At 51.6% G+C, this 139159-nt stretch overlaps 5 protein-coding genes and 1 pseudogene across 9 annotated transcripts in view; 1 reads left to right on the top strand and 5 right to left on the bottom strand.

Moving 5' to 3' along the window:
* Nucleotides 1–4226: 4226 nt before the first annotated feature.
* On the bottom strand, nt 4227–6272 carry MYOG (myogenin; the record flags this gene model as incomplete). Its single annotated transcript, XM_082702593.1, has 3 exons — nt 5787–6272; nt 4950–5031; nt 4227–4348 (listed from the first exon to the last, which is right to left on the bottom strand). The coding sequence occupies exons 1-3, from the start codon at nt 6255–6257 to the stop codon at nt 4227–4229; spliced, it is 675 nt and encodes a 224-aa protein (XP_082558719.1). The 5' UTR covers nt 6258–6272.
* A 24482-nt stretch (nt 6273–30754) lies between these two features.
* LOC309849545 (large ribosomal subunit protein uL6 pseudogene) lies at nt 30755–31309 on the bottom strand (annotated as a pseudogene). The gene has a single exon. The product of its transcript is annotated as a large ribosomal subunit protein uL6 pseudogene (transcript).
* A 16485-nt stretch (nt 31310–47794) lies between these two features.
* On the top strand, nt 47795–78933 carry ADORA1 (adenosine A1 receptor). Of its 2 annotated transcripts, none has more exons than XM_082702070.1 (3): nt 47795–47852; nt 48722–49119; nt 77023–78933. In XM_082702070.1, the coding sequence occupies exons 2-3, from the start codon at nt 48779–48781 to the stop codon at nt 77660–77662; spliced, it is 981 nt and encodes a 326-aa protein (XP_082558196.1). In that variant the 5' UTR covers nt 47795–47852; nt 48722–48778; the 3' UTR covers nt 77663–78933. The 2 variants fall into 2 exon arrangements, with proteins under 2 accessions (XP_082558196.1, XP_082558195.1); XM_082702069.1 differs by lacking the exon at nt 47795–47852 and adding an exon at nt 48066–48372.
* Nucleotides 78776–88545, bottom strand: MYBPH (myosin binding protein H). Of its 3 annotated transcripts, XM_082702048.1 has the most exons (11): nt 87462–88545; nt 87219–87353; nt 86297–86464; nt 83775–83863; nt 83231–83426; nt 82909–83048; nt 82176–82335; nt 80758–80894; nt 80434–80626; nt 80068–80114; nt 78776–79631 (listed from the first exon to the last, which is right to left on the bottom strand). In XM_082702048.1, exons 1-10 carry the CDS (start codon nt 87700–87702, stop codon nt 80098–80100), a joined length of 1476 nt encoding a protein of 491 aa, XP_082558174.1. In that variant the 5' UTR covers nt 87703–88545; the 3' UTR covers nt 78776–79631; nt 80068–80097. The 3 variants fall into 3 exon arrangements, with proteins under 3 accessions (XP_082558174.1, XP_082558173.1, XP_082558172.1); XM_082702047.1 differs by having other exon boundaries at nt 78776–80626; nt 87462–88538; XM_082702046.1 differs by having other exon boundaries at nt 78776–80626; nt 87219–88540.
* Nucleotides 88546–91101: 2556 nt separating this feature from the next.
* Nucleotides 91102–98336, bottom strand: CHI3L1 (chitinase 3 like 1). The gene is made up of 10 exons (XM_082702061.1): nt 98119–98336; nt 97910–97939; nt 96805–97006; nt 96230–96286; nt 95328–95478; nt 94375–94499; nt 93329–93452; nt 92696–92878; nt 91983–92099; nt 91102–91744 (listed from the first exon to the last, which is right to left on the bottom strand). The coding sequence occupies exons 1-10, from the start codon at nt 98288–98290 to the stop codon at nt 91604–91606; spliced, it is 1302 nt and encodes a 433-aa protein (XP_082558187.1). The 5' UTR covers nt 98291–98336; the 3' UTR covers nt 91102–91603.
* A 28135-nt stretch (nt 98337–126471) lies between these two features.
* CHIT1 (chitinase 1) overlaps nt 126472–139159 on the bottom strand; it is a 12863-nt gene continuing 175 nt past the window's right edge. Inside the window, exons 2-11 of the mRNA XM_082702056.1 lie at nt 138127–138156; nt 135390–135591; nt 134760–134816; nt 132986–133151; nt 132629–132753; nt 131802–131925; nt 129417–129602; nt 128994–129107; nt 127429–127555; nt 126472–126904 (exon numbers count right to left, since the gene is read on the bottom strand). Of these exons, the coding sequence (XP_082558182.1) occupies nt 126660–126904; nt 127429–127555; nt 128994–129107; nt 129417–129602; nt 131802–131925; nt 132629–132753; nt 132986–133151; nt 134760–134816; nt 135390–135591; nt 138127–138156 (1376 nt within the window). The 3' untranslated portion in view covers nt 126472–126659. The remainder of the gene's footprint in view (nt 126905–127428; nt 127556–128993; nt 129108–129416; nt 129603–131801; nt 131926–132628; nt 132754–132985; nt 133152–134759; nt 134817–135389; nt 135592–138126; nt 138157–139159) is intronic.

The raw sequence follows: 139159 nt of genomic DNA on the forward strand, positions 1-139159 counted from the left end.
ACAGGAAATTGTAAGGCTGAGACCACACAGCTGGTCAGAGACAGATGTAGGTTCCAGAACTAGGCTTTCTGACTGCAGTGCCTTGTCCTCACTACAATATATATGTTAAAACTTCTGACTTAAAGCCAGGACTGCCTACCAAGTGTTATTTGCTTCTCTCTCTCTCTTTTCTTTGCTTCTGTTTTAAGTGAGCTCAAGCCTCTGTCCCTTGGCTCAGCCTCCTCCAGCTCCCTTTCCCAAACCCACACTCATGTGTCACTTGGCTTCTATGGTCTTCTTTGGACTGTGTTTCTTCTGCTCACCTAAATTACACTTCAGAGCAGTGTAAAACACCGTATCCTTCCCAAGGCTATCACTATTCCAGACACCGATGGCACAGGGTGGCAGAGTCCGTAGGCACAGGGGACAGGATGGGAGCCAGACAAGGCAACCTGTGACCCAGGGAGGGCACCCAGAGGAGGGAATATGCTGGCCTAGTGCCTGCAAGCCTCTGGGGGTTCCCTTCCCAACCACTCCATGACCAAAGGTAGAACTGACCAGCCTTGGTGACCAGCTGGCTGCAGGATAAGATCCGAAAGAATCGGAACAACTTTTTTTGGACTGAAAACTATTTCCCAGTGTTGGATCCACTGGGATGGGGAAGGTAGAAGGAGCAAGCATGTGGGGAAATGTAGGTTTAGTTGTAGACACGCTGAACTTTCTGTCAATATTTGTAGAAAAGAAAGAAGATTCTAGGTTTCCATCTTAGAACACTTTCCTTTGCCTTCCTTAGGAATGCTCCAAGCAGAGCGAGAGGCCAAGAGCCTGGGTCTAGTGGTTGCCTGTGGCTGGGGGGTGAGGCACAGCCACTGTTGTCGTGGGGTGGAGATTGGGGGTTCCCACCCACGCCTGGGCTGTGGGTCCTTAGCCAAGACTCCAGCTGAACCTGGAAGCTTCAGTCCTTCTTCAGCTCTGGTGTACCACCAGGCATCCCAGCTCCAGCCTGGAGTCCAGAAGCCAGGAAGTCAGACAAGTCCAAGGGATAGGACATGTTGGTGATAGGGGGATGGGGCATGTTGGTGATACGGTTTATTCATGAAAGAGACACCTGATTTGAGAGGGCTCCTCTCTTGCCCTCCATTGTCCCCCTCCACCTCCCTCTCCAGCTGGTCCAACCAGCTACTACACCGGCAGCACTGAAAAGGTTTTCCAGTTTGCCAGATAGATGACTGAGAAGTTGGAAACCTAAGCCACCCATAGTATTGGAAACAACAGCTAGTCCTGGAAGCATTCTGCAGTTCATGCTAATTAGCTAAACACTCTGAGAAGTCCCTGTTTACACACAGACAACCAGTACGCCAATTCTTGAGTAATTCTTATCTTTACGTTCTAGAGGATTCCCTGAAGTCCATTATTAGGTAACATTTGATTAACCGGGTTTGATTCATTGCAGGTACTTCCACTGGAGACTGGATTTAAGCTAATTTCCCTAAAGAACTACCACTCATTATTCATTAATTGGAGTCTTATCTGTAATTTAATTGGGAAGGCTAAGCATCTAGCCCGGGAAAGGCTCAGCGCGTTGATGACAGTTGTGTATTCTGTGCAAATAATGGCTGAGGTTGAGCTTCTGTTTGCAAAGTTTGCTGTTCACACCTGTGAGATCCCAGCACCTTGTTGCTCTGGTGGGAGGCTTAAGGACTTAAAGACCAAAGAAGAAATAGGTAGACCATGGCCACCGCTAACAGTGGTCGGGAATGTTGACCCTGATGGCCATTGCTGAGGACTCTTCATTTTTATCAGGCTAGGGATAAGAGCCTCAGTTTCCAATTGATGTGATAAGTGAAGAAGAATAAGCTTAAAAAAATATATCCAGCCACTCCAGAGCCTGTCAGCTGTGTAGCAGAGACGAGTACGCTTGTCCTTGGCTGCTCCTAGGCCCCCAGTGAGAAGCAGGGTGACTGGTGGGATTGTATCCACCTGGGAGCTTGGGAGGCAGAAGGGACAGAGGAAATGAACTTGAGGGAGACCCCCCCGCCCCCCCCCACCCCCACCGCCTTGAATGTGGAGTTCAGCGTTTTCAGTGGGTAGTGAGGGATTGAGTGTAGATTCGAGAGCCAAGGTGCTGCACCCAGGCCTGTGGCTTTCCTTGTCTCCAAGGGCAGTGAGTCAGGGGATGCTGAGGGTCCTGCACATGTTGTAGGTATTCCTCTTCAGCCCTTCCAGAGAAGGTAAGATTATAAACACAGGGACACAAACGCAAGAAGATCCCACAGATGGGGCAATGAAGCCAGTCTGTGACTCCCAGCAGGCCCAGCTTTGACTGGTTGGAAACAAATGGGCCCCGGGGCTCCCTTCTGCACCCTCACCTTGGTCTGTGAGCCTGCTCTGCCCTTCTCTTCCTTAGGCAGAGCTTCTGGGAGCAGGGGGTTGACATCCCTTTTCAGGAGCAAGGTGAGAGGGCAGATGTGGGGGAGATGGCCCTGCTGAGCCCAGAGCAAGTGCAGAATGGGTCCCAGAGCCTGGGGGGTCAAACTGGGCAAAGCCCATTGTCAGGGACCCCGAAGAATTGAGTGGGGACTAGAATATATCACGCTCCAAATCCCCAGACTTCTGTAATGATTCCGAAACTTGTAATTTGCAGTAAATCAGACAAATTTAGCCTAAAGCAGTTGGAGTTAATAAAATTTTTAGTAGATGCTCATGGTCCATTCAAATTCTAGCTTCTGCTCTCTCCCCAGCTAGTCGTTATGTAATTTCTGTCCAGAATCTCAATTCTCCACCCACCTTCTCCCTTCAGCCTGTAGTTGGAAGATAACATCCCACAAAGAGAACCCCAGCTTCTCTTCCGCTGATTGTTCCTTGTGAGCACCTCCCCGCCCTGTCCCCCACAGAACCACCTTCATCCTCTGAGCTGTGGGCAGGGGCCAGGATCCTCTTCAGCTTGGAGGGATGGAAGGGTGTGGCGAGGGGACATGCTGGTTGGCCTGCAGGGAAGTGGCAGTGTCTGACCTCCCTCAGGCTGATTTATTCACCTTCCACTTTCTGGGAGGGCTCATGGTAATGTCACACCAGAGAGGAGGCAGGGATTAGGGAGGGGAAACCCACAAATTCCCTCTCCACAACTCTGCCTGCTGGCTGTGGGATGAGCGCTGGGCATAGAGCATGGTCATTAGTTGGAAGGGACGGGACCCTCTGGGCTTGAAAGCGGAGCACGTAGATTGTTGCCGTGTCCGTGAATAAGGAAGCCGCCACAGAACACAGGCCAGGCTTTCCTCCAGGCCTTGAGTGGTTTGTGGATCTGGTCTTTGCCCAGCTAGTGCACCACACCCAGCTTCCTTCATAGGGGTAACAGGAGCAGGGCTCCCAGGACTTGGTGACCACAGCAAGACAGTTGCCTCAGCTGCTTTTGAAGCCCCACTAAATCCAGTCCTTAGGAGGCACCTAAGAGGGGCAGGGGCAGGAGGGGCGGGCACGCCCCCATCATTACAGACGCTCTTCTAGCACCCAGTCTTTATTCATTTTTTAAAAAAGAAATCCAAATAAGTTAGCAAAAAAAAAAGTTACAAAACAAGGTCAAAACCACACGATGCTTAGTTAAGAAATCACCCCAAGAGCCCCTGCCCCCCTCCCTGCCTGTCCCTGGCAGCTCGTGCACAGGAGACCTTGGTCAGATGGCAGCTTTACAAACAACACAAAACATAAAACCACTGGAAGGTTCCCAGTATTCACTGCAAAAGCTTGGCCCCCCAGGGACTTGGGAACAGAGGGTTGTTCCTCTCCCTTTCTTCTCTCTCGATTCAGGGCAGGCCCAGCCCAACCACTGGCATTGGGAAGAGACAAGAACAGGAGATGCACACAGCTCGTGCTGGCCAGGACACTGTCTCCGGCTCTCAAACCTCTTCTCTCAAGGGGGTGGAATTGGCGGCATTATGAACAAAGGGAATCTCCTGAGTTTGCCCCCTGAGATGGGGCACACACGAGGGGCACTCTGGTCCCCTGCTTCATCTCCCCGGAAACAGGATGCTCCTTGCTGTAGGGGGTCAGCTACAGGAGAGTAGTCGTTCCCTCTCTGGGTGGTGAGTTAACCTTATATGGATGAGGAAGGGGACATTCTGGCATTCGGCAGCCCCGGGACTGGCTTTCTGGCATCAGGACAGCCTGGCTTAGGAAGCCCGTGCTGCGGGAGCGGTGGCATCTGTGGCCAGCGTGGGGGCTCCCACGGACACCCGGCCTGGCAGACGGTCTCAGTTAGGCATGGTTTCATCCGGGAAGGCCACAGAGACGTCTTCCACTGTGATGCTGTCCACAATGGAGGTGAGCGAGTGCAGGTTGTGGGCGTCGGCAGGATCTGCTGTGAGCAGGTGATCTGTACGGAGAAGCAGGGAGGATGTTACCTGGGTGATGAAGGGGGTGTCGAGATCCAGGACAGGGACTGAGCTCTTTGGGGGTGGCGCAGGTTTTCCCGGACAGATGGGTGAGCAAAACTCAAGAATCCTACTCCCCAGCCCATGCCTTTCCCAGCGCTCCGCGCCCGCTTGTGTGTATCTGTGTGTGTGTGTACACTGAACACATATGCCTCCTCTCTGAACTCCCCTAGTTGGGTTAGAATTTGAAAGCAGCTACTCTATGGTGGGGCCAGGACGGCGTCTCCTGGGAGACTGGAACTGCCTTGTGCTGGCCCCGTTGTGCAGGACTGACTCAGCGATTCCCAGGGACCCCTGAGGCAGGGACATTCTCCTCTCCATGGAGCAGGTCAGGCCCCAGGCATGGGCTGGGGAGCTGCAGGAGGCCTAGACCAGTCCTTAGCTGGTCAAGATCTCAAGGAGACATAGGGCCTTCCGGCCCACCGTTTGGGACCCTGGGTTCAGCCGTTCCCTGGAGACACCAAGGGAAGAGGACTGGAGCAGACAACTGGGCCTAGAGACAGGCTGATGGGGTTGAGCCAAGGTTTGGAGGGTCTCACTTACCTGCTGTGTTGGGGCCAAACTCCAAGGTGCTGCCCCACTCTGGACTGCAGGAGGCGCTGTGGGAGCTGCATTCGCTGGGCACCTGCAAGACAGGGCGAAGGCCCAAGGTCAGAGCATGGGCCATTTTTGGTGATGTCTTTCTGTCCAGTTCCACGGGGTGAAAGCTCCCATTGTGGGGCTGGACAGTGGGCCACAGGCTGGAGCGCTCCAGCCCAGGGCAGCCCCCAGCCTCAGGATTTTCATAGGCAGCAACTTTCATGCTCCTGCCTGACCACAGAGCCCCTGCTTCCAGGCCTTTCCTGGCCTCCATCCAGGGTGGTGAGTCCATCCTCACAGGACACCCAGCCTAAAGGGGTCCCAGGTTTTCCTGACCCTAGGATAAGGATGGAGGAAGCAGGTGCGGGTAGGCTGGGGCTCTGGGAAAGCCACTGGGTAGGTGTTCTCTCCACTCAGCCACATACCCAGGATGGCGTGGGGTGGGGGTACAAAGGGGTCCTTAGCTGTGCCTTTCAGACCCCAACCCCAGGCACCGTGATGAACCCTTGCTCCCACCCAGGCTGACTCTGGACTTGCTTTTGGATCCCCTTCTTCAGTCCTCTGCCACCCCCTTCCACATCTGCTTCTACCCACTGCCTTTAGCCTGGCCGGAAAGGACAAAGGGACACCAGAGGTCAGTTGGACAGCCCCGTTCTGACGAAGGAACCGGCCCATAAGATCCCACCTGTCACCTGCTCCCACCCTCCGACTGAGCACCCCCCCCCCAAGGGTCATGATGCTGTCCAGGGTCTCCTGTGCCCCCTGCCCCGCCGGGGCAGCCGGGGTGGGACAGCCACTTACCCCTGGCTGGGGCCCGCCGCCAGCCCGGTAGCGGAGGTCCCGCTCTTCCTGGTGGAGGGAGCTGAGCAGGGCCTGCAGGCGCTCGATGTACTGGATGGCACTGCGCAGGATCTCCACCTTGGGCAGCCGCTGGCTGGGGTTGGGCAAGGTGCTCCTTTTCAGAGCCTCGAACGCCTCGTTCACCTTCTTGAGCCTGCGCTTCTCCCTCAGCGTGGCCGCGCGCCGCCGGTCCACCGACACCGACTTCCTCTTACACACCTTGCACGCCCACGGCAGGCACTGGCCCAGGCAGTGCTCGGGGGTCCCCAGGCCCTTGTCCTCGAGGGGCCCTCGCGCTTCGGGGCTCAGGCTGAGCTCGGCCCGCTCGTAGCCCGGCGGCTCGAAGGCCTGGAGGTGGACAGGCAGGTAGTTCTCCCCGTCATAGAAGTGGGGCTCCTGGTAGAAGTAGGGGGAGGTCTCATACAGCTCCATGGGGTCGGAAAAGACTCGTTCCCCAAGCTCCTGCAGCCCCTCACGCCAACTGCTGGGTGCCATTTAAACCCTCCCCGCTGGCATGGAACCAGAGATAAATATAGCCAACGCCGCAGAAACCTGAGCCCCCCCTAAGCTGTTGCTGCACATCAAGACGTTTACAGTGGATTAGATGCGACTCCCCTTCCCTCTCCCCGCAGCCCCACCCCACCCAGCCTCCTGCCCCAGCCTGGGCCGGCTCCTGTGCACGGGGAGGGAGGCCGTCGGTGTAATTTGATTAGTTTTCATTTCTCAGCAGCCCCTGTGGGGCAGGGGAGGTGGGGGAGGACACACATTCTCTCATCTGCTCCTTTCAATTACTCCTAGCTGGGCGGCCTGCCTGGTTTCTCCTTGGAGAAGTGCGATGGGGGTGGGGGAGAGCCGGCGGGGGGGGGGGGGGAAGGGAACAAGGAAGGGCAGGGTTCAGGCTGGAAAGGGCCTGAAGAAGTCAAGGTGTCCGTCCCCCTGCTTCCTGACAGCACCTCAGCCAGCCCCCGTCCGACGGAAGCATGAGACTGCTTTGAATTCAGGGTGTGTATGGGGGCTCCACGTCCAGGGGTAAGAAGGTACCTGGAGAGGAAAATGACTTCAGCTCCTGGCTTTCTAAAGCAGCCTGGACGTCTTGTATCTCATAGGTCTCCAGTAACAGGGAAGTGGAGGCAAGGAGAATTTTTTGATCTTTTTGGCAGGAGTCAGTAGAAGTCTTCCCTTTAACACAGCTGGTCAGGGGCAGAGCAAGAATGAGGACTTACAGGCTTACCCCATGCCACCTTTCCCAAAGGAGCAAGGTCAAGATCTAGGAAACCCTCTGTCTCCTCCTTCTCTCCCTCCCGATCATCTCTCTGCCCTTCTGTGTTGCCTCTTCAACTCTGTTTCCTGCCCCATGGCCAGCCTTTCCTGACTGCTTGGTATGGGTGGGTGGGAGGGGGAGAAAGCAGAGCCCGCCGGACTCACTTTGAATCTCGCCTCTCCTTGACCACCTGGCGTGGTTCTGCATCTTCTCATCTAAGCCATTAGTTTTACACGTAACGTGTAGGTCTCAAATGTCAGGGGGAAGAGGGACTACTCCATCTTTAGGCTTCTCAGTCCGTGGTTACCTCTCAGCAGAGGGTTTGGGGTCTGAGAGGACCAATCCTCCCAAGACTGTGGGCTCGCCTGAGAGACCAGTGGACAAGTACAATCTTAGGGCTGAAGAATTACAGGGATGCTCCAGGCAGGGTCTCTGACCTCTAGGACCTTAGCATTAGTAGACCCTGATGGTTAACTAGTTCTCGCCATCCTGTGATGTCTGAATCCCCCTCACAGGTGGCCATTGTCCAGCTGTGGCTCACGAGGCAGCCTGTTCCACTGATGTGCAGCTCTGGCCATGGGGAGGCCTTCTGGATTTTGGATTGTGCTGTGATGTGCTCCCTTTTTTATCCTTTGGTCCTGTTTTCTTCTCTGGGAACCAGTGGACTAAGTCTGGTCCCTCCTCCACTTGATATTTGAGATTGATGTTATAAGTTCCAAACGGTGACAAGGATGATAAGAGGTGGAATAATGGTGCTGGGGACTCAGAGAGGACTTCTTAAAGATTTTAATTTTATTTATTTGACAGACAGAGATCACAAGTAGGCAGAGAGGCAGGCAGAGAGAGAGGGGGATGCAGGCTCCCCGCTGAGCAGAGAGCCCGATGCGGGGCTCCATCCCAGGATGCTGGGATCACGACCTGAGCCGAAGGCAGAGGCTTTAACCCACTGAGCCACCCAGGTGCCCCTCAGAGAGGACTTCTTAGGGGAGGTGAGCCCCTGCATGGAGCTTGAAGGAGCTGGCTTTCCGGCTGGTGTCTGTTTGGGGTAGGGAACAGAAATGAGGAGGTGGGGCAATAAAAAAAAAAAAACCCTAAGCATGTTGAGGGAAGCAGTGAGGTCTTCACTGGGTTCTGGGTCTTTCCAATGTGACAGAAGTCGGAGCTGGGGGTGCTTTGGGTTCTAAACCCTGCTTTGACTCTGCTTTGACCAGCTGGGCTGAAGAAGAAGTGCTATTTCTAAAACACATCCCGCCAAGCAAAGAAAAAAGAAAAACCTTGCCTCAGTTTACACCCCAGTCCTATGAGCCCTGAGGAAAGAAGTGATGTGGAAGTTACTATGGAAACCAAAAAATTGCATCCTTTGGTCCTTTTGGGATGCAGTCTGCCTTGCCCCTAAACAGTGTGTTCACATCCTCTAAAAATGGAAGCAGGAAAGCTGGGCTTGTTCTGATTTCCAGGATCTTACTATCTATTTGGCGAGCACGGACACTCAAGTGTGAATGTTAGATTGTAATGTAAGAGCGCTATTTTAATGCAGCAGGAAACATGGGGGCCGTGATCGATCGCAAAGGAGTGGGCTCACCAACTAGCGTTTCAGGAGTTTATGGAAAGTCAAAATCACCAAAGTCTGCTCTCTGTGGAAGGCTTGAGGAGGAGGAGAGTGTTGGGCTGGCTCTTGGAGAACAGGTGGGATTTAGAAGAGAAGAGAGGAGGGGAAGGGAGCTCTGGGTGGAGGGTTTGCGTGGCTCTCGGGGTTCCGGTAAGTAGGCGATCCAACGAGTCTGTATAGATGGGAGGGGGCCCAACTGGACATGGGCAGATTCGAAAGCTGAGACAAAGAGACCCCATAGAAAACCGTAGCAGAGATCCAGGAGTGAGGTGCTGAAGGTCGGAGCAACCCACTAAGTTGAGGGGAGATAGCTTCCACCAGGAGAGGGTGTGGGGATCAGCTGGCAGAGGGGTGTTGTGCGTGTGCAGGCATATGTGTGAGAGGGGAATGGTCATCGTAGCAATGAACATGGAACATGGAAACACCCAATAAGTATCAGACCCTTTCCTTGCTTTGTCCTCTCCATTCCTGACCTCTCTCCCAGGCTATTACCCTGGCTGTCACCGCCTCCAGGGGACCAGAAGAGCAGGAGTCAGGGAGGGAAAACCGGGCTCCATCCCAGGTGTGTATTTATTTACTCACTCACTCTTTCAATCAAGAAATATGTATCGCACACCTTGTGCTGCGTGTTGGGGTCACTGATGTGAATAAGATGTGGTCTTTGTGCCTGCAGCCTAGTCACAGTGGAGTAAGGGACATGGGTACACGAAGTTCTCTAACCAGAGTGGGCCATGTTTGCTGGCGGAAGAGTAGTTTGGAAAAGTGCTATGCTATAATCCAGAGAAAGAGTTTATGAACTACCCCCCTTTCTCAGCTGAACCCGGTTTCCTAGGAGCCCACTCTGCGTCATTCCCTGGGGCTGGGGCTGCACCTGGGTGGGAGCGGGAAACAGGCTCAGTGGCCACTCCTAGGTTCAGGTGTGAGTTTGGTCTTGTGTGTGTAATGTTTGTCTCTAACCAAAGGTGAGGGCAGGGCTGGAAGGTTAGGGTGGTCTTCTGTGCCTGGGTTTCAGTGAATCCCTGTCTGTAGATGTGTTTGTGTCTGTCTGCCCCGTGTAAGTGGCCCAAGGACCATGTCAGGGCCCAGCTGGGGGGCACAGACCCTCCTAGGACTGAGAAGCTAGGGTGGCCCAGGCATCTCTGACCTCAAAACCCTGGTGGGGGTTCCCACCTTGTTCCTCTTTCATAGCTGAGCTGTGGAGCAGCCGCATCTCGGGGCTCGGCCTTCCTCCCCTGCACACTCACCCACCCCATGCAGGCTGCCCTCTGATGGATGGGAACACATTGGTGCCAAGCACAGAACAGCCTTTGTGCTCCGCCACCAGCGGTGATCCATCACTCTAACCTGACAGCAGGGCGTCAGGCCCTAATCCCCACCCCTGCTGGCTTGGGCACACAGGGCCCCCTGCCCCGACCGTAGCCTCCTCCATCCAACCCGCTCCCTCCAGAAGAAGCCCTTATCCCTGGCTGGGGCTCCAGGGCTAAGCTGTTTGTGCCCCCACACTGTCTGTCTCAACTCAATTCTGTCTGTTTGCATGCTGGACTGATCTCATCTGCATGGGAGTGGTTGGGTTTCCAAATGCCCAGAAATCCCCTTCCCCTGCCTGGCGGATCCTTCCTTCCCCCTCTGCTACACTCCTAGTTCTACTCTCTGATTCCTAGCCCCTTCCAGTCCCTGCCGACCTCACAGGTGGGCTGACCTGGGCTTCCATGTTGCTTGGCCAACATCAAAGCAAGTTTTCCATTCTGGAGTCTCAAGTGCCTGGCAATAGAGAAGCAAAAAGAAGAGTCTGGAAAGGGTGGGGGCTTCAGGCTTCTCCAAACAGACCTCATTTTTTGTTTTCTTCGCCTGGGTCTCTGGATGTTATGGATGAGAACTGGGTGGGGGTTGGGTGGCAGGAATGTATGTACATTTCAAGGACCTAGATGCATGAATGTGGCATACAAATCAGCTTGATTATTTGGGGAGCAGTAGCCTCATGGCAGGGTGAGAACCCATCACAGAATCATAGAATGTCAGAGCTGGGAGGTAGCTGAAGGATTAGCTGGTTCACCTTCTTCCTTCTACAAGCTGGAAACTGAGGCCCAGAGGTTGGATCAGACTTGTCCAAGGGTGCACAGAGCACCAGTATCAGAAGTCTGAAGGGTGTCGGCTCTTGGACGGCCCGATTTTAGGCCTTGGGGCTGAATCCAGGTGTTTCCTCTCCCTCCCTGAGGCTGACAGGTAAGGAACATACTTCATGTGAGTACATGATTTCCAGGTGGCAGTCAGAGAGGGGACTGGAGTGGCCCCAGGCTTGGAATGGAGAGTCAGGGAGACGTGGAGAGATGAAGACAGGTGAAGGGAGTGAAAGGCACTAGGCTGGGGAGCCCAAAGGAAGGCTGGGGGCTTGAGACAGGAGGAGAGGTCTAGAGGCAGATGGGCGCCCCAGCTGAGAGGTGAGGAGCAGGGGGGGGCCCTAGGCCTCCGGAGGCCGCACATTGTTTCCATTGAGGACTGAGCATCAGATAACCACTGGGAAATCCGTCCCTGCCTGGAATCTGGAGCTCAGGGCCAGGCTCATTTATCAAGAATCTCTGGCCTTGGGGTGGGGGGAGGTGTGGGCCTGGAGGCGGAAGGGAATGGGTCCCCAGGGACGGGGTGGGGGGGGGGGGCTGGGGGTGGTGATTGGTGGACACAAAGCACAGAGCTAGGTTTAAAAATAACCACACCGGGTTTCAGCACAGTGTGTCGCTGGGTGAACCTGGGGGCCTTTGACAATGGGGGTGAGGATTTCTTATGAGTATTCCTTGTTCCTGTGTGAGGTGGGCCTTCAGCTCCGGATGGAGACAAATACTGTGGGGAAGTTGAGGGCAAGTGGAAGGAGGAACCGTGGATAAGGAGGCAGGGCACGTTGCTGCCAGTTCTCCTCTCGGGTTCTCAGTTTCCCTGTTTGTAAATCAAGATGCTGATCTGAATGGTTCAAATGGCCCCTTCAGAGGTAACATTCTTTTTCTGACTCAGCCTGTGGGTCTGGAGGAAGTACTCATAGGGTCAGCGTGGGACTGTTTGGATAGTGGTTTGAACCGAGCCTGGCCCAGGAGAATGGACTTGTAGGGTGAGAGAGGACAGGTTTCCTTGGATTTTTTTGTCCTTTTCCCATCTCCACTTCTACTCCCAAACTCAGTTTCCCTGAAAGGCAACCAGAGGGTTCTCGGGACTCATTTCAGTCTCCCTCGAACTGGCTGGCATGTATCTGTCATACTTGCCCCCAGACTGAGCCCCCCCCCCCACCTAGCCCCCTTCCCTTCTAATGCCCTAATACTCCCCCACATTCTGCCCTCCCTGTGGGTTCAGAGCTGCCCCACCCCCTTCCACTCCATGGACAGCTTCTATTTCTGCCTCTTTGACAAGTTGTGACATATTTGGGAGCAGCTGCTGCCTGGGTGGAGATGCCTTTGCTTTTCTCCTGGCTCTGTCTTCTCCTCCCCAATACCTCTCCCAACAGCCACCCCTTTCCAGAATGTGCTGGAAGACCCTCCCTGCATTCCCCTCTGTGGAACTCAGACCTCCAGCTTTTCCTCGGTTTCTGCAGGCGTGGCCCAGCCTCTAGACTGAGACAAAGGGAGCCTTCTGGGATAGAAAGTCAGGTGGCCGGCTGTGGGGGATAGGATCTCTTCTGCCAAGTCCCAAGCTGTGTGGTTTGAGGCAAGTCCCTTTCTTGCCCTGGGCTTTCTTTTTCTATCTTTAAGATGGAAGTGATGACTTTTGTTTTCCCTGCCAACAGCAAATAGTTTTGCCACCTGTTAACTGCAGAAGCTTGGGAACTCTCCCTGTGCCCTCGATCCTATCAGCCCTTATCTTCTCTAAAGGTTTTGTTTCACTGTGACCTGCAGAGAAAAACGAGTCAATTGAAATGGATTAAGAAATGATAGGGAAGGGGTGCCTGGGTGGCTCAGCGGGTTAAAGCCTCTGCCTTTGGCTTGGGTCATGGTCTCAGGATCTTGGGATAGAGTCCCGCATATGGCTCTCTGCTCATCAGGGAGCCTGTTTCCCCCTCTCTCTGTCTCTGCCTGCCTCTCTGCCTACTTGTGATCTCTGTCTGTCACATAAATAAATAAAATCTTTAAAAAAATGATAGGGAAGATAGGGGGGCACAGGGGTGGCTCAGTCAGTGGAGTGTCTGACTCCTGATTTTGGCTCAGGTCATGATCAGGGTCGTGGGATGGAGCCCCAGGTTGGGCTCCTCACTCAGCACGGAGTCTGCTTGAAGATTCCCTCCCTTTGCCTCTCATAAGCACGGTGTGTGTGCTTAGGTGCTCTCTCTCTCAAATAAGTAAATAAATCTTCTTCTTCTTCTTTTTTTTTTTTTTAAAGAAATACTAAGGAGGATAGAATTAGCAGGCAGGGCCATTAAAAGAGCTATTATAAATATGCTCAGTATGTTTAAGGATTTAAAGAGAAACATGAACATAAGAGAGAATTAGAAGATACAAAAAGGAATTACAATTTCACAGGATAAGATTATATATTAGTCTACTTTCGTTGCCATACTAAAATACCATAGACAGGATGGCTTAAACAGCAGAAATTTATTTTCTCACAGTTCTAGAGGCAGAAAGTCTGAGGTCAGGGTGCCAGCATGGTTGGGTTCTGGTGAGAGCTCTCTTCCAGTTTGCAAATGGCTGCCTTCTTGCTGTGTGCTCACATGGTCTTTCTTCAGGGCATGTGTGTACATACAGAGAGATATCAAGCCTCCTGGTGTTTCTTCTTATAAGGGTTACTAATCCCATCAGATAATGCACTCACCTTCATGACCTAATTACCTCTCCAAAGCCCCATCTCCAAATACATCACACAAAGGGCTTTGACATTTGAATATTGGGGAGAACACAAACCTTCAATAAATTCCATATTAATAGCAAATTAGATGTTGCAGAAAAAAGTTCACTGAATCTGAATACAAAGCAATAGAAATATCCAAAATGAAACACAGAGAAAAATAATATATAAAAAAAAGTTGCACTGATCCATGGGACAATATCAAGGAGACTAACATACAGGTAATTAAAGTCCCAGAAAGGGGCAGAAAAATGTTGAAAGAAATAATGGCTGTAAATTTTCCAAATTGGATGAAGACTATAAACTCATAAATCAAAATCATTTATCCCCCAAAATCATAAACACAAAGAAATCTACACCAAGACACATCATAATCAAATTTCCAAAAACCAGTGGTAAAGAGAAAATTTTAAAAGCAATCAGAGAAAAAGAGGCACACTATAAGAGAATCAAGTTTTTAAAAAGTATTGACTTATCATCAGATACTATAAAGGCCAGAAGACAACAGAACAACATCTTTAAAGTGCTAAGGAAAGAAAAAACTATAAACCAAGTCTTCTATGCCCAATAAAAATATCTCTCAAGAATGAAAGTGAAGTAAAGACTTTTTCAGACAGAGACTAGCTGGCAGAATTTATCACTAGGAGATAGTCACTCTAATAAGGGTTAAAGGGAGCTCTTTAGGCAGAAGGAAGATGATACAAGATGGAAACTTGAATCTTCAGAAAGGAATGAAGAGAATCAGAAGTGCTAAGCATGTGAGTAATATGAAAAGGATGACACTCCACCCCCAAGAAATTTAAAAATTTCTTTAAAAGATAGTTGTCTATTTAAGACAGAAATAGTAACCATGTGCTATAGGATATGTAATGTAAGAATAGAATTATGAGAACAGTAGCACAGAGAATGGGAGGTGGGAAATAGAATTATACTGTTTTAAGGTTTCTAAATTATACGTGAAGTAGTATAGTATTATTCGAGGCTAGACTGTGAGAAGTTAAAGATGCATATTGTTAATACTTGAGGAGCTTCTAAAAAATAAATTGTAGACCTATAGCTAATAAACCAATAATAGAGATACATGGGAATATTAAAAAAATATTCAGTTAATCTAGAAGAAGACAGGAAAAGAGATGAACTGGAATAGAGAGCAGATGGGACAAATTGAAAACAATTTGCAAGATGGTAGATTTACCCCCAACTTTATCTCTAACTGTATTAAATGTAATTAGTAGGACTGGATAAAAAGCAATATCCAGCTATAGGCTGTCTATATGAAATTAACTTAACATGTAAAGACAGATAAATTGAGAGTAAAATGATGGAAAAATATATACCATGGGAACACTGATCAAGAAATGTTGGGATGCTTGTCTGGCTCAGTCAGTGGAGCGTGTGACCCTTGATTTTGGGGTTGTGAATTGGAGCCCCATGTTGGGTGTAGAGACTACTTAAAGTAAAAAATCTCAAAAAATTGAAAAAGAAATATGGAGTGCCTGTATTAGTATCAGGAAAATCAGATTTCTGACAAGCAACATTGCTAGGGATAATGAGAAACATTACATGATGAAGGGGTCAATAATGCATCAATAAGACATATTAATTTTTGAATGTCTATGTACCTAATAATAGACCTTCAAAATAGACAAAGCAAAAAATGACAAAACTGAAAGAAATACTAGATAAACCCCAAATTTCAGTTAGAAATTTCATTTTTAAAAACATTTTATTTTTAAAGTAGGCTCCATGTCCATCATGGAGCCCAGCTTGTGGCCCAAACTTACAACTCTGAGATCAAGACCTGAGCTCAAATCAAGCATTGGGTAGTTAACCCATGAGCCACCCAGGTGCCCTCATTAGAGATATCAAAAATCCTTTCTCAGTAATTCACAGAACAAGTAGGTAAAATTAATATGGAGATAGAAGTCTTCATTCATTCCATTGATTTGCCAACTGACGTTTGTAACAGTACGTGGCATACGGAACACTGACCAGGGTAGGTCATATGCTGGGCCACTGAAAGTCTCAATAGATTTAAAAATACCACAATAAATAGCATATGCTCTGACTGCAGTGGCTAAATTGGAAACCAATTACAGAAGTTTCTCGAAAATCCCCCAATATTTGGAAATTAAACTTTTAGAGAACCCTTGAGTCATTACTTATTGAGCCCTTTCTGCCAAGTCCTGTGCTGCTAGATAAATTGTGTCTTACTTAATCCTCACAATAATCCCCATGAGATCATTACTCTTGTCACCATTTTGCCAATGAGGATCCAGAGCCCAGAGAGGGTAGGCAGCTGGTAAATGGTAAAGCCAGGGCCAGAAACTGAGATCGTCTCATGCCAAAGCCCAGCTTGCACTCAGTTATGTTGTTCAACAGTCAACTAGTTAGAGACGGGCATCCATTTGAAATGGATGCCCCAGAGACCTCTGTGCTGGGAGAGCCCTGTTCGGCCTGGGATGGAGGAGTGTGTGGCTGAGCTGTTGATAGGATGCTTGCCTCCTCTTCAGCTGTCCATCCCCAGAGTCACCTCCAGGCTCAGTGCTCAAGAACATTCCCTATGGAAAGTTTCACAATGGAGGTTTCTTCGTGCTCTTCCCCACCCAAAAATTCCTCTCAGCTCTGGGGCTCCCGTCCCCAGCCAGCTCTCTCCATGGCAGGCTCACTGGCCTTGTGCAGATGCTCCATCCAATCTCTTTCCAAGTGCTCTTGATCTTTCTCCTCCAGGGATCCTACTTCTACTGCCCCCATCTTGGCTCCCCCAGCCTGGTTCCCCCATCCTGATCTCAGTGAGCCTGCTCTCTGCTTCAGACCTTTCTGGAACCTTATCCCCAGGTCTTCCGTTCCAAGCAAGCTCTCAGACACTGCTCCTCAGATAGCTTTCTCAGACCAGACCCACTGTGTCTAGTCGCCTGGAATCCACGGTAATCAAAGTATCCTTAGACTGTCCAGCACTGCTCAGTGGCTTATTTTTTCTTGGTTTTTTACTTGAGAGACCCTTGAGCCAGACTGCCTGGCTTATAGTCCTGGCATTGTCACTTTTGAGCTTTGTGACCTTATATAAATGACTTGACCTCTCTGTGCCTCTACTTTTTAATTCTTTTAATAAGGATAAAAATAGGACCTTTTCATGGAATTTTTGTATAGATTAAATGGGTTCATATTCATAAAGCACTTGGCACTTAGTGTCTACTCAATTAACTTAGCTTCATTATTTTTATTGAACCTGCCTTCTGTCCTTGTCTCCTCCATCGGACTGGGAGCTACCTGAGAGCAGCTGTAGTGTTTTTTTCTATCACTCTATCATCTTGGGAGCCCTCTGGGGAGAGGGGCTCCATCTTCTCTAACGAGCAGAGGACTCCCCAAGGACACAACATGTGTCTCTACCATTAAATAGGAACTGTGTCTGTGTCCACAGACCCTTCTTTGCCTGCCCCTCTGTTCTCAGGACAGGGACGTGAATGTGGCAGGCCTAGGGGAGCTCCCAGGAGGTAAGGATGGTGCATGAAGGGGTCCTGTTGAGGGAACCATGTAGACAGATTCCTACCCAGGGCAGGGTGGCCCCCAGAGAGAGTAGGGCAGCTCTTGGAATGATGTCACAAGATAGCTCCCAAGGGCTACCTCTGTCCTCAGGAAGGGGCCAACTAGGAGTTGTCCCAAGACCTTCTGTCCACGTTCACCACTGAAGTCATCAACCCTCGGCACAACCTTATTCCTCTCTCTCCATCAGAAGACGGGAGGTGTGGATGGCATGTGGTAAAGAACGGCCTGAGATGACACTGAATCCGGCTTTGCTGCTTGCTAGTTGTGCGACCTTTTATTCATTTAATATCTTGGAAACTGTTTTAATCACAGACGAAATGCTCTTTAGAAAACCTGTTTCTTCCGGCCCATCATATACTCAATAAATGTTTTTTGAATGAATGAATATTTGTTCCTTTCTTTGGGGGCAAGGCTCGGGGAGTGGTGTAACCAGCTATGCTTCTGGTAAGCTGAATTCTAACATCTGTGGGCTGAACAGGTCATTGAGATGACATTTAGCTCACTCCCAGCCTTTAATCCATGCAAGGCACACACTTAAATGAGCTCCCAAAATGGAACCCTTGGTAATGCATTCCCATGCTTCGGCCATGAGAAAATCCCTTCTAACATCACTTCACCCTCCCCCCTTCAGGGCACATCGTAAGCATGTCTTGTCTTTGACTCTTTTCTGTAGCTGAGATAGGAATATGGTGTTTCACTGGGTTGAGAGTCAGGACATCCATATTTGATTCCTAGCTCTGTGGCTAACTCCTCCATGGCCTAGAGAAATGGAAGCTGATATTTGCTGCGTCTCTACCTTGTTCTGGCCACAGTGCTAACTGGTCCTAGTACATTACCTCACTCATTCCTCACAAGTATGTGGAGTGAAGACAGAGTCCCCGTTTTACAAGGGGAAACCTGAGACTCAGAGAAATTAAGGAAGCTGAATCAAATCACGCAGCTTATAAATGATGAGTTCCCATCTCTGACTCCAGAGTTTCTTTCCACTGTCCTATGCTGACTTCTCTAGCGACCTCAGTTTCCTGATCTTTCAAACAAGGGGATTGGATTCAGTGTTCTGGAAGGTTCCTTCCAGCTTTGGCATTTTTGTCACCCCCTGCTCGAGCCCTCTAGAAGGATCTCAAGAAATCGGTGCTTGGCTTCCTGGCTGGGCTGCCCTGCTCTTCTCTGACCTTCTCTTCTGTTTGTCTATCCCCAGGCCCGTCCTCACAATCCTCTTCAGTGAGTTGGTGTGAGACAAGAAACCAAATGTTTCCCTGGAGTTGGGGCAGATACATCTGCTGCGTTCCCCGAATAGCGGGCTGTGGGAACACTGCGTTCTGCCCTCCGGCCCTGGAGTGTTCTTCCTGAGCCATACTGCCTGTCTGCATTCCCCTCTCTGTGGGGGCTTGGGCCAGCCCAAGGCAGGACCCATTTGCTTTTCTGCGTCTGAAAGCAGATGGCCTCCTGGTGGTAGGGGTGGGGTTGGGTGGGCTTGCTTCCCAGGCCCAGGGACTTCTCCTCTGTAGGCTGTTTTCATTCCTAAAGTGCCAAGCCTTGCACCCTCAGACCACTGATGGAGTTCACTAACTCACACGTGCCATGCCCTTCTTGGCTCCCCCACAGTGGTCACGGAGCCCTGACTTCAGGTCTCTAGCCATGGCTCCCCTCAGCCTATGCCTTGCTTTTCTGCATTTATAGCTGGGGAAGTGGAGGCCCTGGGAAGTGGGTCAGGGGCTCGGACTGGGACAGGAACTCATGCACCTGCCCTCCCCCAACTGCCTGCATTCCCCACCCCTGTCTTTCAATAGGGCTGCTTTCCCAACATTGTGTCTGGCTTTCCAAGTCCCCAGTTGCCTCTTTCTCATCTTTCTTGGCTGTAACCAGATTTTTGAAAGAGACTGTTTCCTTTGTTGGCTAGTGAGCGCTCACACTTCTTGGCCCAGGGGTGAGGAGCAATGTTTTCTTAAATTCCCCAGCTGCCTTCTCCATCTCGTGTCGCCTGGTGGGCATGGGCTGGTCAGGGAAAGTACCCCGGGCCAGAGCAGGACTGACTCAGGGGGACAATGTGACTGTCATTGCTAGGTCATCATCAACAACTACCTCACCATTTAGGACTTTCCTGTTTACCAGGCACGGTGATAAACGCTTTATACACACAAACTATTTGTCCCTACGATAATTCTCTGAAGTAAGTATTATTACCTCAATTTTCAGACCGGGAGTTATGGTTAAGATATTTGTTAACAGTACTGATAGAAGGTGGAGGCAGGATTAGAACCCAGCCTGGCCGACTCCAGATTTGGTGGACGGTCTCCTCCATGAATGTCTACTACCTCAGACTCCAGCCTTCGGTGACCGTGGTGAGCAACTCTCCTTTACAGTGGGTATACAGTAGGCATTCGGCAAGTGCACGTGTAGACGTTCACTACATACTTACTGATTAGCTGAGCTAAACAATGGAGCCCCCGTCATCAAAGCAAGTCCCTTCTTCAGCACAGACTGAGAGTTTGGGCCATTTTTCCTTCTCTGGGCTGACCTGAATGTCAGAGACTTCACGCTCTGTGACCTGGGGTGGGTTCCTGGTTCTTTGGGTGCCGGTGGGAAAAGTGGGAAAAGTGAAGATGTCGTGCAGAGGGGCAGAGAATTGTAAACAGGTTGAGACAGCAGGCCGGGCGCGTTGACCTTCAAAAGGGCTGCTGCAGAAATGGTGAGCTGCTTCGAGCTGCCTGGGGATATGCTTATTCTGAGACAGACAGCCCCGCTCCTAGAGTCATGAATTTAGGAATACGCCATCCACCCATTGGCGGGCACACCTGGCACCAGTGCCTGCAGCCCTGGGAGTGGGTGTTGGCATGATCGGCGATGCTCATGGTGCCTCGTTCCTTGCCACATGGAGCCGATGGAGACAAGCCTCCTGACTTTTCTCCCTTTTGCTTTGCTCTTGCTGGCTGTCCTCGGGCAGGGTTGGTTCTTGGCCATGGAGGTTGGTAGCCAGAAGCTTGACTTCTCACCTCTGACACCCTAACCCTCCCCCTCCCCCACACTTGCTAACTCCAGTGAAACCATAGCTGCATAGATGTTCAGAGCTGGGAAGAATCTCAGACCAACTGTCTCATTTTAAAGAGGAAAAACTGAGAAGTAGAGAGGAGGAAGTGACTTGCCTAAGGGGACAGATGGCAGGGTGGGGTAAGCCATATTGGACTTCAGCAGCCTGCCTGCCTTGTCTTCCAGAGCCAGGAAACTTTCACTTAGTATACATGTAAAGTCTTCTATGTCTAATCACGTTGCCTCCAGTTGAGTGATCACCTGAGTGTACCTACACACCACGCACGCATGCGTGTACACACACGTGTACACACACATCGTTCAGAGCCCCCCGTCGGTACCTCCCCCGGCTCTGGCAGCTCACTGTCCCCTTCCACCCTCACCAAAGCTCCTGGTCCAGATTTTGATCCCTTGTGGTCTTGCCTTTTCAGGTGGCTAAGGGCTGATGTGACTGTGGAAGGTATCCAGACCCTTGACCTTTCTTCCCTCCTGCACAAGCCGGGATGCCAGACAGAGAGCTTCATCGCTTAGAGCTGCGAAGCCTTAGGTTTGTCACTTACCGTCACCGAGCCTCAGCTTTCTCATTTGGAAAATGGGCATAATAACACACTTAGCTTGGTGCCTGGCACCCAGTCGGCTGATAATGCGTTAGTTACCGTTGATTATTGTTAGTGGGACCGTCATTATTCTGTGCTTTTCTGGGGGGATTTTCCACCTAGCTGGGAGAAGGGGCTGGGGTTCCATAAACTTCTTGATGGTACCCCTTTCTCCCCGTCACACACACACACACACACACACACACACACACACACACACACAGACGACTAGCATTCTAGGAGTCCTTGGGGAGGTTTCAGTCCCTACCCTGGCCCCAACCATTGTCAAACAAGCCGGTGGCATTTCACGGATCTCAGCTCTGCCTGTTGCGAGTTATAAATAACCCCCAGCCATCTGTTCTCTGAAACCCCAATACTGAGCCCAAAAGCAGAAGCTTCCTAGATCCCTGTCTCCATCCTTACCCATCTTCTTCTGTTTCTGGCAGGATTTTTATTTTTTCTGCTTTAGAATTTGAAACTCTTCCCAAGCCTGCGTGTGGACTCTCCATCATTGCAGATGTCGAGGAACTCTCTGGGGAATGGTTCTTTTGGAAGGAAATGCCCATTTAAAGAAATTGCACAGAAGCACTGTGCTCCCTCTCTTAACCCACGGCCCGGCAGGGTCAGCAGCTACACGGCAGATGGAATGTGCACAGAAAACCTGCCAGCCTGTGGGGTACGTGCCCCCACCACCCCACAGCAGAGGGGCTCGGGAGCACTAGCTCTCAGAGTCCTCAGAGCTAAGCAAACCCTTAACCTTGTTGGGGTGATAAGGTGAGAGTCCCCGGGCCCTTTCTTTGTTCTCTTTCCTGCTCCTAAAACACATAGGAGTCCTGTGTGCCTTGGCCCCTCTCAGCCTGCAATGATTAGGTATCATATATATGACCCAAATAGAACAACTGGCTGATCTGGGTGGCTATATGTTATGGACCGAATGTTCGTATGTCCCCCCAAATTCAGAGGTTGAAGCCCTCACACCCAGTGCAATGGTATTTGGAGATGGAGTCTTTGGGAAATAATTAGGGTTGGATGAGGTCATGAGGGTGGAGACCTCATAATGGGATTAGTGCCCTTTTAAGAAGCCACAGCAGAGAGCTGACAGCAGAGAGCTTGCCCTCTCTCCGTTTGTACCCACTAAGGAAAGGCCGTGGGAGCAGAGCGCGAAGGCGGCTGTCTGCCAGCCAGGAAGGAAGCCCACACCAGACCCTGATCATGGCGGCACTCTGACCTTGGATTCCCAGCCTCCACAACAGTGAGACAATAAATTTCTCTTGCGTAAGCCCTCCTGTCTGTGGTATTTTATTATGGGAGCCCGAGCTGACTGAGGTACTCCATAAACACTCCCTCTTCTCAGGAAGAGCATTTCAGCAGGCCTTCCTGTTTGGGAGATGACGTCAGCGACTATGGTCTGCTTCTTAGCTGAACCCTGGGTTGGGGGCAGTCATGTTTCTCCCACCATAAGCCAGTTGCTCAGAAATCCATAAGGATGTGAGATATGTAAAGTGTTAAATGTATCAAATTTTACCAAATAGAAAGTAATATTTATAAGTTATGATGTATAACAATAAAAACTCAACAAACACTCACAGTCCTGCAGTCTATTTGAAGGAACAGGATGTGACAGCATTGCCTCTGAATGGCTCCCTCAACTTATCCGTCCCCTTCCCGCGGAGCTGAAGGAACCCTCATCATTAATTCTGTGCTTATGATTTCCTTGCTTTTCCTCACCGTTTTATCACATTTCTACCCCCAAATGAGATATGACTTGATTTCATACGTTTGTGAATACTTTATCACAGGAATCAAAGGACACATCTTCTCTGGAGACCGGCTTCTTTCATCTGTGGCGCGTTGCATGGCCCTTCACTTTTCCTTTCATTATAGTGCAGGATTCCATTGCGTGAATATACCACAACTTCTCAATTCTATGGCTGATGGAAAGGGATCCCCCCTCCCAGTTTGGGAGTACTGGATAGTATACTGCCACAGGTGTTCTGCATGGAAGGGCAGCTCTAGGGTACACACAGAGCAGTGACATTATTGCCTCACAGAGTAAAGACATCCTAACTCCGTTAGCTATGTAAAATCTGTTTCCTAAGGTGACTGCATCCATTTACACTTCCACTAACAGTGATACTGTCAAACTTAAAATTTGTTTATTGGGAGGGATTAAAATGGTATCTCTTGGGGCGTCTGGGTGGCTCAGTCAGTTCAGTGTCTGCCTTGGGCTCAGGTCATGATCGTAGAGTCCCGGGATTGGCTCCGCTCAGTGGGCAGTCTGCTTACCCCTTCTCCCGCTGCCCTTCCACTCACCCCCCACCCCGTTTGTACTGTCTCTCTCTCTCTCTCAAATAAATAAATAAAATCTTTTAAAAAAATAAAATGGCATCTCTTGTGGTTAACATTTGCATATCCCTGATGACGAATAAGGTTGAATATTTTTTCAGATATTTACTGGTCATTTATATTTCTTCATTTGTGAAATTCCTGTTCAAGTATTTGCCCATTTTTCTATGAGATTGTTTATCATTTTCTTATTGATTGTAGGAGTTCCTCATATTCTTTTTTTTTTTTTTTTTAGGCAAGCTCCATGCCCATCACAGAGCCCAACGTGGGGCTTGAATTCACAATCCCCAAGATTGAGACCTGAGTGGAGTTCAAGAGTCAGACACTGAACCAAAGGAACCACCTAGGTATCCCTCATATTCTTGATGGTAGTCATTTGTCAGAGAGAAGTATGACAGATAACGTCCCCCACTCCGGTTTCCTTTTCAGTCTTAAGATGTCCTTCTGCTTCTTTTCCTTTAAAGTTAAGCATTTTTGTTCCTGCCTAGGAAATCTGTGCCTAGGAGAAGGTCAAGAAGATACCTTTTTCTGTTTTCTTCCAGAAGTGTTTTGTTTTTTTTTTTTTTTTACCTTTCACATCTGGGTCTCTATGTCTGAACTGAGTTTTGTATACAGTGTGAGGCTGTTGGTGTCCCCAGTGACAAAAGCTGCTGGTGTCCTCACAGAGCAGGCCACCGGGGACCTTGATGGCACTACCATGTGACTGATACAGATAGTCCCTATGCTGCTTCTTTATTCCTGGCCATCTTCAGACATTCAGGTAAGGCAGTGTCCCTAGCAGTCTTTCTTTGTGGGTATTTTCTGTTTTTGCTCTGTGGTATTGCTGCAGGTTCTTAAATGGACGACTGAGCCCTCCGGGGATCATTTTTGTTAGTGGGTAACTAACTGTCTGTTGTTTTTTGTGGGGGAACAAAGCCTGATGTCCCCTACTCTGCCATCTTGCTGATGTCACTCCAAAGTTGTGTTTGCAGTTGATAAATTCTAAATCTGCAATTATTTCTTTTTAGCACTTTAAAGGTTTACTCCATTGTCTCCTGGCTGTCATTGTTTCTGTTGAGGAGTTTGCTAACTGTGTATGAGGTCTTTTGCAACAATGTGTCTTTATTTTGCCTATTTTTAAGACTTTCTCTTTGTTTTTGTTTCCTCCAATTTTACTATGATGTATTTTTTTTTCTTTTTCTTCAGGGGAGGGGTATGGATATTCTTAGTCTATGGATCTATTGTTGTTGTTGTTGTTTTCTTCATTTCTCTTTCTCCCCTCTGTGTGTGTGTGTGTGCGTGTGTGTGTGTGTGTGTTTTATTCAAGTATAGTTAACGTACAGTGTTATATTAGTTTCAGGTGGACAATATAATGATTCGACAATTCTATACATTACACTGTTCTCCTCACGGCAAGTGTGCTCTTAATCCCCTTCACCTATTTCACTCATCCCCCCACCCACTTCCTCTACCATTTTGGAATGTTCTAGGATTTGACGTACTTTTATTTATTTATTTATTTTTAAGATGTTAAAAAATTTATTTGGCTGGGAGAGGGGAGAGAGACAGAGAGAAAGAGCATAAGCTTGGGGGAGGAGCAGAGGGAGAGGGACAAGCAGACTGCTGAGCAGGGAGCCTGATTCGGGGCTCCATCTCAAGACCTCAAGATTATGACCTGAGCCGAAGGCAGATGCTTAATTGATTGAGCCACCCAGGCACCCCAGATTGCTTATATTTAAAGTATCTCTTCAAATACTGCATCTATCCTATCTTTCTTTTCTTCTGGCGCACCAATTACACATATGTCAGGATTTTAACTATATACTATATGTCTTACACATTTTTCTGCCTTTTTGGGAGAGTGATTTTAATTTTCATCTGATTTTTTTCCCATTGATTCATCTTCCAGTTTACCAATCCTTTCTTTTGCTTTGTTTAATTTGCTATTAGACCCTTCAAATGAATTATTTGTTGTTCATTATGTTATTCTATTTTTCAGTCCTAGGATCTCTTCAAGAGAAGAGAATCATTCAAGATTCTATTCCTCTGTTGAAATATACTATCCTTTAATGTATTTCCTTGAATACATTAATCATAGTTATTTTAAAGCCTGTAGCTGATAAATAACAAATCTGAATCGCCTATGGGTCTGGGTTTTCTTCTTGGGGATAAGGGTCTTTTTTTTTTCCCTCTTGGCTTTCAATTTCTTGTGTTGCCAATTTTTGATTGATTGCTAGATATTGGTTTTGATAAACTGTACAAGATCTAGATGATGCTAACTTCCTCCAGATAAGGATTTAATTTTCTTCTGGCAGGCATATAGATGATGATCAAATTAACTTGATTCAATTGAGACTTGTCTGTTTCCATGTTACCCTTACTTCGAGGATCTAGTTCTTCCAGTGGCTAAATTGAAAGCCTGGGGCCCTGAACTCTAATTTGTCTCTCCTGAACCATAGCATTGCCGACATTTCTACTTGGTTTCTTGAAGCATTGCCTTACATATGCACAATTTAGGCAAATTATTTGATGGAAAATTGTCTTTAGAATGTTGTGATCAGTTGAGTACATTACCCTTTTCTTTGGATCTTGGCCCTTCATCCAAGATGGCTGCCATGGCTTCATGCCTTTAAGCGTTTTTATCTAGCTTTTAAAGTTCTCAGTGTGAGGGACAATCTGATGCCCGTTACGTTTTTATTTTTTTTAATTTTTATTATTTTTTAAAAAGATTTTATTTATTTGACAGAGATCACAAGTAGGCAGAAAGGCAGGCAGAGGGGCGGGGTGGGGCGGGGAGCAGGTTCCCTGGTGAGCAGAGAGCCTGATGCAGGGCTCTGATCCCAGCACCCTGGGATCATGACCTGAGCTGAAGGCAGAGGTTTTAACCCACTGAGCCCCCCAGGTGCCCCAGTTATGTTTTTATAAATAAAAGCAAAATTCTTCCCCCACCCAGACTAAAAACTCAATGAGAGCAGGGACCATGTCTCTATTTAATTTACTAAGAAAGAAAACATAATAGATTAAGAGCATGGATTCTATGGCTAAACTGCCTGGGTTCAAATCCCAGCTCTGTTTATCATTCAATAGATTTCTTGTGATAGTTTTTAGTTTCCTTATCTGTAAATGCAATGATTATAATAGTAATGTCTTTCTCATAGGGATGGTTATGAGGAATTAGTAGTTAATAATTGTAAAGCATTAGAAGTGCTTGATATGGGTTTTGTGCAACTGTTGTATGAAATAATAATTCCTCTTTTATGTTTTCCAATGAAGTTTTAAATATTTCTTTATAGAAAACTTGCAAATCTTCTGTTAGATATATTCCCAGTTACTTTATATTCTGATGTTATTTTGAATGACCATAGTTATAAAATTTGTATTCTCTATCCATTTTTGCTGGGTCATGGAAATAAAATTAAGTGAAATTGATTTTTGTATATTGATATTTTTGGTCAGTAATCTTGCAAAATCCTTCAATTTGTTCTAATTACTTATCTGTGCATTCTTTAGGATTTGTCATACAGATAATCTTAATCATCTGTGGAAAACAACAATTGATTATCCCTTATCAATTCTTATAGCTTTCCCCCTCCCTTCCTTTTCTCCTTTCCCACCTTCTGTGTCTTGCTTAGAACTTACAGATCAATGGGTTGATAATGTATATTCTCTTCTTGTTCCTGATATTGTAGGAAATAGTTCCAGGATTTACCATCATGTATAGTGTTCACTGTGTTTTTCAAGGCTATTTTTATCAATTTCCTTCTGTTTCTAGTGTGTTAAGAGTTTTCATCATAAACTCTTAAATCAAATATTTTTTCAAGTAGCAAGTGAGATGATTTATCTTCTTTAATATGTTAATGTGGTGAATTACATTAATTGGTTTATTTTGAAGAAACTGATAGAACAACTTTTATTCCTAGAATAAAACGTTGGTCAAGATGTAGTATATTTATATATGTTGCTGTATGTGGCTTGCTAATATTTTGTTTAGATTTTGCATGCATATTCATGAGAAAAATGGCTTATAAAATTTTGTTTTCAGGGGCACCTGGATGGCTCAGTGGGTTAAGCCTCTGCCTTCGACTCAGGTCATGATCTCAGGGTCTTGGGATCAAGCCCCGCATTGGGCTCTCTGCTCAGCGGGGAGCCTGCTTCTCCCTCTCTCTCTGCCTGACTCTCTGCCTATTTGTGATCTCTCTCTGTCAAATAAATAAATAAATAAAATCTTTAAAAAAAAAAAAGAAAGAAAATTTTGTTTTCATACTTTTTTAAATCTGGATTTGGTATCAAGGTTATGCTAAGTTTATAAAATAAGTTGGGAATTTTTCCTTTTTTTGTATTTCTAGAAAAGTTTTTTTTTGAAATAGGAATTATTTATTTCTTGAATTTTGGAGAAAACTACTGACTCAATTTCCTTATTGATAAGACTATTCAGATTTTTTCCCTTGGGTTAGTTTTGGTAAGTTATATTTTCCTAGAAATTTTTCCATTTTGCCTCAAGTTCCAAAATTTTGCACATAAAATTTATCTTAATATCATCTATCTTTTAAAAATCCCTGTAGGTTATGTAATTTTGTCCTCCTTTTTATTCTTCATTTTTTTCTGTCTTCTCTTTTTCACATGATCATTTTTGCCAGAATTTTATCAATTTTATTAGGCTTTTGAAAAGCTCACTTTTGGCATTATTGACTCTCTCTATTTTCTATTTCATTAGTCCTGGTTCTTATTTTTAATTGTTTTCTTCCTTCTACTTTCTTTGAGTTTAATCTGTTGTCCTTTATTAAATTTCTGAAGTTGAATGGTTAACATGTTAATTTTTAATCTTTTTCTTTAAAGGTTTATTTATTTATTTTAGAGAGAGAGAATGAGAGAACGGGGGAGAGGCAGATGGGGAGAGAAACTTAAGCAGAGTCTGCACTGAGCATGGAACCTAATGCAGGGCTCCATCTCATGAAGCCGAGATCACCACCTGAGCTGAAACCGAGCTGGATGCTTTAACTGACTGAGCCACCCTGGTGCCCCCAATTTTTAATCTTTTTATTTTCGAATATAAGCATTTGAGATTATGGTTTACTTCTAAAGTACCAGTTTAATTGCATTTAACAAATTTGACATGTAGTGTTTTTGTTTTTAAGCTTTTGTAAATATTTTAATGCCCATTATAATTTACTCTTTAACCTATGAATTATTACATGTTTTTATAGCTCTTTCATGGATGATATTTTCACTAAGAATAATAATTCTAGGATGAGAGGTTTTTTTTAGTATATTAATGATAGAACTCTACTGTCTTCTGGCTTTCACTATAGATGAAAAAAGCAGTCAGTATAATTATCCTTTACTTGAAGGTTATATATCTTTTCTCTCCAACTGCTTTTACTATCTTTTCATTCTTTTGAATTAAAAAAATTGAGGCATTCTGAAAATTTCACTGTGATGTGGTCTAGATGTGGATTACTTTTTATTTATACTGCTTGTGACTAGCTAGGCTTCCCAATTTAGTGGACGGTTATCAGTTATCTATTCTTCAGTCCTAAGAAAATGTCAGCTATTTAATTTCAAATACTAAGTCACTCCTTCTTTATCTCATGTCTTCCAGGATTCCAACTTAATTTTTCTGTCGAACTTTCCATCTCTTGTGAATTTGACCTGCATTCTGGATAATTTCTTCAGATCTGTCTTACAGTACAATAATTCTCACTTCAGCTTTGTCTAATTTGCTGTTAAACCTGCCACTTCATTTTTAAAACTTTTTTTTTTTAATTGGGAAAATGCAACACAATTCAGAAAAGTGTGAAAAATATAAACACACATCTTAGCCATTAATTCTGATATAAATTCCAAGTAATTGCCCTAGAAATAGAACATGACCAAGAGTCCAGAAGCCCCTTGTGTGTCCTTTTATGATTTCTAACTCCTACCTCCACAAGAGGTAACCACCACTCTGACTTCAATGTAATTAATGTCTGTGCTTCTCTTTATAGTTTTAGCAGCTCTGTCCATTTTTGTCTGTTCTCTTTAATAATTTGTATATATTTGGAGTCTTGCTTCTTTAATTCAACATGCTCTTTGAAAGTTAATCCATGTTTGTACCAATGGTTCATTTACTTTCACTGCTGTGAGGTAGTCTATTATATGACTATATTATGCATTTTCATTCTATTTTGTTGAGTTAGTTCTTCCCCCTTGTTGAGGAGGAACCCCTTTCAACAATGCTGCTATGAACATTGGTATATGTATTTGTATATATGTACACCACTGTATATGTATGTTGGAGTGCATGTGCAGTTTCCCTAGGCTATATACTAGGAATGAACTTGTTGGGTCACAGATTACGTCTATCTTCAATTTTGCTAGATAATTCAAACCTGGTTGTGCCACTAATTTTTAAATTTCAGTTTCATTCATTTTGAGATTTTTTTTTTTTTTTGGTTCTTCTCCAAATCTGCTTGACAATATACTCCCTTGCTTTTTAATCATATGTTAAATGTCTTCGAGTCTGCATCTTTACTTATTGAATGTACTATTTTTTTTTTAAGATTTTATTCGTTCATTTGACAGAGAGAGACCACAAGTAGGCAGAGAGGCAGGTAGAGAGAGAGAGAGAGAGAGAGGGAAGCAGGCTCCCTGTTGAGCAGAGAGCCTGATGCGGGGCTCGATCCCAGGATCCTGGGATCATGACGTGAGCCAAAGGCAGAGACTTTAACCCACTGAGCCACTCAGGCGCCCCTGAATGTACTATTTTTGATCATTCCAAAATAAAAATTTTGCAGGTTTGAGTCTGCTGTCTCAGGGCATCTTGACCTTGTATTATGAGCTAGGCAAGTCTTTATTGTGGGAAGCTGTCCTGGGCATTGCAGGATGTTTAACAGCATCCCTGGTCTCTACATGCTAGATCATGTAACTCACATTTCTTTCTTTCCAGTTGTGACAACCAAAAATACCCCCGGCAGGGCAAAATTACCCAGGACTGTGAACCACTATGCTTTCTAATTTTTTTTTTCTTCTGGGACCTCACTCATGGGGTCTTGTTTCCTTGTGTTTTATGATTTGTTTTTTTACCATAAGCTCATGTTGTTTAGGACTATGGCTGTGGAAATTCTCTAATGCCTGGGTTGAAAGTGTTTTCCTCCCAGACTGTTTCTCATTTCTAACTGCCAAGCACCTGAGGGCACTGGCAGCTCAGGATCCCCCCCCCAAATAAATTCTTAACTGTGATTACTTGGGCTACCTAGATAGTGTGAATTTGGGCAGCAACTCTGCTCAATGGCTAGCTGGTAGTTGTTAATTCTCACGAGAGATGTTTTTTTGCCTTCTATTCAGTGCAAGTAGGTAGAGCATGGCTTAATTTTTAATTTGCCCTTATAATAAGCTGTGCTTTGGGCTCTAGGTTTATAGGTTTATGCTGGGAGTGCAGCCCCCTCATTAGACTCCTCACCTTGGACAAGCCCTCCAGCGCGCTGTGAGTTTGTGAAAGTTGAAGCTCATTGTAAATGCTGACATCAGTGTGAGATTCTCGCTGGCTTCTGCTTTCATGGCTTGAGGCTTCCAAATTCATCTTTCATTCTCTTCCAGTCAATTCATGCATTTTAAAAAGTGGTGTTTTTATTTGTTGGTTTGGTTTGTTTTGCTTTAAGAAAAAGCCCCAAGTCAATACGGCTTTCAACCCATCTTTAAAATACCACAAATAAGTTTGAAAAGTTGTCTGGCATTTTGCTGTTTCTGTAGCTGGACGACCTGGATCTCATTCATGAGCCTGCTCAGAAATATAGATACCATCCCGAAACCTTCTGATATCCTTGTTTTTAACTGTTGTAGCTTGCTGAACCAAAATAGCTGAGTTTGACACAAGTTCAATGTCATTTCCTTCAAGAATTAACTCAGATTTCTGGGCTTGAGATACTGAACAAGCAACACCTGGCCTCATCCAAACCCTGTGGATCTATTTGTCACCCAAGAAATTTCAGATTTTAACCAGGGAACCATTCTCCCGAGTAACGACGTTGATGGGGAAGTGAGCATACCCAGACCTCAGCTTGTAATGGAAGCCCAGTGTAACGCCCTTGATCGTGTTCCGTACATGACTACAGAGAGTGTGGATGGTAGCCAGTTCTTTTCTAGGTCCCACCATTTGGAGGACGAAGCCTCTTCTTTTCTTTCCAGGGAGACTGCGTTCTACAGTGATGTGATTGAAGACTCTTTGCAGGGCTCCTCTGGGGCCCATCAGAGTAACAGCACATCAGAGTGATGTCAACATGTTCTGGAACGTTGGCAGTCTAGGGCTGAGAAAGGTCTTCATTCTCGCAGTCGATGAGGCAGAGTCAAAAGAGGTTTTCAGTGGTTTTATCTGGTATTTTTAGTTGCCTTTAGTGAGACGATCAATCAGTAAACTCCTCTGCTATATTTGGGCTCCTCTGAAGCCCACCACTTTTAAAAAATTAATACCAATAGTGAAGACTGCTGAACAAATGTATGGATTTTTAACAGCCACACAAAAGCAGTACAAAACCGAGTTAACATAGTTGATACCTGAGTACACTCCTGTGCACCTGTCCTAGATGTGGGTCAGCTTGGAGAATATCAGTGAAGTCCATGCGGACAGGTGTTTAATAAAGGGAGCTGTGGAATGTCCTTCGGTCAGGTATGTGTCAGCATAGACCGTGGGTATACATCGCTAGTGACTGTTCTCAGTGTTAGTCTCAGTTGTTTTATGGAAAGAAGGAAATGGACCCAAACATCACCTAGAGTTAGACCACACAACAGATGCATTATTCAGTGCATTCTTAAATTCTAGGAAGAGTAAGTCCTCTTGATGGGCATAGTTGACTTTCAGCGTAGAAGTTCCCTGGAGATGAAGCCCCATTGGTAGGGCTGACGCTCCATGGTTTGGATCCATCCTCAGGTTTATGAAAAGTGGCCAAGAGCACTTAGGGCAGATTGCCAGGGTCAGAGTCCAGGCACCCCCACTTAAAAGGTTTTGCTTCTCAACTTCTCTGGGTCTCTGTTTTACTACCGGGAAATGAGACTAATACTAGAAACTACCCCACAGATTTGTTGTACAATGTGTATGAATAAGTGCACATAAGACACCAAGAATAGTGCTGGGAATATATAAACACTCAGTAGATGTTAACTTTAAAAATCTAAAACAAACAAAACAAAACAAAACAAAAAAAACCCAAAACCAGAAACTTGGAGCAAAACTCATACTTAGCAAAATCCAAGAATTTCTCCTAAAAGGTGATGTCACAACCATCAGAGAGCATTGCATTTCTTTTTTTTTTTTTTTTTTAATTTTATTTATTTATTTGAAAGACGGAGATCACAAGTAGGCAGAGAGGCAGGCAGAGAGAGAGAGAGAGGGAAGCAGGCTTCCTGCGGAGCAGGGAGCCCGATGCGGGGCTCGATCCCAGGACCCTGAGATCATGACCCGAGCCAAAGGCAGCAGCCCAAACCACTGAGCCACCCAGGCGCCCCGAGCGTTGCATTTCTTTACCATTGGTGGTTTCACTGCACTCAGAGTAGTCAAGCAATAAGAAAGGAAAACAGATGCCAGTGGTCAGTCACTTAGTCTGTGGGTCCAGCTGAAGTTCCGCGCGAGCATCTCCTCCATCTAATGCATCAGCAGTGTTTTACTTTCAAGATGGGAGTGTTTATAAGTCTTGTCACATCAGTGAGACGTGAGCCGCCTGACGTCTGATGAGTCAGTTGGGTCCTTCAAAGCCTTTTAATTCTCTGTGGCGGGAAAGCAGTTCAATAAATCATTCCGACAACTTTCCATGATGTCATCACTCAATAGCATCAACATAAACGATGTTTCCATACTCCGCTTTATCTTCTTCCAAATTTCCAATGAACCAGCAAAAGCCCACAAAGAAAGAAAATTCAGTTTTGGTGACTTGCTCTGTGGAGTCATGTAATGAATGTGATGTTTGCCAAGTGCACGGTCCATACTCAAAAAAAAAAATGATGTCATGCCAACTCCTGCCAATGGGACTAAACTGCTGAGACCCTTCTGCCGCCATCTTTGCTTTTGTCTGTGGGAGCCCTGTCCATCTGCAGTGAGCTCTGTTGCATGCTTATAGCCACACTCTTTTTAACAACCTCTTCTTGGGAGGTTGAGGTCTGGTTTCGTCAGAAGTCTCTGGTGGACTGCCTTTTGGGACCAGGGGGCCAAAGTGTTTCCCTGGTCTCATGGAGAGAGCCGGGCCTGATAAGTGTGGGTCTTGCTTTGAGTTTCTGCACTTTTTGCTTGTTTTCTTTTTTTTTTTTAAGTTAGCATTTGTTGGGCACTTACTCTGTGCCAGGAGCTATTCTAGGTGCTTTCCATTGGATTCATTCAACTGGGAAGGCAATAGAAAGCCTAAGCCACATTTGGTTCTTCTCAGTAGGGTAGGGGCAAAGCAGGAGAGGTCCCAGTCACAACCATCATCTTCCTGCAGACACACCTTTTCCTGGCACTTCCTGAAGGCCCCACTGTCCACCCAGCATCCGAGGCGGGGATCTAGAAGGACCTCCTTTCCTTCCCACATCCCATATGCTCTTGGCCCCTCATGGTCTCTCCCTCACTGGCTTACCTCTATTACAGCACTGTTCACATTGATCTGGAACCATCTATCTCCCTGTCCATCTTCCCGTCTGAGGACAGAGATTGTCTTCCATCTCTGAATGCTTGATGCCATAGCAGACCCTCAAAATATGTTCACTGCATAAACAAATAATACTCTATCATTTCTACATAAGAATTTCTCAGGTTAACCAATCTGTCCCCATCCCATTAACCATCCCAGTTGAGGGTCCTGCTCTTTCCCATCAGAACTCTTCAAGTAACCTCCCAACTGATGGTCCTTCTCTCCACATTGGCTTACCACCCACTTTCCTCATCCTCTCAAGAGGCATTAAACACTGCAGTGCTTCTCTTTGCCCTTGAATAATTCAAGGTCTCATCACGTGTCTCTGTTTCTCCTGAGTTATGTTTGGCCATGCCAAATGGGAGTGTGTGTGTGCTCTGTGTGTGTGTAGGTTTCAGTGCCTTTGCTCATATGCCTTCTACCTAGGATGCTAGCCCCTTTTCTTTGCCTGCTAATCTCCTGCCCATCCTTTGAGACCCAGTTTGTGAGGGCTTCTTGGACTCTAGAGCTTCCAGCTTCACAAGATTAGATCTCTGGTTGAGCATTTGTTGATTGTCACTGCTTATAGATCAATGTCCCCCTTCCTACCTACTAGACTCTGAGCCCCTAAAGATCCTGAGCTTGGGGGGGGGTACCTGGGTGGCTCAGATGGTTAAATGCCTGCTTGTGGCTTAGGCCATGATCTTCAGGTCCTGGGATTGAGCCCCATGTCAGGCTCCCAGCTCAGCGATGAGTTTGCTTCTCCCTCTCCCTCTGGTGCTCCCCCTGCTTGTGCACACTCTCTCTCTTTCTCTGTCTCTGTATCTCTCTCTAGTGAATAAATAAAATCTTACAAAAGAAAAAAAAAGAGAGCGAGAGATCCTGAGCTTGGTATCCCTATCTCCTTGGTAAGCTTTAAAAAGATAATGGAGGGGGGCTCCTGGGTGGCTCAGTGGGTTAAAGCCTCTCCTTAGGCTCAGGTCACGATCCCAAGGTCCTGAAATCGAGCCCCGCATCGGGCTCTCTGCTCTGCGGGGAGCCTGCTTCCTCCTCTCTCTCTCTGACTGCCTCTCTGCCTACTTGTGATCTCTGTCTGTCAAATAAATTAAAAAAAAAGGGGGGGGCGCCTGGGTGGCTCAGTGGGTAAAAGCCTCTGCCTTCAGCTCAGGTCATGATCCCAGGGTCCTGGGATCGAGCCCTGCATCGGGCTCTCTGCTCAGCGGGGAGCCTGCTTCCTCCTCTCTCTCTCTCTCTGCCTGCTTCTCTGCCTACTTGTGATCTCTGTCTGTCAAATAAATAAATAAATAAAATCTTAAAAAAAAAAAAAGATAATGGAGGAGGAGCAGGAGGGAGGTGTACATCTGTGTACGGTGAAAACTGCTTTCAGCCCAAAGACCCTGGAGGAAGAGCCCGAGTGGACACCGTGGCTGACATGGCTGTGAAGATGGTCCAACTCCCAGAACATGGACTTTGACTCCAGCTTCCCTGCCTCATCTCTCCGTCTATGCCCTCCTCCCTCCCTCTCTCCTTCTCTTTTATTCATTTTCCTGCCCTTCCTTCTTCCTGTTGCTATTTAGCATTAATCCTATATTGCACAAAACAATATTATGGCAATGGTAATGGGAATAAGTGATAATAATAGCGTACCCACAATTCTGCTACCGAAACAAATCTGATTGTTTTCATTTGTCTAGATTCCTTTCCCATCTTTGTATGCCCACATCATTTTCAGAGTTGTAATCATAATGCAGTTTTAATTTTGTAGTCTACTTTTTAACTTAATATCAGAAGCATTTTCCATGCTCCTACATAGTCTTCATAATTATCATTTTAATGGCTGCATAATATTCCGTAGAATAGATATGCCAAGTTTTACTTAACTATTTCCTTTCTGCTGGACAGCTCCAGTTTTTCCCTGTGGCAGAGTGCTGTCATAGCCAGGATCTTTTACTTCTCTTTCTTGTTCCTCCCTGTTCACTCTTCTTCACTTTCTCTCTCTCCATTCTATCTTGTGTCTCCTTCTATCTCCTTGACCATAGCTGTTTTCTAGAACACTAATTTGTCCCCAAGTTGATATGGAGGTCATCTTAGAGGGACCCAGGATTTTGGAAAAAAAAAATAAATAAAAAAAATAAAGACTACGAATTGGTATTAATGCTCCTAAGGTTACTTTTGCTATTTTTGTACCCTTAAAACAGTGTAAATGGTTAACCTTCTTGCCCCCAAGGGGTAGGAACACAGGATGGGCAGGACTATAAGAGAAGGCTCAAGCCTATGACAGGGACTCAGTGTTTGTAAGGGAAGGAAAAGAGAGACGACCTGAATGTCTATTGATAGGGAAATAGCTAAGGAAATCATGATGTGTCTATGCTCAGAATATTATGTATCATTTAAAGGGATTAATAGGGGCACCTGGATAGTTCAGTCAGTTAAGTGTTTGCCTTTGGCTCAGGTCATGATCCCAGGGCCCTGGGATTGAGCTCCACATACCCCACCCTTGCTCAGCTGCTTCTCCCTCTGCCTGCCACTCCCCCTGCTTGTGCTGTCATGTGAGTTCTTTTTCTCTCAATAAATAAATAAAATCTTAAAAAATAAGGATATTGTTGTAGATATGTAGGTACCAGCTTAGGTAGATAAGACTTTTTTTTTTTTTTTTAAGTGAATTTAGTTGCAGAATATTTGTAGTTACAACTTACATTAAAAAAAAAAACCAGCAAAACCCAAACCCACATGATAGTACCTTGTATTTTCTATGGCTACATACAGCTAGGCTGTTATCAGTCTAGCTGGTACCAGTGATCACCTCTCTGTTTAGGAGAAAAAGTGTGAATTTGGGGTGACCAATGGAAGGGAATCGGAGCCTGAACTACAGTGGTTTCATTTTTGTTTTAATCAAGGAAACTGCATTCACGTGTTGCTTGTGTAACAAAACATTAATTAAATGAATTAAATGTTGCCCCTGTTGTATCTTTCTGCTTGCATTGTACACTGACCAGCCCAGATTCAGGCGCTGTCTGTGAAGAAACGAAACGTTCATAAGAGAATGCTGCTAAATATACAAATGTTCTTTTGGGAAGAGGGGGCTTGTTGCTTCTCCCCCCACACCCCGCCCCTGCTGGTATGTAGGCTGTTTCAGACGGTACTGGGGGAGCCCGGTGGGGAAGCTCTTCCATCCAGGAGATGACGATGCCACTGATTCAGTCCCTGCCTCTCAGCCAGTGCTCCCCACCCCCATCCCGGCAGGTGGAAGCTGAGGGTTTTGAAGTGTAGTCTCCTGTGCTGAATCCTGGATGGAGGACAACAGATGGGGCCACACAGCCTTGCTGCTCAGACCGAGGGGAACAGGTGGAGGCTCTGCTGGCGATTCATGAGTGGTGCAGGCAGGCGGAGTGCCCAGCTCAAGGCCGGTGACAGCTGGGCAGCACGTGGGCTGGAGAGGGAGCTGGGGCCAGGGGGTGCGCTGGGGTGGGTGGGTTCAGCCATGGAGAGGAGGCACGAGAGGGCAGAGGGTAAGGGAGGGAAAGAGGGAGAGTTCCTCTTGCCGCCGCCCCCCCCCCCCCCCGCCCACCAGGGAGATTGGGGCAGGATGGAGGTCAGAGGCCCCAGGCTGACCTGAAGGGCTTCGGGAGCAGCAGGATAAGTGGACATGGTGAGGGAGTCGAGGGTTCCTTTTCTGCCTCTTTGCCTTCCTCCCCCATCCCCAGCTGTCTGCTACCTAGCCCTAAACCCGAGGCATGTGGGCCATTCCAGCAGCTGTGCCAGGCCTTTGGCTGGGTCAGGGCCCAGGCAGGGGAGGGAAGCAGCTGCCACCCCTCCCCTTGCAACCAGGGAGAGGAGCGCAATGAGGTGACCAGGTTGGGAAGTCCTGAACACATGAGAGGACAGTCCATGCTTTTACGCCCAAAACTCCCACCTGCCTACTGCACCCGTCACCCCATCTCTCTTTAGTTAAGTGAAGATTAGGAAAGGGAAGGGAAGGGAACTATGAATATCGTGATAATTATCAGTAACATTTACAGAACACTTACTGTATGCACAGGGCTATTGATTTCATAATTTCTCCCTGTATCCTTCCAACAGCCCACTATGAAAGTATAGTAACTTCCATTTTACAGGTGAGAAAACTGAGGCTTCTTGGCTAAGTAACATTCTCGAAGTCAGACACTAAGAAGGGACAGAAGATTTGATGTCATATTTGTTTGGCACAAGAGACCAAACCCATAACCTTTGAGGAGAACTGATTGAGCAAAACGCTCACGGAGAGCCAGCACTCCTCCCATTTCCAGAAACAGCAAGAACTGGGATGGGCCTAAATTAGCCTTTTTCATTGTCAGAACGAAGAGCAGTTAGATGAGATAGGGTGGAAGGTAAAGGAAGCTAGAAAATCCTTTTCTCGGGGGTTTTTCTGCAATAGGACAATCTCATCCCTTTGGGCTGGTTTAGGACACCTGGCCTGGAAAAAAGGGAACCAAGCACTTTGGGCGGGGCATCATGAGACAGGCGTCTCCCCATTCCCTCTGCGTGGGCAGAATTGCTGGCTTGCCTAGACCCCAGGCCTCTTGGTCTTATTTTAGAGCTTTCTGTCTGAGCAAGACAGAGCCATGGAGCCGGGGGTGGGGGTGGGGGTCGAGTTTTTGGGGTGGGGCTCGGACTGTGTCTCCCTCTGGCCTGGTGCGTTCTGCCCGTGGGACATCCCACCTGACGTGACGCCTGGCGCAGCGCACCTGCGAGTTGCCCTAGCCTGAGCCCAGGTACGGCTTCTTGTCCCAGCCTCAGGAATCCCGCTCAGAGCCGGGAGAGCGAGAGGAGCGGGAGCGGGTGCAGCCCAGGGCAGCTCCTCGCTGCACGCCCAGACTACCGTCCGGCCAGCAGGGGGAGCCCGAGGCCCAGGCAACAGCCCCGAGCGGGGCGGTTTCTTTTGGTCTCGTTACTATGGGTCAACGGATCCACCCACCACGCTGAGCCTTAGTTTCCGGGTCTGAGAAATGGGAAATACTTCATCAGCAAAGCTGTGGGAGTTAAATGAGTTTTAGACAATAAAGTGTTGCTAGACTCTCTTCCTATTCTCTTGTACTTTATTATTCTGGACATTCAGCATTCAGTAAAAGTTTCTTGAGCTCCGCTAGGCGCTAGAAACCCATTTTCAGTCCTGGATGAAGCCTGTCTTAAATTGCGGGTCGCAGACAGAGGTTACAATGGAAAATCTTGGCAACGGGAGGGCTCCTCTGTGCCTCCCCTGCCCCTGACCAGATAGAGTGGATGGCTCCCATAGAGTGGAGGGCATTCCAGCAAGCTCCTGTTTATTCCTCTGGCCTGGAATTTGGGGCTTTGGGGTGGGCCCTAGAAGATGCACGGAGCCCAGGCCACAGCCCACCCCTCTGCCCTGACTTTAGGAAAATGCACTTACTGCAAGGAGCTTTTCCACACGACCCAGGGCTCTCTGGTGACAGAGCCTTGGGCTCGGGGCAGAACGGCAAGGCAGACGTGAATGGAATAATCCCTGAGCAGCATTCAGAGATCTGCTTAAAATCAGGGTGAGATGAGCTGAGAGAATGGGCTGAAGCCAGGATCTGTGGCCAAGCCTGAGATTTTTCAAAGGTCTCTTGTCTGTTCTTTTCCCAAGAATGTGGCCCCATTTGGATGCTGCTGTGCGACCACGGAGTCAGTGCCTAGTGGTTGGACTCCTGGCTCCCATCCCTGCTGGGCGGGGCTTCCGTCAGCCGATGGATCTCTGTGGAAGCCTGTGTGCGGGCGGGCTTTCCAGCTCTTTCCTTCTCAGCTTCTTCTGCCCTGCCCTCCCCCACCCCCAGGACACGGTCCCCAAAGCACCTGATGAAGAATTCAGCGTGACAAGGTGACTGTTCACACTGGTTATGCTGCTTTTCAAATTCCAGATATTTTGTTCCCTTGGGGGATGTTTTGCAAAGAACCATGGACCTGAATGGGAGACCTGTTTCAATATCAGCCTTTGGTGGTCTCAGGCCTCCCTTTGAGCCTCTGTGTTTTAACCTGTGAAGGGGGATCATGAGAGCTTCTGCAGCAGGCAGCAGGACGATGCCTTGGATAGATGGGACAAAGGTCCAGGCACGTGGTCTGGCCCCTCTTTCTGTCTGTATCTCCCCAAAACAAGTGAAAACACATGTTCACACAGAAACTCATATAGGAATTTCATAGTGGCATTGTTTATAATAACCTCAACGTGGACACCACCCAGATGTCCACCCACTCATCGGTCAACACAGTGTGGTACAGACATGGGCTGGAATATTCCTCAGTCCTCAAAAAGAATGCAGTACTGACACATGTACTACACAGGTGAATGCTGAAGACCTTAGGCCAACTGAAAGGAGCCAGCCACAGAGGACTGCATGTATGGTTCCATTCATATGAAGGCTCCAGAAGAGGAAAACCCACAGAGACTGTGAGCAGATTAGTAACTGCCTGGATCTGTGTAGGAGAGGATAGGGGTTGGGCAACGAATGCTAATGAGTGCAAGGGTTTTTTTTTTTTTGAGGGTGACGAAAGTGTTCTCAAACGATGGTGATGGCTGCACAATTCTGTAATTATGCTGAAACATCATTGAGTTGTACACTTTAAATGGGGGAAATTTATGATAGGTAAGTTAGGGATTAATAAAACTGCTTTAAAAAATGCAACTGGGTGTCCTAAATTTAATCTAGAAACTCTTCTTCTGCCCCCCCTTCTCTCTTTTCTCCAATCTTCCTGGCCCTCTTCTCGTTCTCAGAACATACAGAAGGTTAACAGGTATACTTCTCTTTCTTGAGGGGCAGGGGAACAGTTGGATGTGCAGGAAGGACTAGGCAAGCATCAGGGAATCTGGAATCTACCCTGCCTGACCTACAACAGAAGCCACAGGAGCACCCCTGCCTCGATTTCCCCTTCTGCTCAGTGTGAGGACAGGAAGCTGGGGATCCGTGCCCTTGTATCCCAGAGATGGTGCCTGCGGAATCCCGGAAGGTGGGGAACATGGTAGGATGGGGTGGGCTGTGCGGGCAGCTCTAATGAGTCTGGTACATGGTAGAGCCGACTCGGGGTCTTCCCGGCAGTGGCAGGGTGTAGGGGGATGGCACAGAGGTACATCTTTGGCTGCAGTCCTGGCCACAGAAACCAAAAAATCCATGGCTGGCGCCCTGTGGGCTGGGGTCAGGTGTGGATCCAGGCCATGGGCTGCCCTGTGAGGAGTTGCTGGTGAATGGAGAAGGCTGAGTCTTTAATTGGTGCACAGCCTGACTAGGCAAACCGCTGGCTGCGGTCTTGTGTGGGGGTGGGGGTGGGGTGGGGAGTGGGGGAGAGATAGGCTGGGGCAGAAGGCCCAGGGGCCTGCCCTCAACACTCAGTGTGGCGGGGAGGGAGGGGCTTGGAGATGGTGGAGGTGTACCTCCAGGTGTGTGAGCATCCAGAGCTCCGTGCCCAGCCCGTTGTCACCAACCACTTCGGAGACTTGACAAGTGGGGTCTGTTCTGGGTTCCTCTTCGCTCTGATTCATTTCTTCCTTACCCCTGCTTCGCTCCCTCAGGCTGTGCGCATGCTCAGATCTCCCGCCTAAAACCAACCTCTTTGTGACCCCACTCTCCTGCAGCTAACAGTCCATCTTTTATTCTCCTCCCTGCCACTCTCTTTCAAAGCCTTGTCTGCACCCGCGCCCCCGCCCCCTTTCCTACCTGCTCCAGCGCTAACTCTGGAGATAGTGCTTCTCCCCCCGCTCCTCCCCCCTCTTGTCACCAAATCCTATCACTTCCCCCTCAGATCCTTCACGGCTGCTCTCCAGGCCCGAACCACTCAGCACCCTTCCTCCCGAAACACCTGCTACCCTGCTCCTCCCTCTGGCTGTTCTTCCCCGTGCGGTGCCGTGGGCACAGCCAGCTTCTTTCCAATTTTTCTTCCACAGGCTCCCCCTGAGCGGTCTCCTCTCTCCCAGAGCTCTGACCTCCATCTTGATGGAGACAACCCAGCTGGAGCTCTGACCGTCTCCTGGGTCATGTCCCCAAGCCTGCACGCCCTTGCGCCTGGATGTCCCCTTAAGCACATCCCACGCAACCTGTCCTCCCGCGCCCGCCCCTGAAAGCTGCTTCTCCTGCTTCCTGTCCATCTCGAAGTCTCCAGCACTCCCCAGGAGCCCCAGCTAGAAATCCAAGTCATCGCTCTCCCCGGCTGCTCTTTGTCACTGGCCAAGGAGCCTGGGAGTCCCATGTGACATCTCTCTTGTCCATTTTCTCTGCTCCCACAGCTTCCTCTTAGGTCTGGCTTTTAATCTTTGGCCAAGACAGGTCCTCCTGTTGTACCTCTCCCTCCTGCAATCCACTTGGCTCTGGTCCACCGAACAGTCTTTCCAAAGCATCTTTCAGATCCTTCTGCCTCCTGCTCAAAAATGCCTGGAGGCTTCCCATCACTAATAGCGCAGGTCCTGATATCTGTCTAGTGATTTACACCCTGAAAAGCACTTTTGAACAAATAAAACAGGTAATGTAATTATTCCTCTTTTTTTTTTTTAAGATTTTATTTATTTTTTTGACAGGCAGAGGACACAAGTAGGTGGAGAGGAAGGCAGAGAGAGAGAGAGGAGGAAGCAGGCTCCCTGCTGAGCAGAGAGCCCAATGCCAGGCTCAATCCCAGGACCCTGGGATCATGACCTGAGCAGAAGGCAGAGGGTCCAACCCACTGAGCCACCCAGGCGCCCCAGTAATTATTCCACTTTTATGGAAAGAAGGACCAAGCCTTAGAAGGACTCGGTGAGTGGTTGGGGTTCACCTAGTGCTCTGGGGGAGGGGGTGTTTGTGACTGAGGCTGAGGCCTTCTGGATTCAACTGGGTGCATGGCCCATGCAAGTCTTCTCAGCCTCCCCCAGGGGGCCACCAGCAGCATGGCCCTCCGCTATCACCCTGCTGCCCAGCCTGAGGTCAGCACCCTAGCCACAGCCCTGGTCTTGCTCAGAAACACCGCCCCCATGCCAAGCACTTCTCCCCAAACTCAGAGCATCCGGCTCCTCCTCCAAGGCCCCCAGGCCGGGCTGGCCCAGTGAGCTCTCTTCCTTCTCTGTGGCATCTGGAACATACCCCCTGGAGCTCTAGCTAATTCTGAGTAGGTTTGACTCTAGTCCTGTCCTCTGGGTGCCACACTTTGAGCTCTTGGACAGCACCTTGGAACAGTGCCATCTTCATCGTAGGTCCCTAATAAATACTAGTTGTGCAAGCCGATGAATGGACGAGGCGGCTGGAGAGTCTCTTCTCCAGGAGCTCCTTCCAGACCAATGGGTTCAGTGATTCCAATCACCCCCCGACCCTCACTCATCCTTCCAGGAGTAAAACACAGCACATCTGGGTCAGTCCCAGCTCTGCCAGGCTTCAGTTGACAATGGCTTTGCTACCTGCCATTAAATGGGATGCTCTATATGGGACGTAATGCACGTCTTTATAAACAGTTGCTGTGTACCCGGCGCACCTTTATTCTCATGGAAGTATGTACCCATTCGATGTTGGTTTTGCCGAGTGTGCTAGCAGTACCTCCCCCCCCCCCCCCCGGGTGAGCGGGGGAGGCTGTGAACACCAACCGGAGTTTGAAGAGCTGGTGCTCAAGGGGTTCCCTGAGTGATCCATGGGGCCGGGGGCCGGGGGCTGGGGCAGGGCTCATTTCTGGATGTCTCCCCCTGGCACCAGGCTCTGTCCCATCTCATGGGTGGGTTTGACCAAGTTTATTGCCCCTCTGGGTCTCGGTTTCCTTATTTATACCATGAATCTGTTGGGTTGAACTTCAGATTTTCAAGTTTTTTAAAGCCCCACAGCCCATTAAATCTTATATTCAAATAAAATCTCACACCAGGAAGCCACCTGTAAGATTAGTCGGAGCACAGATCCTCTAGCTGAAGTATGGGTGGCTTTGCGAGCCTCCAAGACCTGACCCTCCTTCCCAGCCTTGGGGGGAGGGGCTCTGCCAAGCCCTGAAGGGTCCTCAGCTCCTAGTGCTACTCGCCCACCCCACGCCGCCGGTGAGAGGGCTGCCAGTCACTCTTCTGGGCCTGGCATTTTGAGCTCTTTTTCATCCCTGCTGAAATTCAACAAGACGGGGGCAGAAGGAAGGGGGAGGGCATGGGGAGGAAAGAGCCAGGTTGGTAAGACATCCTGATCCTCGCAGGAGGCATGGATATTGCTCAAACCGGTGTTCCCCACCTGATTGGAGCTTTCTGGAAATCATGGGGGAGACTTCAGTTTTCTTATCTCTCTATCCCCAGGGCTCAGCTCACTTTCTGATACAAAAGAGGGGTGCAATAAATGTTTGTTGAATAGGGTAAAAGAATGAATGAATGAACAAAGGAACAATCAGGCTGACAAAGACATGAAAGTGACATCCTCCTTCAGGAACAGCTCTGCGCTGTCTGGAGAACTTGGACTAACTAGCCCCGACCCAATCCATGCATCCCTTGCCCTCAGGAGCACACGGGATACTCAGGCCGCACTGAAGCTCCTTCCCCAGCATCTCCCCAACAGGAGCCTCTGACCTGGGAGAGGGGGGAAGAGATGAGGAGGCAGAGAGACCGACATTCCATATCTGAAGAGGGAGGGAACTTGGGGGAAGTCACCACAGGGCCTTGGAAGTGGGCTCCCCAGGGGAAAGGCCAGGGGCTTCCCAGCCATCCAGAAATCCTCCCCCTCCAACCTGCCCGCCCTGGTGCCGCCCTCCTCCCCCTTCTCCTTGTGCACATACCGCCGGGAACAATGTTGAGAAACACCAGAGGGACCAAAATAACCTCCTGCCTGCTGGAAAGGGAAAGCGACACATCTTAAAACCTCATCCAGTCCCCCAGGCTTCTCTGGAGGCCTTGCTACCCCATCCTTGCTACCCTGCCCCCTCCCTGGGAATGGCTTCCCTCCTTGGATAGGCCCTCCCCTGTCTAGTTTGGAGAATTCTAGGAAGGGGGGCATGGATGTTTGCCCCTCAGGAGTGCTACACTTCAGCCCTCTGTCTTCTCTCTACACCCCTGCGTCAGCACAGAGACTGCACGGGGGAGGGGCCTGGAGAAGCCCAGGATAGGGTGGAAGGAAAGAAGAGGATCAAGAGGTAAAGGGGAGAGGGGAGGAATGTAGGCCCTGGGAGCATTTAGACTCATTGTGATATTATCTTACTCTCAGAGCCGCATGCTAGATAGAAGCTTTTCATTGGATCCCTTTAGGGGCCCCCAAATCGGGTCCCTGTGGGATTTAGCACAACTAGCCACACCGAGCAATTTCTAGAATTCTGCACTCCCCTACTCCTTCCACTGCCGACACCACCGCCTGGTGCTGCCTACTTGCCTTGTGGAGAAAATTTCTGTGCTAGCCACTCTCCATAAGTCAGCTCACAAAGCCCTCGCAATTGCGGTGAGGTGGTATTTATATGCCCATTTTATGGATGAGAAAACCAAGACTCAGCTGTTCAAGTCGGGGGAAAGCATGGAGGGTCATGCATGAGTAGACCCCATAGGGAGGGTCGTCCCGTCTGATGGTCCTGGACATACTTCGAAAGCCAGAAGAGTTTTTGGCTCAATGTAAATTCTGGATATCTTGTTCGACGTGTTGCGCCTACACTTTCCGACACGGTCGTTTTCCCATTGTAGACCTCCAACGACCCCCTTCCCCTGCCACAAAACTCTCTTCCTCTTAGTCCTGGAATCTGCTCCAGATGGAGTAGCAAGGACTCACAGTGTTTCTAGGTGGAAAGCCACAGCACCCATGGTCTCCACCTTGGCTACGTTTCCCACCTTGGAATGAACTAACCAGCTTTTGGAGCTGGAGAGGATGAAAGATGTCAGTTGTCTAAGCTGGCCAATGGCTAAACGGAAGCCAAGGGAGAAACATGATTTGCCTGGACCGCGCATCCAGGGAGTGGCCGAGTAAGGCCTAGAAGTCAGCTTTCAGCTCTTCTGACTCTTAATTAAGTGCTCTTTTCACGTCACCAAATGGCTTTGATGTCCAGGAGTGCTGTGTTTGCCATAGACACTCCCACACTCCCTCCTGCCCAGACCCCATAGGGGTCTGAGGAGATGGTGTGTTTTTTCCCAGAACAACTCTCTGGGCCATCGCTGACTGGGCCAGCTCAGTTCTCAAACAGGCCAGTCTAATCCCCCAGGAGGCCTGGCCCCGGAACAGGCAGAGGTTGAGGGAGGAAGGGAGGGAGGGAGAAGAAAGAGGAAAGAAGGGAAGAGGGTTTGGGTTCATTTTACCTAGAACTGAAGAAAAACAAACGATCTACAGGTATTACACAAATATAGCCACTACATATCAACCGCCCACAGTAAGAAGAATAGGGGGTGGGCTCAGGTGCCCTCCAGAGCAGAAGATGCTAGAAGGTTGGATAGGGTGATTCAATCCCCTCCCCGCTCCCCCGTTCCCCCTGCCCCCCAGGCTGGACCTGCCTGGGTCTTGGGGGGGGGCAGAGGTTTTCTATCAGCTACATGAGTGAAAATCAGGGGGCTGAGTGAAAATCAAAAGACAGCCTTGATCCCAAAAGAACTTGGGCCAAGACAAGGGTTCAAGGCAGGGGGACAGACACACAGGTTGGCATGTTCACGTGGCATGGGGAGTAAGCAGAATGTCGGGATGTCATTGGGAGTGTTGAGGAAGTCTGCAGAGGAATCGGAGGGAAAGGAAGGGAAAAGAAAGTGGGTACTACCCCCTTTCTCCAGCTGGGCTCTGGGTAAGACTGCAATTTGACTGCCCAAGGCACAGATTCCTTGCTCTCCCTGAAGGCAGAAATGGAAGTGATCTTTCCCCAAGCTCAGTTTCTTCCACCTCCCCCAGGAAGACTCAACCTGCCCTTACCTCCTTGAGGCTGCTCAGCTTCCAGCCCCAGCCCATCCCCACTGTGCTTCAGCCAGACCACTCCCCCCTCCACAGAAGCCTTATGCTCACCCTCCTCTGGGCAGAACATTTTTCTGGAGATCCGGAGACCCAACAAGGGGGTGGTGCCCATAGGGGCCGGGGTGTTGGCCGGATGGCACTGATTCTCTTTGCCTGACAGCCCGACTCTCTTTGCCCTCCCAAGCCCTTTTCCAATGTCCACGAACAAGGATTTCTTAGGTCAGAGTCTCGGCAAGACACAGTGTTCTGGGGTGAGGGTCTGCCCCCAGGTGGCCCTCGGTGGGTCCCAGTAGGCCTCCTAAACTGTAACTGCACCAGGAGGCAGCCAAGGGAGGGATCAGGATGGGGCACAGTGTGGAGAGCACTGTGACAGGAGTCAGGAGTCGCAAGCCTGGTTTCTGACTCTCACCCCCTTGGGATTTTGCTGTGCGATCTGGCAGAAGTCCCCTCCTTCCCCGAGTCTGCTTCTTTATCTATAACATGAAGGGATTGGACTGGATACCTTTTGGCTTAGGTATTGTGTCACAAAGAGGGAGGAGGAGGAGGAAAAACAAGGGGCACAAGAGGGAGTGACAGTGGCAGAGATCATCTTAGGAAGAGAGGTCACTCCTCTCAGTCCCAGTGCCCTCATTTGTAATAGGTGAACAAGCAGTTCTAAAAGATAGAGGAGAAAGGAATATAATGACTCAGGACAGAGCCTACAAAGTAATGTGCTGTGGAAGGACGTTAGTTTCTGAGAATAGGCAGGGGCTGGCTTCATGGGAGAGCAGGGTTTCAGCAGTGAGGGGTAGGAGCCTGCGTGTGGGGGGGTGGAGGGTAGGGGCTGCTTCTAGCTGACAGCTGGGAGGAGGTCCTGGTGGGGTGGGGGGAGCCCTGCAGGTGAGAGGCCAGGCCGCTGCCAGGTGCAGGGGTCCCCTGAGGCCAGACCGGGGCTCCGGGCATCTCGCATTGAGAAGCGAGCCAGTGAATACACGGAGGCTTCCCGTCTGTCCACTCCTGAGTCTGGATTCACACACCAGACCCTGCGAAAAGCTCACATTTTCCCAGCTTTTCTCACCCAGAATCACTTCCTTTGTTTAGAGGAGGGGGTGGGGGAGGAGACGGAGGGCGAGGAGGGAGGGGCCCGCGGGTGCTGCCGCCGCCCCCGCCCCCTCCCGGTGTGCAGAGCCGGGTTGTCACTCAGCTCCCGAGCCGGGGGCGACGGAGGCGCCGGCGCCCGAGTGGAGTCCCAGCCAGCGACCATCCCCCTGGACCTGACAGGCTGGCCCTGGATGGTGCAGGCATCCCCGGAGCGGGCGGCTGCCGAAGGCGTCGAGCGGGGAGGGCGCTCGGACACAGCCCTTCAGGTGGCTAGGAGCTCTGCCAGCCCTGGTGACCTTGGGTAAGTCTGTGCCTCGCCTCCGTGGCTCCGCAATGAGGATGCAGGAGAGGGCCGAGAGGGGCGACCAGAACGCCCTTTGGGGCAGGAGCGGGGGAGAGTCGCTGGCCTGGGAGGGTCCCTGGAGCGGGACCAGATGCTGCTGAGAGGTGGGAGCCAGCCGCGGCTGGGGTGGGTGGCGCCAGGCACGTGTGCGCACCGGCGGGCAAAGGGGCGTCTGCGCCGCGATCTGCGGCTGGGCTCGGTCGGTTCTCCAGCCCCGCGCCTGCCAGCCCCGTCCCAGGTGCGACATAGGGGTGCTACCTCTTTAAAAGCGCCCGGGGCTGAGCCTCCGCCACACCATGTGATTGCTTGAAAGGCCGGGCTGGGAGAGCTGCGGCGGGAGCCCGAGGACGATGAGCCGCCGTTCGCGGTGCCTGGAGCCCAGCCCTGCCCGGCGCGGCCCCGCAGCACTGCGCGCCGCCAGGTGCCCAGAACTTTGGGCACTGCCTCCGGGACCCCCTGGTGGCCAGCGGGCGGGATGGTGAGCTCCTTGCGGCCTCTTCTGCGGGCTGGGTGGGCAGAGCCAGGCACAGGGACCCCCGTGGGGGGTGTGTGCCAGCGGGGAGCTGCCTCACACCTGATAAAAAAGCTAATGGAGGAGTGAGCACTGCTATTTTAAGTTTTTGAATGGAACCTCTGGGGATGATAAAGAGAGGGGACAAAGATTAGGCAGAAAAAGGGCCAGGGAGGGTTCCCTCCAGCCTGGGCAGGCACTCTATGTATATGCCACTTGGGGTAACACTCCAGAGGACAGCGGAGTTTCTTAGCTGGTGGGGCTCCCCCTGCAGCTCCCAGGCAGGCCTCCCCACCCCAGGCTTCTGTGACCACAGGTGCCTGCCTCCTGACCTTTGGTGCCCGGCTGCTGATGTGCCTGGCCTGCGCCTGCCATGCCGCCCTCCATCTCGGCCTTCCAGGCCGCCTACATTGGCATCGAGGTGCTCATCGCCCTGGTCTCTGTGCCCGGGAACGTGCTGGTGATCTGGGCAGTGAAGGTGAACCAGGCTCTGCGGGATGCCACCTTCTGCTTCATCGTCTCGCTGGCGGTGGCTGATGTGGCCGTGGGCGCTCTGGTCATTCCACTCGCCATCCTCATCAACATTGGGCCACGGACCTACTTCCACACCTGCCTCATGGTCGCCTGCCCTGTCCTCATCCTCACCCAGAGCTCCATCCTGGCCCTGTTGGCAATCGCCGTGGACCGCTACCTCCGGGTCAAGATCCCCCTCCGGTGAGTCCAGAGCCGCTGAAGGGACCCGTGGTGCCCCACCCTGCGCCCCAGGCTGGGTGGCTTGAGAGAGGATAAAAGGTAGAGCAGAAGACCCCATGGAAGCCAGAGAGTCCCTGGGCCATTGTGCCCCAGCCCTCACTCTGCCTTCTTATCCCCTCTACAGTGCTGAGCCTCAGTGGAAGTGGGGGTGGGGAGGGGGCTGAGTAGTGGGAGGAATTTGAACCTGGGAGTGCCCAGGACCCCAGAGCCGAGGCTGCTGCTGCTTCTCCTGAGCTGCTTCTCCTGTGTGGCCAGGGAAGCCCAGGCTGCCTGTCCAGCCTGGGGTGGGGGATTGGAGGGGGCCACCAAGACAATCACAGTGAGCACTGGGTGGGAATAAACCAAGCTCCCATGTGGGGATGGGGAAGGGTCCAAGCAGATGGCTAGAGTGGGGTGAAGGTGTCAGGATGGTGGCCTCCCAGGGACAAGAGAGCTGCTTCTCCAGCTAGAGACCCCGACAGGCTTCCTGAACACACTCCTTAGCTCTCGTGTTTCTGGCTCTGCGGCAGCCAGCTCCACCCTCCTCGGCTGTCCCGTGGAAGCCTAGCGGTCTGATCACCTCTGACCAACTTCCACTCACGGGATCTCGGTTGCAGGCAGGAGTGGGGGGAGATGCTGGTGCCTGGTCTTGAAGCCCCCATTCTGTGGCTAAGCTCTGTGTGACTTTGCCGGTCACTGCTGAAGAGCTGACGCTGGGTCCAGGCAGTGCCAGGGTGGGTGGCCTGAGAGTGGCGGTCCTCAGGCAGGCGTCCCGTCCACGCTGGGGCCTGCCAGGCCGCAATCTCGTCACCAGGCAGTGCCTGGGCTACCAAGTGCCAGTGAATGCCTGGGCTCACGGCCAGTCTCTTGCCAGCCCCGCTGGGACACTCTCGGGAGGCCCGCTGGTCACCAACAGATTCCCTTTCTACCGGGTCTGGTCTGGTCACCAACAGATTCCCTTTCTACTAGGGAGCTCCGGCCAGCTCTGGCACCTGCCATCCCCAGAGTAGCTTCCATAGCTGGGACACGGGGCTTCTGGCCTCCTTGGCAACTTCCCCGGGCAGGCCTAGGCGCCCACATTTCTCCCGGGTGTGTTACATTTGCGCACGTTTACCTTTTCAAAGCTTTTCTTCGTGCAACATTTTTTCCCCTAGCCTCCTCACGAGCCTCTAAGGGAGGTGGAGTAGGAGCTGGTAAAGGAGAAACTTTGGAAAGACCCAGGGGGTCTCCCGAAGCCGGGTGGGAACACAGCCTAGATTCCACTGCCCACCTTCCTTCCTGACTCTCCCTGGCCCCGCGCCGATATGATACGCCAGTCCCCATGCCCTGTGTACCTCCCTCACAGCCTCCCTGTTCCCAGGGGAGGTGGGTGAAAACTGCTGCTCAGGGGACAGGGGGAGGGAGAGAAGGAGGCCTTGGAGTCGCCCATGGGCGTGGCTGTGGAGGTGCCTTCCTGCTGCCATTCGTCCCAGGCCGGTGGCTGGGCTGTGCAGAGGAAGCCAGTCTCAGCCCATTAGGGCCGCCTGGGCCTCCCAGCCGGGCCATTCTAGCAAAGTGTTGCCACATTAGGAAACTCACTCAGATATGCAGATGTAGGAGGGCTGCTCGAGAAATCCTGTTTGCTGAGCGGGTGCCAAGGTGAACCCAAGGCCTGATCCTGATGTGACAGAGGTCACAAGCCTGCAGAATGTGCCCGACTCGCCCTGTGGGAGTGGGGGTGGGGGTGGCTGAGGCGGCAGGACCGCAGGCTCCGTCTTCCAGGCGGCAGCTGTGGTTGCTCCTTGCTCCAGCCTCCAGGAGCTGGGAGTCTTGGGGAGTTGCCTTTTGAGGGCCAAGGCAGGGGGGTGCCTAGAGACAAAGAATACGGGCCTGGGCTCAAATCCTTGCTGTGAGTTCCTAGCTGTGTGCCCTTGGGGAAGCCACTTTTTCACCTTGTGAAGCTTCAATTTCCTCATCTACAAAAGGGAACATTAGTAAAAGTACCTTCTTCGGGCACCTGGGTGGCACAGTTGGTGAAGCATCTGCCTTCGGCTCAGGTCATGATCAGAGGGTCCTGGGATCGAGCCCCCGCTGTCCTGCTTGTGCTCGCTCATTAGTAAATAAATAAACTCCTTAAAACTATAAAATGATAAACATCATTTAAAAAATAGTAGTACCTTCTTCCTAAAATGATGGGAAGAAGATAATAAACTCCTACATATGAAACACTTAGCATGATATGATGCACTTAGTATTACCTACAAGCCATAAGCGGTATGTTTATGTGTGTAGCTTTATTAACATTATTAACATCTGGCTCAAAGTGGGTGTGAACAAGCCAGCCCGGGCGCCGCACCCCACGCACACTTGCGCACTCCTGCAGCCACGCACATGCCCTCCCGCCAACATGCGCATGTGCGCACACACACACCACGCACACGCACACGCACGCCGCATTTCCAGGGAGGTTTCAAAATACTGCTACGTTATACTTATACATGTCTCTTCCTCCTTGGTGGCTTGCCAGTGTGTTCAAGGCAGTGACCTGAGCAGCCGGTGCATGTTGTCCATTTCTGCAAATTCTCCAGAACGCCTAGCTCAGTGTCTGGCACAAGGCAGACACTCAGTAAATGTCGATTGAGTTGGATGAGTTTTCAGAGCTAACCGGCTTGAGCCTCCATCAGGCCTTCCAGATGTCTGACCTCTAACCTCCTTGCTGGGAACCTCCCCTGCATTCTCCTTCAGGGATCTGACCATAGCTGCCCTGACAGTTCAGGCCGTTCCTTTGGAGCCACGCCCCAGCAGTGCCTGGGAGGTCCTGCTGCTGGACAGGAGTCCCCTCAGGGAGAGAAAGGCAGCTGGGGTCTAGCTCCTAAGGCCAGGATCCTGGAGCCTGGGTTGATGGGCTGGGTCACTCCAGACCATGCCCCATCCCTTCCCTGTCCCCCTACAGGAGAAAGAGGATGAGTTAGAGTCAGCAGTCTGCTGGGCCTGGGAGAATATCTCTCAGCCGAAGGTCCCCCTGCACTGGGCTTGCTGCCCTGATGAGCCAGACGGAGGCAGATGCTGCGGACACTGGGGAGTACTAGTGCCTGAGCGCTGGGGAGGCTTCTGTGGGGTGGCTGGGTGACAGAAGCGAGCCTGGGCCCCTCACCAAGCAAAGTGTGGTTTGGTCAGCCAACCACAAATTTTATTTCATTCCATTTGGCACAATGCCAAGAGAGAAAAAAGCTTCACATCACATAGTATGATCGAGTTACAAAAAAAAAAAAAAGAAAGAAAGAAAGAAAGAAGAGCGAGCTCAAACTGTTGATTCATCAATAACGTGTGGTCATTTTCATGTGTTTTGTATCTTATTTGCATAGCACCTCTGCATGCCTGGTAATCTAAACCCTGTTCCCCCAGAGCTCCTACTTCTAGGGAATCTCCAGTGTTTATCCACCACCCCTCACCCTGAATTTCTTTGGCGGCCCTGTGACTCCAGGGGGCTGGTTATGGGGTGGGGTGCCAACAGGGGGCTCTCCGACCAAAGCCCTGTCTGTGGGAAGGAGCCCTGAGCCAGGGCTGTCTTTGGCCAGAGAGGCTTGGGTGGCGTGAAAGGGTGGTAGGCTTCTGGGAGTCAGAAAACCTTGAGTTTGAGCCTTGCTCTGTTACTACCTAGCTGTGCATCCTTGGCTGAAATATTCAACCTCTCTGAGCCCCACCCTCACCTCATCCGTTAGGTGATGGGACTAGATCTGAGGCCTCTGAGCATCCTTTCAACTCTAACTCTATGGTTCTTCCTTATCGCCACTCGGGCTGGTTTGGTGCTGAGATCATGCAAGGGGTGTGTTGGGTTGTATTTTCTAGTTCCCAGGGGTTCTGAGTCAGGCACAGTGTTACGTGTTTTTGTTTGTTTGTTTGTTTGTTTTTTACATGGTTCATCGTATTTAGTGTTCTGGCCTCTCACTCGCAGACAGCATTGCTATCCCCATTCTGTAGACATTTCTGTAGATACACTGAAGTCTGAGGGCCAGGGGAGTTCAGTGATTTGCCCAAACATCTTGTCAGGAGCAGAGACAGGATTTGAATCTGGGCTTGTCTAACAGACGTCTCTGAGCGGTGAGCCTGCAGGTATCTTGAATCAGACCCACAAAGCTATGGGATTTATGGAGGACTTTCCTCAAGGCTGCCAGTGGGGTGATTTTTCTCCTCTGATCTTTGCCAGTGGACTCTGCACTCGGCTCGGCCGTGCTGGGTGCCTCCCTCTCAGATTTCCTCACCTTCCCTCCAGTAGGCAGTGGAGCCCCAGGCCGGCCTACCTCTGTCCATAGCTGGAGGCCTGCCCAACTGGGCCGCTGACCCCGGAGAGCCCAGCAGAAAGTGCTGGAGGCCAGCATGCTGGGGCAGGGGAGAAATCTGGTAGATTAGGACCCGTTTGCTGTTAGGAATCAAGTCAGCCTTTCCCACAGTGGTGAGCCTGGGTCTTTTTTGATAACCAGAGTGTCTCCTGTGCTAGTACTGCAGGAGTTAGCGCTGCTTGGAAGCAGGGGAATGGCCACGATGCCTTCTAGAGAAGCCTTTGGCCAAGGGTCATGGGGGTGGAATCTTGGAGGCCGTGCCCTGACACTTGATATTTATTTCTCAGCATGAATGGAATCCATGCTCATGGAGAAAATGTTGAGAAATGTAGGGAAGAAGAAAGATGGTAAAGTCACCAGTAATTCTACCACCTACAGATAACTAGTGTTAACATTTTGGTGTTCCAGAAAATCTTTCCACATGTATCTCCATATATATCTGTATCTCTAAATATATATATATAGAGAGAGAGAGAGATAGATAGATAAAAATATAATTTTACATGGTGGAGAGCATGTGTGGCTCTCTATCCCACTTTATTTACTTGCTGTCTTGTATTTCCCTATGTCAATAAGAGCAGTTTTGTAAGAATTTTATGAGGATAAAATATTGTATTGTCCTTTCATTCATCTTGTAGGTTTCAGCTAACACAGTCCCTCCTCCGGGAGGATGTCTCTGCCCCCCTCTCCCCCTGGACCGGGCCAGTCTCCTCTGTTAGGTACTCAGGCTGCCTCTACTTCTCCCCGGTCGCTCATGGTCTAGGTGGTTTTCCCGAGCTTGCTAAACAGCAAGAGGGCCAGGACCCCATCTGTGTGTGTATCCCTTGTGCCTGGCCCAGAGTAGGCATGCCAGACACATGTTTTGAATAAATGAAGTTTATGTTTTATTTATTCATTCTTACATTTTTGGCTGTTTGGATTGTTACTGATTTTGTATTATTGCAATTAACTCTACAAGGGTGCTCACAATTCCCATCATTTGTGCGGTCAGGGCCAAGTCCAGAGCCCTGGGTGTGCATCAGGAATTTTAAATGGGGTTAAATATTTCCCGTCTTTACTCCACCTCTCCCCACTCCTCCGGCCCACCTCCACGGACACTGCGGATCCCCAGAGTGTGTCTGGTACTCCTCTGCCCATTTGCTCTTCCGGGCTAGGCAGGGCAGGACTGGCGAGCCCGGCTGCCTTCTCATTGCCTCGTCTCTATTCCCGGAGGCCTGGACATCCTGTTTCTTTGCCTCTTGGTGAGGAGAGCAGTCCTCTGGGGAGAGGCTCGGAACGTGGCACTTCCTAGTTGGCCCTATTTGGCAGGGTGGGTACAGAGCAGAGAGGAAGGAGGATGGAGACATCCTTGGGCTACATGAATTACCTCTTCAGCCTCAGCCTCCTTGCTCCGGACCAGAGGAGGCTGCCAGCTGCTGTAGAACAAAGAAGGGGCTGGTGGGTCGTGGTGGGATGGGGGAGGAAGAGGAGGCGGTGGGGGAGGGGAGGCCTTGGCACTCAAGTGGCCTTGGAGATACTGGCTTGGGGGTAGGCAGGGAGGTGGAGGCAGCTGGCAAAGGCCTTCTGTGAGCCCAGAGAAGAGGAGAAGAGGCACCTTCTCCTGCATTGCTCCTCACCCTGGGGTTTTACCCCTAGTAGAGGCAGAAGGTCAGAGAGATGGTGACTTCCACAGACCTATTTCATAAACTGACATTGAGCCCCTGCTGTGTCCCAGGCACTTTGCAGGCTTTGCACCTGCAGACACAAAGATGAGCGGGCTGGTCCGGGCTCTGCTCCATCTGGAGGCTCTTAGCCACTGTCGACATTGTGGATTCCTGCAGGGCAAGGTGGCCGAGGACAAACTCCCAACCTGCCTGTGGTGGGACTGGGGGTGTCGGGAGAGACTCCCTTGAGAAGATGCCATCTGAGCAGAACCTACGCTGGGCAGCCATCAGAACATTCACACAGAGGAAATACTTAGAGCAAAGGTCCTAGGGAAGGAATGTACCTGGAGGGTTTGGGGACTGGCAAGGAGGTCTGCGCAGCTGGGGTGGAGTGAGACAGCTGGAGAATGGTCCAAGACGGGACTGGAGAGATAATGATCTCCTGGCTTGGAGGCTGCTGGAAGGACACTGGCTTTTATTCCGAGGGAGATGGGAGCCATTGCAGGGTTTAAAGCAAAGAAGCCACATGATTTGACTTAGGTTTTAAAGGCTTCTTCTACTGCTGTGTTGAGAAGGCACTGTACGGGAAAGCAGGGGTCTCATTACTGCAGTAATGGCTCGAGGGAAGAGGGAAGTGGCCTGAATCAGAATGGCGCCCAGCAGGTGGTGAAAAGTGGTTCATTCTGGCTGTGCATTTTCAAATTTTACTTTTTATTGAGGTAAAATGTTTATATAGTGAAATGCTTAAGTCTTAAGCGTATAGCTTGATACACTCTTGCATGTAGGTGTATCTATGTAGCCAGCACCCCATCAGTATTTGCAACCTTTTCAGCACTCCAGAAGGTTCCCTTGGTTCCCTCCCATATCCTCGGAAAGGTCACCGCTATTCTGACCTTCATTCCCATGGACTCATTTTGCCTGATCTTGAACTTCTACAAAGGGAATCCAGTAGTATGTTCTCATTTGTGTCTGGCTTCTGAAGCTTAAAATTACATCTGAGATTCATCACTGTTATTGAACAAAACAGTAGGGCTTTTTCTGTTGTTTGTTGGATGGCTTGTGGTTTTTCTTTTCATTGCTAGAATTCCATTGTATGAATGTACGATGATTTGTTCACATTCTGGATGTATTTTGAAGAGCCAAGGAATTTGCTTATGGACTAGATGTTTGATGGGGGAGAAAGAAGAGTCAAGCATGACCAGACTTTCAGTCCTAAGTCACTGGCAGGATGACATTATCTGAGGTGGGAAGGGCTGCTGGGCGGTACAGGTTTTGTGAGCAATGGGGTTCAGATTCAGACACATTGAGTTTGGGGTGTCTGTCGAATAGCTCTGGAATGTTGAGCGGGAGGTTGGATGCATGTGCAAGGATGGAGTTCAGATGAGAGATGCAGGCTGGGGATATAAAGGTGAGAACCATTGCAGGTCGATGGTGTATGCGTCTCCAAGGAACCCTGATGAGATCTTCAGAAGCAAAGTACAGATCGGGAAGAAACGAGGCCCGAGCACTGAGAGGCAGACGTAAGAGGAAAACCTAGAGCCCCGAGTGAGTGCTTGGAAAGTATGTCAAGGAGGAGCGAGGAATTGGCTGCTGCGGATGGCTGCCCATGGGTCCAGGGAGATGAGGCCCGAGAATTACCAGTGGATTTGGCAAGAGCAATGTCATGGAGTGGTGGGAGCAGAAAGCCTGGCTCGAGAAGGCTCCAGAGAGAAGAGGAAGGAATGGAAGACAGTTAATGTAGGTTACTCTTTTGAAGAATTTTGTTATGAAGGGAATAAAGAAACAGAGCAGAAGCCACTGGGAGAAGTGGAAACTGGGTACTTTGTTTTGTGCTGTTTTCTAAGATTGGAGGGACGTTAGTACATTTGTGTGTTGATGACTAACCATCCAGTGGAGACCGCAAAACTAACATTGGAGCCAAGGAGAGAATTTTGGGGTTGATGGCTTTGGTTTGGCCGGCAGGGTCGGGACCCACGCAGAGGGGCCGCCTTAGAGAGGCTCGGAGGTCATCTGTCAGGCAGGAAGTCAGTATGTGGGTGCAGATGCCGGGAGGTGAAGCTCTCTTCTGCGTGTTTCAGCTTTCTCCAGGAAGTGGGAAGCAAGGTCGCCGGCTGGGAGGGAGGATGCGGGAGGAGGTGGGAGGAGGCGGGAGGGAGAGTAGCAAGTGTGGAATAATATTCTGGAAGTGGGGGAGGAGGGACGAGACTCGGGAAGTGGACTATAATCGGGGGCGGCATGAAGGGCCCACCTGAAGTTCAAGGTGATGAATCTGAGGGGAGAGTCCAGCGGCATGGCTGTGTGCTTATCACAGCCGTGTTCAGCCGGGCTGACACAGGCTTGGGAGAAGGTGGAGAGTTCATTCCTGCATCGCACAGAAGGGCCAGATTCTGGCCCAGGCATTAGGTGTCTCATCATGGTCATGGTCAAGGAGTGGGCCCCAGTCCCCGGGGCTTAGGAACTGGTGGAGGGAGCGAGCCAGCACACCGATAAGCGATAAGCGAGTGGTGGCTACAATCATAACTTGAGGAGAATTCAAGGAACGTGACCATCATCGTGCTCTTCTCTGTGGCTGACTCTGGTGTCTCCAAACCCTGAGTCAGTGTCCAAGGAAACCCACAGGTGCCTGAGGACTTAGGTAGAGCCGTGTAGGCCCTGTGGTTCATGGTCAAGAGTGTGGATTTTATTCTAAGTGTGCAATGAAGCCACTGAGTGCTTTCAGCAGGGAATGACATAATCTCAATTACATTTTTAAAGGTCACAATTCGTCAACAAAATATTAGCAAATCAAATCCAGTGATAGATAAAAAGGATAATACATCACAACCAAACAGGGTTTATTGCATCCTTGCAAGGGTGGTATAACATTGAAAAAACTCAATCAGTGTATTCAGCACATTAACATGAAAAGGTCACTCTGCCTGCTGTGTGGGGGATGGGTTGGAGGGGGCAAGAGAAGACTGGAAGAGCTCATGGTTATAGGCGGGGTTAGGGGCAGGCAGGGAGCCCAGGAGGCAGTGGAGATGGAAGGAACTGGAAAGAGTTAGGGTGTGGGAGAGTTAGAACCAAATGGTAATGGACAGGGTGTGCAAGCCGGGAGAAGGAGTCAATTGTGGCTGCCACGTTTATGATTGAAGCCATTGGGTAGATGGTGATGCCGATTCTGGAGAGAGGGTGTGGAAGGAAGAAACTGGAAGGAGATTCAGAGCCTAGTAGGGACTCAGGTCCTCCGGTCATCTTCTTCCTGTGCTCGGAGTCCAGGACCTGGGCCCTTTCCCCCCACCCCCAACAGCCTTGAGGAAGGGGCCGCTCAAGTATCCAGCCGGCTTCCTGGGGGGCTCCAGCTGCTGCATCTGCTATCTTCCCACCTTGCTTCTTAGGAGGCTGTTGGCTTTCTTAGGCTGGAATGACCGTAACAAGGACGTGGGGCTTTGGGCTCCCTAAATCTTCCAGAAGGAGACAGCAGAATTGGGGATTCTTCTTTCCTGCCAGGCTCCATTCAGAACGAGATGCAATGGCTTTGGGGATAGCTGAGGCCCCCAAGTCTCTGCCTATCCGTGGTGTCCCTCGGTGGCACTGTCCCCGGACTCTCTGCGTCCCTCCAGAACCTCCTTTCCCACCCGCATTGCTGCAACCCACCCGGCCTGGCACTGTGGATTGTGCTGATCCCCTGTGTGGTGGCCGTCCCTCCTCCACCCTAGAACAGGGTCCCCCTGCAGAGCCACGGTGGAGTGCTGAGCAGTGCAGTTTCCACCAAGGCAGCAGAAGGGACAGTCGGTCAGGAAACAGTGAACCAGTGTCAGCTCTGGCCCCGCCCTGATGGGCAGAGCAGGGGGCACCTGGGCTGCTCAGAGAAGCCCCATCTGTCCTTCCACGAAGAAGCCTTGTGCAGCAGAGACTGCTTTGCGGGGCAGTTGGCACAGTGGGCACAGGCACCCAAGACCAGACCTCACGGCAGGCAGCCTGACCTCAGACGCCACCAGGCTCCAATACTCCCCTCTCTGCGCTGAGGAGGGGCCCAGACTACAGCAAGACAAGAGCTTCTTCTCAGTTCTTTTTTTGCCTGTCCCCACAGAACCAGGAGCTCCGAGGCCCACCCACCCAGCTGGAATGGGAACTCACCAGGCAATGATTCTCTGGCGGGCACAAGAGGGGGTCTGTTTGCAAAAATCTACCCCAGATATCTTAATGATCCCCTTCTCAGGCAGGCGTCTCTCGCCCTGCTTCACGCAGATACATCAGTGGAATGAAGGGTGACAGCAGTGTCCCCAGGCCGATGGTGCTGTCACGGAGGGCTCTGCCACTGTGGAGCGCTTACTTAACCTTTCTGAGCTTCCATTTGCTCTTCTGCCAAAGAGGCTTCTTAATACTTCCTCCCAGTGGTCATCAGGAGGCCTAGAGATGAGCTGGGTTAAGACTGGCGCATAGCAGGCACTCAGGGAGCGGGGGCGTTTCCTATTGTCCCATAATCCTGACTCGATTTCCATCTACAGCTCCGTGTTAGGCGACTGCTGGGGTCCCACCGGGTTCAGGTCCGTGTCAGATGGGTGCCGCTGCCAGTGAGGGCAGGGCGTGGTTCTCTCCTTCGGTCTTGCTCATAGTATCCCAGTACCTAACACATGCACCCCTGCCTCCTGGTAGGCGGCTGAGTCAGTGTCTGTCCCGGGAATGCTCGCTGGCACGGAGGGAGGAGGCCTCTGTGCACCAGATGGAGTGGCCTGCTCGGAAGAAGTCATTCGGATCTTTCATGTTCATCCACAGAGGGCAGAGGCAGGTAGTGGAGCATGAAGTGTTATTTCATGAAAACATTCCCGAGAGATCAGAGGTTTGGGGGGGGGGCGGGGGGCGGAGGGGTGAAAGGTCTCACCCGAGCTTCCCTGGCATGTTGCAGGGAGAATCCTGGTGTCTGGACCCAGCCTGGCTCCCTCTGGTCTCCATGCTTCTGTTTCTATGAGGGAGGGTGTGAGCAGCCTCTCCTGAGCCTTCCTTGTCCTCCCGAGGGGCCTGGCATCCATCCATCAGATGGAGCTGAAGCAAGGGCTCCCCTGGGGGGTGGCGGCTCCGTAACTGCTCTGTGGGGGCGTAGAGCATTCAGAGTGTTTGGGGACTCACAGTGCCCAGCAGACACCACCAAGGGGTAAACACAGCTCCCAACCCCCACATCCTGGGCTCCCAGGGCTGCCTTGATGACAGTGGTCCAGGGGGGCTGGGAAGAGACACAGACACCATTCAGAGCGGCTGTGTCAGGTCCCAGGGGGCCGGGGGGGGGGCGCTTACAGTCTGGGAGGGAGCCAGCCAGGGCTGGGGAGGCTCTTAGCGGGGTGTGTGCGTGCATTCACACGTGCACATCTGGGTGTGTGCTTGTGAGTGAGTGTATGTGTGTGTGTGTGTGTATGTAGAGGGTTACAACTTTTTTTTTTCTTTTTCTTTTTGTAAATAAAAAAATAATATCCTGGAGGGTCTCTCCCCAAACCCCACCCGGCTCTCCCTCTCTGAGGCCCAGACAAGTATCCCAGCACAGCTGGTCTCTTATAGTGTTTGTGGCTCCCCCAAACCCCAGTCCTCATGCCCCACCCCCCACCATGAATCCTCCTTGACCTAAGAACACAGGTTATGGGTTCAAGTCAACAAGTGTTTTCTGACAACACGGATCCCGTCCTCAAGGGCCCAGACCCACAGTCTGCTCAGCTTTTGTGTGGTGAGACATGGTTTACCAGCCGCCACGTAGCAAGAGGCCTGAGCGGCCTGGCCTGCACCCAGGCACGCAAAGCCAAGGTCCCTCCCCCAGCCAGGATGCTCAGACCCATACCGTCTTGTACCTGGGCTCAAAACCCACTTTCCCTGCCTCGAGGCCAGTCACTTCTTACCCTGTGCATCCTCGGAGGGGAGAAGAAGGATAAAGAGGGCTTAACATGTAAGACCACGACTTAAACACACACACACACACACCCCAGAAAGCTATTTTCTTCTCTTCTCTTGTCTACTTCTTCTTTAATGCTCAGCTCAGATGAGACCTCCTCCAGGAAGCCTTCTTTGATCTGCCTTCATGTTCTTACAGTTCCTCAAGGGCTTCAAACACAGCTCTTGTCAAATTGCGTGGAGGTAATCTCCCTCACTTGCCCGTGAGCAGTTTATGTGTGTGTGCGTGCATATGGGTTGGGAGGGGGAGCTAAGCCTATTCCTCCCTGTTTCTGTAATGCCCAGTGTGCTTTCTGCCCATTTTTGATATCCGACGACTGGTGCAGTGAATCAGTAAATGAATGGTAATAGTAGCAAGTGATTCTTGAGCACCTAATATGTGCTAGGCCTTGTGCTAAATGTTTTATATGGACTCCCTTTATTTAGAGTGTGTGAGAGAGGCAGGTGCAGAGGGAGAGGGACTGGGCTCTCTTGTTGAAATCTATGCACAATTTTATGAAGAGGTGCTAAGAGTGTTTGCTGTCAGTAGTAAAGTATAGTCCTAATGTCCGCAGTTTCTGAGAAGCTGAGGTTCAGCAAGGTTGGACAATGTGAGTTCAGGCACATAATGGCTAAGTAGAACCAGAATTGCTGAGTTAACATCCGAATGGATGAGTGAAAAGATCTGTATTTGAGCCCGGACTCCAACATTTATTCTGGGTGATTTGGGGCAAATCACGGCCCTCTTTGGGTCTCAGTTTTCCCATCTATAAAATGGGCCTAATTCCAGTCCCAACTGCAAGGAGTTCTCTGGGAGGCAGTGTTCTTGTTCTTAGAATGGACAGGAGGACGGCTTCACTGTTTGGGGATCCGTTGGTTCTGGGGAGTATGTGGGGGAGGGAGGAGTTGCTGTGACCCTCAGCCCCAGCCCAAGTTTGCTCTCTGGCCTGTAGTTCCAAGTGCTGCCCGAGGGGTGGCCTGGCGGCCTGGCATGGAGGTAGCAGAAGGAGCCGATGTGTTCTGCGGGGCTGCAGGTGCGTGAGGGGAGCAGAGACCCAAGGGCCAGATGGAGCTGCCACGAGGAAGCGGGGAGGGTCAGGAAGTGGGTGCTGCCACACGCCTGGCAGGGGAGCCAAGTTTGCCTTGGGAGCTGATGTTTAAAGAGAAAGCTCTTCCCTCTCGGGTGTCAGGCCGTGCTGTCTACCACCTGTGGAGCTGTCGACAGCTCCCAGCTCCAGCCCGCTCCCCGGGCAGGAGCATGAGGGTGGCAGAATGGAGGCTGCATCCCATCAAGACTCCCTGGGGCCACCGAGGTGGGGAGGTGTGCCTTGAGGTTGGCGGGGAAGGACTTGACAGTGACTTGTGTCTGCAGGCTGGTGCGGGGCTTTCACGCCTCAGTGACGGGGCAGTCCCCCGGGGGGTGGGGGGCTACTGTTCATGCTCCCGGGGGTGGGGGGCGGTTACCTGCACAGGAGAGGGTGTCTGCTCCCGCTGCTGGAATCATGTAGGCAAGGAAGGGCCTTCTCTGCGCCCCACTCTTCCTGTTGGAACGTGGCCCGCGCCAGAGCTCAGTCCACAGGCAAGCCTTGAAGAAAAAAAAATGTTCCAGCAAAACACCTGTGAGGAGAATCCAGGCCAGGGAGCCTTCTCCCAAACCAGAGGAGGCTGGGGGAGACGTGATTTCCCCATCTGGCCAGCACAGAGGGAGTCTGGCAGCTGGGAACCAGGAGGCCAGATCTCGGGGCCTGGTCTGGTACTGGGACAAACAACCTCGCCTCACCCCACGGGACCTGCATCTCCACTGGTAGAGAGCTCACGGGCCCCCTGCTTCCCCACCAGGCTGGCCATACTGGTCTCCCAGTCTGGCCTCTGCTACTTCCGTAATCTGACCTTAGCCAAACTCTGAGCCTCACTCGCTACGAATGAAAATGGAACAGTAACCAGTGCACAAGATTGGCTGTTGTTACACATGAAAAGGGAGATTAAGCCCAGCATCTCCCTGCAGGATCATGGGGCTCCTTCTTCCCTTTCCTGCTGTTTGGTGGGAGGGAGGGAGATGGAGATGGATGGATAATGGTGTGTGTGTGTGGTTGTGTGTGTGTGTGTGTGTGTGTGTTTCTTCGTCCACGGTGTAGTTGGGGTGGGCAGCTGACATTATCTGCCTGTGGGGCTTAAGGGCGTCCTCTGTGTGCATGCTGAGGTCTGGCGTTGGTGAGCTGGGTCTTGGGGAAGTGGCTGGGTGGCAGGGCTGGGAGGTGCCCGAAGCCCTACAGGCAGGTAAGGTTGTGTTCCATCCCGTTCTGGATCCAGAGCCTTGGGCACCTCCCTTCCTGCTCCAGGCTCCTCCTCTGTACTCCGGCTAGATCCTGGAGGGTTCCCTGGAAGGGGTGTTGGGGTGTGGACTACCTCCTCAGTGTCCGGAGCATCACCCAGAACCTTCTTTGGCAGCATATGTAATTTTCTGCAAGGCTGAGATCAGCATCATTTTACACATGAATAAGGTGCTGGGGAGGTAAAGTCACTTGAAAATGGTTGCCCAGCTCATAAATCGCAAAAGCGGATGTCATTGCTGATACCCCACTTGCCACTGCCACTGTCCTCGGGGATTTCCAGACCGGGGACCCTGACCAGCTTTGGGGATTTCCAGACCAGCCCTGACCGTCCTCAGGGGGCTTCGAGGCTGAGATGGGCACAGAACGCAAGGTTCCACAGATGGTGAGAGAAATCAGCACAGGCTGAGCTACGATGGCCGAGGCTTCTAGGGCAGGGACTGCCAGTGGGCACAGGCCTGGCCTGCTGCCTGGTTTCCTCTCGGCGCCGCCTGTTTCCTCGCAAGCCCCCGGGCCTGCATGTGCTCATTTGCGCGGCTGCTTCAATCACAAGGGCAGGGAAGCTAAATCCGGAGGTGTTGCCAGCACCATGGCAGCAGAAACGATCCACGGAGGTGAGAGTGGTGGAGGTGGGCTAGAGAGGCAGCCCGGCGGGCCCTTGGCGGGGCGCAGTGAGGGGCTCAGAAGGACCTTCTCTGCCACCCATAGGTAGAGGGCATCCTATAAAGAGCCCTGGGCCAGAGTCAGAGGAGCCTGGCTTCAGGCTCAGCTCAGACCCCAAGTGGCGTTGGGCACTCACCAAATCTTGCTGGGCCTTAGTTTTCCAATCTGCAAATTGGCAACAATCTGCTCTTTGTTTACCTGGCAAGCTGATATTTGCAACAAGTTGGATCGCTGGCTGGGAAGCACTTTGCAAGCCGTGCTGGGCTGTGTCGTTACCACCTTGCCAAGATGGGGAGCTTCTCTCCCCTCCTTCTCCTCCAGTGCTGGCTCCTGGCCTTTTCTCTCCCTGCACAGTGGCGGTAGCCATCCATTAAGAGAAACAGGTCACCCAAGTGGATTTGCAAGGGACCTGGCAGGGGTCTTGGTTCCTCTTTCCTGTAGGATCCAAGACAATGCCTTTCCTTTCTGTAGCCTCCTGAGTCAGCCTCCTCCCCCAAACAAAGGCGAGGAAGGCTACTTTTGCGCCAGATATTGTGCTGCATGCCCCTGGGTCCTGCCCCTCACGCATATTCTAGTCCGAGGAGCTCAGACAATATGGGACACTAAGGAGTGAGAGATGTTAGTCCCTGTCCTCACCTCCCTCACCGTCCTCTGGAACGTCAATGTGTGAAACACAAAACACCACCTTTGGAGGCAGCCAACCTGACCTTGGGCGATCACTCCGTCTCCGGGGATGACTGAGGGAAAGGAAGGAGAGACCGTGCGCACACCTCGGTGTCAGATGGTGACAAGGGGCACAGTGGGGGCTGGGCTGGAAAGATCTCAGCTCCATTTTACAGATGCGGGAAGGAAATTCTGACCTTGCGCTGCGGGGTGGGCCCATCTGCTAATGCGGCGGGTTTGAACCTGACCGGAGGCCAGACCCTCCACTGCCTGTCAAGTGCCTGCTAGCTCTGTGTTGCCCGGAGCTTCTTGCTCCCTGGCCAACCAGGGTGACTCCATTGGAGACGTGGGGACCAGCGTGGAGGTCCGGGGCGGGAGAGGTGTGGGTGGTCAGGCCTCTGCAAGATTGCAGTGTTGGGGGCCCTGAAGGAGGACCTTCCAGACTGCCCAGATGGTCAGTGTTGGTAGCAGGGAAGCCACTTCAGGGCAGCTCCAGCCCCGCCTCCCTCACCCTCCTGGCTGTGGTGCCAGTCCTGCCTGCTTCTTGGCTGGCTGAATCCCCAAGGCCCATTACCGCCAGCTCTCTGCATTTTCTTTTTCCAGCTCCCAGCACGGCACTTTGAAGTTTTTTTTCGTGAATGGTAGATGGGAAAAAAAAAAAAGGCTTTGATTTAATAAGCTTCCTCCTCCCCCACACGCATCATAATGTGAGATTCCCCCATCCAGGGTCGTGGCAGATGTGAGTGATTTAGAGGGTTTTGCAGAAGTGGGAGGGACTGAAAATGAGTTTATCGATCAGCCCTCAGAGCAGCTGCCTCGCCAGACCCCTGCATGGGGACGCTGCCAACGACTCAGCCTGCTCTGTTCTCCTGGTGCAGTGCAGCCTACAGGGGTGCAGGCCAGCTCCCTGCAGAGCAAGAGAACACGCTGTTCGCCACCTCCGCCCAGGGCTGGCAGTGAGGAGAAGGGCTGGTCTTGTAGCAGGAGGAAGTGTGGTTAGACTCTTGCTAGAACTACCTTATTACATGGCTTAAATGTACCAGGGGTCAGGGATGGAAGAAGGACCTGAGGGTCCTGTAGGTCCTATGGAAGGTGCCCGATCTGTGTGCGCTGGGAGCAAGCTCCTGTACCTGCCTGGAGGGATGGTGTGAAGAGGAGCGGGGAGACTCAGTGGACCTCTGACCCTCCCTCTGACTTTATCTACATTTAAAGTGATAATTGATAGCATCAGATCAGTACCTACCATGCCTGTAACTGTTCTCTATTCATTGGATTTGTTCCTTATTCCTTCCTCCTGCCCTTCTTTTTCTGCCTCCTCTGGTTTTAACTGAGCATCGTATGTGAATCCATTTTCCTTCTGCAATTATTACGGGGCACCTACTGTGTGTCGGGCACTGGGGCCGCTCCTAGGACTACAGCACTGAACCGCACCTGTGTCGTGCTTTCAGGGAACTGGCAGTTTCGTGCATGAGACGAAAGCAAAGAGTTCAATCTGTCGTCCCACGTGGGGAGGAGGAGAGCATCAGCCTCCAGCCGTGACCCAGCAGATCCAACATCCTTCCTCCTGCTACCTGCCATCCTGGGGATGGGAATCTAGGCTCTCCCTTGCAACACACACACACACACACACACACCCCTGCCACTGGGCATCAGGCCCCCACTGCCAATCCCCTGCTCATTTCTGTGGCTGGGGCAGAATAGAGGGGGCAACCAGAGTGGATGCACGGAGGAGGGTGCTCAGGGGAGTGAGGACCAGGGCTGCTGTACGCTGCTGTCTGGAAGGACTGGAGCCTGGGCTGGGCCTGGCCCTGACTTGGTCTTGTAGGGCTGGGCGAATGTGCATGCGTGCCGTGAGACATGAGGCAAACAAAACAGCAGGAGACACCTGGGAGCCACCGCTGGGAAGTGCTGGCTTTCTGACTGCTGTTATTGTTAGTGGGTTTGGGCTCCAAACTCCACTGACCTGGGCGTCGGGGGGAAGAAGGGCCAGGACCTGGGAGAACATGCAACTTCTTCCAGGCCTGAAGAGCTAAGTACCACCTTGGGTTGTGAGGCAGCAGGAGGGACTGAAGTTAGACCCAGGAAGGACTTTCTGACAGATGAGGAGATGCTCTGGAGTGGAGGCCTGATGGTGGGAGTGGACTCTTCGGGAAGATGTCCAAGGTGGAGAATTCCCTCTGTCCTCATATATCCTACCATCTGTCACATCTTTTCTAGAAGAGAGGGTATGATTTTAGGAAGGCCCAAAGGCCTAGGTAACAAACCCAGAGAAAGAACCCATGCCCCCTCTCCCTCCCAGGGGGAGAATCCCTGTCTCCTAGGCCAGGGAAGGTCTGGAAGGGGCACTGCCTGTCCCTCCAGGCTGGGCGCCTGCGCAGAAGGCCTGCCTCCTGGGTCCCAGCTGGGCCACTGCAGTCTGTGTGGGGTCTCCCTGCTGCGGTGTGACATTATGGTCCCTGGCCCACATAGGCTTTCAGGCTGAAGCTAAGTATCCCGTCCTATCTGACAGGCCAGGAGATACTCAGAAGGGAGGAAGGAGAAAGGGCAGGGGCTCCCCCTGAGTCAGCCTGCCCTTGTCTCCAGCCTCACACCGGCCACTGCCTCCAAGAAAGCTTTGCTGGGCTCCGCCAGGGAGCATGCCTTCTCCGGGGCCCTGCGTGGGGTTCAGGGCTGGGCTGAGCGAGCTCCCACACCCCCACCCCAGACAGCTCAGGAACACAGACTCAATCTGGACCAAGGCTGGGTTAGGTGGGAGAGCTGGCTGGAAATTAGAAACTAAAGCCGTGTGACCAGTCCTTCAAAAGGAAACAAGTCACTTTTTTTTTTTTTTCCAATCCGCACCCCTGCAAATTGTTTTGTATCTCTTTCGGAGCTGACTGCATTTTCCAGTGGAATCAGGGATGTCGTCGGGGCGGAGAGCTGATAAGGTTGGGCACCAGTTGCTATTATGTACCCAGGGCCCCGGCAAGCTGGCACACCAGCCCCGTGGTCACAGTGAGCCTGCCAAGCACATCTTCTCTAGCCTTGTGCTGGGGACAGAACTGAGGCTGCAGGGGTGGTGACTCGCTCAAGGCCATGAGCAGTCACCTGGTGGACCTGCAGCGAGAAGTCCGATCTGACTCCCCAGCATGCCTCAGGGAAGGGACTGTCTTCTGGGGACTTGTGGGTGCCTCACAGCCACAGCCCCCGGGGCCCCTCCTCCCCAAACTGGGAAAGGAGTTTGGGCCGCAGGGCTCTCCCCCACCTTTCTGTTCGCGCCAAGCTCAGCTCTCCCTATAGGATGATCATTCCAGAAGAGGGGGGCACGACCAGCAGAGCTTGGGAGACATCTGGTTTAGTCTCACATCATCTTGATGCGGACACGGATGCCCCAAAAGGGAGGAGTCTCCTCCAGACCTGCTCACTCCCAGTGGGGCCTGGACCAGAACTTGGGTCTCCTGACCCACTCCACCCTGGAGGAGGTGCTCCAGGGGGGGAACTCTCCTGTTTTGGGGGGACCTGGTGTTGCTCCCATGCCCGCAGGCACCCCTCAATGGGCAGCAGGGGCCCCTCTGTGCTCGTGGGCCCAGCGAGGTGCTCACATTCCCAGGACCTCCCACACCAGCCCTGCTGATGGGCCGGGGGGACCGGCAGATCCTCGGCCTCCTCTTGGAAGTGACCACTGTCTGCAGAGGCCACAGGGCACTGTGGGAATGACCCAGTCAGCTCCCTCTCCCCAGAAGCAGGCCTTTCTGCCTCACTGGAAAAGGAATTTGGCCCTTTTCCTACCGTGGTCGTCACCGTGAGGCCTCACTGCACCAGCCACTCACAGGTCATTAAACCCGCACACAGACAGGACGGGTTTTTCCGTCCCACCCCCCGGATGAGTCACCCGCGGCAGGTGGGGCCATTGGTCCTTGGTCTCTGCCACCTTGGCCTTACCTGAGAGTTGGAGAAAATCAAGTCTCAGGGCAGGAAATGGCTTGGAGTGCTAAAGTCTGGGCCCGTTTCCTGATCAGGTCAGGCACCCTCATCAAGGACCCCCCGTCACTGGGATGTGCGGCTCCACCTGGCCTTGTCAGAGAGCTGCTTCCCAGTGTGTGGGGGGGGGCGGGGTGGAGGAGGAAGGGACATCCTGATTCACTGGGGACAGTGGAAAGAACTGGGGATGGCAGCAGATGTAGTTGGAAGATGTCGCTCCCCCAAATCTGCAGACCGGCTCCCTACACACCGCCTCCACCCGGGAGCCTCCTTCGGAGCTCTGAGCACATCCAAAGGCCTCCTTGTAAGGATGAAAGAATGAGCCCAGAGAGCAGAGCACCTGTGGGGGAGAGGGGACGGCCATGCTGGGTTCCCTGTGGCCTGTGAGTCTGGGGGTCCCACCGGCAACCTTGGCCTTGTTTCAGCCGCTCTCTGCTCAGACTGGCTGCTCCCTTTGGGCAGGCGCTGTGTCCCCCTGTTGGACAGAACCTTCCTTGAGGGCAGGAGCTCCGTTTCTTCTGCTCACTGCCAGATCCAAGGAAGAGGCTCTCTCTCCCAGCAGGGAGGGGAGGGGGTTGGTCCCAGAATCACATACGTGTCCTCTACGGTCTTCCCACTAGGCTGTGGAGTTCATCTGTCCCCAGCAAGAGACCAGGAGCAATTTCCAAGGCCCACTTACACTAATCACTTAACCAATTTACCCAGGTCTTTCCAGAAGCCCCGAGTGTCTTCTCCTCTCGGCAGACCTTAGGCCGGCCCTGGAGGTGTCAGACTGATTGCCCTCCTGGGGATGGGAGACACTGACAGGGGTAGTAGCCAATGCTGCAGGGTCTGAGGGGGGCAAGACTCCAATAAGCAGGACGATCAGGACCTCCTGCCACCCCCCCAACCTCCCCTTCCGGCCCCTGATCCAGACTCCCCTGGGCAACATTACTAGTAAATCTTTGGCCCCTGGAGTGCGCCCAGCACCGCTGATTGTATCTCGTTTCCTGTTCTCCTTGGGGAGGAAGAATTTCTCTGCAGGAAGTAGTTTAATAGTCTGAAAGCCTTACTTCTCTGGTCTGGAAATCCAGGTTTCCCGTTGCAAGTGGCCCAGATCCTTAATGAAAAGGGAGGCAGGAGGGAGGGGGCCAGAGCTCTGTAGCATTGCTTCTTCTCAGACACGGAGGGCAGAGGGCAAGGGAAGGAGAGACGGAGAATTCAGTTCCTGACCCTCCAAACTGCTGGGGTACAGAAACATGCTCCCTGCATCCGGCTCTCTTCTCCCCACTCCAGCCCTCGGCCTGGGCTCTGGCCACATGCCTGGGGAACAGGGCCAGCGGGGCCTGACGACCCAGCCCTGGCCTCGGCAGTCGACAGGACACTTCGTCACCCGTGTCATCCAACAGAGCCGTGTCTACCCTTTTCCAAACTGACCATGTGGCTCTCTCTCTCTCTCCCTTCTGAGTCCCCGTGGATTTGTTAAGAGTCTGGTCTATTCTCTGCTGTCCCTGGCAGGGAGTCCTTCGTGATGACTACACTTGGCTCTTCCCGCTCTGGCTTCACTCCTGAGCCGCTAGGGTCCAACCTGGAGCTCAGAGGTCCCTAAGGTGTTTACACTGGAGGAATTGGTTATGCGGTTGACGAAGTGTCTCAGAAGCCTGTGGGGATAGTGAGGGAAACCAGGGATTAGCAACAAGGGGAAGTTAGCCCTGGGCTGCAGGACAAAGGGAAGAGCTGGAACCGAGTTGGGCCTGCTGGCTGGGAGGTAAGGCCAGGGAGGAGATGTAACAGCTGCCCGAGGCGCAGAGAGAGGTGGAAATATCCTGGTTTTCTCTCCTCCTTCCATGCTCCAGTGCCTCCTGTGGCCCTGCTGATACAGCAGCTCTGGAGAGGCAGCCTGTGAGGCTCAGCCCGGCTGATCCAGAGCAGGGCAGGGCGAGGAGAGTAGGCCGAGGAGAGCCGGCTTCAGGACCAGTATGCTCCAGCCTTGTTCAAGCAGTGGCAGAGCAGCTGCTCTGAGCACCTTTTTCTGTGTGACTGTTCTCTGTCCACCAGACAGAGTTCTGTAGGGCCTCTCTGTCTTGCCCTTCTCTTTTCTCTGTCAACTGTTTCTTTCTTGCCTAAGTCTCAGGGTCTGCTTATCACCTGATGACATTCAGAGCTTTTCCTGTTCATAGGAGGCTTTTTGTTCATATTCTCAGGGTCAGCCTGAAAGTCGGTCACCAGCGGTGTCCAGGAAAGAGCCCCTCTTTGAGGCTGTGGTCAGGAGAGGCCAGCCCTCCGCACTTAGCCAGGGACTTTGACTGGACGTGATCCTAACTGTGAAAGGGCCCTATGTATGGGGCACAGGAACCTCTGGGGCCTGGGCATGGTCATGGGTCCCATGAGGACTTAGCTTGAGTTGGAGACAAGACTTCTCCGGACCATAGGCTGAAAGACTCCGGGGAAACTGGTTCTGGCCAGGGGCACCTCTGTTGTTCCCACAGTGTGCCGGGCAGTGCTGGGCCTGGGCTGTCATGGGGGTGCTGGCTGGCGCCGGCTCATGCTTCTCATCAGAGGCCCTCGTCAGAGCAGCCTATGTCGCAGGACCTGTGTAGGGCTCCAGTGGTTTCCCAGGTCAACAGTGGGCTCCCCACAGCTCCCAGTGTGGCAGGGAGAGACCCAGGGAACTTTTCTTCTCACCCAGGGCACTGTGATGGCTTCCAGGGTGACAGCTGAGCCTTCCTCCTCTGGCCTTCTCTAACTGAGCTGCGACGCGTTCCTCTTCACTTCTGGTTCCCGAGAGGTGCTCACGGGCTAGGTCCTCAATCAATCGCAAATGATTGAATAAATCATGTTTACTTATCACGGAATTTTATTTCTCATTGAATAGATCTTAAGCGGTTGTGCAAGTGGGTGTAAGGACTCCCCTGCCCCTTGCGACACGTACGTGTTTGTTTTTTCGGCAGAAAGAGAGTTGCACTGTTCTCGGCACTGGGGTTGCAGGGGTGAACCAACAAAATAGAGACCCTGTCCTAAAGGGACCTGGTAGTCTTCTGGAGAGCAACAGATGATCAGTGCAAACCTATATATGGAGAATGAGAGAGAGAGACAGGAAGTGATCAGCTCTCTCAAGACAGTTACACACGGCGAGAGGTACAGAGTGGTGGGGAGGTCTTCGCAGGCCGGTCGGGGAAGCTTCTCTGAGCAGGCGACATCTGAGCTGGGATCTGAATGAGGTGAGAGGAGCAGGAAGGGCGAAGGCCCCCAGGGGGACACAAACGTGGGTCCTGCAGTGTGGTGTGGACCTCGTGGTTGAGGGGGTTGGGGCTCAGACTAAGGGGAGGAGCCCCTTGTGGAGACAGGGGTCCGGGAGACTCAGGAAATGGAATCTCTCTCTACTTGGTGGCCAGGAGCAAAACCTGAGCACCATCTTGATTCCTAACGTCAGCCGGACAGCCAGACTGGGCAGCAGATCCTGTTGGGTCCGTTCCCAAGTGCATCTCAAAGCCGTCCACTGCGCCCCAGCCGCCGTGCCAACTAGAGCGCACCACCTCCTGTCTCGCCTGGATGGCTAAAGTAGCCTACGTGTGATTGGTTGTCTTCTTTCCCGGCTGCAACACGTTCTCCACAGGGCGGTCTGACTCAGCTTTTATAAACAGAAATTGGAGGATATTACCCCATGGCTTGCAGGGGCTTCCCTGCACTTAGAATGTAGCCCTGACCCTTGACTGTGGCCCTCCCCGCCCTAGGTGGCTGTCCCTGACCACAGCTGGGACTGACCCACCCGACCCTTGTCCTCACCGGCCTCCCCAGCAGCTCTCTCCTCCTTGCTGTCCAGCCTCAGCGCCTTCACCTGCTGGATCTTCTGTGTGGAAGGTTCTGACCACCCCCCCCCCCACACCCCACCCCGCCACAATCTTTGCCTGGGTGGTTCTTGGTGATCATTTAGCGATCAGTTCAGCATATCCTGCCCGGAGAGGTCTCTCCGCTGCCCGCTACTCACTCTCGGGGGGCCCTATTGATTTCACTCTCTGAAATGATCCTTTATTTGTGGATACCTCTAGTTCTTGTTCTCCTGCCCCTGGAAAGTTACTTTCATGAGAGCCTGTTCTCTTCAGCATTTTTGAACCCTACCTTTACCACTTGGTACCTGGAACCTAAAGGTGTTCAAGGAATATCCGTTTAATGAGTCAAAGGGAGGTACCGTATTTGCTTCGTTTCCCCAACAATCCCCCCCGCCCCCGCCACTAAACAGGCAGCTCTTCAGCAGAGCAGTCCAGGGTCTGTGAAGAGCTCAGACCTGAGGGAGGAGGGAGGCTTCCAGGCAGGTCTGATGGCATCTTCAGACCTGGTCAGTCCAGGGAGCTCGACCTGGCTTCCCGCTGCTCTGAGGCCACACCCTCCAAACCTCTCCGCCCCATCCCATTGGACTGCCTGAGCCGGGTCCAGCCTGGGCTTTGGACTTGGACAGATCTGAACCTTAGCAATTCTGTCTCTACCTCTTTGTGGCTAAGGGACCTTGGGCAGGTCTCATAATCTGAGTCTCAGTTACTATAATTAGAAAATGAAAATAATAATTATAATAATACCTAACTCACGGGGCTACCTTTACTACCTTTAGTCAGTGCCAGGCCCATGGAAAGTATTAGTAAATATTAGCTCTGGTTAGCATTATTGTTGTCATTATTACTGATCAGTTAGCTGTTATTTTTTCTTTCTGTTTAAAGATTTGTTTATTTGAGAGAGGGAGCAGACACATGAGTGCGGGGGAGGGGGAGAGGGAGAGACAGAATCTCAAGCAGATTCCCTGCTGAGCACAGAGCCTGCCCCGGGTCTCGATCTCACAACCCTGAAATCATGACCTGAGTCAAAACCAAGAGTCAGACACTCAACTGACTGAGCCCCCCAGGCACCCGTTAGCTGTTATTTTTCAAGGCCCTTCCTGCCATGTTAGCCTTCAGAACCTCCCTGTTCTGTGTGGCAGCCCTGCCAGAGAGCAGGGGTGAGGCAAAGCTGTCCCCTCCCCTGCCCTGTTGAGTGTGGGCTTGGTAGGCCCCCACCGTGCCCACCCCTGAACCACACCCAACTCGGGCAGCATCTGTGACGGGAGAAACATCCCCCCTCAGCCGGGCCAGGAACCGCCTTCCACCTCTTTCCTGAAGCTCTCCCTCTCCTGCCCTCCTGCCGTCCAGGTACTCGGTCTGCATGTTATCACCACGTCAGGACCTTGAGGGCAATAAGCTCACGCTCTGGAGTGAGTACTGTCTTGACTTTCAGAAATAACACACGGGGTGGGGGGGCACTTCTCAACCCGAAGGAACGTCTCACCCGTGGTGGGTTCCAAGCACTGTGAGGGAGACACGGGAGACGATGGGGCTGGTTCGGTGAGGAGTGGCCCGCCCTGCTTGCCCGTGGACAAGGCCCCCTGGTGTTTCAGCGTCCCCATTCTGTTGCTTCCCCACCTGTGTCTGCCAGAGACTGCGCCCTCCTGAGGACAGCCATCTCTCTGGCTCGTTCCCAGCACAGTCCTGGGGGTGGTGAGGCCTCAGACCCCAGCTTGGGAGGGAGAGCCCAAGCATTGGAGACGCATTCAACATGCCCCCCCTTCTGCTCCCCCCTCCCCCCCCGCTGGACTTGCAGCCTCTGCTTCTCTTTCCCACATGTGGGGAGAGGTGAGTTTCTCCCTGGCCCTGGGGCGCAGCCCTTCCTGTGAGAGCCTGCCCCACCTCAGCCGAGGTCCTGGGTCCAGTCCTTTCCCACCATGGAGAAAATAGCAAGAAAAACAGATGAGAACTGATACCCTAAGCTGCAGGTCTGCTGGGACCCGGCCCTGGAGGAGCCCCAGGAAAGCTTTAACCTTGGGGCTCTAGGCTGTCAGGAAGGGCGACAGGAAGAGGGCAGTGGGGGCCTCCCCAGTGAGACGCTGCCTCCTCCCTCCCTCGCACCTGGGTCAGTGTCAAGACCACGTCTTCTCTCAGTGGGTCATTGGACGCTCAGATGTGGGTCCTGGGCAGCCTCCCCCCACCCCCAGTCCTCAGGCTGCACGGCAGCACGAGGTCACCTTGTCCATCTCTGGGCACACCCTCTTTGAACAGGGTCTGGATGTTCCCATTTTAAAGCTCTTAGGAAAGGGACATTCCCAATCTGCCAACCATCCCAGATCTAAGTGACGCACGATGAGCCTGGTGCTCGGCAGGAGCTGGTCTTGGAGTCAGGAGACCTGGGTCATTTGGGGCCATTTCCGGGCCTGGGGTTCCTAATCTGTGAGGTGGTAATCCCGTTAGGTGCTGCATCACGGGGTGGTTACGGGGATGACCTGAGGCACGAACATAAAGGGCTTTGTGCACAATAAACGTGATGTAGATCATACACGCGATGGGCCAGGATGGGGGGCAGGGCAGGGGCCTGGCCTCCACCTTCCTCCTGCAGCTGCAGCCTGATTAGCTGCTGAGGCTCACCTGGAGAACCGCCCCCGCCTCCCATGACTGCCGTGGCAGGGTCCCTCAGCCCTCAGCAGACTGATCGCCGCTCCTACAGTCTTGGCCCATAGATTCACCCAGAGCTGCTTTCACTCAAGGATGTGTGGAGGGCACTTTGAGACCATCACTACCGAGCCCTGAGCCAGATATTTGCAGAGCTGTTAGGCCATGTTGGCCGAGCATCTAGAGATGCTGGAGGTTTTCCAAGTGTGAGTGTTACTGGGGGTTTGGAGGGGTAGGGGCTCTGGCACAGGAATATCCGTGGGCTGTTCACAGACTTTGTCGCTTATGTTTTCTCATCTGGTCCTTAGTCTCTGAAGCGGGGTCCGCTGTCTCGTTGGGAGTTGATCGAGTAGATTACAGGTTGATTTCCAGCGTGTACACCAGGCCAGCCTTCCTGCCGGGGATCCGAAAGGCGGGAATGGGATTCCGTTCCAAGATAGCAAGGATTACGTGTAAGAAAACGGAAAGACACACACGCGAACTGGGTGCTTTTTAAGTACCTTGGTGCTTTTGGGGGCACAAGGACCCCATGATCACAAGGCAGAGGAAGGGCCCCAGTGAGGTCTTGGGCTTCTCTAGGTTCCTCCTTTCCCCACTGGAATGATGAGATTGGTAAAGAGGTTCCGTGATCCCTTGTAGTTCTTGCTTCCTTGATGGCGATCTGGTTCCTCCTACCACCCCTGCCAAGGCATGCCCCTCCCCATCCCTGTAAAGCCTTCTGGAGCAGTGGGGGCTTTGGAGGGTGGACAGATGTCCAGGGTGAAAGGGGCCATAACATCATCGCTGTGAGAAAGAAAGCCTCTGATCCTGCAGCCCAGGACAGAAGAGACCAGCGTCGGGGGGGGGGGGGAGGCTTTGCCTTCACCCCCATGGGTCTCAGTAGTGGCTTACAGGCTCAGGGGGCGCTCCCTCCAGGAGCCGCACTGGAAAATAACAACTGGGCAAGCGACCGCGCTGAGCCGACTCCTCGGCACAGAGCCGGGCAGGCCCCATCCCCTGGCATTTGCTCCAGGGCAGCGTCTGGGCAGAAGACCATGCTGGCCGCCGGCTGCACTGGCTTAAAGGGAAGTGCAGAGCTCCCAGGACATTGTGTCGTCCGCCTCTTCACCCAAAATGGGAGTGCAGAGAGGCTGGGATCTGTTCTCCAGGCACAGGGAGCAGTGCCGGCACAGAAGGCACCCGTGTTTCAGGTGCTCTGCTGAGCAAATGGACCTACATGTGCCTGCGTGCGAGTGCCTGGGTGGCCACAAAAGCTCCATGAGCATTAGGTATCTTTCTGAGAATAATTCTCCCATTAGCTTGGGGATGCAGAGCTGGTGCAGCAGCATAAGCCCTCAGGAGATGAGCACTGTGCTGTGATTGGAAAGGGGAAGGGGAGGTAAGCTGGGAAGGGGACACTGGTGGGGCAGGGCCGGAAGGAGGGAGCTGTGGAAGGCTTTTTGGCCTAAGTGAAAGAGGGCTTCACCAATGATCTGGCTGTTTTGGGTCAGCGTGGCTCAGGAAAGTGCTCCTGCCTTCCATGGGGCCTTGGGCAGATCACGTGATACTTTCAACCTCCACTTAGTCATCCGTCAAGGCTTTCCTACCTTGCAAGGACTGTCACGCAGCAAGGATGAGGGGACCAATAGCCACGTGCCAGGCACATGTGACTGAGTTTTACTCTGGTGATCTTATTGATACTTCTGCAGGAGGTCCTTTATTATTTTACGTTATGATTTTTATCTTGATTTTTTTGTTCTTCATGATTTTTACGTGAACCAGGTTTCCCATCTGCTGCAGGCGGGATGGCCAGGGTGTCGCAAGCTCTGGCCCAAATCCTAGATCCTGAAGTCTTGGACCTCTAGCCAAAGACCTGCAGCTCCCCACTCCCTGGGCCCTGGCTGGGAAGGGGCCCTCCTCTCAGAGACCCCTGGGGACTGGCGGAGCCTACGTGGGGGGACTCACACTCTGCCCTCCCCTCCCCCAGGTACAAGACGGTGGTGACTCCCCGGAGGGCGGCGGTGGCCATCGCTGGCTGCTGGATTCTCTCCTTCGTGGTGGGCCTGACGCCCCTGTTCGGTTGGAACAGGCTGGGGGAGGTGCAGCGGGCCTGGGCGGCCAACGGCAGCGAGGGCGAGCCTGTGATCGAGTGCGAGTTCGAGAAGGTCATCAGCATGGAGTACATGGTCTACTTCAACTTCTTTGTCTGGGTGCTGCCCCCGCTGCTGCTCATGGTCCTCATCTACCTGGAGGTCTTCTACCTGATCCGCAAACAGCTCAACAAGAAGGTGTCGGCCTCCTCCGGGGACCCGCAGAAGTACTACGGGAAGGAGCTGAAGATCGCCAAGTCGCTGGCCCTCATCCTCTTCCTCTTCGCCCTCAGCTGGCTGCCTCTGCACATTCTGAACTGCATCACCCTCTTCTGCCCTTCCTGCCGGAAGCCCAGCGTCCTCATCTACATCGCCATCTTCCTCACTCACGGCAACTCAGCCATGAACCCCATCGTCTACGCCTTCCGCATCCAGAAGTTCCGGGTCACCTTCCTTAAGATTTGGAATGACCACTTCCGCTGCCAGCCCTCACCCCCCATTGACGAGGACCCCCCAGAAGAGGGGCCCCACGACTAGACTCCACCTTCTGTTCCCACCTGGCTGCCCACATTGGGGGCATCAGCCCAGTCCCACCTCCCCACTGGTCCCACTCCTGAGCCTTCCTGGCAGGGCTGTGGGGTGTGGGTGCCCTGCAGCTCAGGTCCTGGAGGAGGTTTGGGAGGGCGGTCCGTGGGGAAGGAACCAGGGAACCTGAGGAGAGGAGGAAAGTGGCTTGAGCCTCCCCAGCCATGTGACCATCATGCAGAGAGCCCAGAGCTTTGGGCTGGAACGGACCTGGGGAGCCTGAGGCTGCAAAGGGGCCATGTGGGCTGGGAGGGCAAGCTGGGGTTCCCATGGCAGTTGGGGGAGCCTGCTTGTCTCTGGTGGTAGTGGGGCAACCCTGGGAAGCCTGAGGAAAGGAGAGGATCCCCTCCAAGATGGAGGGAGGGAGAGGAACTGGACATCGTGGTCTTGCCTTCTCTTCTTGCTGTGGGAGAAGTTGGCAGAGCCACTGAGAGGCAGGAATCAAGGAAACTCAGTGTCCGCCTCCCAGGACCCTGAGCTCCTAGCCATGCTGGGTGCCTGGGTGCCTGCTCTCCCTGCCCTGGAGAGCCCAGGTTTATACTTGGGAGAGGCAGAAAGAGCAGGTCCAGAAATCATTCCCAACTTTTGCTTTATTCTCCACTAGCCCTGGGACCCTGAACTGGGGTGGGGCTCCAAGCCCCTTAGAGCTCATGTGGAGTTGAAGTGCAGGCCTCATACAGCCACCAGGTGGCAGCACTGAGCCCTTGCTCGGGCCCCGGACGTCCCAAGAAGGGGCCTGGGCGGTAACTACCTGTCCACTGGGCCCTGATGATGGCCTGGACTCTCTTAAGTGACACCCATCTCTGCTGTTTCTGGGCCAGATGGAGAGGAGAGCCCCAGAAATGACAACACGAAGGAGCATTAAGCCTGCCTGCGGAGGGGGTGGACAAGGGAAAGTGCTGGAGTGACTTGTGCCAGACTGGAACAGGCCAGGGGAGACCACACCGCTGAGGGGGAGGCAGAAAGAGCTTGCTGGCATTTAAATGTCCCCAGCGTCCCTGGCACTGAGCACAGTTTTCAGGGGCTTTGGAGCTCTGTGGCACGGTGTAGGCTTTAGAGCATCTAGGGAAGTGTCCACCCTCGGCCAAGCTGGAGGGCGGGGTTTGTACAGAGGGGAGGGGGCGGGTTCTGCGCGTGATTCCAGGCCCCGCCCGTTCTTGGAGGTGGGATGTTCCCTGGCTCCCAGGGAGGGCCTCCTGACTAATAAAGACTGTGAAACTTGATTGACAGCATGCCCCTGGATACCCACCCCCACCACCATCTGAGGGCAGCAGAAGACCTCAGCGGAGGAGAGCAGTGGTGGCATGCGGGAGAAGCACGGACCAGACCGAAGGGGGGTGGTGCAGGGAGGGGAGATATGGAGGCATTCAGAGCAAAGAAGTTTCTAGAGAAGAGTGTGTCTCTTCCTATAGCTATGCTCTTGGCATAGCAAACCCTGAATGTGAAAGCCAGATGCTAAAAAATCTCTTGTCTGGAAACCTGGAAACCCCACTTACATCCTGAGTCCCCTCCCACTGGCACCTTCCTCCTGGTGTCATTTGTGGACACCTCCTCGTGGTGACGACGTGCTCCACCCCCCTCATTGTGACACAACCCCTCCCCCATCACAACGATGCTCACTGTCAGAGGCCCTGGCACCGGAACACATCACACACTTTTATTTGAACGGTTCTCACCCAGAATGCACCGCTCTGCAGGGGCACTCCAATCTTTGCACCTCCAGGCCCCCTTGTGCCCAGGAAGCCTGGCCTGGGGCCTGCCAGGCCTACTCCTGGCTCCTGGGCTCCAGCCTCTGGGGGAGGGAGACTAGGCAGGTACCAGGGAGCAAAGCCCTCAGCCGTCACCATGGAAACGGGGCTCTGGGGCATTCATGGAGCTTGATTCTGAGTCTTGTGGGCCCGACCCCCTAGGTGTGCAGCACCTGGCAGAGAACACGCTTCATGAGCCCAGGGTTTGACAGAGCTGGGCTCTTCCTGTCCTACTGAAGCAGTGAGATGGGGCAGAGGGACACAGAGGCCCTCTTTCCTTCCCAGACTTCCCGCCCCAAGGGCCCAATGCTCAGCACTTAGCTCTGCCCCTGCAGCTTTGGGATCCTCCCCTACTTGTCTGGAGCCTCAGAACCAACTGGGAGGGAAAGTGGGACACAGGATGTTGCCCCTCTTTGCTGAAAAGGAAACAGGCCCAACGGAATGCCCTGGACTAGAACCCTGTCCTATGTGCACATTGCCAGGGACAGCAGAGTTGTCCGCAGAAGGAACTGCCACCTTCCCCTGTCCCCTCCACCCCCAGCTCTGACTCTGTCCCCTCCACCCCCAGCTCTGACTCTGTCCCCAGAGGCCCCGGGCCCAGCCATTTACCATCCTCCTCGCCCAGCCTCCTGTCGCTCTTCAGTGTGTGGCTGACGCTGGAAAAAATGCCACAGTCAGAGTGGGGGAGGGGCGTACCTGCAGGGGACCCGAGTTGGAGGGAATGGGACGAGAGGAGCTCAAGGCTATACATCTTCACCCCAGGCAGTCGATCAGTTTGGGTGACAGACTCTGCTACCTCCGTTCCCTACATTGGGCCGTCCTCCCACTTGGAAAATCCTTCCACCAGCCGGACCTCTCCATCTTTACTAGCCCTCTGTCTTGCCTTGATTTCCAGCACCCAGCCTCATCTAGCCCAGCAGGGGAAGAAGTGGCCTCTATGAAGGGACGGTCCCTAGGGAAGGACGTTCCCCATACCTTTCCCCTTGACCTCCAGCCGGCAGTCCACAGATGCCTCCCCTAACACGTTGACAGCCTTGCAGGTGTAGACCCCGGAATCAAAGGGGCTGGGCTTCCGGATCTCCAGGGTGCAGACGCCTTGCTCAGAGAGGGCGCGGTATTTGGGGTCACCCTGGATGTTCATCTTGTTTTTCATCCAGATGATCTTGGGCTAGGGGGGCATGGTCAGAGGAGAGCTGAGGAGGTTGTGGGCTGGGATGGGCTTTGAAGTTGCTGCCTGGGAAGATTCCTCATCCCCCCTGCCCCCACCTGCCCAGGACACAGAGGGGCTTCAGCCCTAACCTTGGGTGATGCTCGGACGCTGCAGAAGAGCTGAGTGCTGTAGCCGGGGGTGGAGGTGTGGTCAGCCAGGGGCTGGGTAAATGAGGGGGCTTCGGAGAAGTCTCGCTCCACAAACCCCTTTGGTTTGGCAACAATATCTGGGTTCAGAGGATAAAAGGGGGCAAATTTGAGATTCCAGGATGAAGTCAGTTCTAGAACTGACTTCATCCATTTTCCTAAAATAATCACTGTAGCTTACATTTAGATGTCTTATTTAATCTACATAGCGTCCCTCTGCAAGAGCGAGTTTGTGATTACTACTTGACAGATGGGAAACTAAGGCCCTTCATGGATGAGTGACTTGCCCAATATGACTTTGGCCGTTTGGGGCTTAAAGGGTAGACAATCACGTGATGACCGTGGCTCTTTGGGCAGAGAGCTGGTGGTCTGGAGGACGATCTTCGCATCAGCGAGGTCAGGAGACAAGCCATTTCATTGTTGCTGTGGAATGCGGGAGCTCCACGGCGGGGAAGCTCTCGGGAGGCTCTCGAGAAGCCAGGCGTGGATAGCATGTGGGAATTGAGAGACAGAAGGCCTCAAAGAGGCAGAGGAATGCCGGCACCGTGCCTGGGTGGGTCAGGGAGAAGACAGAGAGGGCAACGGGCAGGAAGACTGGGTAGATGAGATGCTCTTGGCTGAGGCTGAGGACTTGTAACCAAGAGACACACCCTTCATTTCTGTTCGTCTTTGGAGATCTGACTGGTTTTCCTTTTTTAAACAAAAATGTCTTCCTAGCTCTGTGCAGCACAGGCTGGTGTTAAAGATTTGCGTGTGCTTTCCCGAGCCCACACAGACTCCGCGGTGGGGGGAGAGGAGGCCCGGAGATCGCAGGGTGACAGGGAACAAGGGTTTGACATTTCATATTTGACGCAAGCATGTCACAGGGCTGTGTGGACACAGTAAATACCCTTATCTCTCCTGTCCATCTCTGTGGTGTTATATGAGGGTCAGAAGGCTTGTGTTTGAGCCAACTCACCGGACTCTACCTCCCCACGCATCCTGCCCCCCAGAGTAGTTCCCTTGGGACACCATGCGCGAGCCCCTGTGACCCCTGTGATGTCGGCAGCCACCAGCAACTTTGGAATAGACGCGCAGCCTCCCGGGAGACGCGTCTCCTTCCCATGGGTTTGCTCTGATGTGTTTGTTAAAATCAGTCCACCACATCCACTTCTGTACAGTCCCTCGTGGGAACGGGTGAGCATGTGCATTGCTGCAGAGTCAGGACGCAGAGGGCAGAGGACACTCTGGTGAGCCGCACCCGTGAGGAGCCCACCAGGAGGGGTGCTGATGCCCCCGGACAGGCCGAGCCCAGCCAGGGGCAGGCAGAGGGGGTGCGTCAGGCAGGCCTGACTTGGTTTTGGTCCCGGGCCCAGACCCACCTGCCTTCTGGATGTGGGCTAGCTCCTTGGTAGTCGCAGCCGAGGTGCTGAGCCCGCACTGGTTCTCGGAGAAGACCCGAAAGGAGTAGGCGTTTCCCACGATGAGGTCAGAGATGGTGCAGGTGGTCGGGTGGTAGCGCTCCAGCACCGTGAACCATTGCTGCGGGGACCCCAGCCCGGTCATCCTCTCCTCAGACCCCTGCCCTTCCCCTCCCAGCTCGCCCTGCAGCCCCTTCCTCAGAGGGGCTCATTCCATGCCTTATCCCAAGGGAGCTGAGCCATCCAGCTTTGGGAGAAGGGGTCCCTGGAGCACTCAGATGACCTCACTGGGGTCCTTGGAGAGTTCTAGATTCTTACTACTCCAAGTGTGGTCTGAGAACGTGCCAAGTCAGAATCACCTGGGAACTCCTGGGAGGTGCGGGATCTCAGCGCCCGCCCCAGACCTACCAAGTTAATCAGCATTTTAGCAAGATTCCCAGGTGACTCATTGGCACATTACATTTCCAGAAGCGCTGCTCTAGACCTGGAAGGGCCTCCCAGAGCCCCTCTTGCAGTCTTCAGGAGGCAACTGAGGCCCACAGAGGAAAGGGATCTTGCTAAAAAGTCATACGAGGAGTCAGGTTAAAGGTAGTTAGACTAGAACTTGGTCCCTGGACTCTTGGAGGGCTGGGCCTTCCTGGCCACCTTGGCCACTTCCCCCAGTCCCGCCCCACTCTGCTCCAGCAGGCCTCACCCCTGTCTTTTTGTCTGCCTTCTGCACAGTGTAGCCCAGGAGCTCTGTGTTGCCTGTGTCCTGGGGCGGTGTCCACTCAAGGGCAGCGTTGCAGCCCCAGACGTCCAGGAGCCGGATGCTGCTGGGGGGTCCAGGTTTCTCTGCAGGACCAGAGTGCGAAGGCGGGATGAGGGGCAGGTCTGGGCTTGCTGCAAATTCCCCACACCCACGATCTGGTTCCTGTCACGCTCCCGGGCCTGATCCCGTCAGCCACCAGCTCTGGGGTAGGAGGTGGGGTCTCTGGGTCCCGTGCAAGGCAGCCCTGCCTCCCCTGGTCTCATACCAATCACCAGGATATCGATGGCTGCCTTGGCCTCCAGGCCTTCCAGACGCACGGTGAGCTCGTAGCAGCCCGAGTCGGAGCGCTGGGCCGAGCGGATGAAGAGGATGGAGTCCTGGTCCCCGGTGCGCACATTCACCCGCTGGCTGTCCAGGGCGTGGCCATTATGGGTCCAGGAGACCTGAGGCTTGGGACTGCCCTGGGAGGGAGGAGCTCTCAGGTACAGGAGATGCCAGCATCCCCCTGCCCACTCAAGTCCGGGGACCTCCGGAGCTGGCCCCATCAGCTCTTCCCAGGAGACGCAGGTGCTGCTCACAGCCTCCCTCTCCAGGGGTCCAGCCAGCCCTAGGACCACCTACTCCATCCACAGGCTGGAGAATCACAACTGAGTCATGTGTACAATGGAGGGAGGGTGAAGCTCCCCTGGTGGGTCCACGAGGACTGACCCCCATGAGGATCCTGACATTTCCAGCGTCCCTCTGCCGTGCATCAAGTAGGGACCCTGATTTCCATCCAGGCTGTTATCCTGAGCAGGGGCCGCACTTACCTGGAAGGGGATCTGCAGGTTGACTGGCTCTCCCACCTGGCGGATGTAGGTCTGACGAAGGTGGCGGGGGACTCGGATCTTGGGGGCCTCTGCATCAAAGGGAGAGGCCGGGTTTAGGACAACGTGGGGTTGCTGATTGGAGGCTACCATGGAGGGTGTAGGAAGCAAGCGGTGAGGGTTGCTGGCTGGGCAGGGGGGATCCTAGGTGTGTTCTGGGGCTGCCTGCTTGTGGGAAAGGCAAAGCTCACTAGTGGAGATCCCGGGGCCCAAATCCCCCGAGGCCCTTGGGGAGTTGAGAGCGGGGAGCTTCCAGGAGGGCAGGGCCCCCATGGTGTGAACTAGTAAGCATCCCGGGCACTCCCTTGGCGCCCTGAGCCTGCCAAGGCTGGGATTTACTCTGCAGCCCAGGCATTCCTGGGCTCCAGATGGGTCCTGGACGGCTCCTTGGCCCCCCCTAGTGGGGAGCAGGTGCTGCACCTGCCGGCCTGCTTTCTGCGTTTCGTTCTGGGGAAAGGTGGCCATGCCTTCTTCCTCCTAATCCAGCCCCCTCCATTCCACAGCAGCCCAGAACCTCCAGAGAAGCTCCTAGGAGATCCATTTGCCCATTTCTCTGTCAGGGGCCATATGGGAGGATTAGGATCTTTTCCCTTCTTAAATGAGGCTGGAGCCGTTTTACCCCCTTCACCTCTGTCGCCCCTCCCACTACCTTTCAGTCTCGCAGTTGGGAAGTCCTTCCTGAAATCTCACTTCAGTCCCATGCTAGGGCGGGGAGCCACCTTCCTGACTAATCAGATGCAAACACCAAAGCCCCTGGACCTTCCAAGGGAGGCTGCAGCCACCATCGTGCCCCCCGGGGTGGGGACAGGAGCAGGAGCAGCGGGGGGCTGCTCAGTGGCAAACAGGTGGCAGCAGTTGGTCAGTGGCACACAGGCGGGAGGGGAGGAGGCGGTGAGAAGGAACACTGTGTCTCCGAGGATTAGCTGTGCAGGCACTTGGCCCTAGGAGCATAAGGAGTGAAGTGCTCCAGGGGCAGCTGCAGGGGGCCAGGAATGCTTGGCAGCTCCAGGTGGCTAAGAAGGGACAGCTGAGCAGCTGAGGATTCTGGACAAGGTCCCCACCCTGCCCTGCCCGTGAGGAGGGCCTGGCTGGTCCCCGTTTGTTCACAGCCCCCCCCCCCCCGGCCCGCCCTTCTCTCCAGGAAATCCCCTTCTCTCCTGCCAGAGGAATTTTAATGGAGTCGTGGGTGCTGAGTCTGGCTGGCTCCCTCCAGGTTGGGCCTTGGAGTAGAGGGCCCTGACCTCTGTACCCTCTCAGAGTCTGATCTCCTGGCATAGTTCCAGCATCTTCCCGGTCAGGAGGGCTTCCTGGCACCTCCAGGCCAGAGCCCACCTGTCCATACAGTGGCTGCTCGCCCAGACTCAAAGGATGGGAGGGTAACAGAGAAGACTCCCCGATGCTTGGTGACACAGGAATGGTCCTGTGTGGGAGGCAGGTTCTGGAATTGCTGCTAATAGGCTCAATGACCTCAAGGAGTGCTTGGGTCCCTTGGGACCTGCTTGGCTTGGAGGGACAAGCTGTCACAGTCTATGATTCTAATCTCCCTGGCCCCATGCTTCCCACATCTCTTGGGCGCTGAAGTTGAGAAGTATTTCTTTGAATCCCAATGTGACCTCTCCTGTGGCTCTGAAGCCCACTCTTTTTGGAGGCTTTGTCCCAAACTCTGGGGGCCAGAGGGTGTGGGGGAACAAGAAGGAAGGTAGAGAAGGCCTCAGGCCACCTGCTGGCCTGTATCTCTCTTCACCCTGGGCCCTGGGCTGTCCCCAGAGACCTCAGATCAGCCTAAATGACTCACTGCCATTAACAGACTGAAACCCGATCGGCTCCGGGAAGGGAGCAAGGGTAGGCTTGAGGCTAATGCACCCTGCAAATAGAACTCTTAGCAAAGGGACAGCAGCTGGCCTCCAAGGTCCCCGCACACTGTTGCCCTCTGGGGATGGAGACCACTTCGCAGGCCTGCAGGCTCCCGTCTTTCTCCCACCAGAGACGTGGTGGGATAAGAGGCAAGCAAAGACTTCTCTCTACTCCAAAATCTTTGGGAGGATCTGGAACCCAGTCCATAGGACACGAGCAGAAAAGGGGCAAAAGATGAGCTTCCCCGGTCGCTGGAGGGATTCCGATTAGACAGGAGGAAGAACAGAATGGCTCTTAGCATTGGGACGCTGAGGCAGGTGACCTGGGGAGCTTGAACTTTCATTTCTGGGGTTCTGGGAGCCCCTTTCAAAATGTTTGGGGGCTGGGCCGCTCAGGGAAATGGCCTGTTTGGCCTCCAGAGGCTTGCTACTGAGGAACTTGGAACTTTCTTAAGGCAAGATGGGTGATAGCATGTGGCTTGTGCACGTGAGGGTGAGATGGGGGACGATGACTGTCCTGTGTCCTCTGCGCCTTAGCCTCACGTTTCCCTACCTATCACCCAAGGTGCCTGGGAAGGGCTGGGGAGCAGGAGATGAAAGGATGGGCTTTACCGATGAGCTTCTGGATGTGGACAGGCTGTTCTAGCACAGCTGGCGGGCCAGTCCCCGCAGAGCTCACCGCAGCCACACGCAGGAAGAACTTGTCCCCCAGAGCCAGGTTCCGCACGGTCAGCTGGGTCACCATCAGGGGCCGGGCGTTCACGGGCACCCACTCTGAGGCTGGAGAAATGGACAGCAGGCAAGGCCCCGGCTTCATGATCACCGGCATCCGTCTCAGTGGGGCTTTTCTCCTCCCTGGTGATCTGGGGCAGCCGACCTCCCTCCCTGGGCCTTACTTCCCCCTTGCTCTCTTTCCCTGACTTCTTGTCAAACGGTATCAAAGATACCTGGTGTGAGAACCCTGGAACGATGCTCAGAGAAGGTATCGCTAGAGTCTGGAGAGGGTGGGACACATGTGCCAAGTCACACAGTAAGGTAAGAGCAAAGGCGTAAGCCAGGCTGAACTTGGCCACCATGAAGGTGAACAGGACAGGGGCAACAGGAACTGGGCCACTGCCCTGTTTCCCTGTTTCTCTTCCCGGTCTTTTCCTCTTAAGTCTTCCCACTCCCAGCTTCTCTGTTCCCCACTCCCGCTTGCCCCCCAAGCAGGCTCCCCCAGGATTCAGCACCTCTCATTAGGGCAGCACCCCAGCGGCCCCGACCCTTCTCTCCCTGTTACTCATTCAGAGGATCCCTGGAGCTGGGGGATGGGGGTGGGGGTCTCCCAGAGGGGTGTCATTTGGACACCCCCCTGCCTCAGAGATCCATGGGGTGAGCAAGAAGCGGTGGGTGAGCGGGTTGAGGGGACCACTTGCACTTTCTCCTTTGGTATGTCCCCCCAAGACTGGCCCAGCTGCAGGGGCTGGGGCCTGTCTCCACGACACCCACAAGCCCACCTCCCCTGGGGGTACACAGGGCTTAGCCCAGAGCTCACCTCCCTCTCGGCAGAGCTCCAGCACGTAGCCCTGGAGCCCCAGCCTCCCTAGGCTCTCCGGTGGCTCCCAGCTCACGGTCACCGAGCTGTCGCTCACATCCTCCAAGGCGAACAGCAGTGGGGCGCTGGGCACGTCTGAGGGAGAAGTAGGGGGAGATGAGGAGGTCTGTGGTGGGGACCTCTCCCCCGCCGCACTCCCTGCCATGCCTGCTTCCCTCCTCCAACTGGCCCGCCTCTTGTCACCTTCACTTGGAGGTGCGGGTTTAGTGGCTTGGGGGGCCGTGGGGGCCGTGGGGGCCGTGGGGGCTGCAGGCGCTGGGGCCTGAGAAGCCGGCTCCGGTGGCGGCGTGGGAGCCCGTTCTTCCCCGGCAGACTCCAACGCTGCCACTTCTCCAGCGGGCTCTGTGGTGGGCGCCTGGGCCGACTCAGAGGCAGACTCCTCTGGACCACAGTCGGGGGCCTCCGAGGTGGCTTTCTCAGTCATTGCGGGGCTGGCTGGCTGTGGTCAGGCTGGAGTGTGCCGGGGTCAGTGGGAGAGGAGCTGGGCCTCCAGGGTGCCAGGACACCGAGGTCCAGGCTTATATAGCCAGGGCAGCCCCACCCCCAGCCAAAGGATGATTCCCAGCTGTGGGGTCAGGTCAGGCAGGGGGACTGGGGGGCAGGGAGATGCCTCGGCCAGGAATAGCTCTGGGGGAGGAACGCAGGGTCCCTTGAGGAGCGCAGTAGCTCGTCCATCACTCCGACTGGATCTCAGCAGCCAGGGTGTTGGAGCCCGGAGGGAAGGACGGCCCAGATGGGTGAGAAGGGGCATTGCCGAGAGCCGGTGCCAGGGGTTAGGGCAACGGGGACAAGAGCTTCCATCTGGAGAAGGAACCCAGGTCATGCTTCTTGTGTTTGGTCTCTGTGGAGCCTCTTGTCCCCGGGGCTTCTCCGCCTGGGTGCTGGGACCCAGACAGCCTGAAACAGTTTTCCCCGGGGGAGCACTCCCAGCTTTGTTTCTGGGATCCCACACTCCCCTCGGCCTCCCATGCCCTGGACACTCTCCCATGTGCTGTGTGGGGTTGAGGGTTCTAGACCAGGAGGGGATTGCGATATCCAAGGTGGGTTGGAGGAAGATTCTTCCAGCAGTGGGACCCCAGGAAGGGGACCTAAGACCCCTGGTTACTGCTTTGGCTGGAGAGGCTGGAGAGGACCAAGTCTCCCCAGTCCCTGTGACAACCCCCTAGCCCTTGGCAGTGAGATAAAGGCATGAGGCAGAGCTGGAAGGGACCCCAGAGGAAGACAGCACTCTGAAACTTCTAGGCTCTTCGAAGCGGGGGGCGGGGGGTGTACAGGGGGTGTTATGAGGCAAGTACAAGCAAACGTCTACTCATGGATTCATTCACCCAGTAAAACGTTCTGACTGGTAATCATTTAACAAGCCGGAAAATAGCATGTTTCAGGGAGGAGGGGAGGCCATGGGAACCGTCATTGCGGGTGGGAGCAGCAGTCGAACACACCCCTTTGGAGAAAGGGTGATGGGATCTGGTAAAAATGGGAAATGGGCATGTCTGCGACCCAGCAGTGACAGCCCTGCAAAGTGTCACCTGTGCCCAGGAGCCACGCATGCGAATGTGCACAGCCGTGTTATTCGTAATAGCCCAAACCTGGGGAAAGCAGCTGGCCCTCCGCAGCTCCCCGTGACCATGTGCCCACCACCTATAATCCAAACTACAGGACAGGACGAGCCAACTGCAGCCCCAGGCGACCTAACGGATCTAACAGTTTCATGGTGCACAGGAGGAGGAAGGCTCAAGCACCGTGGGACCTGGTCCATCTTAAATTCAAACTCAGGCAACCCCAGGCTTTCTTCTTCCAGGGGTTTCTGTAGGTGGTAAGATGCCGAAGGGAGGCAGGGGAGGTCAGGAGTGGCTGCCTCCAGGCGGAGGACGGGGTGTCTGTGCTGGGGAGGTTTTGGGGGGCACTACTAAGGTTTCACTTCTTTTCCTGGGGTGGGGGTTTACACAGGTTTTCACCAGTTAGTAATTCTTTTTCTTTTCTTTTCTTTCTTTCTTTCTTTCTTTCTTTCTTTCTTTCTTTCTTTCTTTCTTTCTTTCTTTCTTTCTTTTTTAAGATTTTATTTGTTTATTTGACAGAGAGAGATATCACAAGTAGGCAGAGAGGCAGGCAGAGACAGAGGGGGAAGCAGGCTCCCCGCTGAGCAGAGACCCCCCCATGCGGGGCTCGATCCTAGGACCCTGTGATCATGACCTGAGTCAAAGGCAGAGGCTTTAACTTACCGAGCCACCCAGGCACCCCGCACCAGTTAGTAATTCTTTAAATGAAACATATCCATTCTGTGCCCTCTTTAGCATGTATCATACATCTTGGCATTTAAAAGTAAATACACATGTCATTTATTCACGGCCCTTGGCCACACGCAGCCTCTCCCCCTTCCCTAGGGCTGGCCACACAGGAGCGTGGCTGCCTTTCACGGCTGGCTCTCCTCGCTGTGGAGTGGCAGTGGAGGGCCTGGGTCGGGCCCTGCCTGGGTGCCCGTGCCCTCTGCCAGGTGACTCAGTGTCCTGCCAGGCAGGAGGCGGGCCCTGGAGACCCGATCCCCATCCCTGGCCTCTGACTCCGCAGCTATAAGTGAATGTGACTAACTCTGCCGGACCCTGAGTCAGCCCTACAGAGCTTGTCCCAGGCTGGGGGAAGGGCAGCTCTAGGGAGGGGGAGGGGTGTTGGCTGTCCTGGAGGGCTTGTAGCCCCGGGGGTTTTGAAGACCCTGGTGTGGTGGGATGGGCAAAGAGCAGAGATTGGGGAATTCCTGGCCCCACTGGTCCATGATGAAATGCCAGGTACCACCCTGAGTCTCTGGCCAAGTTCTTGCTTTCTTTGCCTTTAGCAAGGCTGTGACCTTGGGATCAGCTGCATCTGTTCAGCTCCAGCTGGTTCAGATTTCAGGGTGGCCAATAGGTACTTCCTTCCCTACCCCTCAAACTAGTGTCACAGACCACTAGGCCAAATCACGGATGGTTGGAACATGAGGGAATCCGCACATAAATTCTCTTTGATTTTGGAGTGTGCCTCTGGACTCTGGACACAATGCATGCCTGGGGCCCTGGGAACTCTCTAGCAACCGGATGAGAGCATCTCTACATCATAAAGGCTGGAAGACCTGTAGGTTTTCTGAGCCCATCCGGTCACATCTGTATTCCTGGCCCTCTTGCCTGCCATCTCATGTCCCCAGGCCGCCTGAGCACAGCAGCCTCGTCCCTGCTTGGGTTAAGGACCGAGTATGTCCCTTGGGAAACAGAGGGTAGAGCGCTAGGACATCTGACTTATTTCAGCCCAGCAATGGAAGGGGCTCCTTCAGGTCATGAATCACCTACCGGTCTCTGGGAGTCTCAGAGGAACCTGGATGGCCATGTCTCAACCCCCCTGCGGAGGCTCTGGGCCTGGGCTGGAGGGAGGGTGCAGGAGAACACTGGGGTCTCCTTCTAGCCCTGAACGGCCAGGGTCGGGGCTCTTTCCCCGGGCCCTAGGTTGGCTCCCTACCCCTCCCAGGAGCTCAGAGGAGATGAAGGGTTGGAATGTGGCTTCCTTCCTCCTACCTGCTGGCCTTCAGGAAATAGAAAAGTTTTCTTTCAATGAGGAACTACGTCAAGAGGTCCGGACTACCGTAATATCTGGAAGGCCATGGTCCATGGCAGATGGATCTGAGGAGGCTGGCCTCTTTGGTGGGACTCTCTGGGGCCCAGCAGAAGCCAGGGTAGCGTCACCTTCTGCACCTTCTACAAGCTCCAAACCCCCAGGCCCGAGAGAAGAATCCAGAAGAGACGAGGGAGGTGAGCCCAGGGGTCCCATGGGGCCACAAAGAGCCGAAGCGAAATCGCCAACATGTGGGGAGCCCTGGGTTCTGGAGCTTTATTGAGCAGCAGCTGCAGAATTAACAAAGGGAAGCGGGAGGGGCCACGGGATCCCGTTGCTGGGTGCAGGTTTCAAGTGGGGCTTTGCAGCGGGTGTAATTAGTGTGGTGGCTGCTTCGTGAGAGATGTTTGGCTGCTCATGCTGGTCAAAGTGCCCTTTGGCAAGGAGGCCTGGGGGTAAGAGAGTCTAAGAAATCTCCTTGTGTGGGGCTGGGGTCATGGAGCATTTTCACAAGTCAGCAGGCATGTGCTGACCCCGTGTCTTACAGTGTGCTGGCCTCCGGGCCTTAGCTGCCCACGGCCCCACCTCTACATGCTGGTCCCCTGGAGCAGAGCTCAGACGGCTCCTCTGTGGCCGTCCGCGTGGGGTCCAAAGGAGGGAGACTGAGGCTCAGTCAGGCACTCTGCAGGGCGGGCTGTGAGGCTCTGGGCCAGCAGGGATGCCCCCTAACCCCACGGTGTGCAAGACAGAGGTTAAGCTGCAATGAGCGCGTCCTTGATGGCGCTGGTGAGAGGGAAACGCACGCCTGTGCTGCAGAAGGCACCCCGGAAATCATCCAAGTCCAGAGCCCACACCATGGCGCCGGCCAGCTGCCTGTTTCTCAGGTACTGCACCTGCAGGGAAGACCCAGAGGGGGCAGAGCTGGCTTCCCGGGGCCAGAGTGTGCATGGGGCGAACGTGCTGCCTGGGCCCCTGCCTACGGGAGGGAATAGCAGGCACCCGAGACCTGAACCCACCCCTCCCCCATGACCCAGCACGGGGTGCCCTCGGGTGCAGGGGACCTGACTCTGGCTGCTTGGAGCAGGCCCTCCCTCTCCCTCTTCATCCTGGGACATGGCCTTGAGAACCTACCTTCTTTTGGACGCTCTCTTTGTCATCGTACCCCACCCACTGGTTGCCCTTGGTGGCATATGGGACCTGCTGGTCAGTGAGTCTGTGGACCGTGGCTTGGTGGAGGAAGTCACAGATCTGAGCAGAGAACAGGGCAGGGTGGCGTGGAGAGCTGGGTGAGATGGTGCAGGTCACCAGGGAGAGGTCGGTCCCCAACCTCTTTCAGCCCCTTGCTTCACACCCCCCCCACCCCGCTCAGGGCATCCCCCCAGTCCCCAGGCCTCAATCCTCAGGCTAATGTATGTAAACCAGATGCAAATGTCCCAGGGTTCTCGGGGTGCCGTAGCCAGAGGACATGAAGGGGACTCTGGTCTGCCTCTGGCATCTTAAACAGGGATGTGGGAAATGAGGGGCTGACACAAGGACTGGCCCGAAGCAAAACACAGCCGCAGAGGCAAGGGTCCAGAAAGAACCTGCCTTGGGCTATTGCTCTTTTCTGGGCTGGCAGGAAAATCTCAGCTAGGGCTGGAGGGGTGTCTGGGAGCTTGGTGGTGCAGAACAGGTGTGCCAGCAAGGAGGCTTAGTAGCAAGAGTCCTGACTTTCCCCCTCCCTCTTCCTCAGGGTGCTAGGTTCCCCAGAACATATGTTTTTATTCCCAAAGAAACAAAAGGAGGTGGGCTGGGTGGCTCCCCCTCAGGGCCTCTGGGTGTGTGGGGCTCTCCCTAGCTCATACCTCATAGTAGGCCAGGGTCCCTTCTTCCTTGGTGAAGAGGCCTGGCAATCCGGGCCCTGAGATTGGGGCCCCCACACCGAAATTGGAGGAGGCCAGGGTGAAGCTCCTTCCAAAGGCTGGGATGCCCATCACCAGCTTGTCCGCTGGGGCCCCCTGACTCAACATGTAGCCCACGGCATAGTCCTGGGAGGGGAGGGGAGAGTTGTCAGCGGGGCTGCGGGTGCAGGGCGGGCAAGACCCGACAGTTCTCACCGCCGCCTGGACAGGTGGAGCTCCAGGGGTGCCTGCCATCTAGGACTCGCTTCCTTCTGGGAGCTGATAATTGCAGTCGAAAATGTATTTTGTAGCTGCATTCTCAAAAAAACGGTCTTAGGTACAGGAAGCAATTATTACTATTGGTAGGTGGTTGGCTTAGGTTACACACCAAGTGCAAGGCTGGTCTAGAGCAGGCTCCTGCCTCTTCCCTTCTGCCGCCATGGAGCACTCACAGATTTTGGGCCTCAGTTTCCTCATCTGCAGAGTGGGCCCCGTAAGCCCTCCTTGAGGGGCAAAGGGTTGATGTGTGAACACTGGCAGGTGGCGGGTCTCTGTGGCCCCCTCCTGGCCAGCCACCCTCTCCTTCCAGACACTCACAGCGTTGTTGAATCTGTCGGAGCTCGCATCCATCTGGCCTCGGAACAGGGGGCTGTGATGACCTGTGGTCTGACGCCAGGCTCCGTGAAAGTCATAGGTCAGGAGGCTGATGAAGTCCAGGTGTCTGGAGAAGAGAGGTCAGAGGGGGAGGCAGGGAATTAGAACGGCTCTTGGCCTCACATCCATCACCCCAGCACGAGGGGAGAAGGGCAGGCAGGCGACCCCGAGGCAGGCCCCGTAGAGCCCTGCGGTCCACTGTCCGGGCTGCCTGGCCTCTTCTGCCGTGCCATGCCCTGCTGGATTTCCTAAAATCTGTGTCTTTGAGTCCACTGAGACATCAGCCCGGTGAGGCTGTGAACTGCTCTTCTCCACATGCGGGAGAGGGCTGGAAGAGGAGGAGCTGTGGACAGGGGAGGGTCGCCTGCATGTGTGAAGGCACCTGGAGGCATCTAGCAATGCAAAGTGTTATTGCTGCTTCGCTGTGTCTCCAGTGACTAGCGCTCTGCGGGGTGGTGGGGTGGGGGTGGTGGGGATGGTGGGGATGGGGGCATGCCTGGAGCCGAGGAAATGCCCCGAGGTGGCTGGCTGCTTTGTGTATCATTTCCACAAATGAATTCATAGAAACTCTCTCAACGCGTTAACACAATATCCCATATGAAAACGGAAGCACGGGGCGCCTGGGTGGCTCAGTGGGCTTCGGCCTTCGGCTTTGGCTCAGGTCACGATCCCAGCGTCCTGGGATGGAGCCCCACATCGGACTCTCTGCTCGGTGGGGAGCCTGTTTCCCTTCTTCTCTCTCTGTCTGCCTCTCTGCCTACTTGTGATCTCTCTCTCTGTCAAATAAATAAAATCTTAAAAAAATAAAAAGAAAGAAAACGGAAGGACAGGGATTATGGTGCCCCATTTGACAAACGGGGAGACTGAGGCAGGGAGTGCAGCAGGGACTTGCTCAAGGCCACACATCCAGTTTTTGGAAGAAAGGGGCTCGAAGCCCAGTCTTGTGACTCCACATGGAGTGCTGGGGCAGGGTGGGGCAGGAGACTCACTGGGATATCTGGGTGATGTCGTAGCCACTGTCGATGGTCACCTTCCCCGCGGACACGGCGGCACTGAGCAGTAGCTGCTGCTTTGTTTCCTCCTGGGCTTCCCTCGCGAACTCAGCCTTCATTTCCTGGTTGGGGGAGAGGCAGGTGAGGGACAGGGGCCCCGGCTACTTGCGAGGGAGCCCTGTGACAGAGGCCGAGGTCTCGGAGCATGTGATTGACCTTCCCTATCTGTGGGAACCCCCACCCTGTCTGGGTTTTAGGGGGAAATGCTAGAGCGGCCAATGGGTGGTCCCACTTTGGCCTCGCCCACCCTTCTCCTAAAAAGCTGTTTGGATCCGTCATGTCCCCACACCCCACGCACATCCATCAGGATTCACTTGCTCCCTGTCCTGGGAGGGACCATGAGGACTGACGGTGGACCTCACTGGCCCACAGATCATCTTGGAAAAGATTTGTTTTTCAGTCTGTGTTTTGTTCATGCCAGTACAGGAGACCACAAAATTCAAGTGGTCTTTAAATTTATATCCAGTTGTTTTTAAAATTAAAATGCTGTTGGTGCTGTGGACAATTCGTTTAGACAGTCCCTCTGCGCCTGTGGTCATAGAGACGCTCAGACTGCCCTCATCCGAGGGGGCCACGTGTCCCCAAGGCTGTGCGTGCTGGTGAGTGACATCTGTTTGGAACCAAACAGTGGGAAATGCTGCTCCCCCATTAGGTGGGCGCTCTGCTGAGTGACCTTCTGCCTCCAAGGACCCCACTGCACCTCCCACCGCAGTCACAAGACAAGCCAGTTTGTCTTTCCCCCGTGGGTCCCCGGACTCTGCAGCCTGGAGGCCTCAGCGTCCCCCCACCTGCCCTCAGGGGACCAGCTGCCCAAGACAGCTCCTGCCCACGCAGCCCCTTGGAGCCAGTCCACCTCGCTCCCACCCCCGCTTTCCCCACACGGCCAGCACCTTGACCAGCCTGGTGAAGGAGCGCTTGTCTCTCCGCCCAGGGTGGAGCCAGGCCAAGTCCAGCCCGTCGAAGCCGTGGGTTCGCAGAAACGGTGGCACCGACTTGATGAAAGTCCTGCGACTCCGGGACTTGGATGCTATTTTGGAAAATCTAGGGCCCGAATCACCCCAGTGGAGTGCTCAGCGTGGACAGGCTGGTGGTCTCGGGCATCTCAAGGGGTTTCTGAGGCCTGTGAAGTGGGGGCCTGAACCCCGAGTTCCAGAAGGGCGTGGCTGGGACAGGACCCACCTCCAGGCATCTCAGCAGAGCTCTGGAGCGGCCAGTCCTGGGTTCCAGGCTCTGTGCTCACGCCCACTAGCCAAGCGGCCTTGGAAGGGTCATAACCCGCATCTCAGTTTCCTTGTCGGTGAAGTGGGGATCATTAGGGTGTCTCACGGTGCTGTGGTGGGGTTCCCCTGTGATCGTGGCTGGATGGGGTGCCTGATGCCCAGTGATCACCCAGTAAGTGGGAGCAAGTAGGGCCATGACTTGCCCCCTTTTTTGGGCCTGCTCCAACCCTACCCACTCCAGGGCACACCCCCAGGTTCTCCACACTCCCCGGTTTTCCATTCCTTCCCTCTCTCTCCTTCAGACCTAAAGGCAGTATCCCCCAGAAGTTCTGTGTTCTCAGGTCTGAGAGGCAGTAAGTGGAGCATCTGTAGTATGTCAGAAGACCCGCCGGCAATGTACTGTGTGCCCCCCTCTCTGGGCTCCAGTTTCTTCGCTGCACATGGGGTGCCCCCTGACAACCATTTGGGCCCCCATGCCGAACCTGTCTGCAGCCCCTGTGGCCCTCTCCAGTGGGTAGGGGAGACCTATGCCTCCTCCCACATTCCATCACCCTCTGGGGATTGGGTCCTACCTTTGAGAACCAAAGTTCCATCCTCCAACGGATAAGAGGGTCTTCAGGTTGGGGTTCCTGTGGGGCACAGGGAGGCAGGAGGGCCAGGTGGAGTGAAGCTGTTGTAACATGGGCTGGCCCCATGGGTGGGAGGCTGTTGCAGGCTTCTAGCATTAGGCCTTTCCAACCCTTGAGATTCAGGGTTGTAGGAGGCATAGACTTTGGTGGGGGGTGCGGGTAACTCTGAGGTGTGCTGCCCGTTTTTATTTCCCCTGAGCGGGGAAGCCAGGAAATGGCAAAATAGGGTCATGAGTATTTTCCAGGTTCCCTCAAGAGGCACCCCCGGGGGGAGAGAGGGCTCCCCTTCCCCAGGGGAGCTCAGCTGGCCTTGCTCTACAGCCTGCCTCTGTCATCACTGGGTATGGCCCAGCACGTGCCCTTGTCACCTGCTCCCCCCAAAGCCCAGGCCCTCCAATTCCCCAGCCAGGGTCCCGGGGACCATCACGCAGCCTCCCAAGCCCAGGCACCCTGCCCCGGGACCAGCCAGCCGGTCTAGCCCTCTCTCCCCCTCCGGTCCTGGCAGCCTGGAGCCCAACCTTAACTTGAGCATGTTCAGCGTGTCATAGAGGGTGACATCATTCCACTCCCAGGTGTCGATCTCGTTGTTGCTTATGTTGGCGAAGCTGTAGATGACGTGGGTGCACAGGAAGGGGTCGATGGCATCTGGGAAGCAGCTCCCCAAACCGTCCCTGTACTGCGACCAGCTGCTGTAGTAGCAGACCAGTTTGTACGCAGAACCTGGAGGAGAAGTCTGGGGTGATGCCTGAGCCAGGACAGAGCTGGGAGCCTCTGGCTGAGCCCCTCACTGAGCCCTGACGGGGTACTGGGGGCCGGATGTGAGCCAAGTTAGCATTCTCAACACAAGGGGCTGTCTCGGTTCCCTCTGCTTCTGATGAAATTAAGGCCTATTCTGAAAATGCTTTGAACGACTAAATGCAGTGGGTAAATATGCCGCAGACTAAGGACAGGGCACCGTGTGTGGTGAGCATGGGGGCTGGTGAATAAAGGGAAAAGGGGACTCGGTGCAAGTAAAGAAGGCTTCCTGGAGGCAGTGGCTTGGCAGGAGAGGAGAGACCCAGCCCCAAACAGCCAGTGTCAGAAGACCCTGGCCATCAGAGTGGAGCCTCGTGGAACCTGCAGGGGTCGTCGATCTGGGAGGCTCTGCTTCTTCTCTGCCTTCCTGCGGGAGTGTCCCTAACTTGTAACCCGCCCGGGGGGCGTGGTCCCCAGTCCCCCTCAGCCTGTCCCCCAAGCTGGGGCATGATCACAGCGGACCAGGAAGTTCTTCCTCTCCTCATTCCAAGTCCGCCTGCTGCAGAGCGAGCCTTTTCCGCCCTCTCAGTTACGGAGGGAGGACAGTGGGCATTGATACCCCCCGCTGCCCCTGGGCCCATCTGCGGTGCCCACCAGGCCACAAGTCCAGGCCTTAAGTGGACCAGAGCCTTGGAATGGTTTTTCTTTCGAAAAATTTCAAAAACACAGGAAAATAGAGGATAGTATCATAATCATCCGTATGCATATGGCCTCGGTTTAACCAATGTTACTATTTCTGAGTCATTTGATGCACAGGAGAAACTGGAAAGTTCTTCCCCCTGCCAGGATCTCCTCCGCATCAACCTCCCCACAAAGAGGGGTACTTACAGCTCTGGAGCAGCACCAGGACCACGAAGCCTGAAGAGAAACCCAGAGTCAGAACCCCCTGCGAGGACCTCCTGCCCTCCCTTCTGCTGCTCCATCCCCCACCCAGGCCATCAAGGGGTTAACAGCCTCTGTGCTGCAGGCCCCCTGGCCTGTTTGGGCCTCTCAGGCTGAAAACCCACAGCCAAGCTGGCCTTGACCGGCCCCCAGACCTGTCTGAGCCGCCCTTAACACCATCCTGGCAGCGGCAGAGCGGGCCCGGGTGTGGTCGGGTCCTGGGGTGCCCAGCTCCTGCGTCCAGCCGCCGAGACAGGGGTCTCTTCCCAAGGCCTCATGCTTCCTTTTTATACCTGTCCCCTTCCACTCCCACGGGCCCCCAGACATCCCATTTACGGGAACTGAGCTGTGTCAAGGAAGGAACTACGGGGCTGGGACGTGGCCGGGGAGGAGGAGCACTGCGGGCCACCCGAAGATTGAGAAACCCTGGAGAGTTTTGAAAACTTGGGGCAGGTCTCTGGGGGGCATCTGCCACCCACGGGGCTGACGATCTGGTGGCTCCTGGGTGAGTGACCCAGCCTCCTTCGCAGCCACCTTCCTCGTTGCCTTCTGCACCTCCCCAACCCCGTCCTCCCCTCACTTTTCTGCCTGCAGTTCCCAGACTTTTCTGGCTGCCTCTCGGCCGGCATCACCAGCCCTCCACGCAGGCCCTTGGCCAGGTGGAAAGCCCGCACAGCTGAGTTCTGTAACCCGTAGCGCCCCAAACAGGCTGTTATTTACTTTCTCCCCAGGCTTGCCACATCCTGCCTGATTCACTCCCCCCTCAGACTTTCTTTCTCCAACCCTGGTTCCCACAGCCTGGTTGCTGTGCTGATAATTTAAGGGAAACCAGGGGAGGAATGGAAAATTAATCCCCCCCCCCACCCCCGGCTGCTCTGAGGCCTGAAGCTGTTTTGCTTCTTTTTTGAAATGGCGGTTCCAGGGAGAGGGAGGTATTCTCCCGCAAGCCTAGGGCTGCTGTGAAGGACCAAGGAGTTAATCCCTGCTGCTCCAGATTTCCCCCAGGAGCAAATAATCCCAGAAGGTTGAGAACCTCTGTAATGTCTGTCTGTGATGCTTCTGACACCCAGACCTCACGATGTCACCGCCCCCCCCCACCCCCAAGTCCTTGAATGACTCCTTATCATTGTCAGGGTAAGAATGGAACTTCTTAAGGAGGCTGTGCAGGCTTTGCCCTTTGTCTGGGGATACTTCCTTTGGCTAAGGATCCAGGACAACTCCATTCTCCTCAGGCTGCAGATTAATGAATAGGCAGTGAGTGAACATTTCCAAACTCCAAGAGCCAGAGTGGGTCAGAGGGTTTCTTCACACAGTTCTTTTATTTGTACCCTAACGTTAGGTAATAATCCGACTCTGGCCACCGCGGTTTCCCAGGCCTCTCTCTGTGAGTGAGGTCTCTCCCCTCCTGCTGCTCCTCTCCCTTCCTCTCTCTGTAAAACTGGAACGACTCCTCTTTACTGGTCGAGGGGTGGAAAAGAAATGCTTTGTCCAGAGTCACTCTCTGCATACCAAAGGGCCACTGCCTCTCCCTTCTGAGGCGTCTGCCTCCTTTTGGACCCTTCAGGGTAGACGATACCAGTCGGCGATAACTTTTCCTCATTCATTGCACGCTGAGAAGGGGACTTCCTCTAATTGTTAAAAGAGGTATTACAAAGTCACATGCAATAAAAATGTGTTCAGGGGCGCCTGGGTGGCTCAGTGGGTTAAGCCTCTCTCTGCCTTCGGCTCAGGTCATGATCTCAGGGTCCTGGGGTCGAGCCCCACATTGGGAATCTCTGCTCAGCAGGGAGCCTGCTTCCCCCTCTCTCTCTGCCTGCCTCTCAGCCTACTTGTGATCTCTCTCTCTCTGTCAAATAAATAAATAAAATCTTTTTAAAAAATGTTTTCATTACGGGGTGAAGTATGAATTCCAATTTTCAATCTTCCTTTGTTAAAAATTATCGGTAAAATAAAAAAAAAGCGGAGGAAACCAACCGCTTTCTTATACGTTCTCATTTATGACCTATCTTCACTTGTTAGCCTCGTCAAAATCAGGGATAAAATTGTTTTTGTCAGAGAGCCCATACTTACGAGCCCATAGGCTCAGACTGGCGCAAGTCTTTTGTCCTGCGTCCCTCTTCAAACCAGTTTATTAATTCCACATGTTCTATAGGAAAGTGGCATTGTCACAAAAAATGGCCAAGATATCCCTGTGCCAGCCTCAGCAGTACTGGCTAAGGGTCCCATGGCTCAGCCTCTCCCAACCTCACCTCATGTCCCCCTCTTTCCTGCACTCGACCCATGCCTGCCTTCTTTTATATCCTTATATATACTCTACCCTTGCCCACCACAGGGCCTTTGCACTTGCCTATCAACAACCGAAGGTCCTGAAGTTTTAAGCTGTTTGCAAACTAATGAGACAGCCAGTTTCCTGGATTCTGGCAGAAGACACAAGAATCCTAGGTCAGAGACAAAAGGACTTATTTGCACAACAAGAAGCATGAATTTCATGTTTGTGCCATTTTCTATGATGAGAAAGCAGCTACTTTGAATTGCAATTTGGACATTTTCTAGTATGATAATGCTGCTCACATTCAGAGTCTGGACATTCAGATAAGGACCCGAGCTCAGATTCCTGCCACAAGTTCCTGCTTTGCTTTTCCTGACATACATTTTAAAAGAACCATTTACAGTTGAGCCCATGAATAGTTAGTGACCTCCACCCCAACCACCTTGTAAGTAATAGGTGCTGGCTCTCTATCTCCTGCCTCCAGAGGACCACCCTTCTTCCTGCTGATGACCATTTATCCTTGTTTCTGGGATTTTTAAGTAAAAAATCTTGTGTCTTGACATTCCTCATATGACGGTATAGAAACCATGCCTCCAGTCAAAATAACCCCAGGGTTTTCACTTTCCCAGAATGGGAGCTCTGATGCTGGAGGTGCCACCGGCCGACCTCCTGGGGATGGTTTGTGCCTCTTTCTTCAGCAGGTCATAATCTGCATTTACTTCATTTAACACACAGCTACGGGCCCCCAACACACTTCCCTTGGCCCCACATTCCAGGGGTGGGCAGGGGTGACGTCGGAGCAGCCCAGGTGGGTGCTGTGTATGCAATGTCTTGCCCCACAGCAGAGGAACTCTTGAGTTTAAGAAACCCAAAGCTTGTACAATGCGCAGCGAGCCTGCCTCTCCTTGGACCTGCAGGGAGATATTATCTTTACTATATTGGACAATGAAGCTGCCTTTTGCTCCTGGGGAAGACACTGTTTCTGTCCTCCAGGGCTGTTTGCTATACAAACGTCCTCAAAAAGGTAGCCCAGAACAAAGACAGCCTGGTCCTCTGCTCCTAGGATGTGCAGAAATGCAAGAGACCCAAGGGCAGTCGTCTCCCAGCTCTGACCTATGGTCATTTCACTCCTATTTATCCTTCAGACTGCAGGCAAGGACTTGGCCAATTCTTTTGAAGTTTATTTTTAAGTTCAAGTATAATTAACATACAGTGTTATATGAATTTCAGACATATATTATATGATTTCACAAATTTATGCATTAGTGCTCATCCCAGTAAGTGTACCCTTAATCACCTTCACCGATTCCACCCATCCCCCTGCCCATCTCTACTCTGGTAACCACCAGTTTGTTCTCTGTATTTAAGAGTCTGTTTTTTTTAATTTGCCCTTTGTTTGTTTGTTTTGTTTCTTAAATTCTACATATTAGTGAAATCATATGGTATTTGTCCTTTGATTTATTTCACTTTACATTATACCTTCTAGATCCATTCACATCATTGCAAATGGTAAGATTTTCTTTTTTATGGCTGAGTAATATTCCATTGCATATATATATATATATATATATATATGTGTGTGTGTGTGTGTGTGTGTGTACACACACACACACACACACACACACATTCAATGGAGAAAAAAATATATATCTCATATCTTCTTTATCCACTCATCTATAGATGGACACTTGGGTTGCTTCCATATCTTAGTTATTGTAAATAATGCTGCAATAAACATAGGGGTACATGTATCTTTTTCAATTAATGGTTTCATTTTCTTTGGGTAAATGCCCAGTAGTAGATTTACTACATCATATAATAATTCTATTTTTAATTTTTTGAGGAACCTCCATTCTGTTTTCCAGAGTGGCTGCATCCGTTTGCATTCCCACCAACAGTGCAAGAGGGGTCCCCTTTCTCCGCATCCTCGCCAACACCTGTTGTTTCTTGTGTTATTGATTTTGGCCATTCTGACAGTTGTGAGGTGATATCTCATGGTGGTTTTGATTTGCATTTCCAGGATGATGAGTGACGATGAACATCTTTTCATGCGTCTGTTGGCCATCTGTATGTTTTCTCTGGAGAAATGTCTATTTATGACTTCTGCCCATGTTTAGTTGGATTACTTGTTTTTTTTTTTTTTTGTGCTGGGTTGTATCAGTTCTTTCTATATTTTGAATATTAACTGGGATTGGGTTAATTTTATTCACTATTGTGTCCATTTTTACTTATTGACACGGAGTAGATGCTTAGTAAAATACTCACTGAATGACTAGATAAATGAATGAATGAATGAGTGATCTCAAGAATGGTCCATATCTCCAAACTCCTCTATTCTGAGTTTGGAACCTGGCATTCATCTCATTCAATAGTTCTTGTCACTCTGAATAAGCCCCCATGTTACCCTGGTCATCCATGTACTCATCCGACCAATGCTTACCGAGCCCTTACCTTGCACTGTAGGGGAGGACAGAGACAGAGAGATGAGTGAGAATAGAGTCAGTCCCCATTCTCTTGAAGCATATGGTCTGTCAGAGAAGATGGACATTAAACAAAGAATCACATAGTAAGTTATTTATTAGAATTGTGAGAAGTTTACCAAGAGGGAGTTGGGAGACTTTGTAAGTGGTGTGGGTCGTCGGGGAAAGCTTCCATGGGAAGCGATGTGTAAACAGAGGTGAGAGAGAAGGGAAGGTTTCTGGTCTGGCTAAAGAGCATGGGAGGCAGAAGAGACAGAAAAAGCCTGGGGTGGGAAGAGGCCGCCATGTTTCAGGAACTGAAAGACCTCAAGAGTGGTTGAGGCGGGGAGGAGAATGAGGGCAGCATGGATGGGGCTGGACCAGGAGCAGGAGTGTGGACAGAACCATGTCTCCCGGGACAAGTTCCTGACCCCCTGGGATGGCCTTTTGGGCATAACTGTTTTGAGGATCCCTTCTTTTCTCATGAGGTGTCAAAGCAAACAGATGCAGTATTAACTTCCCGCAAGATATTTGAAGGGGAAGTCCTCATTTTACAGGCGAGTCTTCTCCTCCAGATGTGGACTTCTGCCAGGCAGGAGTTCAAGTTCATTTCCAAATCCGCAGCTCCGGCTCAATGTTGTCATTGGCTCTTGTCCATGCCATCAACGACTCAGAGACAGAAGCACTCAGTCAGACAAGAGAACAATTACTTGGGAAAAGGGAAAAGGAATCAGACTTTAGGAAGAAAGACTGGATCGTCAAATACAAAACACAAGCGTTTAGAGGGAAAATCGAGACGACCAAGGCTACGATATTCACGGTGGAAACCAGCCGCTTTCTTATACGTTCTCATTTATGACCTATCTTCACTTGTCAGGGATAAAATTGTTTTTGTCAGAAAGCCCATACTTACGACAACCAGTCAAGGCTCATCGTAAGCCCTGAACCAGTCAGGAAACCTGTTGTTTGGGTTTTTATCCTGATGCACTATGTCTGCCCCACCCCTCGCCTCCCCCCAGTCTTGTGCGATGTAAAGTCAGGAATCAGGGTCAGGTTTTGCTTCTACTGGTTTTCTTTCCTCGTGTGCAAGTTCTTGCCATTGAGAAAACTTTAAGATGATTAACACTCTTCCAATTCAACGTCATTAAATTAATATTTTGTTTCAGTTGATGAAAGTTTATTTCCATATGCATATTAAGAGGCATTGATTAATACAAACATATTTTGTTTTTTAAAGATTTTATTTATTTATTTGAGAGAGAGAGAGAGAGCACAAGCAGGGGGAACTGCAGGCAGAGGGAGAGGGAGAAGCAGGCTCCCCGAGAAGCAGGGAGCCCGGCTCTGAGCTCAGTCCCAGGACCCTGGGATAATAACCTGAGCCGAAATCAAGAGCCAGTTGCTCAATTGACTGATCCACTCAGGTGCCCTTTACCATCTTTATTAGCATGATTTTCTCTAAGATTCCCATATTTGTTAATAGTTCTGGCTTGCCAGGAAGTGAAATTTCTCACTTCCAGTAATGCTGGAATTTTTTGTCATAAGGCTTGCTCCTGAGAAGTTTCTTCATCATAGATGTCATTCCCATATGTGAATTTTAGTCTACGTTCTTGAATAATGGGTTCATCCTACCTAATTAAGCGTTATTTTTGGCATAGTCAATATCTAATTATATCCTGGTGAGAAAAAGGACAGATTCTTACTGAACCTATGTAAATGACCTCCATGATTGTAAGTATCAATTCCCTCTAAAGACAGATAAACTATAGCGATTTGGTTATAGTTTCCCCCTCAAACTTATAAAATAGGAAATTTGGTCACAAAAAAGGAAAGGAAATCAGTAAACTCACTTTCCATATTATCTGACATTGGTTTGTAGGTGAGAACAATCAATACACATCATTAATCTGCAGAACTATTTTTCTCATTGTCCTGATGACATGTTGGCTTATAATCTATATTAAGATCTCTCGTGGAATTTTTTTTCTTTTGAAATTTGAAAGTTCAATTGGGATAAAATGACACTGAGGGTGCTTTAATAGGCTGTAAGCATAAAAATAAACACTGGGTTTGAAGATATAAAAGCTTTTTTTTTAAGATTTTATTTATTTATTTGACAGAGAGAGATCACAAGTAGGCAGAGAGGTGGGGGGCAGGGAAGCAGGCTCCCCGCTGAGCAGAGAGCCTGATGTAGGGCTCCATCCCAGAACCCTGAGATCATGACCTGAGCTGAAGGCAGAGACTTAACCCACTGAGCCACCCAGGCACCCAAAGATATAAAAGTTTTAACATGGAAAATATTTTCTTTTTCTCCTTGTATCATTATTTTATTTATCTTTTTAAAAATTTTATCATGTTATGTTAGTCACCATATGGTATATCATTAGTTTTTGATATAGTATTCCATGATACTTGTAAAATATTTCATTAATTTTTTTAGATTGATTACATGTTGAAATGTTAATATTGTAGAAATACTGGGTTAAATAAAATATATTATGACAATATTTTTTTTTATTTTTTCAAATATTTTATTTATCTATTTGATAGAGAGAGACACAGCAAGAGAGGAAACAAGTAGGAGGAGTGGGAGAGGGAGAAGCAGGCTTTGCCCCGAGCAGGGAACCCATTGCGGGGTTTGATTCCAGAACCCCAGGATCATAACCTGAACCGAAGACTGACACTTAACAATGGAGTCACCGAGGCGCCCCTATTATAATATTTTTAAAAAGTGCTTCATTCTAGTTTGTGTAGGTATAATCTGTTGAGGGTAAGAAATTGATGGAACAGAAAGGTTTTTTTTTTTTCTTTATGTCCGTTAGTGTAAATATGAATCATAACAAGATCAGTTCATTTAGTTCTAGGAAGTTGATTTTTATTGTGCTGCTCTTGGGTTAGGCGGTCTTCTTCTACAGAGCTGTATGGTTTTCCACTGTTCCCACATACAACCACTCAGCTCTGCTGTGGAAGCGGGAAAGCAGCCACAGATATCGGTGACACAATGAGTATCACTGTATTCCAGTAAAACTTTATTTACAAAAAGATACAGCTAGTTGCGTTCGTCCGGAGGGCCACAGGTGGCTGACCCATGTTTAAATTTAGACCAAAACCACTCCACAGATTCTGATTTCATCCCTTAATTCAGTCTACCAGGGCCACAGTAGAGAGGGCAGCTTGCACAGGGAAGCTTGTACCCATGGGGGTTTGTCCTGCGGTATCAAAAGTCAACAGTTCAATTCTTTATTGATGCCCTTTTGTAATTTCTTCCAGAGGACTCAATTCCTGCTCTTGAGTTTGTAGCAGGAGCCTTTACTAGATGCACAGAAAAAGGAAATATCATCTGTAATTGTAAGATTAATTAATTAATTATCTATAATAATGAGATGAAATGGTTCTGGCTAATCAGCAAGAACAGAGGAGCTTGGAGTCTTTTATGAAGGGATAATATGCAATCAGTTTGTGAGACTGAGGGCATTAGTGAATCTCAAGGGCCTTTATTGTACGCCATAAAGTAAGAATGTTACCAATTGACAAGAACAATTAAGCGTCAGGACAAAATTTAAAGTAAATGACTGTGTTGACAATTAATGTGTCGGTCACTGTCCATGAACATCGGAATGTTTCTTTTCAAAGTGAAATGTGAGCGTGACTGTTTCCAATAGAATCATTGAAATGTTGAAATCAATCCATTTTACTACTCAACCTTAATAAAGCTGAATGTTTCTTTCTGATCAATAGGAATAAACAAGACGGCTCTGACAACTGTATCAGGCTAATCAGCCCTCTGGAGAATGGCAAATAGAACTTCCTATTTTTCATATCTCCCATTTCATAGAGTGAAACTAAATCCTTGTGTTGACTTTGGCCATCTTTGGTGTAAAAGATGTCTTCACAGTTTCTGCATATGGGGCCTGAATTAGGGCAGGGTCAAATTTGAAAAAGTTGTCTGAGGATACAACACATGAATTTATTTAAGTATTTAATGGCAGAAACCAATCATAAAACAGTACTTTTAAAAAACACACAACAGTAGGTAGTAATAATTTAGGAACATGAACACGTTCAAAAAGAAGGAATTTTTGTTAAAATGTAGAAATATAACAAAAGAACAGAGAATTAACAGAGTATGTTTATAAAAAGGGATTTGCATCGTTTGGGATGGATTACATTGGTATAAAAACAGGCAGCAAATCTCAATTCTACATTTGCTCCTTGCATATATCATTAGTGTAATAATTTACAGTAAAAATATTTAATACTAATGAGTAATGTAATTAACATCAAGCCAACTGATTAAAAAAATTATCATATGATTTCTCCTTTCGAAGTCATTATTAATAGCTATTCTTTTTTTTTTTTTTTTTTAAAGATTTTATTTATTTATTTGACAGAGAGAGATCACAGTAGGCAGAGAGGCAGGCAGAGAGAGAGGAAGGGAAGCAGGCTCCTGCTGAGCAGAGAGCCCGATGCGGGACTCGATCTCAGGACCCTGAGATCATGACCTGAGCCGAAGGCAGCGGCTTAACCCACTGAGCCACCCAGGCGCCCATTAATAGCTATTCTTACACAAGAAAATGAATTTTGCTTCCCCTCAGACCATCTAAGCTGGTGACACAACCTCAAATTTTTCTCTTACTGCCTTCTTTTATGTTTTGGCGCAAGGATGCTTTTAGTTTATGATAAAATTATTCTTTTCTTCCCTCTTGATAAACAAAACATACTCGTTATCTTGCATACACATCTTATTGTAACAGACATTTTTTACCCTTCTTTAAAATATCTATATGTACATTAACATAAACCAAAGGCATTTATTCAAGCTTTGCACCTGTTACTGCAGGCTATGCGATGCTGTATTAAGTAACCACAGGGGTATTTTAAAATTATTTTGTTCAAGTATCCAAAGACTGTTTATTATTAACTCAAATTAATATTAGTTTAAGGTCTTAAAGTTAACTAAGGCTCTGGAAATTATAATTTAACATACTGTGTGTTCCTTTAAAATGATACAAAATTATCTCTTTCTAAAAATGCTACCTTTTATTATTAATGTAGCTGGATTTTTTTATTTTGCAATTTTATAATCTTAAATAAATTAATTGTAGTTTATGTGACCAGAAAAAACAGTAGAAGAAATTTAGGCAATTCAAAATAACTGCACTTTCTACAAGAAAGCAAACCCATGAGTGTACAGGCAAGAATATTGTCTTCACATTGGCTTTACGATGGTGGTAGAATCAGGGAGAAGGCCTAGAGCTGTTTATGAACCAAAATTATTAACTGGTTTAATTTTCCCAAAGAATAACCTTGATTAGAGTATTATACAAATTTTTCTTCTTATACAATTACAGATTAGATTTTAAAACTCTTGGGTTGGTTTTTGTTCTTCTTATTTTTTTTTTTAGATTTTATTTATTTGACAGAAAGAGACACAGCAAGAGAGGGAACACAAGCTGGGGAAGCGGGAGAGGGAGAAGCAACCTCTGCTGAGCAGGGAGCCCAATGCGGGGCTCGATTCCAGTCCCCTGGGATCATGACCTGAGCCGAAGGCAGACACTCAATGACTGAGCCCCAGGTGCCCCTAAACTGTTAGATTGTTTTAACTGTAATACTTTTGCTTATTTTATAACCTAGTAACCAAGGCCATTAATTAAACCCATTAATTAAACCCCGCAAACTGTGGGGGGTTTTCCCCCTTTTCTCCCTACATTAAAGTTTCAGCAAGAAAAAAATTCTCAAAAAGTCAATAGATTTAAAGCATGAAAGTCGAAAAATATTTTAGAAATCTTTGGATTCTTCACAGTTACGTGAGTGGTTGATATGGTAATATTTCTTTCAGAAAAAAAGATGTTTGGCATAGGACCTTACTCCACTAGATTTTAAAAGATTTTATGCCGTAATCTGATTTATTATCTCCTGCCAGAAGTGACTAAGCTATCAACTGGTTCGCTCAGAATTTTTTCATATTTATAAAATAGATAATTTTATCAACTCTTGTACAAGTTGGATGAAGGAAGAGAATCTGAGGTAGAAACAGGCACTACTGGGCGCCCGGGTGGCTCAGTGGGTTAAGCCGCTGCCTTTGGCTCAGGTCATGATCTCAGGGTCCTGGGGTCGAGTCCCGCATCAGTCTCTCTGCTCAGCAGGGAGCCTGCTTCCTCCTCTCTCTCTGCCTGCCTCTCTGCCTACTTGTGATCTCTCTCTGTCAAATAAATAATAAATAAAATCTTAAAAAAAAAAAAAAAGAAACAGGCACCACTCTTATCTTTTAAGAAAGCTGATCAATTAAGTTCTCTCATTAAGCACCATTAGGTCTTTGGGATAGATTCAGTGTTGAAAATTCGAGTAATTTGGGAGTTTCCTTCTGAATTAGTAGACCCCTCTCTCCCTCGTAATACCCAGATTGCTTACAATGATAACAATCTCCTTTTAAGCTTATATATAAATTTCAGAAGAAACACTGATTTTGAAGCATTATTTAGAGAAAGAGAGCTCTTTTGTTTCCTTTCATCTCAGGTATAGGATTTTCACCTTTGTCACTATCCCCAGCTCCTGGAACCGTAATGAGTACACTGCACAAGCCACAACTCTGGGATGAGGAAAAGCTTCTGAGCTTAGAGTGAACAGAATGTCCACTGGCACCAAGACAAAACACGTGAACACAGAGAATTCGATCAATAGTTCAAGGAACACACACAGAAACCCTTTTCAACCCTGTATTCTCAAATGCCAGAAAATAGCAGAATCCTCAAATCACATCCCCCGCCTTCCCACACCAAAAAAAGGTTCCCTGGGGGAATCCAATTCCAGAGATCCCAGCTGCTGCCCTGGGACAGACATCACCCGGTGTTGGAGCCACGTTCCACTCCCACCGTCACCTGTGTGAGCACAACTGGTCGTGCTCCTTCGGAACCAGAAATTAACTTGGCCGAGAATCAGATTGGGCTCCATCACTTCACAGAAGACTCCCCGAGGAGCCAGGAGAGGGTGAGCTGAGTTCTCCAGGGCTCCAGGTCTGGACAAGGTGCACGTGACCTTGACACCTGTAGTGCGACCTCTAGGAATAGCTGCCAAAGCAGGACAGAGACGAATGTTTTTAGAAAAGGGAAGAAAACGGTCTCTTGTGGAAAGTATGAGCGAGTCGGTCTTCCGACCCAACTGACCAAATATAAAGGACAAGTATTTAAAGGGAAATGTGAAAAATGACCAAGATTACCATGTTTAAACATTCCATTCGTGGTGGAAAAGAGCAGCTTTCTCACATGACCATCATATTCATAACAGACCCTCGGATTCAGCACAGCCAAACTTAGGGATCAAACATTGTTTTTGTTAGGAGTCCACATTTCTGGGACGTGTTCAAGGCTTGTCATTTGGGGGAACCAGAGCCAGTGAGGTCAGCCCTGTTGGTTTATTTTTTTCCCCCTCTTTTTCCTGACTGTGGTCTATGAAGTGCCCAGGCATATTGGGAGCAGGACACAGGGGCCACCTGGATGGCTCTGTCCATGGAGCATATGACTCTTGGTCTTGGAGTTGTGAGTTCAAGCCCCACGTTGGGTGTAGAGATGACTCAAAAAAATAAAATATTGGGGCACCTGGGTGGCTCAGTGGGTTAAGCCACTGCCTTCGGCTCAGTCATGATCTCAGGGTCCTGGGATCGAGCCCCGCATCGGGCTCTCTGCTCGGCAGGGAGCCTGCTTCCCTTCCTCTCTCTCTGCCTGCCTCTCTGCCTACTTGTGATCTCTCTCTGTCAAATAAATAAATAAAATCTTAAAAAAAAAATAAAATAAAATCTTAAAAAAAAAAACCCCACAAACAAAGAAGAAACTGGGTACAGGTTCACCTCTTGCTCTTGCAATGCTCAGACATACTTGGTGAATTAATGAAAGTTGACAGTTACTTATAGAATTATGAAAATGGGCCTCTCTAGGGAAACCACATGAAGATCACGGACAAGTCAAAGTTCAGGTCCCTGAGCAGACGTGTCATCGGTTTCTCAGTAAGCAGACAGGACAGGAAGTGACCCAGGCACCATTGTTGCCTGGTTGGGTGGGATGGCCGTGGCCGGGGCGGGCACCTCCCTAGGGGAACCAGAGCCCCTCCATGGTAGTCACTAGGCAGAGAAAGCTGGGTGAGGAAGCACTCAAAAACTTGGGACCAGGAATTGTCACTCACCTGAGGACCCCTACATCAGTGACCTGCGTGTTGATTTCCTATAGGACCCCTGCCCTGTAGAGGTCCTAGAGGGATGACCATTCTACCTCCTCCAGGCAGTTCCCCGCAGACGGTCTTGCCTGGCTCGCTCCCTCTCTCACCTCCACGGACCCCTCAGATCAGTGAGCTCTCCCTCCCCAACCCTCTGCTGTGAACTCCCCACTTCAGTCTTTCTCCTTCTGCTTCCAGACTCACCTCCTCCTGGAACCGTCCCCTGTTTCACCAAGCTCACCTCTAACGGCTCTTTCCTCTGCCTCCGGCTCTACCACCATGGAGTCGTGGGGATTTGGGAACTCCTGTGTGGTGGTGTGTTTGGCTCCCGTGTGTTCTCTCTTTCTAAACCGGGAGCTCTCTTTTCCATCTGCCACACGGGGATCTCCCCGAAGCCAGGGACTCTTTCTCCCCTTTTCTTCTCAGATCTGGTATCTCCTCGGGGAAGGGGTTGTGTCTCCCGCTGAATTTCTCCACCGCCATATTGGTGCAGGAATCTGACTCTCAACGGATCTCTTCAGTGCCAGGACCGCGGTCTCCAGGAAATGTCTTTGGATAATGATGATGGTGATTTCAAGCCACCGTTCTGAAGGATGTCTTGAATACAGATGGTGTTTTTAGTATTCCCTCATTGGGTTTCCCTTCCTGTCCAGGCGATGATCGTACACTCCCATCCCCCAAAACATTCTCCCCCTTCTCCTCTCCATTCAGATATCCAGAAGTAAGTAGGAGTTAATGAAACACACACACGTACCCTCTCACTTCCACAAGTTCTAAATCCCATCTCGAGTGTATGGCCCTGACCTCTCTCAATAGCCCTCGTCCTCATAAGCCACAGTCTCCTCTCTGGGATTGTTTATCATGCCGGAGAAAGGAAATGCTGGTAATATACAAAACCAGGGCCCAGTGACCCCAACCCTATGCTACGCTGTGGTAGACTCAGAGAGGAACCTCTCACCCCCATTCAGCTCTGCCTCCTGCTGACCTTGGAAACATTATTCTCCCCCTTTGAGCCTTGGTTTCTTCCCAGGGTGGTGGTCAGGATTATGAGAGACATTGACTGTCAGGCTCTGGTGCATCTGCAGATGTGGGGCAGGGGCTCATTTCCTTCCTTCTCTACTCCCCTGCTCCCTACCTCACCTTCTGGCTCTTCCATCTTCTGCCATTGAGATGCTCCTGGGGGGCCTCCGCTAATCCCTGACGTTGAGGAGTGCTTGGGGTGAGATGTACGGATCTCTGACGCTATAGCCAGGAGACGATTCCGAGACTAGTGAGAACTTCCTTTAAGGGCTTTCAACATGAAAAGAAGCCATGAGAGGTTTCTACAGAGCCTCTGTCTTAGGGATCTTCAGCCTGGGGTCCTTTGGCTTGAGATGACATAAGAAGGTCCCTTCGGGAGCCTGGGAAATGCACGAGGTTTGAAGAGAACAGCTTATATGGTGAGAAGATTATGGTTGACAGCATAATGGCTCCCCGGAGGCACCCTTGTCCTACTGGTACCCCCACACCTGGGGATGCTTCCCCTTACATGGCCGAAGGGGCTTCAAGGTTGTGTTGAAGTTAAGAAGAACTAAGAAAAGAGCCATTATTTCGGATACCCTTGGTGGGCCCAGGGACTCACAAGAGTCCTTCAGACACAGAAGATAGATATGGTGATGGAGGGGAAGCAGGAGGCTTCTGGAAGGTGAAAAAAGACAGAAAACGGATTCTGCCCTGGAGCCAGAAGGAACGAGGCCATTAGACAGCTTGACTTTAGCCTCATGAACTTGTTTCAGAGTTCTGATGGTCAGGTAACAAATATATGCTATTTTCAGCCAAGAAGTTTGGTGGTATTTGTTACAGCAGCCACGGGAGAACAACCCAGAAATGGTGAGCTCCATCTAAAAAGGCAGCCGAGAGTGAGAGCCTTGTTTCCAGGTCTCTCGGCTGCCTGCCTCAGGGTTTGGCTCCGTTTTCTTCTAGCAGACCTGTGTGCATGCGGGCACAGTGAGGACATGCCCGAAAGTGCCCCTTCTCCTGCTAAGTGGGGTCCTCTGGGAGCTGAAGCCTGCGTGGTCTGGAACGAGTGCCCCTGATGTGTTGAATGGAAGGGCCAGCGCCCTTAATAAAAGCAAAGTCCAGGCGGGACTGCCTGGGTTGCCACCAGAAGAAGAATTCCCTTGTGGGGAGGGGCAGCAGACAGCACCATCCCTCCTCTGTCTCTCTCCAGATTCGCCAAGATGCACCTTTCCCCTTGGAAGGTTGTCACCGAGAGGGCCTTGGGGACACTGGTCGTCCATTCCCATGCTGGCCCAGGAGGAGTTGGCACCCTGTCCGTCTGCAAAGTTGAATCTGAGCCAGGGCATTCAAATAAGCCTTAAGGGGGAGCTCCAGGGTCTCCAAGGGAAGCTCCCACTGAGATGGGTGCTGGATAAACAGAGGCCCATCCTCTCCCCTGGTTCCACGTGGAGAAGCCATCTTTCAGCCCCTGTCGGGTATGGGGCACTGCAGCTCTCAGCCCGGCCTTGGAAGAACCGGTCCCAAGAGATGGGAAGCCCTCTCCCTTCTGCCTGAGGCCAGTCTTCTGAGCTCTGGTTTCCAATGAAGACTTGTCCTTTCCCTGAGACTGAACTCTGGAACATTCCTCATCAGGAGGACTGAGCTCCCCATCTACAGATTTGACCTGGCTCCCCACGGAGACCCCAGGAGAACTGGGAGAAAGGACTTGTCCCTCAACACCCTCTCAGTTACCCACCTATGCTGTTTGGTGGAAGCACTGAATTGTTCACTGGAGCCCAGGCATCTTTTGGCTGAAAATGTCATGCCATCCGTCCATCCTGAGAGGGGAGGTGGGGGACTTCTATGAGCGCCAAAGGCTCGATGCCTTTTATGCCAGTCAGCTCCCAGCCAAAGCCTGGGAGGAAGGTGCTGTTCTTCCTATTTTACAGATGAGCAAACTGAGTCTTGGGGAGGCTAATTTACCCAACGCAATACAGACTTTAGCATGGGGAAGCAAGGCTTGAAACTGGAATCGATGGCCTTTTCACTCTTGCGTGTGGGTGTGGTTTAAGAAACGCTGTCGGGGTGCGGAGGAGAGCAGGTGGAGAGGGACAGAGCCACTGTATCGTAAGAAAACTCATGATATATAGTCAGACAATAGAACAGAACAGTTGAAACGGGGACTGTCCTAGATAACCGGTAAGATCTTGCCAAGAAAGGAAGTCAGGAGCTAACTATAGAGCACGACCATGACTGTGGGAGCTCAGCTGGTCTCCGGACTCGGTCTTCTCCCTGCTGGTGAATTTCCATTCTCCCACTGCTCCCCTGCAGGACTAGTTTTAAACCCTGAAACTGAAAGAGACAGCCAGGAAGCTAGCCGCCAAGGAGTCTTTGTCCGGTTCTGCAGCTAATTTGGAAAGAGAAAGAAACCCTACAATATGGTATTTGTGTGGGCAGTTTTGAGAAATTGTAAAAATAAAGGGAGCCTGCGCTGCATCCGCTGCATCCTGAGTAGCAGAGAAAGAGGGAAACAGGACCTCTCAGGAGGTGGCCTGGGATCAAGGCCACACCTACCCTCTCAGGAACAGTTACTGAGCCCCCGTGAGGTGTCAATCCAGGGCTAAGCTGGGCGGGGGTGGGGTGGGATTTAGTTCGGATGGTCAGGGAGGCCTCTCCGGAGGAGGTGTCCTGAAGCTAGAATCTGGGGGATGAGAGGGGAATTAGCCATGTCAAGAAGCAGGGAGAGAGAGGGCTAGGTAGAGAACACAATATGCACGGTCCCATGGGTGAGAAAGAGGTTTGGATATTAAAAATTAAAAAAAAAAAAAAAAAAAAAAAGAAGCCTCTAGCCAGCGTGGCTAGAGGGAAAGAGGCCGGAGGCATGAGGACAAGAGCAAAGGGTCCGCGTCAGGGGTCCTCGTAAACCATGAAGGGGTTTGGCGCTTGGTGTGGTCAGATGCCATTGAAAGTTTAAACGGGGCGTACACCGTAGGATGGATGTTTTGAAAAGCCACTCTTGCTTTCTGCAGAGACCAGATTTGGAGGGTTCCTGGGGTGGAAGAGGTGAGAGCACGACTAGCTCTTAGGGACCGCCTCAAGTCCGCTGGCACCGCGGCTGGGGCTAGCTGGTGAGGAGGGAGATGGAGAGAAGCGGGCAGATGCTAGACGTTTACTGGAGGGAAAATGAAACGGACTGAGGGGTTGAATGCAAAAGCTGAGGGGGGGGGCAGAAGAGGGAGGCAGGAATCACCTTGGGGTTCCAGCTCAGCCACGTGGAGAGGTTGATGGCAATTTTCTAAAGAGAGGCACGTTGGAGGTGCGGAAAGCTTTTATAATAAGGGCTTCTATTTTGGGCAGAGGCTGTTTACACCTCATCCGAGTGGAGAGAGCAAGTGGGCCAGTGGATGTGTGCATCTTGGAGGGGAGGTTCCGGGCTGGAGATACAATGTAGGGGTGGGGTGGGGGGAGTCATTAGCATAACCATGCTATTTAAAGTCTTGGAAGTGAATGAGATCATCTAAGGAGGGAAGGGCAGAAGGACCGGGGCCTCCTTGAGGCCGTGGGCTAGACCTGGAAGGTGCAGGTTCAACTACCCCATTCACACAGTTACCAAGCCCCCAGGTGGCAGTAGGACAAGGCGCTTGCCCTCCAGGGGCTCGCAGTCTAGGCAGGTGCAGCTTTGTGAGCCAATATTTACATACAGTGTGGTACAGAATGTATAGAGATGGGCCCAGGAGAAGGTACGGGACGTGTCTGTAGTCTCAGGTCCCAGAAACAGGTGTGGCCGCGTCTATGGAAGGTACCATGAACCTCAGGAAGATGGAGAAAGGATACGGGGCAGGGAAATCTGCTGGATGCAGCCTCCTTCCTTGAGACGCCCTGAATCCACGAGAACCCAGCTTTGCTTGCCCACCCCAGCCTCCTTCGACCAGAGCCCCCACTGTCCATGAGCCCTGCTCATTCCTCACTTCCACCCCACCTCCAGGCCTCTAGGTTTTCTCCCCCTTCCCAACAGGCCAGCACCCTTAGGAAGAGAACTGTTTTCTGCAACAGGATTCACTTCACAGCAGAACAGCGCTCCAGGAAGGCTGTCTTGTCGTCTTGAAAACGGTTGCTTTATTTCCTGCTGTTGAGAAATCATGCCTGTTGACTAGTTTGTATTTCACACTGCTTGAAGAAAAGAGAAATCTGTCTCACTGAGCTTTTCAGGGAGAAACGAGGTCAGCCCCCTCGTGACTGCAGGCAACCCTCCACCCACCAACCTCCCGCTCCTGTCAGCTGCTGAGCGCAGGGGACCAGGCTGTTCTTGCTCACTTTGCTGCCCAGGTCACAGTGCCCTCGTGGCTCACTCTCCCGTGCCTATGTTGAGCCTAGGAACCCACACAGTCTGGCTCTAACCTCTCCCTCCATCCTGATCTGCTGCTTCCTTCCTGTGCCCCCTGCCTGGTCCAGTCTGGACAAGCCCCGGGGTTCCTGGCTCTCAGCACTCGCCTGGGTTAATGCTCTGCCTCCGACACTGAGGAGGGTCTGGATCGGCACTGAGGCTCGGCCTCAGGGTGGCACCTCTGTTTGTTGAAGCCTCGCGGCTCACTCATCCAGAGGGCTTTCTCTTCCTTCAAACATGGTTAGTGTGTTCCCAGTTCATTGCCTATGGCTCCTTTCATCTTGAATCATAATGCCTCATGGGTATGCTTTATCACCCCTTCTGGACTCTATAAACTCCAGAAGATCAAGTGTGTGTCTGGGCTCGAATCTCATTTATCTCCATCCACAGCCTCGGCAAAGAGTTTGAATATGCTTGTGGGGTGGATGAGGTCAGGTGCCAATGTGGGAAATGCAGCCTAGGGCTTGATGTCTTTGGCTCCCTGGGAAAATGCTCTTCTGCTAAGAGAGTCTATGAAGGGATAGAGAGTAGTTTGTCCATTATTCCGTTCATCCATCCATCCTTTGGACAAATCTTTATTAAGCATCTATGCTAGAAATGGTGCTAGATCCTGGAAATAGAGTCATAAGGCTGAATCAGTTCTCGCTCACGTGGAGATTCCGTCCTAGCCTAGGGAGATAGATAATCAACAAAGAAAACACCATGTTGGGTTAAAGCCTCTGCCTTCGGCTCGGGTCATGATCCCAGGGTCCTGGGATCAAGCCCCATGTTGGGCTCTCTGCTCAGCGGGGAGCCTGCTTCCCTTCTTCTCTCTGTCTGCCTCTCTGTCTACTTGTAATCTCTGTCAAATAAATAAATAAAATCTTTAAAAAAAAAAAAAAGAAAATACCATGTTGTGGTAAGTGTCATGATAAAATAAGTCAGAGTGCTATGCTTGTGTGACCGCAAAGGGGTTGGAAGGGGTCTCTGAAGAAGGGACGCTAAGGAGACACTTGCAGAGGGGCAGAGGTGGCTCTGGGGGGAGGGCTGGGCGTGAGCAGTCCCAGAAGGGGAAGAGATAGGACAAAGCTTTGAGGTCAGGGAAGGCAGGGACCGAGATGGGATGATTTTAATGGGTATGAGGTACAGAAGGCAGGCAAGAGTGACAGGATCCTGGAGGACAGGAGGTGATGAATATAGATGATCCACAGTTCAATAGGGCGATGGTGGTGAGATGATCAATAGGAGGGGACGGAGTGCACAGAGCACGAGCTTTGGACCAAGGTCTGGATTCGGTCCTGACTCTATTACTCATGCGTGAACTTGGGCAGCTTTTCTGAGTCTTAGCTTCTTTCTTTATAAAATGGCTAATTTGCAGAGTTCTTGTGAAATTAGACGATGCAATGGAAAGAAGCCCCCACCATGTCGACTAGGAACGGTAACCTGGAATCCAAGCTAGAACGTGAGCGCCCAGCACTGACCGGGTCAGGGAGGACCGGGAGCCCAGGGCTGAGAGGGGATGGGTTAGCAGTCATCCCGAGGAGGCTCTATGGCCCTGTCCTAAGTTTGTCTCACGCTTCCTCCCCACACCTGACCTCTCTCCTTCCATCTTTCTTACCTCTTCCAGCTTTACCTCTTACCTCTTTACCTTACCATCTTTCTTACCTCTTACCTTCTGTATGTTTCTTTTTTTTCTTACCATAATTTCTGACACTCAGTTTCCTTCATGCTATTTCACATCACATCAGCTCAACTGTCTTAAATTTAGAATAAAGACATATTTTGGAGCACCTGGGTGGCTCAGTGGGTCGTGCCCCTGCCTTTGGCTCGGGTCATCTTCTCAGAGTCCTGGGATCGAGTCCCACGTTGGGCTCTTTGCTCGGTGGGGAGCCTGCTCCTCCCCCACTCTCTGCCTGCTTCTTTGCCTGCTTGTGATCTCTCTCTCTCTGTCAAATAAATAAATGAAAAATCTTTAAAAAGATAGAATAAAGACATACTTTAAAATATTGACTGTTGAGTATGGTTTTGCCTTCCTTTAAAAATCAGGGCTTTAATGCGTCATAGATCTCTGTAAATACAAACCTAGCAGCAGCATCCACACCTAAAGTAAGTAATTTTATATGATTGTATGGCCCCTGCATGATTGTTTTTTTTCCACTGAGATCACTGTCTCTTAATAGAAAATGGCTCCTACCGCTGGATTAAAGGATTAGAAAGAGATTGTCTCAAGGCATTTGGGGACTGGTGCACCAGGAGAAGATCTCCGCTGGCTGGGGAGCGGAGAGCTGGAGGCCCTCCACAGGCCGTAAGCTCTGAGTCACCCCACGGATGCTCTGGGACACAGCCTGGACATCATGCTCAGCCTCTGGTTGGCTTGGGGTCTGTGGGTGTCCCTGCCGATATGGCAAAGGACAGGTAGGAGGGTATGGGTGGGCGGGCTGGGGTCTACTGGTGGAGATGGAGGCCTGGAGTGATGGGGGAAGACAGGCTATGGCGTGAAGGGTGATGTGAGATGCCCTGTTCCCATTGTTGCTGTTGCCTATAAACAAAGGCCAAGAAAGGATAAGTTTCGTGGGTGTGAGTATGTGTGTGGGTCAGGTGGGAAGAGGGAGCGTGGAGAAAGCCCCCTCCATTCTGTTCAAGGCTTATATTGAAAGGGGCTTGTGGGTGGGAGAGCAGGGGGGCCAATACTTAAGCCAAACGGGGGCTCTGGCCCTCGCTTGCTTTCCTATTTTCTGGGAAGGGACATCCAGTGGCTGGTAGGTCATCTAGTCCAACCGCACACTGTTCAGTAGGACCCTGAGGACCCAAGATGAGAAGTGACTTGCCCAAGGCTGCACAAGAAGGCAAAGGTAAAGGCCTAGTGTACTTTTCCTTTTTACCAGGTCGCCTTTGAGTCTGGGTGGTGGCAGTAGGAGTACAGTAGGGTGACAATCTTTCTGTACTCTGACTTCGGGATCCCAGATGTCTAGCTTCAAGTCCTGCCCTGGCTCATGGTCCAGGGGCTGAGCCCCTCATACTCAACGTCTGCCTTCCAGTGGGGTGGGGCTGAGTGGAGCCCTGGATCGTGGACTGGAAGGTGGCCCAAAACTTATCCATGGACACAAATAAGCTACATGTGGCAAACTGAGAACTAACTTTAAAAATGAATGAGGTGGAGATCTTCATCCCCACAGAGGCTGAAATCAAGTCGGCCTGAACTATTACTATGGCTCAAGGATCTCAGATTAGATGCCTGGAAGGAGCTTAGGCAAAACAAGACCACCAGGCAGTGGGTCTGGGCTGGTCTGGAGGGGTCTGGCCTCTTGATGCCCTAGCTGTTCCGCTTCAGAAGAAGATCAAAGGCAAGTGGTAGTGATGGCAGAAGTTACGGGCACTGGGTCCTCCTGCTATTTTCCTTTGACGCCTCTCCTTCTCAGGTGGCCCCTTCAGTGTCCCTTCTTGGAATGAAGGGGCCAGGGAGTGTGGAGACAGGGAGGGTGTCCTCCTCTAAGCCTGGACTTCTGGCTGCCTGGCCTCATCAGTTTATTACTGGCCTGGGCGACAGCTGGGAATGGCCAGGGCACACTGAGGAGGGAGTGGGTGGTACTGAGGCCGTCCTAAGCTCCCAAGATCTCACATGCCATGTGGTGGGGGTTGATGGGGGCGGGGGGAATGGAAGGAATGCCTGTCCCGTCTCTCCTCTCCACTCCCAGGCTAAACGGAATGACAAGGCCCAAAAGGAATTTAACAGTGGAGCTTTGGAAGCCATCTTTCTCTCCTTGAGACTTTTTTTTTTTTTTTTTTTTGCCCAAATGACTGAATTAACGAAGAGGAATCTGGCTATTTTCTCTTTGCACCAAACTCTGAACGTGGGCTAATGGGCTTCACTGCAATGACAGAGAGCTGAGTGCATGTAAGGAGTGTCCGTGCAGTAGTTCCACAGGGGAGCAGGTGCTGGCCTCCGAGCAGGTGTGTGACCTGGCAAGGGGGGTGCCCGGGGGTCCTTCAGCTGCTCCCCATTCCTGATAAAATGCCCTCTGACACCATCTCAGAGGAAGCTCCCTCTACAATGATTGGCCATCCTTTTTCATTCTGTGTCTCTGCGGGCACAGTTTCCCCCGTCGGGGTCCTCTCAGCTTCCCCCAGCACTCAGCGGCAGCAGGCCCTGGAGAGCAGGGAGACACAGGGATCCCCCAGGTGCGGGCTTACAGGGCAGGGAGAATGGCATTCCTAGGCTTTCACCTTGTCTGTGGGGGGGGGGGTGACAGGGGGTGGTCAGCAAAGAGGAAGGAAGCCAAGAGGAAGGAGGAAGATGATTCATCGAACCTAGATCCCCCTGGGGGAAATCTGTGGACTCCCAAAATGACCTCTTGATGAACAACCTTTCCAGGGGGCTCATGACTGTCCATGGACCTTCTACAATCTAGGTCCATTCCTGAGACCTCTGGGGAAAATAGCAGGTTTACAGCCTGACCCAACCCCCTCCAGGGCCACTTGGGAGAGACAGATGGAAGGGAGGGAGGACTGGCAACCTCTCTGAGTTTCTTTCCGATAAGGGCTCTTCTCTGGGGAACATGGATACTGAGTTCTGAGTAAAACAAAAGCAGCCTTAACGCCACCAACTACCATCCTTAGGTCTCTAAGATTCTTAGTAAGTTCAACTCTCTACCTCCTCAAGGGAAAATTGGAAATGCGGTGGTTCTGTGACCACTAAAAGACAGTGACTCAGCAGTTACAAGTCATCTTCGAGAAAGCATGGAACCAAGATGGCTTTCCTGGTGACAGCTACCAAACATTTAAGGAACAGGTAAGTCCTATGACACAACTCTTCCAGCGAGTGGAAAGAGAGAACCTTCCCAACTCATTTTATGAGGCTAGTAAAACACAGATAGCCTAAATTAGTTTATTATTAGCCTGGACAGCAGCAGCGATGGCCACTGCATCCTAAAGTGTAAGAAAGAAAACACGCAGGCCTGTCTTACTCATTAATACATAAATTTACGCATTAATATATAAACACAAAAGTGTGAAACACACATCAGCCAGATCCAGCAAAGTACAGAAAAGATAACCCATCATGATCAAGTAGGATTAATCTAGGAATGCAAGATGAATTTAACAGGAGAAAACTCATGAATATAATTTACTTTATTAATAGAATAAAAGCAAAACTTTATTATAAATAAAAGCCACTTGACAAAATTCACATTCCTTCTTATGGAAACTTTCAGGAAACCAAGAATAGAAGCAAACCTCCTTAGTCTTATAAAAAACATCTGTGAAAAACCTACAATAAATAACATAGTTAACACTGAAATGTTGCAAACGTCTCCTTACAGGCCGGGAACAAGATAAAATGCCCATTCTCACTGTTTTTATTCTCCACATTATTGGAGATCTTAACTGCCACAGTCAACTAGAAAAATAAATAAAGGCATAATTTTTGGAATGGAAGAAGCAAACTTATTTGTGTAGATGGTATGGTTGTCTATTGTCTATAATGATCGTCTACAGGATGACCATGACAATAACATTAAAAATATAGGGTAAGTATAATAAAAGTCGTATGAGATCTTTAAGATGAAAATCATAAACTTTTTAATTAAGATATATTTTATAAGTGTAAATAAATGAAAGGATAGATATTTTTAGATTAGGAGACTCAATATCATAAAGATGTCAATTCTCCCCAAATTGACCTGTAGAGTCAACGAGACGCCAATCAAAACCTAAACAGAATTTTTAATTGAACGTGGCAAGAAAATTCACATACATGGAAAAGTAAGGGCAAGAAATAGCCAAAATGTTCCCAAAACAGAGAGCATAATACATGGAAGGATTTGCCCTACTGGATTTCAAGACTGATCATAAAGCTTTAGTAATTAAGTCGGTCAGTTACTGGGGCAGGGATAGAAACGTAGACCAAGGAACAGAAAGATATCCATGCATATTTAGAAATCTGTTTGCTAGTATGAAAAGGATGGATTATTCAGTCAATAATGCTGGGAATTTTCATATGGAAAAAAAAGTGAGAATAGGATCTCACCTCACAGCACATTCAACTGTCACTTTCAGAAGGATTAAAGACCTAATGATAAAGAACTATAAAACTTTTAGATGGCAATTTAGGAAAACATCTTTTTGATCTTAGACTAGAAAAGATTTCTTTCTTTTTCTAAGTTCTTTGATTTTTCACCGGGTGTGGGGCTTGAGTTCACAACCTTGAGATCATGAATCACACGCTCTACTTTTTTTTTTTTTTTTCAAGATTTTATTTATTTATTTGACAGAGATCACAAGGCAGAGAGGCAGGCAGAGAGAGGCAGGGGGAAGCAGGCTCCCCACTGAGCAGAGAGCCTGATGCAGGGCTTGATTCCAGGACCCTCAGAACATAAACTGAGTCGAAAGCAGAGGCTAAACCCACTGAGCCACCCAGGTACCCCGAGAATCACACGTTCTTCTGACTGAGCCAGCCAGACACCCCTAGAAAAAGATTTCTTAAACAAGATGCTGGAAGCACAAACCATAAAGGATAAATTTGGTGAATTTAACTACATTAAACAATAAGAATGAAAAGCCAAACCTCAAACCGGGAAAAGGTACAGTCAAACCTGTAACTATCAAGGGTCTGGGTTTGGCATATGTAAAGAACCCCTACATTTCAACAAGAAAGAGACAAACCACACAACAGGAACATGGGCAAATGACACAATAGATTGTTCACAAAAGAACAAACACAGATAGTTTGCCAACATAGAAAGATACTAAGTTAATAAATAATTAAGGCAATGGGAGTTTAAACCAAAGTGAGATGCCATTTTACACCTCTCAGATTGGCATAGAGAGAGGGTAGGAATGGTGAGGATGGGTGCACTAGGAACTCTGCAGTGGTAGGGAAGGGCTGTACATCCACTTTGGGAAAATATCTGCCCATACCTAGTAAAGTTGACTTGACATGTGCCCCAAATTCTATGCATATGTACCAATGGACATGTTCAGAGGTACTCATATCAGTGTTGTCCACATGAACCCAAAAGTGGAAACACCACCAATGCCTACTGACCGCAGAATGTGTAAGTCATGGTTTAGGCACATGGTGGAATACTATACAGCAGTGAAAAGGAGCGGGTTCCAGCTAAGTGAAGAGAAGTGAGCCACAGCAAGCCCACACTGTATGTTTCTACACATGTAAGAACAAAGACAGTCTAGACCAAACAATATCTTGTTTAGGAATATATACACAGTCAGTAAATAAGAAAATGAAGGACTGAACAACCAAAATCTAGCTAGAAGAGTGTAGAATTAGGGAGGGGCACATCAGGAGCTTGGAAAGTACTGGTAATATTGTGTTTCCTTACCTGGGTGATGGACTTATGGGACATATGGAACATACATGTTTTAAACACTCTTTTGTCTATGTGGCAGATTTCATAATTAAAGCAAAATAAACACAATAGAGTTTCAGCTCTCACTGCTTAGGTAGGGTGTAGCACATCTGAAAGTGGGTGCGGGTGGGGGCGCAGAGCTTTGGGTCCACCAGGAGAGCTGGGTCCGGGTTGGGAGGAGGGATGGGGGTTAAGTATTTGCCTGGGGTTCCAGCACATGTATTAGTCATGGTGGTGAATGTTATGGATATGCTCAGAGAGAAGGCCAGAGGGACCTGCCCTTTACAGGGCTCAGTGGTCATCCCTGTTAGGAGAGTGGCCAGATATTATTCATGAGTGACGTCACCCAAACATGCATGATACAAAAATTTCCTTTCAAACGATATTGCTCAAAGCTCACTCCACCAATATTCCAAGCAGCATTCACACCTGACTCAAAGGCCGGCTCTGCACAGGGGTGCGTCACCTGGTCTATGAGTAAGTGTGGGGGGCTGGTGGGGCAGGCTGATGGACAAGGATAAAGTTTAGTTTAAAAGGTAGTATTTGGGGCGCCTGGGTGGCTCAGTGGGTTAAAGCCTCTGCCTTTGGCTCAGGTCATGATTCCAGGGTCCTGGGATCGAGTCCCGCATTGGGCTCTCTGCTCAGCGGGGAGCCTGCTTCCCTACCTCTCTCTCTACCTGCCTTTCTCCCTACTTGTGATCTCTTTCTCTCTGTCAAATAAATAAATAAAATCTTTAAAAAAAATAAAATAAAAGGTAGTATTTGCTGAGGCACCTGGGTGGACCATTCGGCTAAGCAACCGACTCTTGATTTTGGCTCAGGTCATGATCTCAGGATCCTGAGATCGAGCCCCACCATGGGGCTCCCTGCTCAGTGGAGTGTCTGCTTGAGATTTTCTCTCTCTCTCTCCTTCCCACCACCCCCCCTCCCAGTCCATTCTCTTCTCTAAAATAAATAAATAAATATTTAAAAATTTTTTGTTTTAAATAGTATTCGCTTTGGGGGTGGGGCTCAACCTCATGGGGGGTAATGGCAGACATCTGGGGGATTCTTGTGAGAAGCTGGCATGGCTGAGGTAAATGCTGGTGTCTGGGGATATCTGACGCCCACCCTAGGGTAGAATGAAAGGAAGTGAGACCAGGAGACGTAGCTGGGGCCCGATAAAGGGTTTGGACTCTGTGCTGATGATGGAGACCCGGCTCTCCAGCCAGTGGAGGCTGCTGGCAGTTACTAAGCACAGAGAGGGTTGGAATTCGATCCAAAATTTAGAAAGATCGATCTGGTGGGTGTGTGGTGGTTGGCCAGGATAGGGGAGGGACTGGAAGCAGGGAGACCAGGAAGAAGGCCGGTGACAGGTGGCACTGGCCTGAGCTAACACAGGGACCATGGATTTGGAGAAGACCAGAGAGAGGCTGTGGTTAATACTGTCCCAGGGTTAAAGCTAGTACCAAGGCAATACTGTGTATTTAGGGGGTCTTGGGCTTTGGATATCCATGCAAGAGCTCATTTTGCCAAAAGGAGACTCTCTGATAGATTATATTTTTAAAAGATGTATTTATTTATTAAAGAGAGGGGGAGGGGCAAAGGGAGAAGGAGACAGGCAGGCTCCCCACTGAGTGTGGAGCCCAATGTGGGGGCTCGATCTCACAACCCTGAGGTCATGACCTGAGCCGAAATCAGGCCTCTGTATACTTAACCAACTTAACTACCCAGGTGCCCTTCTTCGCAAAATTCTTGACTTATCCAGCCTCCAGAAGGTAAAGAAAGGACAGAGAAGGGAGGAGGAACGGAAGGCATGAGTGTGCGTCACGAAGAGGAGGGGTTAACCCCACCTGCCGGATGAGTCCACGGGCTTCTGTTTCTCTGCCTGAAGTCCCACAGCTAGTAGGTGGCGGAGCCGGAAGTCAGATCCGCGCTCCCCAAAAGGAAACAGCCACCCTGGACCCCATTCGGAGCAGTGAGGAGCCTCCTGCCAGGCACCGATGTGCCGTATTTCCTTTGAGTGAGGAAGGGACAGTGTGTAAGAGCAGACCGGTGCCCTGGGCTGAAGAAGAACGGATTTGCAAAGGCCTGAGGACGGGCAGGGTGGAGAAGCGGGGAAGGCATTTTTCTAGGAATCCGGGACTGGCCGTACTCACCTGAAGGGTCAGGTCTCGTCCTCCCGCCCACCCATCTCCAGCTGCTGCCCTGAGTCCCACCCTAACACCCAGTGTGGGTAAGTGCAAGGCCGGAAGGACCATTCGGTGATGCGCACTGAATGACCAGGCTTCAACCCAAAGCTGCAAGGGGCATCCGGATGGCTCAGTTATCCGGGGGCTGTGCGTGGCGCTCTGCCGGCCCATCCTGGCCCCTGGAGGCCTCCCTTCTGCACTCAGACGCGGTGGGGGGGCAGTCAGTCTTCGGTTTAAATTCCTGTGAAACGAGGATATCATTGTCCCTGCCTTTTCTGGCCCATCAGAGCCATAGGAGACATAAGGCAAGGGAGGGGCTTAAAAGAGGAGTCCTCTCAAAGAGAGCTCTCAGTACCTACCTGGGGCCTGGAATCCCATTTTCCTGCTAATCGGTGCCACGGAGTCCCGAGGGCCAAGCAAAGCTCTTCTCTCCTGCCATCTAGTGTGAATCTTGGGGATGACACCTGAGCGGAGGCAGGCAGAAAGAGCTCTCTGGTGGTCACCTGGGTTCTGAGAGCTGCTGGCTGGGATGTGGTGAGACGTGATGCGGGGCCTCTCACACCCCAAATGGATAGCCTTCTCACCTGGTTCACACCTCTGCGTGCCTTACGCTACCCTTTCCTCGTGGCTTCCCCACCTCCCCTGTTTTAATCAACAGGGTGCTTAGAGAGGCACTGTAAGTCACAGCACTCAGGACAGTGGAGTGCAAACCAGATTTATTTTGCAAGTAGAAGAGGCAGCCCAGGAGAGCCAGGACAAAAGGAAGCAAGGCTGAGAGGTCTGGGGGATTGGAGGCCCCCCACCCCCGGAGAGCTGGGAAGGCAGGCCATGGAGTGACCCTGGGCCCTGGCCTGGTTGGTGGCCGCGGCTCTAGGGGTCTCAGGTGCTCATCTCCACGTGCAGCATTTGCAGGAGCTGCTGAACACCAGGCTCTGCGGGCAGCTCTGCTGGAATAGTCTCCCCCCTGCACAGGTGTAGAAGCTGCTCCGGTCCTGAGGGTTAGGGTAGAGCCCGTCGGCTTTGCGTTGGCAGAAGGTGTCCTGTTTGAGGCCGGGGCCATGCTCAGGTTCAGAAGGCCGGCCTGGTATGGGGACTTCAGGTTTTATGGTGCCTGAAGGCATAGAGGGAAGACCTGGGGAGAGAGGGAAGATTCAGCCAGGTCTCCCCCAAGGGATCCCAACCCACAGGCAGAGAGCGGCCAGGTGCCCCAGGTGGAGAACAGCCTGAAAGCAGCCATGCCCTGTGGCACTGCTCAGCGGGACACGTGGGGGCAGGCCGTGGGCAAGAGGCAGTCAATAGCCATCTCCTATCTGCACAGACCAGCAAGGACCACCGGGGGTCTCGCACTGCAGGCTGAGGGCAAACTTTCCCTTTAAAAGGAGAGGAGCGAGCTGCGGTTCCCGGGCTGAGGGCCCCCAGAGGGAAGCCCGGGTTACCAACACTCCCAAAGGGCATTGCCACAGTCAGAAAGGGGAAGAAGAGCCTGGAAAGAGAATGATTTCAACAGTTTCCTTAGCCCCCGGAGCGCATGAAATTTGGGAAATTGCAGTACTGGGCAAAGTTGTTTCCTCAGAAGGAGCCAGGACCTGCAGCTCACAGAGGGGGTGTTGTTACCCTAGCCACAGATTCTGCCTCTGCCCCCCGCTCTTTACTCACTCAGCTCCAGCTGCAGTGCCTTGATGAGGGGGTAGTGGCCCTGGTTACAGAAGAAGCCAGCAAAGTCGTCCATGTCCAGTGCCCAGACCATGGCCCCGCCCAGGCCCTTCTGCTTCAGGTAGCTGGCCTGTGTGGGGAGCAAGGTACAGGTGGTGGAGTCTGGGGCAGCCTGGGCAGGCCGCCCCACAGTCCCTCTTCTGGCTTCCTCACTGAGACAGGGCTCTTGTTTCCAGCACCCCCAGGCCAGGAGCAGTCCAGGCTTCGGGACACAGGCCCAGGCTGGAAGCCCAGGAGACTGAGACCTGACCCCCCACTGGGCACAAGTCATTCTGGAATCCTCTCATCTCAGCAGGAGTATGGCCTGGAGTGGGGGTGAGGGTGGAGGAATGAGAAGTGGGTGTGTGTGGACTTCCCTAGGTTGGAAGCTTTAACATCTCCGTCTTTCCTGGGCTGAGCTGCTATGTTTGGGGGCTGGTTGTGATGAATCCAGTTACCATAGGGACAACAAAGCTTCCCCAGAAATCTGATCAATTTCCCTATCTTCAGGTCTTTGTCCTCCCTTGAGGGCCTTCTCTCCCCGACTAGATCCCCAACTCGTCCCTGGGAAAGGGTTGTGTGTTCTCTTAAGGGGCTTCCCTATCCCTCTAAGCCTGCCAGGGGTCGGGGGAGGCCCTGGCGTGAGGCGGGGGCTGGAAGGTAGGGCAGGTCTGAGGCCCATGCACCTTCTCTGCTTTCAGACTTTCTCAAAGACCCTTCCATCATGACCCCTTCTCCTGTCTCCTCCAGCTGGGATCACACTCCCTGCTCAATTCTTCCAGAGCCTTTGATCTACTCCTCTAGGAAGACCTGTCATTCCCTGCATCGGAAGGGAAGTGACTTGTCCAGAAGGCACCCTGTGGTGCCTCTATAGGAGGTCACAATCTCATGGGGGAGAGAGTCATGGAAACACATAAATGCAGGGGTGGGGTAACTGGGTGATAGACCTTGCGGGGGGGCATGTGATGTAAAGAGCACTGGGCGTTATATAAGACTAATGAATCACAGATCTGTACCTCTGAAACCAACATTTTATGTTACTCGATTGAATTTAAATTTAAAAATGTCAAAAAAAAAAGAAAGAAATACATAAATGCACTCTTTTTCAGCCACTGATATTGAGCAAGAGTCGGTTGGGGTGGGTCATATAAGTAAACGAAAAACTCTATACTCTGAACATGCACTAAATACTGTCAATGAGCTGAATAAAAGGATACACCTCACTGTATGTATTTCTTCTCTCCCTGTGTCTGTAGAATTTGTATTTTGTTGAATACAAATGCAAGTATGTCATAAAATACAAATTCTTTCAAGAGTGTTACTCATGGTGGAGCGACTTTTTGTGATTGCGTCTTTTCTTAATCAATAGGTGGTAAAAATGTAAAATGCTATCACGAGAAGGTTTGTGACATGTTGAGATATTTTAAAGGAGACTTCTCTTTGAAGAGGTTCTGAATGCTACCGTTCAGTGCTATTGACAGCCTCGGGCCCACCCAGGTCCACCCCCTCCCAGCAGGGCTGGGTCTCACCTTGGTTTTGAAGCTCTCCACGTCATCGAAACCCACCCACTGGTTGCCCTGCAATGCATAGGGCACCTTCTGGTCCTCGATTCTGTGCTGAGTGGCCCCCTTCCAGGAGCAGACCTGTAGGAGCAGAGGGCAGAGCTGGGGAGCCTGGGGAGGAGGGACCTGTGCCTCCTTGGCCGAGAGGAGACCAGAGAGTGGAAAACTCTTGTCTGAGGGAACCTGCAGGACCTAGGAGGTTCCAGATTGAATGACCTAGACCCTGGATTCAATGAGGCACTGGGGTTTAACGATGATACAAAATGACAGATAGGGATGGAATTCGCCAGGCCAGAATTCACTTTGCCTGGCATCCTCATTCAGAAACTATGGGAGAAGCAGCAGCCCCCCACCCCACCCCATATGAGGGGTGGCTGTGGATTGTCCTACCTCATAGTAAGCCAGTAGCCCTCCCTCTCTGGTGAACGGGCCAGGGGTTCCAGGCCCCGTGGTTGGGGCCCCCACTCCAGTGTCTGATGGGGAGGCCAGGGTGAAGGAGCGTCCGTAGGTGGGCATGCCAAGGATCAGTTTGTTGGCAGGGGTCCCCTTCTGCAGCCACAGCTGCACGGCGGAGTCCTGATGAGGGATGAGGAGGAGCAGGGTTAACTCACTTTGCCTCTGGCCTGGTTCTGGCCGTCCAAAGCCAGGAGCTTCAGAGGAACACCACAGGCTTTAGTAGTGTTCCAAGCCTGTCCTGTCTTCTTTAGGTCCTGTCTTAGATCATTGACCCCAAAGAGAGAGAAGCCGCATGGCACTCTGGCCGACGAGCATGAGCTTTGTAGTCTGACAACCATTTACAGAGCCAATATTTATGGATAACCGCCCCCCGCACCCCCCCGCCCTGGGAACCGGGCTAGATGCTCGGGATGCGTCAAAGCGCAAAGCGGCTGAGATCCCTGCCTGGGTCAGGTCAGGTCTGAGGCCTGGGTCAGCCACGTCACTACTTCACTTTGCTGAGCCTCAGGCTTCCTGTCCGTAACATGAAAACAATTAAAATGGCAAGAATTGCAAGATATGGCGCAGCTAGAAGGTCCAGCAAAACGCAGCCAGGGGAAGCTGTGATCACGCTTGAGCTCATAGTCATTTGAAGTTCCACCCAGTATGGGAGCCGGGAACCTCGTCTCCTTTATCTCTATGTCCCTCGTGCCTAGAACAGTGCTCAACACTTGGGTGCTCCAACAGGAAGAACCAATGAGTTCACGGCGTCCTCATGTGTCCCCGCCAGGACTTTCCCCCTCACGCATGACTTGACGTGACACCCCCTGCCTGTGACATGCAGAGGTGCCCAGTCTAAGGATTTGGGATAAATGAATAGGGAAGACCCCGCCCCCAGGTCAGGATTACAGGCTCGCTTCCCCCAGGAAGCTGCACCGTTCAAATCCAAGTCCTCCTGTCACTCCGTCCCCTCCTAGCACTTAAGGAAGGGACACTTCTCACTAAATGCATCTGTATTTCTATCTTTCTGCTGGTCTACATGATTTATCTCTGATCAGACTGGAGCTTTCCGAAGGCAGAGGGTGGGTCCCTCTGCTGAGCTCTATGGCACTTGGTGCACGTTTGGAAAAGTCACTCTGTGGCCAGAAGCAGTCGTGGACACACAGTACAGAGAGCAGAAGGCCTCCTCGTAAGAGGAGAAGGGCCTCCCCTCCCCTACGTGGATTGAAGGCGCACGGCCTGGACAGCCTAGTGCTGGTGGGACTTCCGGGCCCTCGACTCTCAGCTGAACATCTCTGGGTATTTCCCTGCTGGGCTGGGCTGGCTTCCCCCCGGGATCTGCACAGTTTTCCAGATGGGGGTGCAGGGGCTGGGCTCAGTGTGAACTCAAATACCCAAAGATGTGTCCCTTATTTGTGAAAGAGCCCCAGAAGTCGAAGATGTTCTATCCTAGCTGATACACTAGAATGTGGGCTCCCCCAAATTAAAAAGCATTTTTATTTAGGGTGTTTTTGTTTGTCTATTTTGAATAGAAACAATTCGGTTATTCTTAACTTTTTAAAAAATGTAGAGTGGGCTTATAAACAACCCTCTGGGCTGCTCCACCAGGGTGAGCCGGGCAGGAAGCCTCCACCCACCCCTGCCTGAAACCAAACCTGCCCTTTCCAGGGTCTGGGGTGGGGGAGGAGGAGGCCCAACCCCGAGGGATATCCGCTGATGTGTTATTAGCTTGGGAAAGCTTCCATCTCTGAAAGCACCTTCCACAAGGTCAATCAGAGTGACCAGGAGGGAAAGTTAACCCATGGTCTTAAAGAAAATGCGGTGGGGGATTTGAAGAAAGCGAGGTCATTTTTGTAGGACATTGAAGGTCAAAGACAGCCCCCCAACAAGTCACTACTTTGTTTGATGTCGTTAAATTGGTTTGCTGTGTCTACTATCAGCCAGGATGCTAAACAGGAGAACAGGAGTAAGGTTTCCCCTCAGCATTTGCACAGGAGGAGAAAAGAAACAAGCAAAGGAAGAGAAAGTCCCAGCAACTCTGCGCTATTGGTTATCCTGCTTTTGTTTCCATTAGGGCCTCAGACTGGGGGCGCCTGGGGGGCTCAGTCAGTTAAGCTCTGTCTTTGGCTCAGGTCAGGATCCCAGGGTCCTGGGATCAGGCTCCCAGCTCAGCGGGGAGTCTGCTTTTCCCTCTCCCTCTGTCCCTCACCACCACCCGGCCCAGGCTCTTGCTCTCTCTCAAATAAATAAATAAATAAATAAAATCTTAAAAAAAAAAAAAAAAGCCACCTGACAGGGCCTGGGAATGAGGAGTCCTGCCTCCCCACTGCAACCACTCACCACGTTCAATTCGGCTGCTGCCCCGCTCTCCCCCCGCCTCTTGTAGAGGGGGCTGTTGTGTCCGGTGGTCTTCTCAAAAGAGCCATGGAAGTCATAAGCCATGAGGCTAAGAAAGTCCAGGTTCCTGCAGGAGGTGTGGGGAGAAGGGTGAGGGGCTGGCGAGCAACCCCTTTTTGCTCCTTCTTGCCCTCCCTGTGGGGCCAAGGACGGGCCCTCATGGTAAGACGCAGGGGTACAAGGTCATCCCCGGTCTGTAAGAGGTGATTAGACAGCACTGCCTTGTTCCCCCCAAGCTCCCAGTATTGAGGTCATTGTCATTCACACTGTGGGGTTAGCAACTCCCATCTCTGGCATCCCTCCTCCAGCAAGCTCAGGACACCTCCTGCTTTCACCATTCTGGAGGGAAATCTAGCTCAGTGTTGCTCAAATTTTTGTGTGCCCACGAATCACCTGGGAACCTCATCCGAACACAGGCCCTACTTTAGGAGGCCCGTGGTAGGGTCAGATTCTGCGTCTCTAACAGGCACGTGGGTGCACACACAGCACATCAGTGTGCAGGAATCGAGCTGACTCGTCCTCTGGCCTTCACACTTGCCCTCCCACGGTACTTGATGTTAAGACTGAGTTTCCAAGGAAAAGGGCAAGGATTCCGAAAGAGAGCATCGGGACCCTGGAGCAGCAGACAGGGGGAGCAGATCCTTCCTGGGTCCGCTGCTGGAGGGGCCGGTCTTTCCCAGAACGACACCTCGCAGGTGAGCACCTGCTCTCCTCCTGGGGCAGCTCAGCTTCGGAGCACGCAGGTTCCATATAATATGCCTGAGACTCACTGAGCAATTTTGTCCACCTCGTATCCGGCATCTATGTTCGTTCTCCCGGCTGGGACGGCTGCGCTCAGAAGAAGGCGTTCCTTCCCCGAAGTCTGGGCTTCCTGTTGGAAGGCTTTGGCCAGGTCCTGCAGGGGCAGCTCAGGGTGAGGCCAGAGGCAGGGACCAGCTAGGTCCCTGGGGGCCCCAAGCAGATGTTCCCCTTTGGGAGTCTGAAAACCGACCGCAGGGTTGATCTGTGCTATGCTAACACACAAGACAGCGGGCCCTGGGGACAGAGCAGCTCTCATGTGTCCCCTGAGGCCGTTGATCTGGGCCCCCCTGGCCAACAGGCTGACCCCCTCCCCCGCCCAGCCACACCTGCACCAGGGCTGTGAAGCGCTGCTTGTCTGAAGGAGGGCTCCCCCGGCTTCCTGGGTACTCCCAGTCAAGGTCAAGGCCATCAAAACCATGATTGCGCAGAAACTTAATGGCTGAGTTGACAAAGATCTGACGGTTGCTGGCTGTCGCCACCATATCTGTGAACCTGTGGGGTGATGAAGGGCTTTGTGGGCCTGCCTTGCTGACAAGGGGGGGCCTCTCTCTCCCTCAGACGCAAGTGAAAAACTCCTCTGGATATTGGTGGTCCGCCATTGGGCCGGGGGTGGGGGGCATGGCATGCTGGGAGGGCTGCGTCAGAGGCCTGTTGCAATGTTGGCCCTGGAGCTATCAGCCTGGCCTTGGAAAAGAGACGATCTGAAGTGTGTCCTGTCCCCAGGGCACACTGACTTGTCTGGAGCTTTGCCTCCCTAATTCCCTCTACCAGCCTGCTGCCATGTCCTTGCTCAGGGAACTGTCCTACCCTGAACTGGAGCTAGCTGTCAGCCCAGCGGGGAGGTTTAGAAAAGAAGAAAGATCAGTTTCTAAAATGAACGGGGAGAGTACAGCAAGGTGAGTGAGGATCTGGGCAACCCGAGAGCCGGCTGCTCTGTCCCTGGTCGGTTCACATGGTCATTTTCTTCAAACTCGCATATGTAAAAGGCTTGTGCTATTACCAGATCAGAGCTCCGCGAAATCCCGCGCCGCCTGAGGAACCCTCTCCCCCCCATCCTCCTGACTGCCAGGATCCCTCTAAGAAGTGTCTCAAGGTTATAGACTAATCTTATTTTAGTTGGTTTTCTATTGATTTATTAATTTAATTAATTTAACTAATTAGTTCTGAAGTGGGATCCACGTGCCCGGATCCCCAGGCTAAGAACTCCTTATTCCAGTAAAAAATCTGCATATATATAGTATTTGGGGAAGGTGGGCCATAAGTTTCATTGGGTTTTCAAAAGGGCCCATGATCCAGAAAGTTTTAGAAATGGGATGTCTGGGTGGCTCAGTTGGTTAAGTGTCTGCCTTCAGCTCAGTTCATGATCCTGGGGTCCTGGGATCAAGCCCCAAATCGGGCTCTTTGCTGAGTGGGAAGCCTGCTTCTTCCTCTGTCTGCCACTCCCCTTGCTTGTGCTTTCATTCTCTCTCTCTCTCTCTCTCTCTCTCTAACAAATAAATAAATAAATAAAATCTTAAAAAAACACACACACAAAGTTTTAGAAAGAATAGTTTAGAACTTTGGGAACCTTGTATTCTGGACTTTCTAGGAAACGTCTAGGTTCAAATACCTCATTCTGTTATCTCTATAATTCCTCAAAAATGTCCTAGAAATGCCAGTATTTTTGGCAGCCAAGCTTGCTCTCACAAACGGCCTTTGACACCCAGAAGTGGAACAAAAATTCTCAGATAAGGTATCCTGTTTTAGAGCTCAGAAAATATAGACACTCTTGTGTTCCCTGGGATTAGTTAGGACTCTCCCTTGACCCATTTCTAGGAGGAAGAGACTGAGAACTGGAATGGGGTCAGAATCTGTCCTGTGCTGCTGGTGAGGCTGGGTGTGTAACAAACATTCTGGAGCTCAGCCTCCTCCACGGCCCTCCCAGGGAGGTACCAAGAGCCCAAGAGGAAGGTCAGCCCCCAGACTCCAGGCTCCCCTCCCGACCCCCTTGCTCTGATTACACTTCAGCCTGGTCTGATTCCCTGACCAGGGCTCTCTCTTGCCAGTGAGTCAGGTCCCCACCCAGTGGCTCTGCCCTACAGGTGCCCACGGCCAACTCACTTCTGGGTGCCGAAGTTCCAGCCCCCGATGGCAAGCAGTGTCTTCAGCTTGGGATTCCTAGGAAAGATAACACATGCTGGTATTTACAGATTTTAACACCCAGCCAGGTTTTGGGGCTCACCTCACTGATGGAGAAAGCAAGGGGTGGTAGGTGCTCTGATGGGCACTGATGGGGTGGGGGCTGTGTAAGTCCCTATGCACAGCTCTAGATTGCGAAAGAAAAGGCATGTTCCTGCCTTCAAGGGCTCCCATCTCGCTGGGGAGATAGACACACAAAGAACTCAGAAATGAGAGATCAGGTGGATCCACAGAAAGGCTTTGTCAAAGTGGGGATGGTGCTTGAGCTAGAGGATAGATAGACTTTAGGAAGAAGAAGGGCCTGCATTCCCAGCAGAAGGAAGCAGTTTCCCAACCCAGAGCCCACGTAGACTTAAATTGAAAGGGGCCTTAAGAAGTCCCTGTCTATGCCTACCTCTTCCACATAAGCACGGGAAAGCCCAGAGAGGTGATGTGACTTGCCCAAAGCCACACAGCAGGTCTATAGCCTCACTGCAGTGCTGGGGAAGATTTCTGGCTCTGAGAGGAGGTACCTGGCTTCTCTACTTCCCATCCCCCTCCAGAGCAGCTCACATTTTCTTCAGGCCGTTGAACTCCTGGTATAACACCTCGTCATTCCACTCTAGAGAACTGAGCTGGTGACTGTTCATGCCGGCAAAGGCATAGATGAGGTGGGTGCACAGGTTTGGGTCCACATCCTTGGGTAAGAAGCGAGCGGCCCCCTGTCTGTACTGGGCCCAGTTGGTGAAGTAGCAAACCAGCTTTGCGGCAGAGCCTGGCCATTGGGGACAAAGAAAAGAAATGGCGGTCATAAAGGTCCGCTGAGGACCGGCACCTTCCGCCCAGGGCAGAACTACATAATGTCAGAGACTCTGCACCGGCTGAAGGCAGGGAGGCAGAACTTTCAAAATGCAGCATGGAATACTTCAGAAGTTTCATTCAAACGCAAACACATGAAGTAGCAGGAAAGAGGGCCCAGTTACATGCTTGCATTCATGTTTTAGTCTTGCTTTTAAAAAAGTTTTATTTCTTGCAGAGGATCTAGGTTTATTAATATCACTGATACGGTTCTAATGAAGAGCTTATTTAATCTAGGAAAAGGTGGGGCACGCGTGGGTGGCTCAGTTATTAAGCAGCTGCCTTCGGCTCAGATCATGATCCCAGGGTCCTGGGATCAAGTCCCGCATCGGGCTCCCTGCTCAGAGGGAAGCCTGCTTCTTCTTCCTCTCCCACTCCCCCTGCTGTGTTCCCTCTCTCACTGTGTCTCTCTCTATCAAATAAATAAATAAAAGCTTAAAAAATTAATCTAGGAAAAGGCAGCTTATTTCTGGAATCCCCAGAAAGTTTGGGAACTTTGGGGGAGGGATGCCTGTTTCTAGGGGGTTGGTCTAGCAGTCACGGCCCCCACAGAGGCCAGCGTTATGCTAGGTTGACCAGATAACCAGACATGGAGAAGGCTGACTTTTTATTCCTGCATCTGTCAGAAATGTATTTTGGGGCGACTCCCTCTTCAGCTCTGGCCCAGGGCCCCCATTGGAAAATGACTGTGTGGTCTCTGAGGTCTCTTCCAGAACATGTGGTCTATGAGGGTATGGTTTGCATAAGCCAACATTTTACGCCACGAACGGCGGAATCATGGGTTTGTACTGGAGCACATCTATGGCCAGTGTCTAGACCCTAGGACTTCCTTTAGCCCCGACAGGGTCTCTCTGCAGTCCCCTTTGGCTTCTAAGAGGCTAGTGAGAAGTCAGGCGAGGGAGAAGAGGTGCAAAGTGTCTACAGGAGGCTGTGTGGAAACCCAGAACATGAGGGACTGGGACTGGGCAGTCTGGAACTCCCCTGGGCAGACGGGTAGCTCCCAAAGGAGAAGTTGGAGTCCTTGGGGGGTCACCAGCTCTAGCCAGAGGCCATGCAGGAGTAGAACTTGCCAGTGAGGACTGGAAGTGTAGCTTGCACTGATGTAGGGGGAGGACTGGTGAACTCCTCAAAGCAAAGGGTTAACCTGGGGAACAATACATCCTAGGACTATCTAGGAGGAAGCATGGAGGTTCTTCTTACATCATATCTTGTTATATCTAATACCGCGCATGAATTTTTGTACTATAGCGGCAATAAAATGCGGTGGTTAAAAGCAGGGTCTCTGGAATTCTAATGCCTGGGCTGAAATCCCAGCTCTACCACCTTCCAGCCAGGTTACTCAGCTTCCTGCTCCAAACCATGAGAATGATCATGGTTTCTATCTCAAAGGACTGTTGTATGAAGAAAGAGTAAATATATTATATTAAATACTCAGAACAGTGCTAACGGACAGCAAGCTCTATTCTAAGTGCTTTACATGTGTTCCCCCTTCATTCACACAAGACTCTGTTAATATATACACCAGACCATAAGCCCAGAGTAACTTGGGCTGAAGCTTTTAGGGAAATCTTCAACCTTTCTTCCCCACGTTTGTTTTTTCTGTGGCTCCTGGCTGTTGCCTCCTTTGAGACGAGGAGGGCAGCCGTTTGTCTAACGTCACAGCCCAGCCTCAAGATGAGGGTCTGAGAAGCCAGCATTCCTGGAGCCGCTGACGCACAAGGAGTGGGGTGGGAAGGGAACCAGAATCCTAGTTGCTGAGCATCCTCCGGAGATCTTGCACCTGTCCGAGATGGGAAGAGGTCCCCTCGGGCTCTCCCGAGCCCTATATGTCATCAGTCCAACAGAAACAGTAGTGAGTGTGTTGTCCAGGCGGAGCTAAGGGGCTGGGGCATGGAGCTGGGTGAGCCTTGGGCTCCTTACCTCCAGTAGCTCACCGCTGGTCAGGGAGACATCTACACTGATCATTAGCAACCCTGATGTACACATAGGGAAATGTGTTCAGCTCTGTGAGAGCACAGAGGCTGCAGCAAGGGACCTCAGGGAAGACCCGAGGGAGCTTGACAGTGAAGCTGGCCCCAGGGTCACGCAGTTCAGCTAGTGGGTAAGGCAGTAAGAACCTGTTTCTGGCACAAGGACACCTGTAGGGGTCTGACCTTTGGAGGAGAGGCCCCATGGAAATCTGGCAAGCGCTCTCAATGTGGGGTGGGGGTCGGGGTGCGGAGTGAGTGCGGGGGGAGCAGAGGGAAGGGGCTGAGGGAACCCAGGGCTAGCCTCAAGAAGGTGTCGCTTACCCTCCCCCTCCAAAAAAAGGGGGTGTCCAACTCTTGATCTCAGCTCAGGTCTTGATCTCAGGGTTGTGAGTTCAAGCCCCGTGTTGGGCTCCACGCTGGGTGTGGAGCCTACTTCAAACAAATCAAAGAAACAACACAACTGCAAAGAAGACTCCACTCACCCCATTGGATTGTCAGCAGAACCATCAAACCTAAGGCGGCACAAGAGAGAAGGCGGAGGTTAACTGTTCATTCGTATTTTTCCTGGACCCTGTCTGCTTCTTGAAGCCTGGGAGGTAGGGGTGGTCAGAGAGGGGTAGGCAAAGGATGGTTTTCTCTGAATCACACTTCTGTCCAAAAGGGACCCAGGAGGGTACTGGGTCCATCCCTTCGCCCCGGCCAGATGGCAGGGGCCCCTCCCTGGCCTGGACTAGCCCCAGAGCTGAGGGAAGTTTCTGCGAGGGAAGATGGTTCGTCCCTAGAGCCCTCAGTGGAGAGTGGAGTGTATTTAGGAAGATTCTAGGAAAACCCCTGACTCGTGAGGTTTCAGAGAGAATGTTTCTCTTTTGGAGCAAGCAGAAAACCTGTCCTGGGGCTGTTACGAGCCAGGGTGGAAGAGCAAGGCCAGAGACACCGTCTCTCCGTGCGGCCTCTGTGCCTCTGCTCACCTCCACGAGTTTCCTACTTTGTGCTGCTTTCCTGACGCACCTCACAAGAGCTTGGTTGAATTACCAGCATCCTTGGAGACCTCAGGCCCAGCAGGACTCCTTTAGAAAGATTTATTTCACCTTTCTGGTGACCTTGGATGTTTCTGTTATCCTAATAGAACCTACGGGAACACTTGCAAGGACACCCAGGTCATGGCTCCCGGGCTGTCCTCTTTCTTACGGAACAACCAGCACAGGGTTGAATCCTTGTGGGAAGAATCCATTGCCAGTGGGCATCCCTTGAAAAAGGCCAAACACAGAAGCCTAAGAACATGGAAAGAGAAAACCACCCACTGCCGTGGTGTTCACCGACTCTGGGCTTGCAGGACAGGAGGAGGAAAAGTCCATTTGAGCCCATTGAGAAAAGCCTTTTCTTGTAGCACAAAGACTCTTGGATTGAAAGAGCCCAGGGGGACCCCACAGGAATGGAATGACCCTCTGAAGTTCTCCCGAATGTTCCTGCTTCCTTGCAGACAGCACCAAAAAGCCACCTAATAGCTACATTCTC

This window comes from Mustela nivalis (assembly GCF_964662115.1).
Source record: "Mustela nivalis genome assembly, chromosome: 16".
Taxonomy (NCBI): Eukaryota; Metazoa; Chordata; class Mammalia; order Carnivora; family Mustelidae; genus Mustela; species Mustela nivalis.

What these genes read in the sequence shown, in the direction of transcription:
- ADORA1 (XM_082702070.1), top strand. Translation starts at nt 48,779, where the DNA reads ATGCCGCCCTCCATCTCGGCCTTCCAGGCCGCCTACATTGGCATCGAG. An exon ending in CGGGTCAAGATCCCCCTCCG is followed by an intron (nt 49,120 to 77,022) that starts GTGAGTCCAGAG and finishes CCCCTCCCCCAG; the next exon opens with GTACAAGACGGTGGTGACTC.
- CHI3L1 (XM_082702061.1), bottom strand. Translation starts at nt 98,290, where the DNA reads ATGTCTGGGGGCCCGTGGGAGTGGAAGGGGACAGGTATAAAAAGGAAG. An exon ending in GTTAAGGGCGGCTCAGACAG is followed by an intron (nt 97,940 to 98,118) that starts GTCTGGGGGCCG and finishes GTTTCTCTTCAG; the next exon opens with GCTTCGTGGTCCTGGTGCTG. An exon ending in TGGAACTTTGGTTCTCAAAG is followed by an intron (nt 95,479 to 96,229) that starts GTAGGACCCAAT and finishes TTCGGGCCCTAG; the next exon opens with ATTTTCCAAAATAGCATCCA.
- MYBPH (XM_082702046.1), bottom strand. Translation starts at nt 87,702, where the DNA reads ATGACTGAGAAAGCCACCTCGGAGGCCCCCGACTGTGGTCCAGAGGAG. An exon ending in ACCTGCAGATCCCCTTCCAG is followed by an intron (nt 83,427 to 83,774) that starts GTAAGTGCGGCC and finishes CCTCCCTCCCAG; the next exon opens with GGCAGTCCCAAGCCTCAGGT. An exon ending in CATCGATATCCTGGTGATTG is followed by an intron (nt 83,049 to 83,230) that starts GTATGAGACCAG and finishes CTGGTCCTGCAG; the next exon opens with AGAAACCTGGACCCCCCAGC.